General features: G+C 46.5%; 1 protein-coding gene across 2 annotated transcripts; it reads right to left on the reverse strand.

Moving 5' to 3' along the window:
• Nucleotides 1-67,372: 67,372 nt before the first annotated feature.
• Nucleotides 67,373-115,031, reverse strand: lrrc73 (leucine rich repeat containing 73). 2 transcript variants are annotated; one of them, XM_072550690.1, is made up of 6 exons: nt 114,467-115,030; nt 99,153-99,313; nt 92,559-92,681; nt 83,469-83,569; nt 79,505-79,694; nt 67,373-67,934 (listed from the first exon to the last, which is right to left on the reverse strand). In XM_072550690.1, the coding sequence occupies exons 1-6, from the start codon at nt 114,736-114,738 to the stop codon at nt 67,864-67,866; spliced, it is 918 nt and encodes a 305-aa protein (XP_072406791.1). In that variant the 5' UTR covers nt 114,739-115,030; the 3' UTR covers nt 67,373-67,863. The 2 variants fall into 2 exon arrangements, with proteins under 2 accessions (XP_072406791.1, XP_072406792.1); XM_072550691.1 differs by lacking the exon at nt 92,559-92,681 and having other exon boundaries at nt 114,467-115,031.
• Between the last annotated feature and the right edge of the window lie 29,148 nt (nt 115,032-144,179).

Below are 144,179 nucleotides of genomic sequence, written 5' to 3' on the forward strand. Positions count from 1 at the left end.
GGGGTGGTGTGTCTGTGGGAGTGTCGGGGGGTGTGTGTCTGTGGGAGTGTCGGGGGGGTGTGTGTCTGTGGGAGTGTCGGGGTGTGTGTGTCTGTGGGAGTGTTGGGGTGTGTGTGTCTGTGGGAGTGTCGGGGTGTGTGTGTCTGTGGGAGTGTCGGGGTGTGTGTGTCTGTGGGAGTGTCGGGGGGGTGTGTGTCTGTGGGAGTGTCGGGGGGGTGTGTGTCTGTGGGAGTGTCGGGGGGTGTGTGTGTGTGGGAGTGTCGGGGGGGTGTGTGTCTGTGGGAGTGTCGGGGTGTGTGTGTGGGGGAGTGTCGGGGTGTGTGTGTGTGGGAGTGTCGGGGTGTGTGTGTGTGGGAGTGTCGGGGTGTGTGTGTGTGTGTGTGTGTGAGAGTGTCGGGGGGGTGTGTGTCTGTGGGAGTGTCGGGGGGGTGTGTGTCTGTGGGAGTGTCGGGGGGTGTGTGTGTGGGAGTGTCGGGGTGTGTGTGTGTGGGAGTGTCGGGGTGTGTGTTTGTGTGTGTGTGTGAGAGTGTCGGGGTGTGTGTGTCTGTGGGAGTGTCGGGGTGTGTGTGTCTGTGGGAGTGTCGGGGTGTGTGTGTCTGTAGGAGTGTCGGGGTGTGTGTGTCTGTGGGAGTGTCGGGGTGTGTGTGTGGGAGTGTCGGGGTGTGTGTGTCTGTAGGAGTGTAAGGTTGTGTGTGGGAGTGTCGGGGTGCGTGTGTGTGTGGGAGTGTCGGGGTGTGTGTGTGCCTGTGGGAGTGTCGGGGGGTGTGAGTCTGTGGGAGTGTCGGGGGGTGTGTGTCTGTGGGAGTGTCGGGGGGTGTGTGTCTGTGGGAGTGTCGGGGTGTGTGTGTGTCTGTGGGAGTGTCGGGGGGGTGTGTGTCTGTGGGAGTGTCGGGGTGTGTGTGTGTGGGAGTGTCGGGGGGGTGGTGTGTCTGTGGGAGTGTCGGGGGGTGTGTGTCTGTGGGAGTGTCAGGGGGTGTGTGTCTGTGGGAGTGTCGGGGGGTGTGTGTCTGTGGGAGTGTCGGGGGGTGTGTGTCTGTGGGAGTGTCGGGGGGTGTGTGTCTGTGGGAGTGTCGGGGGGTGTGTGTCTGTGGGAGTGTCGGGGTGTGTGTGTGTGGGAGTGTCGGGGGGTGTGTGTCTGTGGGAGTGTCAGGGGGTGTGTGTCTGTGGGAGTGTCGGGGGGTGTGTGTGTGTCTGTGGGAGTGTCGGGGTGTGTGTGTCTGTGGGAGTGTCGGGGGGGTGGTGTGTCTGTGGGAGTGTCGGGGGGTGTGTGTCTGTGGGAGTGTCGGGGGGTGTGTGTCTGTGGGAGTGTCGGGGTGTGTGTGTCTGTGGGAGTGTCGGGGGGGTGTGTGTCTGTGAGAGTGTCGGGGGGTGTGTGTCTGTGGGAGTGTCGGGGGGTGTGTGTCTGTGGGAGTGTCGGGGGGTGTGTGTCTGTGGGAGTGTCGGGGGGTGTGTGTCTGTGAGAGTGTCGGGGGGTGTGTGTCTGTGGGAGTGTCGGGGGGTGTGTGTCTGTGGGAGTGTCGGGGGGTGTGTGTCTGTGGGAGTGTCGGGGGGGTGGTGTGTCTGTGGGAGTGTCGGGGGGTGTGTGTCTGTGGGAGTGTCGGGGGGTGTGTGTCTGTGGGAGTGTCGGGGGGTGTGTGTGTGTGTGGGAGTGTCGGGGGGTGTGTGTGTGTGTGGGAGTGTCGGGGGGTGTGTGTGTGTGTGGGAGTGTCGGGGGGTGTGTGTGTGTGTGGGAGTGTCGGGGGGTGTGTGTGTGTGTGGGAGTGTCGGGGGGTGTTTGTGTCTGTGGGAGTGTCGGGGGGTGTGTGTGTGTGTGGGAGTGTCGGGGTGCGTGTGTGTGTGGGAGTGTCGGGGTGTGTGTGTGTCTGTGGGAGTGTCGGGGTGTGTGTGTCTGTGGGAGTGTCGGGGGGTGTGTGTGTGTGGGAGTGTCGGGGTGTGTGTGTGGGAGTGTCGGGGTGTGTGTGTCTGTGGGAGTGTCGGGGGGTGTGTGTGTGTGGGAGTGTCGGGGGTGTGTGTCTGTGGGAGTGTCGGGGTGTGTGTGTGTGGGAGTGTCGGGGGTGTGTGTGTGTGGGAGTGTCGGGGTGTGTGTGTGTGGGAGTGTCGGGGTGTGTGTGTGTGGGAGTGTCGGGGTGTGTGTGTCTGTGGGAGTGTCGGGGTGTGTGTGTGGGAGTGTCGGGGTGTGTGTGTGGGAGTGTCGGGGGGTGTGTGTGTGGGAGTGTCGGGGGGTGTGTGTGTGGGAGTGTCGGGGTGTGTGTCTGTGTGAGTGTCGGGGGGTGTGTGTCTGTGTGAGTGTCGGGGGGTGTGTGTGTGGGAGTGTCGGGGTGTGTCTCTGGGAGTGTCGGGGTGTGTGTGTCTGTAGGAGTGTAAGGTTGTGTGTGGGAGTGTCGGGGTGTGTGTGTGTGTGGGAGTGTCGGGGTGCGTGTGTGTGTGGGAGTGTCGGGGTGTGTGTGTGTGTCTGTGGGAGTGTCAGGGGGTGTGTGTGTGTCTGTGGGAGTGTCAGGGGGTGTGTGTGTGTGTGTGGGAGTGTCGGGGGGTGTGTGTGTGTGGGAGTGTCGGGGTGTGTGTGTGTGGGAGTGTCGGGGGGTGTGTGTGTGTGTGTGGGAGTGTCGGGGGGTGTGTGTGTGTGGGAGTGTCGGGGTGTGTGTGTGTGGGAGTGTCGGGGGGTGTGTGTCTGTGGGAGTGTCGGGGGGTGTGTGTCTGTGGGAGTGTCGGGGCGTGTGTGTCTGTGGGAGTGTCGGGGCGTGTGTGTCTGTGGGAGTGTCGGGGCGTGTGTGTCTGTGGGAGTGTCGGGGTGTGTGTGTCTGTGGGAGTGTCGGGGTGTGTGTCTGTGGGAGTGTCGGGGGGGTGTGTGTCTGTGGGAGTGTCGGGGGGGTGTGTGTCTGTGGGAGTGTCGGGGGGTGTGTGTGTGTGGGAGTGTCGGGGTGTGTGTGTGTGGGAGTGTCGGGGTGTGTGTGTGTGTGTGTGTGTCTGTGGGAGTGTCGGGGTGTGTGTGTCTGTGGGAGTGTCGGGGTGTGTGTGTCTGTGGGAGTGTCGGGGTGTGTGTGTCTGTGGGAGTGTCGGGGTGTGTGTGTGTGGGAGTGTCGGGGTGTGTCTCTGGGAGTGTCGGGGTGTGTGTGTCTGTAGGAGTGTAAGGTTGTGTGTGGGAGTGTCGGGGTGTGTGTGTGTGTGGGAGTGTCGGGGTGTGTGTGTGCCTGTGGGAGTGTCGGGGGGTGTGAGTCTGTGGGAGTGTCGGGGGGTGTGTGTCTGTGGGAGTGTCGGGGGGTGTGTGTCTGTGTGAGTGTCGGGGGGTGTGTGTCTGTGGGAGTGTCGGGGGGTGTGTGTCTGTGTGAGTGTCGGGGGGTGTGTGTCTGTGGGAGTGTCGGGGGGTGTGTGTCTGTGGGAGTGTCGGGGGGTGTGTGTCTGTGGGAGTGTCGGGGGGTGTGTGTCTGTGGGAGTGTCGGGGTGTGTGTGTGTGGGAGTGTCGGGCTGTGAGTCTGTGGGAGTGTCGGGGTGTGTGTCTGTGGGAGTGTCGGGGTGTGTGTGTGTGGGAGTGTCGGGGTGTGTGTGTCTGTGGGAGTGTCGGGGGGGTGGTGTGTCTGTGGGAGTGTCGGGGGGTGTGTGTGTCTGTGGGAGTGTCGGGGGGGTGGTGTGTCTGTGGGAGTGTCGGGGGGTGTGTGTGTCTGTGGGAGTGTCGGGGTGTGTGTCTGTGGGAGTGTCAGGGGGTGTGTGTCTGTGGGAGTGTCGGGGTGTGTGTGTCTGTGGGAGTGTCGGGGGGGTGGTGTGTCTGTGGGAGTGTCGGGGGGTGTGTGTCTGTGGGAGTGTTGGGGGGTGTGTGTCTGTGGGAGTGTCGGGGGGTGTGTGTCTGTGGGAGTGTCGGGGGGTGTGTGTGTCTGTGGGAGTGTCGGGGGGTGTGTGTGTGTGTGGGAGTGTCGGGGGGTGTGTGTGTGTGTGGGAGTGTCGGGGGGTGTGTGTGTGTGTGGGAGTGTCGGGGGGTGTGTGTGTGTGGGAGTGTCGGGGGGTGTGTGTGTCTGTGGGAGTGTCGGGGGGTGGTGTGTCTGTGGGAGTGTCGGGGTGTGTGTGTCTGTGGGAGTGTCGGGGGGTGTGTGTGTGTGGGAGTGTCGGGGGGGGTGTGTGTGAGTGTCGGGGTGTGTGTGTCTGTGGGAGTGTCGGGGGGTGTGTGTGTGTGGGAGTGTCGGGGGGTGTGTGTGTGTGGGAGTGTCGGGGGGGGTGTGTGTGAGTGTCGGGGTGTGAGTGTCGGGGTGTGTGTGTGTGGGAGTGTCGGGGTGTGTGTGTCTGTGGGAGTGACGGGGTGTGTGTGTGGGAGTGTCGGGGGGTGTGTGTGTGGGAGTGTCGGGGGGTGTGTGTGTGGGAGTGTCGGGGTGTGTGTCTGTGTGAGTGTCGGGGGGTGTGTGTCTGTGTGAGTGTCGGGGGGTGTGTGTCTGTGTGAGTGTCGGGGGGTGTGTGTCTGTGAGAGTGTCGGGGGGTGTGTGTCTGTGGGAGTGTCGGGGGGTGTGTGTCTGTGGGAGTGTCGGGGGGTGTGTGTCTGTGGGAGTGTCGGGGGGTGTGTGTCTGTGGGAGTGTCGGGGGGTGTGTGTCTGTGGGAATGTGTGTGTTTGCGGGAGTGTTGGTGTCTCTCTGTGTCTGCCTGTCTGGTTGTGTGTGTGTGTGTGTGTTATGCAGTGGAGGGGTATGTTTCCCTCGCCCTTGCGTGTTGTGAATAGTTAAATTGTTTTGTCAGTGACAGACTGCCAGTGCTAACTGATTGCTGTCTCTCAGCTGTCCACGTTTGGCCGTCACTCCGATTGTGATGACTTTTCATTGGTTTCCTGTTCAGTTCTCAGATAGTTAGAGGTACCATTATGTTTTTATTTTCCCCTGTATAAATCCCGGTTGGTCATTGTGACGATGCAGTGTCTGATGAAGGAAAGCTATGTTTGTTCACAGATAATAGCTCCTAAGGTTAACCTGATGGGTTATTGAATACCTCTTAAAGTCAGGCTGTTTGGGAGATTCTCCAGTTTATCTTATTGATGCCTCCCGTGTAATCAGCACATGACACTGGAAACCATCCATTTGTTTCAGTTTAATAAATCGGAAGGTGACAGCTCCAAACATGTGAACAGTCTTACACCCCTGACCACTTCAGCTCACAGTATTGACACTGGGGGAGTCTCATATTGGAAGGAAGGAGCAGCTGCATCCTGAGTGTTGGTGGCCAGTGTTAGCCAGGATTAGTGACTCCCTCCCTGGGGTTCTCACTCCGGGATTGGTGACTCCCTCCCTGGGGTTCTCACTCCGGGATTAGTGACTCCCTCCCTGGGGTTCTCACTCCGGGATGAGTGACTCCCTCCCTGGGGTTCTCACTCCGGGATGAGTGACTCCCTCCCTGGGGTTCTCACTCCGGGATGAGTGACTCCCTCCCTGGGGTTCTCACTCCGGGATGAGTGACTCCCTCCCTGGGGTTCTCACTCCGGGATTAGTGACTCCCTCCCTGGGGTTCTCACTCCGGGATGAGTGACTCCCACCCTGGGGTTCTCACTCCGGGATGAGTGACTCCCTCCCTGGGGTTCTCACTCCGGGATTAGTGACTCCCACCCTGGGGTTCTCACTCCGGGATGAGTGACTCCCTCCCTGGGGTTCTCACTCCGGGATTAGTGACTGCCTCCCTGGGGTTCTCACTCCGGGATTAGTGACTCCCTCCCTGGGGTTCTCACTCCGGGATTAGTGACTCCCTCCCATGGAGACCCACAAGTAACTGCCTTATTTCATTGGGAGTTTGTTTTGAGGTGCTTGTTTAGATGATCTTGTGTTTTTCCAAAGGCATTTCCCCATAAACTCTGTGAAGCGACTGCCTGTACAGGCCAGGTATACGTCCCCTTCCATGTCGTGATTTAATTTGACTTGGTCAGTTGTATTGTTATTTTCAGCTTCTGTTTGTTCCTTTCATGTGTTGTGACATTTTCCTGTCGAGAGTGTGAATCAAAGTGAGCATTAGGGTTTGTAAACGTATATAAAGTTTCCAATTTGATTAACATAGTAATAACAAAGGTACAAGCTGAACTGGAAAACAGCAATGTTGGAATTCCTTTGGGTTTGTGATGAAAGGTCAGTACCAACCTGAAATATTGATTCGGAATCTCTTGGCAAATGTTCCTGCAGCATCCTTACAGGAGTCACTCTGTCTTGAGTTCAGTGTTTTCCTGAAAAGTTCAGTGTCCTCCCATCATATGTTTGAACTTGAGGAGCCGGTAGCTGTGACATTCGAAGGCAAGAGTTGGCTCTGTTCTCCAGCTGTCAGCAGCTTTATCATTGCCAACATGTTCACTTGGAGAATTTGGGAACTTTTCGGATCCACTTTGAATCCTGTTCATGTGTAGTGTTGGTTTTGTTGGTATTCTGTGTCGACTGATTGAAGCGTGGACCTTGTTTATAAAGAGCTAGCATAGGCAAAAAAGCCTGAATGGCCTCTTCTGTGCTGCAAAATTCCCCAGCTGACTGAACCCAGCTCCGAGACCACAATAGGAAGCAGGTCGAGCTGTCTCAAGGTGCATGGTCATATTGAATCCGAACAAGGCGATGGTGTGCTCAGTTCCAGGAGGGTCACCAATGCTACACTATACAGCAATTCTCAGTAAATCGACACTAATGACAGGCAGTTCCGAAGTTAATGTGCATTTCAGTTTATTTAGGAAATATAGACAGGTTTGTAACATGTTAATGAATACAGTAAAATATTTTCATAGCACAGTTTGTGGAATTTTCAATCTTAATCCCTGAACTTTAATCAGTCCTTGGTTCTTTCTCCATCAGTTGCAGCCCACAGAAGCTTCCTGCCTCCGTTTCCCTGGCTCCGTGCTTCAGCAACACCTACTCTAACCATTCCCCTGGGCTTGCTATGTTCCCAAGCTCTCTGTCTGTAAACCTGGCACTAATCAAGGCCCAAGGCCCAGCAAACAGGCACCTCTGCGTTCACCAACCTCTACTTTGGATGGGATTATCCGCGAGCAGTCAGCTCAGTCACCTCTGAGGACTTGGTGACTGCTTTCTGTTCTGTGATCCCTGTCTCAGCAGAGTCTTGGGGACCTGTTTGGGAAAGTGCTAGTTCACAGCTCCATCTGAGACCTGTCAAAAAACAGCAAGGCAGCCTATTTTGTCACAAATTGCTGGGAAAGCTCAGCAGGTCTGGCATTATCTGTGCAGAGAAATCTGGATGCTGTCGGATCTGCTGAGCTTTTCCAGCCTGTTCTGTATTTGTTTCTGATTTGCAGCATCTGCAGTTCCTTCAGTTTATTCTGTTATTATCAAAACTATAGCCACTGCCTGCCACCTTTGGCTGGGTCTTCTCAGTATTTTTAAAGCAGCCGGTTTGAAGGCACCAAGCTGCTTTGGGAGTTTTGTCACCAGTGGGTAGATGTGTCAGATACCTGTCTCTCTGTTTGCTTGTGTTAAAAGCACAATCATTTTCTCAGCTTCTAATGGGCAGCAGTGTCTTTCTGGATGGAGAGTGGAGGAAATCCTGCTGCTGCTGTGACTGGTTCTCTGGGTCCAGCTGAAATTCTCTTCCCCATTGTTTGTGAAATCCTTTACTGACTCCTGAGGTCTTTGTGTGCCCCTGATCTGTCACAGCTTTGACTGCCCTGAGTGAAACACAGGACATAACTGAATACCTAGAATCATGACTACCATCTGTTCAGTGTTGTCTGCATTTGTTCACGTGTCCTTCTCAGGACATTATGAAGTAATTGCACATTGGCTGACATGTGACTCATCTGGTCCCAGTGACACTGGGGTTTAGTGATGAATTGTTCAACTGTACCATGTTTGAAGCTTCAGATTTGCTCTGAAGTGTTGTGTCTTTTCCGTGCACTGTCACAGCATGCTGTGTATGCCTCCTCTGTCTGTATACGTTTCCACTTTTTTGCTGTCCCAATGTGAAAATGTTCAGCTGACTGGAAATGACAGGCATCTTTCAGAAATGGGAGACAGTTTCAGAATAATGAAGAATTGCCAGGTATCTGCTGTCATTTAACCCAGTGACTGAAATGCAATTCACCAGCTGGATTATCAGGAAACAGCATGGGAATTGTAAAGTTAATCAGAATGGTTTGATAACCATACAGTATACAGTGAATTCATTTGTTTCCCACAAGAAGATCCTTGAAACAGGTTGTGCTTCTCTGAAAAGCCATGACTCCACATTTGGCACTGTATTGTTTGTTATAGTGTAGCTTTTGCTGTGTTGTAATTGTGGGACAACTCATAAACCATTTTTACATGTAAAAGTGTTGAGTTTCAGTGTTAATTTGCCATCATCACAAATCTCATGTTTAAGTTACAGGCAAGATGTTTGGTTTTAATGCTTCTTCATAGTCTTGCTTAGTAGTTTTGCATTCTGTTCCATAATTTAACTGATGTATATTTTTAGTTTTAGCCTGAGATTAAACTGTGTGGACAAAGTTTGTATTGAACCCAGAATGTGGGCTGGTTTATCCTTGACCATCATTTGTAGTGGAGTGAATACTTTGCACAGAACTGTTTGACTTGATGGCTCTGAGATGAAATATTGCTCAAACAGCTGAGGCAGCTGTGTGCAGGGGCTTGGAGTGAGACAGACTCATGCTGCAGTTTGCTGATTGCTGATCAGGCTGTGTATTTGTGCTGTGACACTGTGTTTAGCTATCTGGGAAGCAAAAACAGTCCTTTCAAGGTCTCTGCAGCTTTTCCACGCACGATTGACAAAGCTTTAAAATGAAATTGACCAAATGACTACTTAATGCAAATATGTTGTATCTCAAATTCTACCTACAGTGTAGTGTGTCCATACTGCCCTCAGAAAGCTAGAAGGCTCATTTCCTTCTTGTTGATGGAGAATGGTTCTCTCCAAATTGTTTTGAGTGTAATGGTTCATGAACTTCAGAATAATGTTGATACATCTCAAATTGTATCTGTACTTGAGGGTGAGATGTTCTGTTTGAACCTCCACCTTCCTCGTCGGAGGTGGTTTTCTGGAGTTGAGCTGAACAGGAGTTGGCTTTCAGTATTATGAAAATATTCACCAAGTGTTCTGACTAACAGTTATCTACATCCGTACTGTTCTCAGTTATATGGAGAATGCAATGACCAATTGGAGTGCTTCCGAAACATTTCTCAGCCAAGTTTAAGGACAATCTGAGTTGCAGAATTTCAATGATTCATCTCTCTGTATAAGACTGTTAAACTTTTATTGATTTTATTTTCTCGATTTGTAAGACTGAACGGATGTATATTTTAAACAAAATAAAGTATTTTAAAGTTAAATCTTGGCTGCATCTGACCATTTTAATTTTATTTGCAGCTCCACTTGCTTCAGAATTTGACTTTAATTGTTGTGTGTGCAGTCTGAAAGGGTGAAATATTAAAATGGCTGACTGCTTCTGAGGACTGTCCGAAAGGCAGCAACGATTTGAAATGAGCCCTGGTTACAGTCACTGGGTAACAGCTCTCCAGAAGATTCAGTAGTGACTCACAACTGATGGTTTGCCTTCTGTGATTTCTCACTTTTTTGAATCTCCTGTTTCAAAGAATAAAGAAAGTTTACAACCCAGGAACAGGCCCTTCGGCCCTCGAAGCCTGAGCCAATCCAAATCTACTGCCTAAACCTGCCACCCAATTCCTAAGCATCTGTAACCCTCTACTCTCCACCTACTCATGTATCTGTTCAGACGCATCTTAAGTGAATCTACCATGCCTGTCTCTCCGGCCTCTGCTGGCAGTACTTACCGTGTTTATCCCCTTTAAACTTTCCACCTCTCACCTTGAAAGTGTGACCTCTTGTTATTGAATCCTTCACCCTGGGATAAAGGTTATCTCTATCTACCCTGTCTATACCCTTCATGATTCTGTAAACCTCAATCAGGTCCCCTGAAAATAAACCTAACCTGGGGTGTAGGTTTGCTCGCTGAGCTGTAGGTTTGATATCCAGACATTTCATTACCTGGCTAGGTAACATCTTCAGTGGTGACCTCCAAGTGAAGCGAAGCCGTTGTCTCCTGCTTTCTATTTATATCTTTCTCCTGGATGGGGTTCCTGGGGTTTGTGGTGATGTCATTTCCTGTTTGTTTTCTGAGGGGTTGATAGATGGCATCTAGATCGATGTGTTTGTTTATGGCGTTGTGGTTGGAGTGCCAGGCCTCTAGGAATTCTCTGGCATGTCTTTGCTTAGCCTGTCCCAGGATAGATGTGTTGTCCCAGTACAACCCATGGACAAAACCAATGTCATCTACAAAATTCCATGCAAGGACTGCCACAAACACTATGTAGGACAAACAGGAAGAAAGTTAGCCACCAGGATACACGAACACCAGCTAGCCACAAAAAGACACGACCCTCTCTCCCTTGTAGCCCTACACACGGATGAAAAAAAACACCATTTCGACTGGGACAACACACCTATCCTGGGACAGGCTAAGCAAAGACATGCCAGAGAATTCCTAGAGGCCTGGCACTCCAACCACAACGCCATAAACAAGCACATCAATCTAGATACTATCTATCAACCCCTCAGAAAATGAACAGGAAATGACATCACCACAAACCCCAGGAACCCCATCCAGGAGAAAGATATAAATAGAAAGCAGGAGACAACAGCTTCGCTTCACTTGGAGGTCACCACTGATGATGTTACCTAGCCAGGTAATGAAACGTCTGGATATCAAACCTACAGCTCAGTGAGCAAACCTACACCCTACACCTCAACCTGAGCTACAAACCTTGCAAAAACCTAACCTACTCAACCTCTCTTCATAGCTAGTACCTTCCATACCAGGCAACATCCTCGTAAACCTTCTCTACACCCTCTCCAAAGCCTCCACATCCTTTGGGTAATGTGGCGACCAGAACTGTACACAGTATTCTAAATGCAACCGAACCAATATCTTGTACAATTTTAACATGACTTGCCAGCTCTTGTACTCAATACCCTGTCCGATGAAGGCAAGCATACCATAAGCCTTCTTGACCACTCTATCCACCTGTGCAGCCACCTTCAGGGTACAATGGATCTGTACTCCCAGATCTCTCTGCCCTTCAACTTTTCCCAAGGCTCTTCCATTCATTGTATAATTTGCTCTAGAATTAGACTTGCCTAAATGCATCACCTCACATTTGCCCAGATTGAACTCCATCTGCCACTTTTCCGCCCAACTCTCCAGTCTCTCAATATCCTCCTCTATTCTCTGACAGTGCCTTATGCTTTCTGCTACTCCACCAATCTTTGTGTCATCTGCAAACTTGCTGATCATACCAGCAGTGTCCTCTTCTAGATCATTTATGTATATTACAAACAGCAGTGGCCCCAGCACTGACTCCTGTGGAACACCATTGGTCACCTTTCTCCATTTCGAGAAACTCCCTTCAACTACTACTCTCTGTCTCCTGTTGCTCAACCAGTTCTTTATCCACCTAGCTAGAACACCCTGCACACCATGTGACTTCACCTTCTCCATGAGTTTACCATGGGGAACCTTATCAAACGCCTTACTAAAGTCCATGTATATGACATCAACAGCCCTTCATTCATCTATCAACTTGGTCACTTCCTCAAAGAACGCTATTAAGTTCGTAAGGCACGATCTCCCCTGCACAAAACCATGTTGCCTATCACTGATAAGCCCATTCTTTTTTAAATATAAATAGATTCTATCCTTAGTACCTTCTCCAGGTTCACTGGTCTGTACTTACCCGGAATATCCCTACTACCCTTCTTGTACAGGGGGGCAACATGAGCAACCTTCCAGTCCTCCGACACCTCACCTGTGTTTAAGGATGCTATAAAGATATCTGTCAGGGCCCCAAGCTATTTCCTCTCTCACCTCCCTCAGCAACCTGGGATAGATCCCATCTGGACCTGGGGATTTGTCCACCTTAATAACCTCTAGCCTAACCAACACATCTTCCCCACTCATGTCAACGTGATCCAGAGTAATCAAACTTCTATCTCTCATCTCAACATTCGTCATGTCCCTCTCCTCAGTGAACACTGATGCAAAGTAATAATTCAGAATCTCACCCATTCTCTCAGGTTCAACACACAGCCTTCCTTCAGTATCAATCCTTTCTCTAGTTACTCTCTTGCTTCTTATATAAGAATAAGGTGTTTTGGGATTCTCCTTAATTCTGCTCGCTAAAGCTATTTCATGACCCGTTTTGGCCCGCTTGACCAGTTTAAGACTGGATTAATGGTGCTGGAAGAGCACAGCAGTTCAGGCAGCATCCAACGAGCAGCGAAATCAACGTTTCGGGCAAAAGCCCTTCAGGAATAAAGGCAGTGAGCCTGAAGCATGGAGAGATAAGATAGAGGAGGGTGGGGGTGGGGAGAGAGTAGCACAGAGTACAATGGGTGAGTGGGGGAGGAGATGAAGGTGATAGGTCAGGAGGAGAGGGTGGAGTGGATAGGTGGAAAAGAAGATAGGCAGGTCGGACAAGTCAAGGAGACAGTGCTGAGCTGGAAGTTTGAAACTAGGATGAGGTGGGGGAAGGGGAAATGAGGAAGCTGTTGAAGTCCACATTGATGCCCTGGGGTTGAAGTGTTCCGAGGCGGAAGATGAGGCGTTCTTCCTCCAGGCATCTGGTGGTGAGGGAGCGGCAGTGAAGGAGGCCCAGGACCTTCCTGTCCTCGGCAGAGTGGGAGGGGGAGTTGAAACGTTGGGCCACGGGGCGGTTTGGTTGATTGGTGCGGGTGTCCCAGAGATGTTCCCTAAAGCGCTCTGCTAGGAGGCGCCCAGTCTCCCCAATGTAGAGGAGACCACATTGGGAGCAACGGATACAATAAATGATATTAGTGGATGTGCAGGTAAAACTTTGATGGATGTGGAAGGCTCCTTTAGGGCCTTGGATAGAGGTGAGGGAGGAAGTGTGGGCACAGGTTTTGCAGTTCCTGCGGTGGCAGGGGAAAGTGCCAGGATGGGAGGGTGGGTTGTAGGGGGGCGTGGACCTGACCAGGTAGTCATGGAGGGAACAGTCTTTGCGGAAGGTGGAAAGGGGTGGGGAGGGAAATATATCACTGGTGTGGGGTCTGTTTGGAGGTGGTGGAAATGTCGGCGGATGATTTGGTTTATGCGAAGGTTGGTAGGGTGGAAGGTGAGCACCAGGGGCGTTCTGTCCTTGTTACGGTTGGAGTGGTGGGGTCTGAGGGCGGAGGTGCGGGATGTGGACGAGATGCGTTGGAGGGCATCTTTAACCACTTGGGAAGGGAAATTGTGGTCTCTAAAGAAGGAGGCCATCTGGTGTGTTCTGTGGTGGAACTGGTCCTCCTAGGAGCAGATACGGCAGAGGCGGAGGAATTGGGAATACGGGATGGCATTTTTGGAAGAGATAGGGTGGGAAGAGGTGTAATCCAGGTAGCTGTGGGAGTCGGTGGGTTTGTAAAAAATGTCAGTGTCAAGTCGGTCGTCACTAATGGAGATGGAGAGGTCCAGGAAGGGGAGCGAGGTGTCAGAGATGGTCCAGGTAAATTTAAGGTCAGGGTGGAATGTGTTGGTGAAGTTGATGAATTGCTCAACCTCCTTGCGGGAGCACGCGGTGGCGCCAATGCAGTCATCAATGTAGCGGAGGAAGAGGTGGGGAGTGGTGCCGGTGTAATTACGGAAGATCAACTGTTCTACATAGCCAACAAAGAGACAGGCATAGCTGGGGCCCATATGTGTGCCCATGGCTACCCCTTTGGTCTGGAGGAAGTAGGAGGATTCAAAAGTGAAATTGTTAAGGGTGAGGACCAGTTCGGCCAAACGAATGAGAGTGTCAGTGGAAGGGTACTGTTGGGATGTCTGGAGAGGAAAAAACGGAGGACTTGGAGGCCCTGGTCATGGCGAATGGAGGTGTAGAGGGATTGGGTATCCATGGTGAAGATGAGGCGTTGGGGGCCAGGGAAACGGAAGTCTTGGAGGAGGTGGAGGATGTGGGTGGTGTCTCGAACATATGTGGGGAGTTCCTGGACTAGGGGAGGATAGGACAGTGTCGAGGTAAGTAGAGATGAGTTCAGTGGGGCAGAGCATGCTGAGACAATGGGTCGGCCAGGGTGGTCAGGCTTGTGGATCTTGGGAAGGAGGTAGAACCGGGCAGTGCGGGGTTCCCAGACTATGAGGTTGGAAGCTGTGGGTGGGAGATCTTCTGAGGTGATGAAGTTCTGTATGGTCTGGGAGATGATGGTTTGGTGATGGGGGTGGGATCATGGTCGAGGGGGCAGTAGGAAGAGGTGTCCTCGAGTTAGCGTTTGGCTTCAGCGGTGTAGAGGTCAGTGCGCCAGACTACCACTGTGCCCCCTTTATCCGCTGGCTTAATGGTGAGGTTGAGATTAGAGCAGAGGGATTGGAGGGCTGTGCGTTGTGAGGGTGAGGTTGGAGTGGGGGAGGGAGGTTACCTCAGTCTAAGACTGGTACTACTCTCCTGATATTCCTCCAGGGATGGTTCTGTTCTTAGCTGCCTGGACCTTATGTACGCTTCCCTTTTCCTCTTGGCTAGTCGTACAATTTCTCCTGTCATCCACAGTTCCTGAATCGTGCCTTTCCTATCCTTTGCTTTCAGTGGCACATGCCTATCCTGCACTGTCTTTAACCTATCTTTGAAAGCCTCCCACATCTCAAAGGTAGACTTCCCTTCCAATAGCTGAGTCCAATCCACATTTCCCAGCTCCTGCCTAATTTTGATATAATTGGCTTTGACCCAGTTTAGTACTCTTCCCTTAGGACCACTCTCATCTCTGTCTACAAGGATTCTAAAACTTACAGAATTGCGGTCACTGTTCCCAAATAAATCCCACCACAACTTGTACCAACTGACCTGGCTCATTACCGCATTACCAGATCCAACATGACCACTTCCCTCATCGTATTTCAGGCTGTATTTCTTGATAAATTCATTTTTTAACCACAGCTTCTCCAATGTGGTCTCGAAGCTGGCTGAATAAACACTGGCAGATGTCATTAAGCTTTGCCTTCCATTGACAGCTACAAAATCCCAACAAAGCTCCTGAATGAATATCATTGCCCTCTTCAGACACTGATATTCCTCTCAGAAGCAATGTTCCTGAGAGAAATCCTCCTGTGGGATTGGGTTAAATGAATGTAAAATGATGATAATGAATGAACAGTTTAATGGTCACGTATATCCAGGACGAATCAGTGGTGTGTGTTTTGAGCAACTTTCCAGGACCATTTTGTGGGACAATAAAGAAAAAAAACAAAATTACAAGAGTTCATCATCTGTTCAAATTGGGATCGCGAGCACACCTTCAGGACTTCTGTAAGGTCTTCTGTTCCTGAAGGTATGCCACTTTGATGGCACTGATGCCCTCAGAGACCAAGGCTGTGTCACACCTGTCTTGCCGCTCCTGCCCAGAGACCAGGTTTACCTCTGCCAGGAGTGCCCATTGACATGATCGATCTCAGTCATGTCATGGTTAAAGTTCAGTCAGGATAGCCAACCGTGACTGCTTCATCACTCACCTGGAACATCCCCAATACTGCTCCCACTCCCCCCCCCCCCCCCAACAAATACCCAGAGACCCACTCCCCCCCCCGACCAACAAATACCCAGAGACCCACTCCCTCCGCCCCACAACAAATACCCAGAGACCCACTCCCTCCGCCCCAACAAATACCCAGGGACCCAGTCCCTCCCCCCCAACAAATACCCAGAGACCCACTCCCTCCCCCCAACAAATACCCAGAGACCCACTCCCTCCCCCCCCAACAAATACCCAGAGACCCACTCCCTCCCCCCCAATAAATACCCGGAGACCCACTCCCTTCCCCCCCCAACAAATACTCAGAGACCCACTCCCTCCACCCAACAAATACCCAGGGACCCAGTCCCTCCCCCCCAACAAATACTCGGGGACCCACTCCCTCCCCACCCCCCAACAAATAGCCAGAGACCCACTCCATCCCCCCAACAAATACCCAGAGACCCACTCGTACCCACCCCCACCCACAAAGACCCAGGAACCCACACACTCCCCCCAACAAACACCCAGGGACCCAATCCCTCCCCCCCAACTAATACACGGAGATCAACCCCTCCCCCCCCTACAAATACCCAGAGACCCACTCCCTCCCCCCAACAACAAATACCCAGGAACCCACTCCCTACCCCCAACAACAAATACCAAGGGACCCACTCACTCCCCCCAACAAATACCCAGGAACCCACTCCCTCCCCCCCCAACAAATACCCAGGAATCCACTCCCTCCCCCCCCAACAAATACCCAGGAACCCACTCCCTACCCCCAACAACAAATACCCAGAGACCCACTCCTCCCCCCCAACAAATACCCAGGAACCCACTCCCTCCCCACCAACAAATACCCAGAGACCCACTCCCTACCCCCCAACAAATACCCAGAGACCCACTCACTCCCTCCCAACAAATACCCAGAGACCCACTCCCTTCCCCCCAACAAATACCTAGAGACCCACTCCCTCCCCCCCAACAAATACCCAGAGACCCACCCCCTCCCCCCCAACAAATACCCAGAGACCCACTCCCTCCCCCCCAACAAATACCAGGAACCCACCCCCTACCCCCAACAACAAATACCCAGAGACCCACTCACTCCCCCCAACAAATTCCAGGAACCCACCCCCTCCCCCCCCAACAAATACCCAGGAACCCACTCCCTCCCTCCCAACAAATACCCAGAGACCCACCCCCTCCCACACCCACAACAAATACCCAGAGACCCACTCCCTCCCCCGAACAAATACCCAGAGACCCACTCCCTCCCCCCCAACAAATACCCAGAGACAGACTCCCTCCCCCCAACAAATACCCAGAGACACCACACCCTCCCCCCCAACAAATACCCAGAGACCCACTCCCTCCCCCCAACAAATACCCAGAGACAGACTCCCTGCCCCCAACAAATACCCAGAGACCCACTCCCTCCCACCCAACAAATACCCAGAGACCCACTCCCTCCCCCCCAACAAATACCCAGAGACACACTCCCTCCCCCCCAACAAATACCCAGCGACCCACTCCCTCCCCCCAACAAATACCCAGAGTCCCACTCCCTCCCCCCAACAAATACCCAGAGACCCCACTCCCTCCCCCCAACAAATACCCAGAGACCCACTCCCTCCCCCCAACAAATACCCAGAGACCCATTCCCACCCCCCAACAAATACCCAGAGACCCACTCCCTCCCCCCAACAAATACACAGAGACCCACTCCCTCCCCCCAACAAATACCCAGAGACCCACTCCCTCCCCCCCAACAAATACCCAGAGACCCACTCCCTCCCCCCAACAAATACCCAGAGACCCACTCCCTCCCCCCAACAAATACCCAGAGACCCACTCCCCTCTCCCCCCCCCCCCCAACAAATACCCAGAGACCCACTCCCCGCCCCAACAAATACCCAGAGACCCACTTTCTTCTCCCAACAAATACCCAGAGACCCCACTCCCTCCCCTCCCAACAAATACCCAGGGACACACTCCCTCCCCCAACAAAAACCCAGAGACCCACTCCCTCCCCCCAACAAATACCTAGAGACCCAACCCCCTCCCCCCCAACAAATACCCAGACACCCACCCCCTCCCCCCCAACAAATACCCAGAGACCCACTCCCTCCCCCCCCAACAAATACCCAGGGACCCACTCCCTCCCCCCAACAAATACCCAGGGACCCACTCCCTCCCCCCAACAAATACCCAGAGACCCACTCCCTCCCCCCCCCCAACAAATACCCAGAGACCCACTCCCTTCCCCCCCAACATATACCCAGAGACCCACTCCCTCCCCCCCAACAAATACCAGGGACCCACTCCCTCCCCCCCCAACAATACCCAGGGACCCACTCCCCTCCCCCCCAACAAATACCAGGAACCCACTCCCTCCCTCCCAACAAATACCCAGAGACCCACCTCCTCCCCCCCCAACAATACCCAGAGACCCACCCCCCTCCCACACCCACAACAAATACCCAGAGACCCACTCCCTCCCCCCCAACAAATACCAGGAACCACTCCCTCCCCCCCAACAAATACCCAGAGACCCACTCCCTTCCCCCCCCAACAAATACCCAGAGACCCACTCCCTCCCCCCCCAACAAATACCCAGAGACCCACTCCCTCCCCCCCAACAATGCCCACAGACCCACTCACTCCCCCCAACAAATACCCAGAGACCCCCCTCCCCCCCCCCCCCAACAAATACCAGGAACCCACTCCCTCCCCCCCAACAAATACCAGGAACCCACTCCCTCCCCCCCCAACAAATACCCAGGAACCCACTCCCTCCCCCCCAACAAATACCCAGGAACCCACACCCTCCCCCCCAACAAATACCCAGAAACCCACCCCCTCCCACACCCACAACAAATACCCAGAGACCCACCCCCTCCCACACCCACAACAAATACCCAGAGACCCACTCCCTCCCCCCCAACAAATACCCAGAGACCCACTCCCTCCCCCCACAACAAATACCCAGAGACCCACTCCCTCCCCCCCAACAAATACCCAGAGAGCCACTCCCTCCCCCCCAACAAATACCCAGAGACCCACTCCGTCCCCCCCAACAATACCCAGAGACCCACCCCCTCCCCCCAACAAATACCCAGAGACCCACTCCCTCCCCCCAACAAATACCCAGAGACCCACTCCCTCCCCCCCAACAAATACCAGAGACCCACTCCTTCCCCCCCCAACAAATACCCAGAGACCCACTCCCTCCCCCCAACAAATACCTAGAGACCCACCCCCTCCACCCCAACAAATACCCAGAGACCCACTCCCTCCCCACCCCCCCAACAAATCCCCAGAGACCCACTCCCTCCCCCCAACAAATACCTAGAGACCCACTCCCTCCCCCCCAACAAATACCCAGAGACCCCACTCCCTTCCCCCCCAACAAATACCCAACAAATACCCAGAGACCCACTCCCTCCCCCCAACAAATACCTAGTGACCCACCCCCTCCACCCCAACAAATACCCAGAGACCCACTCCCTCCCCACCCCCCAACAAATACCCAGAGACCCACTCCCTCCCCCCAACAAATACCTAGAGACCCACTCCCTCCCCCCAACAAATACCCAGAGACCCACTCCCTCCCTCCCAACAAATACCCAGAGACCCAGTCCGTCCCCCCCAACAAATACCCAGAGACCCACTCCCTCCGCCCAACAAATACCTAGAGACCCAGTCCCTCCCTCCCAACAAATACCCAGAGACCCACCCCCTCCCTCCCAACAAATACCCAGAGACCCACTCCCTCCCCCCAACAAATACCCAGAGACCCACTCCCTCCCCCCCAACAAATACCCAGAGACCCACTCCCTCCCCCCCAACAAATACCCAGAGACCCACTCCCTTCCCCCCCAACAAATACCCAGAGACCCACTCCCTCCCCCCAACAAATACCTAGAGACCCACCCCGTCCCCCCCAACAAATACCCAGAGACCCACTCACTCCCCACCCCCCAACAAATACCCAGAGACCCACTCCCTCCCCCCAACAAATACCTAGAGACCCACCCCCTCCCCCCCAACAAATACCCAGAGACCCACTCCCTCCCCCCCAACAAATACCCAGAGACCCACTCCCTCCCCCCAACAAATACCCAGAGACCCACTCCCTCCCCCCAACAAATACCCAGAGACCCACTCCCTCCCCCCAACAAATACCTAGATACCCACCCCCTCCCCCCCAACAAATACCCAGAGACCCACCCCCTCCCCCCCAACAAATACCCAGAGACCAACTCCCTTTCCCCCCAACAAATACCCAGAGACCCACTCCCTTCCCCAACAAATACCCAGAGACCCACCCCCTCCCACACCCACAACAAATACCCAGAGACTCACTCCCTCCCCCCCAACAAATACCCAGAGACTCACTCCCTCCCTCCCAACAAATACCCAGAGACCCACCCCCTCCCACACCCACAACAAATACCCAGAGACCCACTCCCTCCCCCCAACAAATACCCAGAGACCCACTCCCTCCCCCCCAACAAATACCCAGAGACCCACTCCCTCCATCCAACAAATACCCAGAGACCCACTCCCTTCCCCCCCAACAAATACCCAGAGACCCACTCCCTCCCCCCCAACAAATACCCAGAGACCCACTCCCTCCCCACCAACAAATACCCAGAGACCCACTCCCTCCCCCCCAACAAATACCCAGAGACCCACTCCCTCCGCCCCAACAAATACCCAGAGACCCACTCCCTACCCTAAACAAATACTCGGGGACCCACTCCCTCCCCATCCCCCAACAAATAGCCAGAGACCCATTCACCACCCCCACCAAATACCCAGAGACCCACTCCCTCCCCCCCAACAAATACCCAGGGACCCACACCCTCCCCACACCCCCAACAATACCCACAGACCCACTCACTCCCCCCAACAAATACCCAGAGACCCACTCCCTTCCCCCCCAACAAATACCCAGAGACCCACCCCCTCCCCCCCAACAAATACCCAGAGACCCACCCCCACCCCCCCAACAAATACCCAGAGACCCACCACCTCCCCCCCAACAAATACCCAGAGACCCACACCCTCCCCCCCAACAAATACCAGGAACCCACTCCCTACCCCCAACAACAAATACCCAGAGACCCACTCACTCCCCCCAACAAATTCCCAGGAACCCACTCCCTCCCCCACAACAAATACCAGGAACCCACTACCTTCCCCCCCAACAAATACCCAGGAACCCACTCCCTCCCCCCCAACGAATACCCAGGAACCCACTCCCTCCCCCCCAACAAATACCCAGAGACCCACCCCTTCCCACACCCACAACAAATACCCAGAGACCCACCCCCTCCCCCCAACAAATACCCAGAGACCCAGTCCCTCCCCCCAACAAATACCCAGAGACAGACTCCCTCCCCCCCAACAAATACCCAGAGAACCACCCCCTCCCCCCAACAAATACCCAGAGACCCACCCCCTCCCCCCCAACAAATACCCAGAGACCCACTCCCTCCCCCCCAACAAATACCCAGAGACCCACCCCCTCCCACACCCACAACAAATACCCAGAGACCCACTCGCTCCCCCCAACAAATACCCAGAGACCCACTCCCTCCCCCCAACAAATACCCAGAGACCCACTCCCTCCCCCCAACAAATACCCAGAGACCCACTCCCTTCCACCCCAACAAATACCCAGAGAACAACTCCCTCCCCCCCAACAAATACCCAGAGACCCACTCCCACCCCTCAACAAATACCCAGAGACCCACCCCTCCCCCCCAACAAATACCCAGAGACCCACCCCCTCCCCCCCAACAAATACCCAGAGACCCACTCCCTCCCCCCAACAAATACCTAGAGACCCACTCCCTCCCCCCAACAAATACCCAGAGACCCACTCCCTCCCCACCCCCCAACAAATACCCAGAGACCCACTCCCTGCCCCCCCAACAAATACCTAGAGACCCACTCCCTCCCCCCAACAAATACCTAGAGACCCACTCCCTTCCCCCCCAACAAATACCCAGAGACCCACCCCCTCCCCCCAACAAATACCCAGAGACCCACTCCCTCCCCCCAACAAATACCTAGAGACCCACTCCCTTCCCCCCCAACAAATACCCAGAGACCCACTCCCTCCCCCCAACAAATACCTAGAGATCCACTCCCTTCCCCCCCAACAAATACCCAGAGACCCACTCCCTCCCCCCCAACAAATACCCAGAGACTCACTCCCTTCCCCCCCAACAAATACCCAGAGACCCACTCACTCCCCCCCAACAAATACCCAGAGACCCACTCCCTTCCCCCCCAACAAATACCCAGAGACCCACTCCCTCCCCCCCAACAAATACCCAGAGACCCACCCCCTCCCCCCCAACAAATACCCAGAGGCCCACTCCCTCCGCCCCAACAAATACCCAGAGACCCACTCCCTAGCCCCAAACAAATACTCGGGGACCCACTCCCTCCCCACCCCCCAACAAATACCCAGAGACCCACTCACTCCCCCCCAACAAATACCCAGAGACCCACTCCCTTCCCCCCCAACAAATACCCAGAGACCCACTCCCTCCCCCCCAACAAATACCCACAGACCCACTCCCTTCTCCCCCAACAAATACCCAGAGACCCACTCCCTCCCCCCCCCCAACAATACCCAGAGACCCTCTCCCTACCCCAAAAAATACCCAGGGACCCAGTCCCTCCCCCCCCAACAAATAGCCAGGAACCCACTCCCTCCCCCCCAACAAATTCCCAGGAACCCACTCCCTCCCCCCAACAAATACCAGGAACCCACTCCCTCCCCCCCAACAAATACCCAGGAACCCACTCCCTCCCCCCCAACAAATACCCCGGAACCCACTCCCTCCCCCCCAACAAATACCCAGAGACCCACCCCCTCCCACACCCACAACAAATACCCAGAGACCCACTCCCTCCCACCAACAAATACCCAGAGACCCACTCCCTCCCCCCAAACAAATACCCAGAGACCCACTCCCTCCCCCCAACAAATACCCAGAGACCCACCCCCTCCCACACCCACAACAAATACCCAGAGACCCACTCCCTCCCCCCAACAAATACCCAGAGACCCACTCCCCCCCCCCCAACAAATACCAGGAACCCACTCCCTACCCCCAACAAATACCCAGGGACCCACTCCCTCCCCCCAACAAATACCCAGAGACCCACTCCCTTCCACTCCAACAAATACCCAGAGACCAACTCTCTCCCCCCCAACAAATACCCAGAGACCCAATCCCTCCCCCCCAACAAATACCCACAGACCCACTCCCTCCCCCCAACAAATACCCAGAGATCCACCCCCTCCCCCCCAACAAATACCCAGAGACCCACTCCCTCCCCCCAACAAATACCTAGAGACCCACTCCCTCCCCCCAACAAATACCCAGAGACCCACTCCCTCCCCACCCCCCAACAAATACCCAGAGACCAACTCCCTCCCCCCAACAAATACCCAGAGAGCCACTCCCTCCCCCCAACAAATACCTAGAGACCCACCCCCTCCCCCCCAACAAATACTCAGAGACCCACCCCCTCCCCCCCAACAAATACACAGAGACCCACTCCCTCCCCCCAACAAATACCCAGAGACCCACTCCCTCCCCACCCCCCAACAAATAGCCAGAGACCCATTCACCACCCCCAGCAAATACCCAGAGACCCACTCCCTCCCCCCCAACAAATATCCAGGGACCCACTCCCTCCCCACACCCCCAACAATACCCACAGACCAACTCACTCCCCCCAACAAATACCCAGAGACCCACTCCCTTCCCCCCCAACAAATACCCAGAGACCCACCCCCTCCCCCCCAACAAATACCCAGAGACCCACCCCCTCCCCCCCAGCAAATACCCAGAGACCCACCCCCACCCCCCCAACAAATGCCCAGAGACCCACTCCCTCCCCCCCAACACATACCAGGAACCCACTCCCTACCCCCAACAACAAATACCCAGAGACCCACTCACTCCCCCCAACAAATTCCCAGGAACCCACACCCTCACCCCCAACAAATACCAGGAACCCACTCCCTCCCCCCCAACAAATACCAGGAACCCACTCCCTTCCCCCCCAACAAATACCCAGGAACCCACTCCCTCCCCCCCAACAAATACCCAGGAACCCACTCCCTCCCCCCCAACAAATACCCAGAGACCCACCCCCTCCCACACCCACAACAAATACCCAGAGACCCACCCCCTAACCCCAACGAATACCCAGAGACCCAGTCCCTCCCCCCAACAAATACCCAGAGACAGACTCCCTCCCCCCAACAAATACCCAGAGACCCACCCCCTCCCACCAACAAATACCCAGAGACCCACCCCCTCCCCCCGAACAAATACCCAGAGACCCACTCCCTCCCCCCCAACAAATACCCAGAGACCCACTCCCTCCCCCCCAACAAATACCCAGAGACCCACCCCCTCCCACACCCACAACAAATACCCAGAGACCAACTCCCTCCCCCCCAACAAATACCCAGAGACCCACTCCCTCCCCCCAACAAATACCCAGAGACCCACCCCCTCCCCCCCAACAAATACCCAGAGACCCACCCCCTCCCCCCCAACAAATACCCAGAGACCCACTCCCTCCCCCCCAACAAATACCCAGAGACCCACTCCCTCCGCCCCAACAAATACCCAGAGACCCACTGCCTCCCCCCCAACAAATACCCAGGGACCCACTCCCTCCCCACACCCCCAACAATACCCACAGACCCACTCACTCCCCCCAACAAATACCCAGAGACCCACTCCCTTCCCCCCCAACAAATACCCAGAGACCCACCCCCTGCCCCCCAACAAATACCCAGAGACCCACCCCCTCCCCCCCAACAAATACCCAGAGACCCACCCCCTCCCCCCCAACAAATACCCAGAGACCCACCCCCTCCCCCCCAACAAATACCCAGAGACCCACTCACTCCCCCCAACAAATTCCCAGGAACCCACTCTCTCCCCCCCAACAAATACCAGGAACCCACTCCCTCCCCCCCAACAAATACGAGGAACCCATTCCCTTCCCCCCCAACAAATACCCAGGAACCCACTCCCTCCCCCCCAACAAATACCCCGGGACCCACTCGCTCCACCCCAACAAATACCCAGAGACCCACCCCCTCCCACACCCACAACAAATACCCAGAGACCCACTCCCTCCCCCAACAAATACCCAGAGACCCACTCCCTCCCCCCCAACAAATACCCAGAGACCCACTCCCTCCCCCCCAACAAATACCCAGAGACCCACTCCCTCCCCCCAACAAATACCCAGAGACCCACACCCTCCCACACCCACAACAAATACCCAGAGACCCACTCCCTCCCCCCAACAAATACCCAGAGACCCACTCCCTCCCCCCCCAACAAATACCAGGAACCCACTCCCTACCCCCAACAAATACCCAGGGACCCACTCCCTCCCCCCAACAAATACCCAGAGACCCACTCCCTTCCACTCCAACAAATACCCAGAGACCCACTCCCACCCCTCCCAACAAATACCAGGAACCCACTCCCTACCCCCAACAAATACCCAGGGACCCACTCCCTCCCCCCAACAAATACCCAGAGACCCACTCCCTCCCCCCAACAAATACCCAGAGACCCACTCCCTCCCCCCCCAACAAATACCAGGAACCCACTCCCTACCCCCAACAAATACCCAGAGACCAACTCCCTCCCCCCCAACAAATACCCAGATACCCACTCCCTCCCCCCCAACAAATACCCAGAGACCCACTCCCTCCCCCCAACAAATACCCAGAGACCCACCCCCTCCCCCCCAACAAATACCCAGAGACCCACTCCCTCCCCCCCAACAAATACCCAGAGACCCACCCCCTCCCCCCCAGCAAATACCCAGAGACCCACCCCCACCCCCCCAACAAATACCCAGAGACCCACTCCCTCCCCCCCAACACATACCAGGAACCCACAACCTACCCCCAACAACAAATACCCAGAGACCCACTTACTCCCCCCAACAAATTCCCAGGAACCCACACCCTCCCCCCCAACAAATACCAGGAACCCACACCCTCCCCCCCAACAAATACCAGGAACCCACTCCCTTCCCCCCCCCAACAAATACCCAGGAACCCACTCCCTCCCCCCCAACAAATACGCAGGAACCCACTCCCTCCCCCCCAACAAATACCCAGAGACCCACCCCCTCCCACACCCACAACAAATACCCAGAGACCCACCCCCTCCCCCCAACAAATACCCAGAGACCCAGTCCCTCCCCCCAACAAATACCCAGAGACAGACTCCCTCCCCCCAACAAATACCCAGAGACCCACCCCCTCCCCCCAACAAATACCCAGAGACACACCCCCTCCCCCCCAACAAATACCCAGAGACCCACTCCCTCCGCCCCAACAAATACCCAGAGACCCACTCCCTCCCCCCCAACAAATACTCAGAGACCCACTCACTCCCCCCAACAAATACCCAGAGACCCACCCCCTCCCACACCCACAACAAATACCCAGAGACCAACTCCCTCCCCCCAACAAATACCCAGAGACCCACTCCCTCCCCCCAACAAATACCCAGAGACCCACTCCCTCCCCCCAACAAATACCCAGAGACCCACTCCCTTCCACCCCAACAAATACCCAGAGACCAACTCCTTCCCCCCCAACAAATAGCCAGAGACCCACTCCCTCCCCCCAACAAATACCCAGAGACCCACCCCCTCCCCCCCAACAAATACCCAGAGACCCACTCCCTCCCCCCAACAAATACCTAGAGACCCACTCCCTCCCCCCAACAAATACCCAGAGATCCACTCCCTCCCCACCCCGAAACAAATACCCAGAGACCCACTCCCTCCCCCCCCAACAAATACCTCGAGACCCACTCTCTCCCCCCAACAAATACCTAGAGACCCACTCCCTTCCCTCCCAACAAATACCCAGAGACCCACTCCCTCCCCCACAACAAATACCCAGAGACCCACCCCCACCCCCCAACAAATACCCAGAAACCCACTCCCTCCCCCCAACAAATACCTAGAGACCCACTCCCTTCCTCCCCAACAAATACCCAGAGACCCATTCCCTCCCCCCAACAAATACCCAGAGACCCACTCCCTTCCCCCCCAACAAATACCCAGAGACCCTCTCCCTCCCCCCCAACAAATACCCAGAGACCCACCCCCTCCCCCCCAACAAATACCCAGAGACCCACTCCCTCCGCCCCAACAAATACCCAGAGACCCACTCCCTACCCCCAAACAAATACTCGGGGACCCACTCCCTCCCCACCCCCCAACAAATAGCCAGAGACCCATTCACCACCCCCACCAAATACCCAGAGACCCACTCCCTCCCCCCCAACAAATACCCACAGACCCACTCCCTTCTCCCCCAACAAATACCCAGAGACCCACTCCCTCCCCCCCACCCCCAACAATACCCAGAGACCCACTCCCTCCCCCCAACAAATACCCAGGGACCCAGTCCCTCCCCCCAACAAATACCCAGAGACCCACTCCCTCCCCCCCAACAAATACCCAGAGACCCACTCCCTCCCCCCAACAAATACCCAGAGACCCACTCCCTCCCCCCAACAAATACCCAGAGACCAACTCCCTCCCCCCCAACAAATACCCAGAGACCCACTCCCTCCACCCCAACAAATACCCAGAGACCAACTCCCTCCCCCCAACAAATACCCAGAGACCAACTCCCTCCCCCCCAACAAATACCCAGAGACCCACTCCCTCCCCCCCAACAAATACCCAGAGAACCACTCCCTCCCCCCAACAAATACCCAGAGACCCACTCCCTCCACCCAACAAATACCCAGAGACCCACTCCCTTCCCCCAACAAATACACAGAGACCCACTCCCTCCACCCAACAAATACCCAGAGACCCACTCCCTCCCCCCAAAAAATACCCAGAGACCCACTCCCTCCCCCCCAACAAATACCCAGGGACCCACTCCCTCCCTCCCAACAAATACCCAGAGACCCACTCCCTTCCCCCAACAAATACCCAGAGACCCACTCCCTCCACCCAATAAATACCCAGAGACCCACTCCCTCCCCCCAAAAAATACCCAGAGACCCACTCCCTCCCCCCCAACAAATACCCAGGGACCCACTCCCTCCCTCCCAACAAATACCCAGAGACCCACTCCCTCCACCCAACAAATACCCAGAGACCCACTCCCTTCCCCCCCAACAAATACCCAGAGACCCACTCACTCCCCCCAACAAATACCCAGAGACCCACTCCCTCCCCCCCAACAAATACCCAGAGACCCACCCCCTCCCCCCCCCCAACAAATACCCTGAGACCAACTCCCTCCCCCCCAACAAATACCCAGAGACCCACTCCCTCCCCGCCAACAAATACCCAGAGACCCACTCCCTCCCCCCCAACAAATACCCAGAGACCCACTCCCTCCGCCCCAACAAATACCCAGAGACCCACTCCCTACCCCCAAACAAATACTCGGGGACCCACTCCCTCCCCCCCAACAAATACCCAGAGACCCACTCCCTCCCCCCCAACAAATACCCAGAGACCCACTCCCTCACCCCCAACAAATACCCAGAGACCCACTCCCTCCGCCCCAACAAATACCCAGAGACCCACTCCCTCCCCCCCAACAAATACCCAGGGACCCACTCCCTCCCCACACCCCCAACAATACCCACAGACCCACTCACTCCCCCCAACAAATACCCGGAGACCCACTCCCTTCCCCCCCAACAAATACCCAGAGACCCACCCCCTCCCCCCCAACAAATACCCAGAGACCCACCCCCTCCCCCCCCAACAAATACCCAGAGACCCACCCCCTCCCCCCCAACAAATACCCAGAGACCCACTCACTCCCCCCAACAAATTCCCAGGAACCCACTCCCTCCCCCCCAACAAATACCAGGAACCCACTCCCTCCCCCCCAACAAATACGAGGAACCCATTCCCTTCCCCCCCAACAAATACCCAGGAACCCACTCCCTCCCCCCCAACAAATACCCCGGGACCCACTCCCTCCCCCCCAACAAATACCCAGAGACCCACCCCCTCCCACACCCACAACAAATACCCAGAGACCCACTCCCTCCCCCAACAAATACCCAGAGACCCACTCCCTCCCCCCCAACAAATACCCAGAGACCCACTCCCTCCCCCCCAACAAATACCCAGAGACCCACTCCCTCCCCCCAACAAATACCCAGGGACCCACCCCCTCCCACACCCACAACAAATACCCAGAGACCCACTCCCTCCCCCCAACAAATACCCAGAGACCCACTCCCTCCCCCCCCCAACAAATACCAGGAACCCACTCCCTGCCCCCAACAAATACCCAGGGACCCACTCCCTCCCCCCAACAAATACCCAGAGACCCACTCCCTTCCACTCCAACAAATACCCAGAGACCCACTCCCTCCCCTCCCAACAAATACCAGGAACCCACTCCCTACCCCCAACAAATACCCAGGGACCCACTCCCTCCCCCCAACAAATACCCAGAGACCCACTCCCTCCCCCCCCCAACAAATACCAGGAACCCACTCCCTACCCCCAACAAATACCCAGAGACCAACTCCCTCCCCCCCAACAAATACCCAGATACCCACTCCCTCCCCCCCAACAAATACCCAGAGACCCACTCCCGCCCCCCAACAAATACCCAGAGACCCACCCCCTCCCCCCCAACAAATACCCAGAGACCCACTCCCTCCCCTCCACAAATACCTAGAGACCCACTCGCTCCCCCCAACAAATACCCAGAGACCCACTCCCTCCCCACCCCCCAACAAATACCCAGAGACCCACTCCCTCCCCCAACAAATACCTAGAGACCCACTCCCTCCCCCCCAACAAATACCCAGAGACCCACCCCCTCCCTCCCCAACAAATACCTAGAGACCCACTACCTCCCCCCCCAACAAATACCCAGAGACCCACTCCCTTCCCCCACAACAAATACCCAGAGACCCACTCCCTCCCCCCAACAAATACCCAGAGACCCACTCCCTCCCCCCCAACAAATACCCAGAGACCCACTCCCTTCCCCCCCAACAAATAACCAGAGACCCACTCCCTCCCCCCCAACAAATACCCAGAGACCCACTCCCTTCCCCCCCAACAAATACCCAGAGACCCACTCCCTTCCCCCCCAACAAATACCCAGAGACCCACTCCCTCCCCCCCCAAACAAATACCCAGCGACCCACTCCCTCTCCCCAACAAATACCCAGAGACCCACTCCCTCCCCCCAACAAATACCCAGCGACCCACTCCCTCCACCCAACAAATACCCAGAGACCCACTCCCTCCACCCAACAAATACCCAGCGACCCACTCCCTACCCCCCAACAAATACCCAGCGACCCACTCCCTCCCCCCAACAAATACCCAGCGACCCACTCCCTCCCCCCCAACAAATACCCAGCGACCCACTCCCTCCCCCCAACAAATACCCAGAGACCCACTCCCTTCCCCCAACAAATACCCAGAGACCCACTCCCTACCCCCCCCAACAAATACCCAGAGACCCACTCCCTACCCCCAAACAAATACTCGGGGACCCACTCCCTCCCCACCCCCCAACAAATAGCCAGAGACCCATTCACCACCCCCACCAAATACCCAGAGACCCACTCCCTCCCCCCCAACAAATACCCAGAGACCCACTCCCTCCCCCCACCCAACAATACCCAGAGACCCACTCCCTCCCCCCAACAAATACCCAGGGACCCAGTCCCTCCCCCCAACAAATACCCAGAGACCCACTCCCTCCACCCCCAACAAATACCCAAGAACCCACTCCCTACCCCCAACAACAAATACCCAGAGACCCACTCACTCCCCCCAACAAATTCCCAGGAACCCACTCCCTCCCCCCCCAACAAATACCCAGGAACCCACTCCCTACCCCCAACAACAAATACCCAGAGACCCACTCACTCCCCCCAACAAATTCCCAGGAACCCACTCCCTCCCCCCCAACAAATACCAGGAACCCACTCCCTCCCCCCCAACAAATACCCAGGAACCCACTCACCCCCCCCAACAAATACCCAGAGACCCACTCCCTCCCCCCCAACAAATACCCAGAGACCCACCCCCTCCCACACCCACAACAAATACCCAGAGACCCACTCCCTTCCCCCCCCAACAAATGCCCAGAAACCCACCCCCTCCCCCCCAACAAATACCCAGAGACCCACTCCCTCCCCCCCAACAAATACCCAGAGACCCACTCCCTCCCCCCAACAAATACCCAGAGACCCACTCCCTCCCCCCAACAAATACCCAGAGACCCACTCCCTCCCCCCCAACAAATACCCAGAGACCCACTCCCTCCCCCCCAACAAATACCCAGAGACCCACTCCCTCCCCCCAACAAATACCCAGAGACCCACTCCCTCCCCCCCAACAAATACCCAGAGACCCACTCCCTCCCCCCAACAAATGCCCAGGGACCCACTCCCTCCACCCAACAAATTCCCAGAGACTGTCTCCCTACTCCCAACAAATACCCAGAGACCCACTCCCTCACCCCAACAAATACCCAGGGACCCACTCCCTCCCCCCAACAAATACCCAGAGACCCACTCCCTCCCCCCAATAAATACCCAGGAACCCACTCCCTCCCCCCAATAAATACCCAGAGACCCACTCTCTCCCCCCCAACAAACACACAGAGACCCACTCCCTTCCCCCCCCAACAAATACCCAGAGAACCACTCCCTCCCCCCCAACAAATACCTGGAGACCCACTCCCTTCCCCCCAACAAATGCACAGGGACCCACTCCCTCACCCCCAACAAATACCCACAGACCCACTCCCTCCCCCCAACAAATTCCCAGAGACCGTCTCCCTACTCCTAACAAATTCCCAGAGACCGTCTCCCTACTCCTAACAAATACCCAGAGACCCACTCCCTTCCCCCCCAACAAATACCCAGAGACCCACTCGCTCCCACAGCTACCTGGATTACACCTCTTCCCACCCTACCTCTTGCAAAAATGCCATCCTGTATTCCCAATTCCTCCACCTCCGCCGTATCTGCTCCCAGGAGGACCAGTTCCAACACAGACCACACCAGATGGCCTCCCTCTTTAGAGACCGCAATTTCCCTTCCCACGTGGTTAAAGATGCCCTCCAAAGCATATCTTCCACATCCCACACCTCCGCCCTCAGACCCCACCCCTCCAACCGTAACAAGGACAGAACGCCCCTGGTGCTCTCCTTCCACCCTACCAACCTACGCATAAACCAACTCATCTGCCGACATTTCTGCCACCTCCAAAAAGACCCCACCACTAGAAATATATTTCCCTCCCCACCCCTTTCAGCCTTCCGCAAAGACCGTTCCCTCCGTGACTACCTGGTCAGGTCCACGCCCCCCTACAATCCACCCTCCCATCCTGGCACCTTCCCCTGCCACCGCAGGAACTGTAAAACCTGCGCCCACACCTCCTCCCTCACCTCTATCCAAGGCCCTAAAGGAGCCTTCCACATCCATCAAAGTTTCACCTGCACATCCACTAATATCATTTATTCTATCCGTTGCTCCCGATGCGGTCTCCTCTACATTGGGGAGACTGGGCGCCTCCTAGCAGAGCGCTTTAGGGAACATCTCCGAGACACCTGCACCAATCAACCAAACCGCCCCGTGGCCCAACATTTCAACTCCCCCTTCCACTCTGCCCAGGACATGGAGGTCCTGGGCCTCCTTCACCGCCGCTCCCTCACCACCAGACGCCTGGAGGAAGAACGCCTCATCTTCTGCCTCAGAGCACTTCAACCCCAGGGCATCAATGTGGACTTCAACAGCTTCCTCATTTCCCCTTCCCCCACCTCATCCTAGTTTCAAACTTCCAGCTCAGCACTGTCCCCATGACTTGTCCGGACTTGTCCTACCTGTCTATCTCCTTTTCCACCTATCCACTCCACCCTCTCCTCCCTGACCTATCACCTTCATCCCCTCCCCCACACACCCATTGTACTCTATGCTACTTTCTCCCCACCCCCACCCTCCTCTAGCTTATCTCTCCACGCTTCAGGCTCACTGCCTTTATTCCTGATGAGGGGCTTTTGCCCGAAACATCGATTTCGAAGCTCCTTGGATGCTGCCTGAACTGCTGTGCTCTTCCAGCACCAGTTAGTGAGGGAGCAGAGGACATCTGCAGCTTTCACTTAGTGCACATGGGCTGTGAACGCCGATGAGACTAGAGTGGGAAAAATTCCCGTCAGTTTGTGGCTTCCGAAACAAAGCCATCCAATGGAAGCTACTAAGAAGGCACACCTGGATTTCCAGGCAGCTTCTGAAATTGCAATGATGGGGTTGGCCACCGGCGAAGCAACACAGCCAAGCAAAGATGCCCAGGTGCATCAAGTAGCAGAACCTCAGCAGACAGTGTTGAATGCCACTGATATGATTAGTGACCACAAAGGAGGCAAGGTGCTGGACTCGAGAAGCCCAGGGCCAGTAAGCATGTGGGCCATACTACCTGAAATCGCCAGGTCCAACTCAAGCAAGAGAAGGGTTGTCTAAAGGAATTAATTCAGAGAACAAGGCACAAGGTACACACCACCAGCCAGGAAATAGACCAGGAGCCAGCTTGGTTTACAGGAAAAGCAAAAGGCCCAGAGTCAGCAGAGCTTCGGTTAAACATACCATCGGTATAGGTGGAAGCTGAGCATAGAACATCGAGAACATTTAACAGGATGGCAGAGTACAGGCCCTTCAGCCCTCAATGTTGTGCCGACCTTTTATCCTACTCTATGATCAGACTAACCTCCATACCCTTCATTGTACTATCTTCCATGTGCTTATCCCAGAGTCACTTCAATGTCACAATGTATCTGACTGTATTACCAGTGCTGATGGTGCATTCCATGTACCCACAACTCTCTATGTAAAGAACCCAGCTCTGACATCTCCCCTAAACCTTCCTCTATTAGCTTTAAAGTTGTGCCCCCCAGTGATAGCCATTTCTGCCATGGGGAAAATGTCTCTGGCCATCCACTCTATCTATGCCTCTCATTATCCTGTGTACCTCTATCAAGTCACCTCCTGCCCTTCTTCACTCCAATGAGAAAGGCCCTCACCCTTTCTTCATAAAACATGCCCTCCAGTCCAGGCAGCATCCTGGTAAATCTCCTCTGCACCCTCTCAAAAGCTTTCACATCCTTCCTATAATGAGGCAACCAGAACTGAATTCAATACTCCAAGTGTGGTCTAACAAGGCCTCTATACAACTGCAGCATAACCTTGTAGCTCTTAAACTCAACCACCCGCGAAAGAACACCGATGCACCATATGCCTTCTTGACAGCCCTATCAACTTGGGTGGCAACTTTCAGGGATCTATAGACATGAACCCCAAGATCCCTCTGTTCCTCCACACTGGCAAGAATCCTGCCTTTAACACTGTAATATGCATTCACATTTGACCTTCCAAAGTGATTTACTTCACATTTTTCCAGGTTGAACTCCATCTCCCATTTCTTGGCCCAGTTCTGCATCCTCTCAATGTCCCATCGCAACCTACAACAGCCCTCCACACTATCCACAACTGCACCAACCTTCATGTCATCGGCAAACTTACTAACTCACCCTTCCACTTCCTCATTCAAGTCATTTATAAAAATCACAAAGAGCAGAGGGCCCAGAACTGATCCCTGCGGAACACCACTGGTCACTGAGCTCCAGGCTGTCCATCTACTACCACTCTCCGTCTTCTATGCGCCAGCCAATTTTGTATTCAGACAGACAGGTTTCCCTGTATCCCTCCTTACTTTCTGAATGAGCCGGCCATGGGGAACCTTATCAAGCACCTTGCTAAAATCCATGCACAACTCATCCACTGCTCTACCTTCATCAATGTGTTTTGTCACATCCTCAAAGAATTCAATAAGGTTTGTGAGGTATGATCTGCCCCTCACAAAGCCATGCTGACTATCTCTAATCAAATTATAGTTTTCCAAGTAACATAAATCCTGTCTCTCAGAATCTTCTCCAAATCCTTGCCCACCACAGACGGAAGACTGACTAATCGATAATTCCCAGGATTACCCCGTTCCCTTTCTTGAACAAGGAGATAATATTTGCCACCCTCCAATCCTCAGGACAGTGAGGATGCCAAAGGCACAGCAATCTCTTCCCTCACTTCCTGTAATAACCTTGGGTATGTCCCATCTGGTCTAGGGGATTTATCGATCCTTACATTTTTCAAAATTGTCAGCACATCCTCCTTCCTAACATCAACCTGTTCCAGCATATCAGCCTGTTTCCCGCTGTCCTCAGAAACGTCTAAAGATCTCTAAAGCCCGTATCTGATCGTTTCTGGGTTCTTCCCAAATTAGAGGGGAAGTCAATAAAAATGGAAGCAGATATTGATCCCACATCAAGTTTTAGGTTAAAGGTTAAAGGCACTACCATTGAAGCCTGTCAGGTTACACTACGGATGGCACAAGTGAAGCTATTGAAGGGCTATGTACTGGTAATAGTTTAGGTAAAAGACCACTGTGTTGAATTGCCTCTATACCTAGTGAATGGTGACTACCCTGTATTATTGGGACACTTCTGATTACAGAAATTGAAGTTAAATTCAGGTGTGATTAATAGGCTGAAAGACTCAAAAAACAGTTAGCTAAATAGTTTGGATAGATATAAAGGTGCCTTCAAGGAAACTCTGGGTGATATGAAAGGAGTAGAAATTAAACTTTGGTTGAAATGGGAGGCTCATCCAAGGAGACTGACGGCACATCCACTAACATACGTAATTCAGCCTAAAATGGAAGCAGAAATAGAATGGCTGGTGAACCTGGGAGTGTTGGAACCAGTAACCACCACTGAATGGGCCGCCCCATCATTCTGGTCCAAAAAACAGATTGAGTGATGAGGATCTGTGGTGACTTAAGGTCATGGTCAACTCAGCCCTGTATGGAGGTTAATACTCACTTCCACACATTGAGGACCTGTTCAGCGGACTGGACTGGCTAAGATACAAAATTCTCAAAAATAGATCTGCTGCAGGCCTACAGATGGAATTGCAAAGACCTTCCACCCTCTGCTGGCAATAGTGCCTGTTCTCCTAGCCTGTCGATATCCATTTGTAAACTCTGTCTCCTCCTCACAGCTTGCTTTCCCACCTATTTTAATATCATCTGTGAACTTTGCTATGTTATACTCTGTCTCTGCTTGCAGATCATTTATAAATAGTTGAGGTCTGATTGTAAATAGTTGAGGTCTGAGAACTGAACCCTGTGGCACCCTACTGGTTACAGTTTGCTATCCAGAGAGGGACCCATTTATCCCAACACTCTGCTTTCTGTCAGTCAGCCAATCCTGTATCCAAGCCAATACTTGATCCCTCACCCCCTGAGATCTAACCCATTTATCCCAACACTCTGCTTTCTGTCAAAAGCCAGTTCTCTGATGAAGGACTTTTGCCCAAAATGTCAACTCTCCTGCTCCTCGGATGCTGCCTGACCTGCTGTGCTTTTCCAGCACCACTCTCTCAACTCCAGTGTGATCTAGACAATAGTTTGATTACTGAATCCTCCAAAAAGGAGCATTTGAAAGCTTTAGGAGAAGCCTTAAAAAAAAGGTTGCAGGAGCATGGCCTACAAGTAAAAAGAGAGAAATATGAGTTTTTAAAAAAAACTCTATAGAGTATCTGGGCTGTGAAATCGATGGTGAGGTTCGAGTCAAGATGCCCAATAGGTGGAGGCTATCGTGAAAGCCCTTAGACCAGGGACTGTGCCTCAACTGCATTCATTCTTGGGACTTGTAAATTACTGTTGCAAGTTTGTGTCTGATCTGGCAACTTTGCTAAAACTCACGCATCGGTTGCCGATGGGAGAAGGGCATCCGTAGAAATGGCCCCAGGAATGTGAGGAGGCTTATAGTTGCCACTGCAGTTTAGTGTGTGACACCTTGCCTTATGGGGTTGATGCTGTACTATCACACATCTTATCAAATGGAGAGGAAAAGCCCACTTTGTTCACATCAAGGTCACGAATGAAGACAGAGGATAATTATGCTCAAGTGGAAAAGGAAGGATTGAACATTGTATTCAGTGTTAAGAAGTTCAACCATTTCCTTCAAGGGAGGTACTTCATGTTACTGACAGACAGAGACTGCTAACCTCCATTTTTGGCCTGTTTACATCAGCAATAGTGACAGCAAACCCGGAGAGGTAGGCACTGGGTCTGCCAGCCTACTCATACAAGGACAAATACCAACAGGTGGAGAAACATGTGAATACAGATGCCCTGTTGTGGCTGCCACTAATAGGGAATAAAGATTTCAGCTGGAACCTGAAAATGATGTACTTTTCCCAGGAAAATATGGTACCAGTGTCAGAGAATCAGATGTGGACACTACTTGGAAAGACCTCACCTTGAGCCAAGGGGAAGACTTAGTCCTGAGTGAGGGGGACCAGTCATGGAAATCACCCAGAATTACACTCTTCTTTATAATATCAAAAATATACTTTGTTTATGGAAAATAAATCTTTGGCACATGTACAGTTAATGAAGCCATTCAGATCTATACTGTCTTTACTTACAAAGAACAAATTAAGTCTTTGCTATTCACTATTCTCTATACTTACAGTCAACCTCTTGGTATTTAGCTGAGGCATCGGCACAGCCCAGTTACTGAGTGGGCCCCCCCCCGCTTATTCTTCAGCAGAAAGACCTTATACGGTGGTCTTTCCCCAAGCGTCAGCGCGTCCTTCAGCACGTAGTCCTGGACCTTGGAATGTGCCAGTCTACAACACTCAATTGGGGTTAACTCCTTCAGTGGGGAAACCAGCAAGTTTCAGGCAGACCAAAGAACATCTTTCACCGAGTCAATGATCCTCTAGACGTAGTTGATGTTCAACTACGTCCCGGGTAACAGACCATAGAGCATGGAGTGTCATGTCACAGAGCTGCTTGGGATGAGCCTCGATATACACAACTGCATTCCTCTCCAGACTTCCTTTGCATAGGCACATTCCAGAAGGAGATGTATGACAGTCTGATTAGATTGCTTACAGTATGGAAACAGGCCCTTCGGCCCAACAAGTCCACACCGACCCTCCGAAGAGCAACCCACCCAGACCCATTCCCCTACACCTAACACTACAAGCAATTTAGCATGGCCAATTCACCTAACCTGCACATTTTTGGATTGTGGGAGGAAACCGGAGCACCCGGAGGAAACCCACACAGACACGGGGAGAATGTGCAAACTCCACACAGACAGCTGCCTGAGGCAGGAATTAAACCCAGGTCTCTGGCGCTGTGAGGCAGCAATGCTAACCACTGTGCCACCGTACCGCCCCACTTCAAGAGCAGCGTGCGGTGGCGCAGAGAGTTCTGGCGTGCATAAAGGATCTCACAGGCAGAGCCCTTCTCACCACCAGCCAAGCCATGTCTTGGTGCTTGTTGGAAAGTTCTGCCGAATGGATTTGACAGTCTGCTCAGTGATCCTTTTCCCGAAGGGTCTCAAGGATACTACGTGCTGACCACTTCCCGATGGACTCGTGGTCAAAGTGTTTTTTTCTTCACCAATTTCTCCACGAAGGACAGGTGATACGGAACAGTCCAACTACTCGGAGCGTTCCGCGGCAGCGAGGCCAGGCCCATCCTCCGCAACAGCGGGGACAGGTAGAACCTCAGTACGTAGTGACACTTGGTGTTTGCGTACCGGGGATCCACGCACAGCTTGATGCAGCCACACAAAAAGGTGGCCATCAGGGTGAGGGTGGCATTGGGTGTATTTTTTCCCCCGTTGCCCAGATCTTTATACATGGTGTTCCTTTGGACATGGTCCATTATCGATCTCCACATGAAGTGAAAGATGGCCCGGGTGACAGTGGCAGAGCAGGTTTGGGGAATAGGCCAGACCGACACCACATATAACAACACTGAAAGTACCTCACACCTGATACGAGGTTTTTACTTACGTTGGAGAGCAACTGGCCTCCCATCTGCCCAATTTCTGCCTCACCTTAGTGACATGCTGTTCCCAAGACTTGGCGCAAGCCCCAGCCCCTCCTAACCAAATACCCAGCATGTTCAGTTGGTCTGGCCTAATGGTGAAGGGGATAAATGATTGGTTGGCCAAGTTTCAAACATCATGGCCTCACTCTTGCCTCTACTCACCTTGGCCCCCAAAGCCCATTAAACTGGTCCTGGATGCTCGTAAGGCTGTGCACTGACAGTAGATGAGAGGAGAAAACTGTGACACCATCCATGTACAGGGAGGCCTTATCCTGTAGGCCCCCGCTGCCAGGAATAGTCACCCCCTCTCAGGCTCGCATCCTGAAATCAGCAAGTGGTTCTCTACAGCACACAAATAAAGCAGGAGAGAGTGGGCAGCCCTCCTGACTCCAGGTCTGATTGGAAAGCTTTCTGATTCTCACCCATTGATTGAAACTGCACTAACAATGTTGGTGTAGAGCAGTCAGATCCAATTTCAGATTCCGTCCCTAAAGGCCACTTTGGAGACAACATCACTCATGTATGTGTGTGATATCCTGTCAAAGGCTTTCTCCTGGTCCAGGCTGATGAGGCAACTGTCCACCCCTCTGTCCTGCACGTAGGCGATCGTATCCCTGAGGAATGTGAGACTCTCGGTGATCTTCCTGCCCGGTACAGCACAGGTTTGGTCAGGGTGAATCACTTGACCCCAGAGCAGACCTGATGAAAGGCTTTTGCCCGAAACATCAATTTCGAAGCTACTTGGATGCTGCCTGAACTGCTGTGCTCTTCCAGCACCACTAATCCAGAACCCAGAGCAGACCTGACCCATTTGGCAATGACCTTTGACAAGACTTTGTAATCCACAGTTAACAGTGAAATTGGTCACCAATTTCTAATTTCTTCCCTCTTCCCCTTCTGCTTGTCGATGAGGGTGATGATTCCTTTCCTCATGGATTCACTCATAGTACCTGCCAGAAGCATACTGACATACACCTCCAGCAGGTCCTGGCCAAACAAATTCCATCGTACCGAATAGAACTTGGTCATCACTTCTATCAGTTTTATTCTTTTCAAAGGACTCAAGAGCCTTGGTCAGCTCATCCAGAGATAGCTGCTAGTTCAGCCTCTCCCATGTGCTGCCATCTAAGACACACGTAATAGAGGACAGGAACGACTGGAGGCTACACTGTCAGTGGGCTTCATGTCGTATAGTCTGGCATAGAAGGATTTGCTGATGCTCATGATGTCAGCCTGAGATGACGTTACTGAGCCATCTTTTTCCTTCAGGTTGCTGAACACAGAGCTTTCCTTGTGCACCTTCTGGAAAAAGAAACCTGAGCATGTCTTATCCTGCTCCACGGAGTGGATTCTGAACCAGAAGATTATCTTGGAGGCCTCCGAAGCAAAGAGTGAGGCTTTCTGTCCCTTCACCTCCTGGAGATCCTCTATGACATCGACACCCATCAGCTGCAGCAGGAGTAGGTTCTGCATACTTTTCTGGAGATTGGACACTTTCCCAGCCTCTCACATTCTGCATACCTCTGAAATTAAAGAACCTCTTGATGTTCCTTTTGACCGTTTCCCACCAGTCCACTGGAGTCTCAAAGAGGGGCTTCACGGTTCTTGAGCCTGTGTAATTCCCTTTCAGGGTCCTCAATGTTTTCTGGGGTCAACAACTTTGTGTTCAGCTTCCATGTTCCCTGGATAGCCCACTGCTCATCCTGTAAGTGACAGTCAGCCAGCAGGAGGCAGTAGTCAGAGAAGAATGCCAGCTCGATGTTGGTGGATCTGATTGAGAACACTACCCATCCAGGAGATGGGTGTTGTCTTATATTGGAAGGGATTTTTTAATGGGAAGAGGATGTTATGAATTTGAAAGCATATACTTTACCTTTAAGAGAGAGTGAATGCTGTTCTGAACTGACAGCTTACAATGTGTTATGACTAGATGGCAGAGTATACTGGAAAGTTGAAAATATGGAATGTTTGTCTGTGAAATGGATACCTGAGTTTTGGGTGCTGTTTTGAAAATTCAAATTTAACCAATCAGTTTAAATTATGCCCCAGGATACTAAAACCCAATCGAGTTTGAATTTATTGTTTTGCCGGCATCAAACCAATGAGGCAATCCAATGTTAGGAGTATAATAGTGTGAGCATTTTGAAAATTGGAGACAAAGTAACTGCAATCAAGAGAGATAAGGCTGAAGAGCGAACATCCTGCTCTCCAAGACATTTGGGAAGTCTCTCTATCAAAGGGACCTTTTCATAGGAAATATCTTCACAGTAAGATGAAAGAAGTTGACCCAGGGAGATCTTCATCCAGAAGAAGAAAGACACCAAAGACAACAGCCAATGTATGATTTTGAAATGAAGTTGATGTAATTTTAATAAGTGCCTTATTGGAACAGCATATTGTTTGAGAGTTGGAGGCAGATAATAATCAGTTAAGGGAAAAGGAGGACATAGACTTGTGAATAGTTGTTTAATGTTCACTTTTAGAGCTAAAAAAATGTTATTTTCTTTAAATAGTAGAATTTAGTTCTCAGTCATTCATACTTTAACAGATTATGAGGTGAGATGACCTTTTCTGGGCGTTTGGTTTTAATTAACAGAGGAGTTCACTGCCATGTTGTAACAAGGAAGAGTTGTGATTCCTCCCCCATTAACAGGAAAAGTGCTAGAACAAGTACACTAAGGGTCTCTTGACATGGTGTGAATGAAGGAGATAGTCAGGAGCTACTTTTGGTAGCTGAATGTGGACTTCCAGATTGATGAGAAAGCAGGAGCATGTGAATCCTGCACATTAGTAAGATGGCATTGCCGTTATCGTCTCATCATCCATGGCCTCAATCACTGTGGCAGCGGATCTTACTGGTGGTCATCGCGGGTTGGTTTAGCTCAGTTGGCTGGACAGGTGGTTTATGAAGCAGTGTGATGCCAATGTTTAATTCCCATCACCAGCTGTGATTATTGTGAAGGACTCTCCTTCTCAACCTCTTCCCCCCCCCCCCCTGCCTGATGCATGGTGCCCCTTAGGTTACATCACCACCAGTTGTCTCTCTCTATTGAGACAGCAGCTGTATGGTTTGGTAAGACTACGGCAACACAACTAGTGGCTGTGGGTGCCCACTCCAAATGGCCCAAGGTGGTGGTCATGAAGTTGGGATTAGTGAATGCATCGATAGACCGACTCAATGAAATATTTGCCAGGTTTGGGAACTCTAAACAAGTTGGCAGTGCCAACAGTCCACAATTCGTGGTACTAGAGTTTGAGGCGTATCTGGACGATCACACAGTCAGACATGTGAGATTGGCTCTACATCACCCTGTGGTGATGTAGAGATTTGGCCAGAAGAGACCAGAGAGGTGGTCACAGATGGGCAGCAGGGTGGGAATTGCATGGTCAATGATATTCCAAAGTGGAGGCCTGGAATTATATGGCTGAGGAAAAATGGATCCCGGCAGGGTTGGTAGCTCAAACAGGAGTATTGTCATGTATGGTGCAGACTAGCTATGAACTGGTCCAGAGTAGAGATGTGAACCAGCTGGTCAGTGCACCTCATTGACGTGGGATGTCCCTCAGATTACCGAGCTGGTCCAGATGGGACCAGTGGTGTTGGCTGAGTCATGTGACTCCAAGCCAGATTGGCCATCCCAAGGAGGAGACAATAGCAGCATCATATGGCAACAACAGCCAATCAGAGAGGAACATGCCTGCAAAACAACAGGAGCTTCCAGAAGCCCAGGAGACTACACAAGAAAATGTTCCTGAGACAAGGAGACAGACTTCAAGGATTCTCCTGCCCCGCTCGACGGACTGGTCGTGTGACTGTAAACTATGGAAGGGTTATTTTCTTTTTCTATGTTTCTGTTTTTTTGTGTACATTCCTGATGCTGTATATACGTCACTTACAATGCCTGTATGATTTGAATTATTATTGTTATGTACTGAGATTCAGTGGAAAATATGTTTTTGTGCGATCCAGACAAATCAAACCTGACATAAGTACATCAGGGTAATAGAACAAAATACAGAATATAGTGTTACAGCTACAGAGAAGGTGCAGAGAAAGATTAATTTTTGAGATGTCTATTCATAAGTCTGATAACAGCAAGGAAAACGCTGTTCATAAATCTGTTGGTATGTGTTTTCAAGTTTTTACACCTTCTGCCCTTTGGAAGAGGGTGGAAGAGAGTGTAATCGGAGTGGGAGGTGTCTTTGATGATGTTGGCTGCTGTCCTGAGACAGTGGGAAGTACAGACAGAGGCAGTGGCAGGAAGGCTGGGTTGTGTGATGGACTGGGCTGCGTTCCAACTCTCTGTAATTTCTTGCGGTCTTGGGCAAAGTATCTGGACAGGATGCTTTCTATGATGCATCTATAAAGATTGGAAAGTCATTGTGAACATCCTGATTTCCCTTAGCCTTGTGAAGAAGGAGAGGTGTTAGTGTCCTTTCTTGACTGTAGCATCAATGTGGATGGATCAGGACAGATTGTTGGTGAACTTGAAGCTCTCAACCACCTCCACCTCAGTCCCATTGATACAGACAGGGGCGTGTCCTCCACTCTGCTTCCTGAAGTCAATCACCAGCTTCTTTGTTTTGCTAACATTGAGGAAGAGATTGCTGTTTTCTCACCAGGCCACTAAGCTGTCTATCTCTTTCCTCTACTCATGATTCGGAGACGCCGGTGTTGGACTGGGCTGGACAAAGTTAAAAATCACACAACACCAGGTTATAGTCTAACAGGTTTAATTGGAAGCACACTAGCTTTCGGAGCGATGCTCCTTCATCAGGTGGTAGTGAAGGGCTCGATCGTAACACAGAATTTATAGCAAAAATTTGCAGTGTGATGTAACTGAAATTATACATTGAAGAATTGGTTGTCTGTTAAACCTTTCATCTGTTAGATTACCGCGATAGTTTCACTTCTTTCACGTGTTAATCACAAAACCCTTTTTTTAAAAAGGGTTGCTTTCTTGGGTTAGCTGTTAACAATGGTGATAGCTAGACAATATGTTGAAGATGTTAGCCCCTTGTGTTCTCTGTCTATAACCTGATGTTTAGATTGATTCTAATCTAAAAAGTGAATTAACAGAGTTTTACATAAATTCATGCAGTTTTTGAGCAAAGTGCAATGTAACTTTGCAAGTATAAATTCACCCCACAAAATATATGTGTGCATGTGGGTCTTTGTCTGTCTGTGTATGTGTGTCTGGGATGGGGGTTGTGAGTGTGAGAAAGTGTGTATGTGTGTGTGTGTGTGTCTGTGCGTGTGTAGTGAGTGCAGAGTGTCTTAAGTCTGTGAGGGGGTGCATGTGTGGGAGTGTGTGTGTCTATAAGGGTGTGTGTGGGTGTCTGTGTGCGCGTCTGTGTGTACCTGTGTCCGAGTGTATGTGAGAGTGTTTGTGTGTGTGTGTAGTGCAATGGTGGTCACCTGTAATGTGACATGAACCCAAGGTCTCAGTTGAGGCCCTCCCTATGGGTACCGAACTTAGCTATCAGCCTCTGTTCGGCCACTTTTCTCTGCTGCCTGTCCCGAAGTCCACCTTGGAGGATGGCCACCCGAAGGTCCGAGGCTGAGTGTCCTGGACCACTGAAGTGTTCCTCAACACACCCTTATAGACACACACACTCCAACACTCACACATGCACCCCCTCACAGACTTAAGACACTCTGCACTCACTACACACATACACACACACACACACGCACACACACATATACACTTTCTCACACTCACAACCCCCACCCCAGACACACACACACAGACAGGCAAAGACCCACATGCACACATATATTTTGTGGGGTGAATTTGTACTTGCAGAGTTACATTGCACTTTGCTCACAAACTGCATGCATTCATGTAGAACTCTGAGCTCAAAAACTGCATGAGTTTATGTAAAACTCTGTTATCTCACTTTTTAGATTAGAATCAATCTAAACATCAGGTTATAGACAGAGAACACAGGGGGCCAAGGCTTTTGCCCGAAACGTCGATTTCGCTGCTCGTTGGATGCTGCCTGAACTGCTGTGCTCTTCCAGCACCACTAATCCAGTATTTGGTTTTCAGCATCTGCAGTCATTGCTTTTACCTAGTTGATTTTAACCCTACTGCGAATCCTCTTGCAAGGATGCCTGCCTTGAAGAAGTTTTCCTCCTCTCTCTACAAGAATCTCAGGGAGTCCCTATACTACTTTCTCCCCACCCCCACCCTCCTCTAGCTTATCTCTCCACGCTTCAGGCTCACTGCCTTTATTCCTGATGAAGGGCTTTTGCCCGAAACGTCGATTTCGCTGCTCGTTGGATGCTGCCTGAACTGCTGTGCTCTTCCAGCACCACTAATCCACCTTCAACATATTGTCTAGCTATCACCATTGTTAACAGCTAACCTGAGAATGCAACTTTTAAAAAAAGGTTTTGTGATTAACACATGAAAGAAGTGAAACTATCACTGCATTCTAACAGATGAAAGGTTTAACAGACAATCAATTTTTCAATGTATAATTTCAGTTACATCACACTGCAAATTTTTGCTATAAATTCTGTGTTACGATCGCCCTCCACAATCACCTGATGAAGGAGCGTCACTCCGAAAGCTAGTGTGCTTCCAATTAAACCTGTTGGACTATAACCTGGTGTTGTGTGATTTTTAACTTTTTCCTGTACTCAGTCTCATTGTTGTTTGAGATCCAACCTACTATGGTGGTGCTGTCAGCAAATTTGTAATTGGAGTTGCAGGATTTGGCCGCACAGTTGAGAATGTATATGTATAGGGCTAAGTACGCAGGCTTGTGGGGTATTGGTATTGAGGATTATTCTCGAGGAGGTGTTGTCGCCTATTCTTACTGACTGCAGTCTGTGGGTCCGCGAGGTGAGGCTCCAGTTATACAGGGGGGGACAGAGACTCTGGTTTCAGAGTTTGGAAATGAGTTTTGTTGGAATTATGGTTTTGAAGGTGGAGCTAAAGTCAACGAATGGGAGTCACAGGTAATAATTGTTGGATGTACACATATTGTTAAGGGGTGTATTGAAATAAAAGGGGAGGTGTGTTATGTGTCTTTGGGGGTGAGACTGTCAGGTGACCCAGAGGCGGAATCTAGTGGGCAGTCAAGAACCTGGATACTCAAACCATTCAGCAATACAGTACAGAAGAGGCCCACCAAGGACATGCAGGCCCTAAGCCTCCTCCATCGCCACTCCCTAACCACCCGACACCTGGAGGAAGAACACTTCAACTTCAACCTTGGGACTCTCCAACCACATCGGATTAATGTGGATTTCGCCAGTTTTCTCATTTCCCCTTCCCCCATCTTATCCTAGTTCCAACCTTCCAACTCGACACCGCTCTCATGACCTGTCCTACCTGTCCATTATCTTTCCCACCTATCCTCTCCACCCTCCCCATAGACCTATCACCATTACCCCCACCTCCATCCATCTCTCGCATTTCCAGTTGCCTTCCCAGCCCCCCCCAGCCCCGCCCCCATTTGTCTCTCCACCTCCTCAGCTCACAGCCTCATTCCTGATGAAGGGCTTATGCCTGAAACATCGATTCTCCTGCTCCCGAGATGCTGTCTGACCTGCTGTGCTTTTCCAGCATCACGCTCTCAACTCTAATCTGCAGCATCTGCAGTCCTCACTTTTGCCAGACACGAGACCCTCCAACCCATCGAGCATGTGCTGGTTATTCTAAATCCACACGAGTCCCACTTTCCAGCCCTGGCCTTGAATGTTATGACATTTCAAAAGCTCATCCAAGTACTTTGTAAAGGTTGTGAGGTTTCCAGCCCCAGTCAGCCTCTCAGGCAGTGCATTCTAGACACCTGGCATCTTCTGACTGAGAAGAAAATTCCTCAAATTCCTTCAAAACCTCCTGCCTTTCACCTTTGCTCCATCTCCTCTGCATCCCCTCCAGTGTAACCACACCTTTTCTGTCGTGTGGTGACCAGAACTATGCACTGTCCTCCGTCTGTGGCCTCACCAAGGTTCTGCCATTTCCAAGTTAACCTCCCTGCTCTTCTCATCTATTGCCACAAGGGTTAGGAAAACTCATCCACGTTCAAACAAAGCTTTCTGTCCAGGGAACCAATGGGGTTAATGTCTGTTGGATTTTCATGACTGGTGAGATCAGTCAGAGAACAATATAACTGTGGGGTTTAAATGGAAGCAGACAGCTATGAGTTTGGGACATTAGAGCAGCCCCCACTCTCTCTCTCTCTCTCTCTACAGCCAGCAATCTACAGCTGGATATACCAAGGGATGGGTATGGTCCTAGAGAAGATGTGACATTTCATTTGGCTCCTGCTGAACCCTCAGCCCAATATCCTGTGGAAAGTTACCCTGGGAATCTTGACAGATCTTAGGTAATCATTAGGAGTTTAATAACTATTTTGTAATGACTCACAAGTATGTTTAGCGTCAGTTATGCTATACTGAGATTCACTGCACATTTAACAATTTTTTAATTATTCAAAAATATGAAACCTGTGTTGATTCATCATCTGTCAGTTCATAAAGGTAAGGCCAGACCTTCTAAGTGAGTTTAGTTGTGACCAGTAAAGGTGAATGATCCTCACACGATCAGAAATACCTTACAGATCCCCTACTGGTGACCTGAGCCTCACTGGTCTGTAATTCCCTGGATTGTCTTTACTACCCTCTTGAGAAATGGAACTATATTAACTACCCTCCAGTCCTCTGGCACCTCACTGTGGAATTCCTAGAGATGAATTACAAATTTGGGACAGAGCTCCTGTACTTTCTTCCGTCCCCTCCCATGGCAGCCATCCCTGAACCCAGGGAATTTTCCAGTTTCAAATTCACTGAAACCTCCAATACCATCTCACTCCCAATGTCAATGTGCTCAGGAACCTCACACCACCTCTTCCTGAATCCTGTACCTACATCCATCTTCTCCTGAGTGAAAACACTTGTGAACCATTTGTTCACCTTATCGATGTCATTTACTTCCACATACACCTTGGTGCCTAATGGGCCCTACTCTTTCCCTCATTATTACTTAATGAACATCTTGGGATTATCCCTAATTTTTTTGCCAGTATTTTTCCATGCCCTGTCTGCTCTGATAATTAGTTTAGGTTACCCCCTGCACTCCACCACAGCCTCTGTGATTTGCTCCCTTTGTATCTGGTAAAAGCTTCTCTGTACTTCATATCCAGTTCTGAATATTCCGAGTGATCCCAAGTTCTCTGGGCTTGTTGTTGCTACATTTCACCCTGAAGGGAACATGTTGGGTCTTCCAGAAAACTCACTGTTTTCTTTTTGAATGCCTCCCCCTCACTATTCTGCTATAGATTTACACAGTGGTAGCAGTTCCGAGTCTGTTTTGGCCAGATACTGCCTTGTTTTAATAAAACCTGCCTTCCCCCACTCCAAACCATTCTTTTTGAAGACCATCTTTCTCCTTATCAGTCAAAAAACTTAAAATATACGGTTTTGTGATCACTATTATTAAAATATACAGTGCTGTGGTCACTATTATAAAAATATATGGTGCGGTGGTCACTATTATTAAAATACACAGTGCTGTGATCACTATTACTAAAATATATGGTGTTGTGATCACTATTATTAAAATATACAGTGCTGTGGTCACTATTATTAAAATATATGGTGCTGTGATCACTATTACTAAAATACACAGTGCTGTAATCACTATTATTAAAATATATGGTGCTGTGGACACTAGTACTAAAATATATGGTGCTGTGATCACTATTATTAAAAAAATGCAGTGCTGTGGTCACGATTATAAAAATATACAGTGCTGTGATCACTATTATTAAAAAATACTGTGCTGTGGTCACGATTATAAAAATATACAGTGCAGTGATCACTATTATTAAAAAATACTGTGCTGTGGTCACTATTATTAAAATATATGGTACTGTAGTCACTATTATTTAAATATACAGTGCTGTGGTCACTATTACTAAAATATAGGGTGTTGTGATCACTATTATTAAAATATACAGTGCTGTGGTCACTATTATTAAAATATATGGTGCTGTGGACACTAGTACTAAAATATATGGTGCTGTGATCACTATTATTAAAACAAATGCAGTGCTGTGGTCACGATTATAAAAATATACAGTGCTGTGATCACTATTATTAAAATATACTGTGCTGTGGTCACTATTATTAAAATATATGGTACTGTAGTCACTATTATTAAAATATACAGTGCTGTGGTCACTATTACTAAAATATAGGGTGTTGTGATCACCTATTATTAAAATATACAGTGCTGTGGTCACTATTATTAAAATATATGGTGCTGTGGTCACTATTATTAAAATACACAGTGCTGTAATCACTATTATTAAAATATATGGTGCAGTGGACACTAGTACTAAAATATATGGTGCTGTGATCACTATTATTAAAATATACTGTGCTGTGGTCACTATTATTAAAATATATGGTACTTTAGTCGCTTTATTAAAATATACAGTGTTGTGGTCACTATTACTAAAATATACATTGCTGTGATCACTATTATTAAAATATACAGTGCTGTGGTCACTATTATAAAAATATATGGTGCTGTGATCACTATTACTAAAATATAGGGTTTTGTGATCACTATTATTAAAATATACAGTGCTGTGGTCACTATTATTAAAATATATGGTGCTGTGATCACTGTTACTAAAATATATGGTGCTGTGGTCACTATTATTAAAATACACAGTGCTGTAATCACTATTATTAAAATATATGGTGCAGTGGACACTAGTACTAAAATATATGGTGCTGTGATCACTATTATTAAAATATACTGTGCTGTGGTCACTATTATTAAAATATATGGTACTTTAGTCGCTTTATTAAAATATACAGTGTTGTGGTCACTATTACTAAAATATATGGTGTTGTGATCACTATTATTAAAATATACAGTGCTGTGGTCACTATTATAAAAATATATGGTGCTGTGATCACTATTACTAAAATATAGGGTTTTGTGATCACTATTATTAAAATATACAGTGCTGTGGTCACTATTATTAAAATATATGGTGCTGTGATCACTATTATTAAAATATATGGTACTGTAGTCACTATTATTAAAATATACAGTGTTGTGGTCACTATTACTAAAATATACATTGCTGTGATCACTATTATTAAAATATACAGTGCTGTGGTCACTATTACTAAAATATACGGTGTTGTGATCACCATTATTAAAATATACAGTGCTGTGGTCACTATTATTAAAATGTATGGTGCTGTGATCACTATTATTAAAATATACTGTGCTGTGATCACTATTATTAAAATATACGATATTGTGGTCACTATTATTAAAATATACAGTGTTGTAATCACTATTATTAAAATACACAGTGCTGTGATCACTATTATTAAAATATACGGTGTTGTGATCACTATTATTAAAATATACAGTGCTGTGATCACTACTATTAAAATATACTGTGCTGTGGTCACTATTACTAAAATATACAGTGTTGTGATCACTATTATTAAAATATACAGTGTTGTGGTCACTATTATTAAAATATACGGTGCTGTGATCACTATTATTAAAATATACTGTAGTGTGATCACTATTATTAAAATATATGATATTGTGATCACTATTATTAAAATATACAGTGTTGTAATCACTATTATTAAAATACACAGTGCTGTGATCACTATTACTAAAATATACGGTGTTGTGATCACTATTATTAAAATATACTGTGCTGTGATCACTATTACTAAAATATACAGTGCTGTGGTCACTATTACTAAAATAAATGGTGTTGTGATCACTATTATTAAAATATATGGTGCTGTGGTCACTTTTACTAAAATATACGGTATTGTGGTCATTATTATAAAAATATACAGTGCTGTGATCACTACTATTAAAATATACTGTGCTGTGGTCACTATTATTAAAATATATGGTACTGTAGTCACTATTATTAAAATATACAGTGTTGTGGTCACTATTATTAAAATATACATTGCTGTGATCACTATTATTAAAATATACAGTGCTGTGGTCACTATTATAAAAATACATGGTGCTGTGATCACTATTACTAAAATATACGGTGTTGTGATCACTATTATTAAAATATACAGTGCTGTGGTCACTGTTATTAAAATATATGATGCTGTGATCACTATTACTAAAATATACTGTGCTGTGATCACCATAACTAAAATATACGGTATTGTGGTCACTATCATTAAAATATACAGTGCTGTGGTCACTATTACTAAAATATACGGTATTGTGGTCACTATTATAAAAATATACAGTGCTGTGGTCACTATTATAAAAATATATGGTGCTGTGATCACTATTACTAAAATATAGGGTTTTGTGATCACTATTATTAAAATATACAGTGCTGTGGTCACTATTATTAAAATATATGGTGCTGTGATCACTGTTACTAAAATATATGGTATTGTGGTCACTATTATTAAAATATACTGTGCTGTGATCACTATTATTAAAATATACGATATTGTGGTCACTATTATTAAAATATACAGTGTTGTAATCACTATTATTAAAATACACAGTGCTGTGATCATTATTACTAAAATATATGGTGTTGTGATCACTATTACTAAAATATACGGTGTTGTGATCACTATTATTAAAATATACAGTGCTGTGGTCACTATTATTAAAATGTATGGTGCTGTGATCACTATTATTAAAATATACTGTGCTGTGATCACTATTATTAAAATATACGATATTGTGGTCACTATTATTAAAATATACAGTGTTGTAATCACTATTATTAAAATACACAGTGCTGTGATCATTATTACTAAAATATATGGTGTTGTGATCACTATTATTAAAATATACAGTGCTGTGATCACTACTATTAAAATATACTGTGCTGTGGTCACTATTACTAAAATATACAGTGTTGTGATCACTATTATTAAAATATACAGTGCTGTGGTCACTATTATTAAAATGTATGGTGCTGTGATCACTATTATTAAAATATACTGTGCTGTGATCACTATTATTAAAATATATGATATTGTGGTCACTATTATTAAAATATACAGTGTTGTAATCACTATTATTAAAATACACAGTGCTGTGATCACTATTACTAAAATATACGGTGTTGTGATCACTATTATTAAAATATACTGTGCTGTGATCACTATTACTAAAATATACAGTGCTGTGGTCGCTATTACTAAAATAAATGGTGTTGTGATCACTATTATTAAAATATATGGTGCTGTGGTCACTTTTACTAAAATATACGGTATTGTGGTCATTATTATAAAAATATACAGTGCTGTGATCACTACTATTAAAATATACTGTGCTGTGGTCACTATTATTAAAATATATGGTACTGTAGTCACTATTATTAAAATATACAGTGTTGTGGTCACTATTATTAAAATATACATTGCTGTGATCACTATTATTAAAATATACAGTGCTGTGGTCACTATTATAAAAATACATGGTGCTGTGATCACTATTACTAAAATATACGGTGTTGTGATCACTATTATTAAAATATACAGTGCTGTGGTCACTGTTATTAAAATATATGATGCTGTGATCACTATTACTAAAATATACTGTGCTGTGATCACCATAACTAAAATATACGGTATTGTGGTCACTATCATTAAAATATACAGTGCTGTGGTCACTATTACTAAAATATACGGTATTGTGGTCACTATTATAAAAATATACAGTGCTGTGATCACTACTATTAAAATATACTGTGCTGTGGTCACTATTATTAAAATATATGGTACTGTAGTCACTATTATTAAAATATACAGTGCTGTGGTCACTATTATAAAAATACATGGTGCTGTGATCACTATTACTAAAATATACGGTGTTGTGATCACTATTATTAAAATATACAGTGCTGTGGTCACTATTACTAAAATATACGGTATTGTGGTCACTATTACAAAAATATACAGTGCTGTGATCACTATAACTAAAATATACGGTATTGTGGTCACTATTATTAAAATATACAGTGCTGTGGTCACTATTACTAAAATATACGGTATTGTGGTCACTATTATAATAATATACAGTGCTGTGATCACTATTATTAAAATATACTGTGCTGTGGTCACTATTATTAAAATATACAGTGCTGTGGTCACTATTACTAAAATATACAGTGCTGTGATCACTATTATTAAAATATACAGTGCTGTGGTCACTATTACTAAAATAAATGATGTTGTGATCACTATTATTAAAATATATGGTGCTGTGATCACTATTACTAAAATATACGGTATTCTGGTCACTATTATAAAAATATACAGTGCTGTGATCACTACTATTAAAATATACTGTGCTGTGGTCACTATTATTAAAATATATGGTACTGTAGTCACTATTATTAAAATATACAGTGTTGTGGTCACTATTATTAAAATATACAGTACTGTGATCACTATTATTAACATATACTGTGTTGTGGTCACTATTATTAAAATATATGGTACTGTGGTCACTATTATTAAAATATATGGTACTGTGATCACTATTATTAACATATACTGTGCTGTGGTCACTATTATTAAAATATACAATGCTGTGGTCACTATTATTAAAATATATGCGGTGCTGTGGTTACTATTTTAAATTATACAGTGCTCTGATCACTATTATCAAAACATACGGTGCTGTGATCACTATTATTAAAGTATACGGTGCTGTATTCACTATTATTAAAATATATGGTATTGTGATCACTATTATTAAAATATATGGTGCTGTAATCACTATTATTAAAACATATATGGTGCTGTAGTAACTATTACTAAAATATAGGATGTTGTTGTCACTATTATTAAAATATATGGTGCTGTGGTCACTAATACTAAAATATACGGTGCTGTGGTCACTATTATTAAAATATTCAGTACGGTAGTCACTATTATTAAAATATACAGTACTGTGATCACTATTATTAACATATACTGTGCTGTGGTCACTATTATTAAAATATACAATGCTGTGGTCACTATTATTAAAATATATGTGGTGCTGTGGTTACTATTTTAAATTATACAGTGCTCTGATCACTATTATCAAAACATACGGTGCTGTGATCACTATTATTAAAGTATACGGTGCTGTATTCACTATTATTAAAATATATGGTACTGTGATCACTATTATTAAAATATATGGTGCTGTAGTCACTATTATTAAAATATATATGGTGCTGTAGTAACTATTACTAAAATATAGGATGTTGTTGTCACTATTATTAAAATATATGGTGCTGTAGTCACTATTATTAAAATATACAGTGTTGTGGTCACTATTATTAAAATATACAGTACTGTGATCACTATTATTAACATATACTGTGTTGTGGTCACTATTATTAAAATATATGCAATGTTGTGGTCACTATTATTAAAATATATGGTGCTGTGATCATTATTACAAAAATATATAGTGTTGTAGTCAATATAATTAAAATATACAATTTTTTTTTAGATTAGATTACTTACAGTGTGGAAACAGGCCCTTCGGCCCAACAAGTCCACACCGCCCCGCCGAAGCGCAACCCACCCATACCCCTACATCTACATCTACATCTACCCCTTACCTAACACTATGGGCAATTTAGCATGGCCAATTCACCTGACCTGCACATCTTTGGAGTGTGGGAGGAAACCGGAGCACCCGGAGGAAACCCACGCAGACACGGGGAGAATGTGCAAACTCCACACAGAGATCCGCCTGAGGCGGGAATTGAACCCAGGTCTCTGGCGCTGTGAGGCAGCAGTGCTAATATTGTGATCACTATTAGTAAAATATACAGTGATATATAGTAAATATATAGTAAAATATACAGTGCCGTGGTCACTATTATTAAAATATATGGTGCTGTGATCACTATTACTAAAATATACGGTGCTGTGGTCACTATTATTAAAATATATGGTGCTGTGATCACTATTATTAAAATATACGGTGTTGTGATCACTATTATTAAAATGGTCCCCTGCTGCTACCTTGACCATCTGCGTAGCGTCTTTCCCCAGAAACAGGTCTAAACCTTGACCCTTGACAAGGTTCCTCGTGGTAGACTAATTAGTAAAGTTAGATCACATCGAGTTCATGAAGAGCTTTCCAATTCACTACAAAATTGACGGGATAAGACAGAGGGAGGTGGTGGAAGACGTGGAAATCAATGGTGTTCCACAGGGATCGGTGCTGGGTCAGCTTTTGTTTGGCATTTATATCAATTATTTGGATGAGAAAATCGGAAGCATGGTTAGTAAGTTTGTGTTGGGAGTTTGGCGAATAGTGAAGAAAGCATTCAAGATTACAAAGAGATTCTGATCGATTGGCTTGCTGTGTACTTCCAGCCTCTGGCCCATCTATTTTACTTTCTAGTTTGGCATCTTTGGAAATGTTTTCAATGTTGTTTTATATTCCAGTATCCATGTCTAATATATACTAAAATCAATGATCCTGGAAATGAACTTTGGGAAAGACAACTGCCTGTGCTATAACAATCAATCATTTAAAACATCTATCTGTTTATATCCTTAAAGCAATTTTTAAAAATCTCTGGCAACACTTGATTCTCCTTTACCATGGTCCTTAATTTTGAGAACCAACATGAGTGAAACTTCAATAACATTCAAGAAGCTTGACACCATGCAGGTCAAAACAGTCCATTTGATTAGTACCCTTATTCATCAGCTTCAACATTCATACTTTCCATCACCCAGGTACAATGTTAAGCTGTGTGCAATGCTGGAGACAGCAATGTTAGCATCAGTAGGATGCATTGTAGCAACTTTGCAAGGTTTCTCCGTAACACCTTCCAAACTTTCGATCTCGATCACCTAAAAGGACAAATGCAACACCACCACTTGCAAGTTCTTTCCAAGTTACACACAGCCTTGAATGTACTGGATGACCCAGTCTAAACAGTTCCATGTAGTAATAAATTCACAACTGTCTCAGAGAAGGAATTCCTCCTTGTATCTGTCTTAAAAGGGTGACCCATCATTCTGAGATTATACACCATGGTCCAACACTCTCTCACAAGGGGAAGCAGTCTGCAGCGACCCCATCAAGTCTAAGAACCTAGTATCTTTCAATGAGATCACTTTGATTCTTCTAAACAGTGATTCCTGGGGCATTCCACAAGTTGTTGGCTGTCATTCCTGAAAATGCCCCCCTTTATCTGAACTCTCTATCTTCTGTCAGGGAATGGAGCTGGGAAATGATTGAATGATAGAGCAGGCTCGATGGACTGAATGGCTTAACTCTGCTTCTATATATTAGGATTTTTTTTATCCTCTCCCACTCTTGAGAGTTTTTTCTTGATGTAAATTATAATTAGGACCTGTATTTTCCCTTCCCACGTGGTTAAAGATGCCCTACAACGCATCTCGTCCACATCCCGCACCTCTGCCCTCAAACCCCACCCGTCCAATTGTAACAAGGACAGGTACCTCCTGGTCCTCACCTTCCACCCTACCAACCTCCACATAAACCAAATCATCTGCCAACATTTCTGCCACCTCCAAACAGACCCCACCACCAGGGATATATTTCCCGCCCCACCACTTTCCGCCTTCCACAAAGACCGTTCCCTCCGTGACTACCTGGTCAGGTTGACACCCCCCTACAACCCACCCTCCCGTCCCGGCACCTTCCCCTGCCACCACAGGAATTGCAAAACCTGTGCCCACACCTCCTTCCTCACCTTCATCCAAGGCCCTAAAGGAGCCTTCCACATCCATCAAAGTTTTACCTGCACATCCACCAATATGATTTATTGTATCCGTTGCTCCCGATGCGGTCTCCTCTACATGGGGGAGACTGGGTGCCTCCGAGCAGAGCGCTTTAGGGAACATCTCTGGGACACCCGCACCAATCAACCCCACCACCCTGTGGCCCAACATTTCAACTCCCCCTCCCACTCAGCTGAGGGCATGTAGGTCCTGGGCCACCTCCACCGCTGCTCCCTCACCATCAGACGCCTGGAGGAAGAACGCCTCATCTTCCGCCTTGGAACACTTCAACCCCAGGGCATCAATGTGGACTTCACCAGTTTCCACATTTCCCCTCCCCCCACCTTACCCCAGTTCCAACCTTCCAGCTCAGAACCATCCTCATGACCTGTCCTACTTGTCAATCTTCCTTCCCACCTATCCGCTTCACCCTCCTCTCTGACCTATCACCTCCATCCCCACCTCCATTCCCCTATTGTACTCTTGGCTACCTGCTCCCCAGCCCCACCCTCTCTCATTTATCTCTCCACCCCGGAGACTCCCTGCCTCATTCCTGATGAAAGGCTTTTGCTTGAAACATTGATTTTCCTGCTCCTCGGATGCTGCCTGACCTGCTGTGTTTTTCCAGCACCACTCTGATCCAGACTCTGATCTCCAGCACCTGCAGTCCTCCCCTTCACCCAGAGTTAGAGCCCCTCAGATCCCTTTGTTCTGAATTCCCACTTCAAACAACACTTTCAGCCTGAAATTGTAACATTCAGCCGATCCCTATTACATGCCCATCCCTGTGCCAAAGCCCCTCAGGATTTTCCAAACCCAATAAGCGCACCCTGCAGCCTCCAACACCCAAGACTATGCAACCTCTCTGTACAGCTCAAACCCTCTAATCCCATCTTTATAAATCTTTTCTAAACCCTTTCAAGTTTAACAACATCTTTCCTATAGCAGGGAGACCAGAATTGAATGCAGGGTTCCAAAAGTGACCTCACCAATGTCCTGAACAGTTGTAGCTTGGTGTCCCAACTCTAATCCTCAATGCACTGACCAACGAAGCAGTGCTGGTTTACTTTATCAAGAGGATAGATGTTATCATATGTAGCCTCATGTCACATGTGGCTGCCTCCTCCTTGAAATTTAAAGACCAAACTTCCAGGTTAAGACCACCTTTCACATCACAGGACATTCCAATCTGAAGTGCAGTCACTGTTCTAACGTAGAGAACACGAAAACTATTTTATGCAAAGCCATAGTGAGGTTTTTTTTTAACTGGTGTTGGCCAAGGGATACATATTTGCGATGCTGCTTTGAAAATCCACTTGGCCTCTTTAAAGGAGCCACGTAATTTTTTTTGTTGTCTGCCTGAGAGTGAACACTACACCCCAAACAGAACAGCCCTCTGTCAGTATTGCATTGCAGCATCAGCCTGAACTGTGTCCTCAAAATGCTGAAGTAATACTTGAATAGTCTCTTGAATCATAGTGTTAAGAACAGGTTTAACAGAAAATCAGATAATGCTCAGAGAAAAACTATAGGGAAATTTATTGGGGAATGGAGCTAACTGCTTTGGTCTTCAAAGGTATTGATATAGACTGAGTAGGATAAATTCTTCTGTACTGTGCAACTTAATTAGCAGAATGTTCCCCTCCTTGGGGGTGGTGAGAAACGTGGTAAGGAGGGGAAATAATTCTGTGAGATGGTCCTGTTTCGAGGCAGACCCTTTTCTTAGCACTTTATAGAACATAGAACGTGAAACATAAAAATCATGGAACAGGCCCTTCGGCTCACGATGTTGTGCCAAGGATTATTCCTAATCTAAAACAAAATAACCTAACGTACACACACCTCTCAACTCACTGCTGTCCATGTGTATGTCCAGCTGTTGCTAAAATGTCTCTAATGACTCTGCTTCACTAATTAAGTTCTGTGAAGAAGGTCCATTGTGACTCATTACCATAAGGAATGACTAGAGTAAGATTAGGACTAATCAAGGATAGATAGTGGGAAGTTGTGTGTTGAGTCAGAGGAGATAGAGGAAGTGCTTTTCATCAGCATTCATATTAGAAAAAGACAATGTTGTTGAGGAGAAGACTGAAGAACAGGCTACAAGACTAGGCAGGATTGAGGTTCACAGGGAGGAGGTGTTAGCCATTCTGTAAAAATAGATATGTTCCCTGGGCCAGATGGGAATTGTCCTAGGATTCTCTGGGAATCCAGCGAGGGGATTGCTGAGCCTTTGGCTTTGATCTTTATGTCATCATTGTCGACAGGAATAGTGCCAGAGACAGGAGGATAGCAAATGTTGTTCCCTTGTTCAAGACACCCCAAGTAATTACAGACTGGTGAGCCTTACTTCAGTTGTGGGTAAAGTGTTGGAAAAGGTTATAAGAGAGAGGATTTATAATCATCTAGAAAGGCAGAAGTTGATTATGGATAGTCAACATGGTTTTGCGAAGGGTAGGTCGTGCCTCACAAACCTTATTGAGTTCTTTGAGAAGTGACCAAACAGGTGGATGAGAGTAAAGTAGTTGATGTGGTGTATATGGATTTTAGAACGGCATTTGATAAGGTTCCCCACGGTGGGCTATTGTACAAAATACAGAGGCATGGGATTGAGGGTGATTTAGTGGTTTGGATCAGAAATTGGCTAGCCAGAAGACAGAGGGTGGTGGTTGATGGGAAATGTTCATCCTGGAGTTCAGTTACTAGTGGCGTACCACAAGGGTCTGTTTTGGGGCCACTGCTCTTCGTCATTTTTATAAATGACCTGAATGAGGTAGTAGAATGATGAGTGAGTAAATTTGCAGATGAGACTAAGGTTGGTAGAGTTGTGGATAGTGCTGAAGGATGTCGTAGGTCACAGAGGGACATAGATAAGCTGCAGAGCTGGGCTGAGAGGTGACAAATGGAGTTTAATGTGGAAAAGTGTGAGGTGTTTCACTTTGGAAGGAACAACAGGAATAAAGAGTACTGGGCTAATGGTAAGATTGTTGGCAGTGTAGATGAGCAGAGAAATCTCGGTGTCCATATACATAGATCCCTGAAAACATCCACCCAGGTTGAGAGGGTTGTTAAGAAGGCATATGGTGTGTTAGCTTTTATTGGTAGAGGGATTGTTTTGGAACCATGAGATCATGCTACAGCTGTACAAAACTCTGATGCGGCCGCATTTGGAGTATTGTGCACAGTTCTGGTCATCGCATTCTAGGAAGGATGTAGAAGCTTTGGAAAGGGTTCAGAGGAGATTTACCAGGATGTTGTCTGATATGCAGGGAAAGTCTTAGAAGAAAGGGCTGAAGGACCTGAGGCAGTTTTCATTAGAGACAAGAAGGTTGAGAGGTGACTTAATTGAGACATATAAGATAATCAGAGGACTAGATAGGGTGGACAGGGAGAGAAGTTTTCCTTGGATGGTGATGGCTTGCATGAGGGGGAATAGCTTTAAATTGAGGGGTCTTAGATATAGGACAGATGTCAGAGGTAGTTTCTTTACTCAGAGAGTAGTAGGGGCTTGAAACACACTGCCTGCAACAGTGGTAGACTCACATTTGAATGATCATTGGATCAGCACATGGATGAGAATGGAATTGTGTAGGTTAGATGGGCTTCAGATTGGTTTCACAGATCAGTACAACATCAAGGGTGTATGTGCCTATACTGCGCTGTAAATTTCTATGTTCTAACTGGGTCAATGGGCTCCAGACTGGCAGCTGGAGTTTAATTTGGATAAATGAAATATTTCATTTTGCTAAACAAAGAAGGGCAAAACTTATATATTTAATGGTAGAGCCCTGGAAAATGTTGTACAGAAGAGAGATCTATGGGCTCAGGTACATAATTTGAAATTTGCGTCACAGGTAGACAGGGTGGTTAAGAAGGCATTATGCAGACTTGCCTTCATTGCTCAGACCTTTGAGTATAGGTATTGGGACATCATGTTGAGGTTGAGGAGGATATTGGTGAGGCCTCTTCTGCATTACTGTGTGCAGTTCTGGTTGCCCAGTTATAGGAAGGATATTATTGACATTTCAGTAAACACCACCCACATCCTCCACCTCAATCTTGACCTTCGTTTCCCCGGCCATCGACACCTTTATCTTCACCATGGACATCCCCCTATACGCATCCATCCCCCATTGTGAAGGCCTCCAAGCCCACCATTTCTTCCTCTCCCACTAACCCAACCAGTTCCTTCCAACGACACACTCATTCGATTGCCCTCACCCTCAACAACTTCTCCTTTGAATCCTCCCACTTCCTTCAGATCAAAGGAGTAGCCATGGGCACCCACGTGGGCTCCAGTTATGCCTGCTTCTTCGTTGGATACATGGGAAAAGTCCATCTTCCGCAATTACACCAGCACCATTCCCACCTTTTTCTCCACGACATCGATGACTGCATTGGTGCCACCTTATGCTCCCATGAGAGGTTTGAACAGTTTATCAACTTCATGAACCCCACCTTCTGCCCTGAGCTCAAGTTCACCTGGACCATCTTGGACACCTCCCCTTCCTTCAGACATCTACTTCAAACCCACCGACCCTCACAGCTACCTGGACTACACCTTCTCCCATGCCCCCCCCCCATAAAAATGTTATTGCATATTCCCAATTCCTCTGCCTCTGCCTCTGCCATATTCGCTCCCAGGAGGAGCAATTCCACTCCAGGACATCTCAGATGACATCCTATTTCAAGGAGCACAATTTCCCCTCCCATGTGGTCAACAATGCCCTCTCCTCCACTTCCCACACCTCGGCCCTTGAACCACATCCTTCCAATTGCAACAAGGATAGAACACCACCTTGGTCCTCACCTTCCACCCCACTAATATCCAGACACTGCGCATCATCCTCCGCCATTTCAGCCACCTACGGTCAGACCCCACCACCAGAGATATATTTCCCTCTTCACCCCTATCAGCATTCCACAGAGACCATTCCCTCCGCGACTCCCTCATAAGGTATACTCCCCCGACCAACCCACCCTCCACTGCCAGCACCTCCCCTTGCTGCTGCAGAGGCATAAAAACTGCGCCCACACCTCCCCCCTCACCTCCCCCACACCTCCCCCACACCTCCCCCCTACCACCCCCTCCCCTACCCCACACATCCCTTCTCACCTCCCCCAGACCTCCCCATCACCTCCCCCACACCTCCCCAAAACCTTCACCCACACCTCCCCCCACGCCTCCCCCTCACCTCCCCCTCACCTCCCCCCACACCTCCCCCTCACCTCCCCCTCACCTCTCCCCACACATCCCCCTCACCTCCCCCTCACCTCCCCCCTCACCTCCCCACACACCTCCCCCTCACCTCCCCCTCACCTCTCCCCACACATCCCCCTCACCTCCCCCTCACCTTCCCCCCTCACCTCCCCACACACCTCCCCCTCACCTCCCCCTCACCTCTCCCCACACATCCCCCTCACCTCCCCCTCACCTCCCCCTCACCTCTCCCCACACATCCCCCTCACCTCCCCCTCACCTCCCCACACACCTCCTCCCACACCTCCCCCCCACTTCTCCCTACACCTCTCCCCTCACCTCCCCTCACCTCCACCCTCAACTCCCCCACCCCCCTCACCTCGCCCCTCACATTGCCCCACACCTCCCCTCACACCTCCCCCACACCTCCCCACACACCTCCCCCTCACCTCCCCGACACCCCCTTGCACGCCTCCGCCTCACATCCCCCCACACTTCGCCCCTCACTCCCCCACACCTCCCCCACACCTCCCCCCTCACCTCCCCCACATCTTCCCCCTCACTTCCCCCCTCACCTCTCCCCTTACCTCCTCCCAAACATCCCCCACACCTCCCCCTCACCTCTCCCCCACACATCCCCCCTCACCTCCTCCTCACCTCCACCCTCATCTCCCCCACACCTCCCCCCACACCTTCCCCATTACCTACCTAGGCGGAAGATGAGGCGCTCTTCCTCCAGCCGTTGTGTTGCTATGGTCTGGCAATGGAGGAGTCCAAGGACCTGCATGTCCTTGGTGGAGTGGGAGGGGGAGTGTTGAGCCACGGGGTGGTTGGGTTGGTTGGTCCGGGTGTCCCAGAGGTGTTCTGTGAAACGTTCCACAAGTAGGTGGCCTGTCTCCCCAATATAGAGGAGGCCACATCGGGTGCAGTGGATGCAGTAAATGATGTGTGTGGAGGTGCAGGTGAATTTGTGGTGGATATGGAAGGATCCCCTTGGGGCCTTGGAGGGAAGTAAGGGGGGGGGGGGGGATGTGTGGGCGCAAGTTTTGCATTTCTTGCAGTTGCAGGGGAAGGTGCCGGGAGTGGAGGTTGGGTTAGTGGGGGGTGTGGACCTGACAAGAGAGTCACGGAGGGAGTGGTCTTTTCGGAACGCTGATAGGGGAGGGGAGGGAAATATATCCCTGGTGGTGGGGTCCATTGGAGGTGGCGGAAATGACGACGAATGATGTGATGTATCTGGAGGTTCGTGGGGTGGCAGGTGAGGACCAGTGGGGTTCTGTCCTGGTGGCGGTTGGAGGGGCGGGGTTCAAGGGTGGAGGAGCGGGAAGTGGAGGAGATGCGGTGGAGAGCATCGTCGATCACGTCTGGGGGGATATTGCGGTCTTTGAAGATGGAGGCCATCTGGGTTGTTCGGTATTGGAACTGGTCCTCCTGGGACACTCTCCTCATTACTGAAGAAGGGCTCATGCCCGAAACGTCGATTCTCCTGCTCCTTGGATGCTGCCTGACCTGCTGTGCTTTTCCAGCAACACAATTGCAGCATATGCTAGTATGGGGTTCATGAGCAATGCCAGTGTGGGGATCCTGAGTCATGCCAGCGTGGTGTTCCTGAGTCATGCCAGTGTGGTGTTCCTGAGTCATGCCTGTGTGGGGTTCCTAAGCTATGCCAGTGACGGTTTCCTGAGCAATGCCAGTGTGGGGTTCCTGAGCAATGCCAGTGTGGGATTCCTGACCCTGCTAGTAATGCCAGTGTGGGGTTCCTGAGCCATGCCAGTGTAGGGTTCTGGAAACATGCCAGTGTGGGGTCCCTGAGATATGCCAGTGTGCTGATCTTGTGCCTTGCCAGTGAGGTGTTCCTGAGCAATACCAGTGTGGGGTTCCGGAGCAATGCCTGTGTGGGTTTCCTGAGCAATGCCAGTGTGTAGTTCCTGAGCAATGCCAGTGTGGGGTTCCTGTGATATGCCAGTATGGGGTTCCTGAGCCATGTCAGTGTGGTGTTCCTGAGATATGTCAATGTGGGGATCTTGGGCAATGCCAGTGACAGGATCCTTGGCCATGCCAGTGTGGTGTTTCTGTGCCTTGCCAGTGTGGTGTTCTTCAGCAATGCCAACGTGGGGTTCCTGAGTGTCATGCCAGTGAGGGTTTTCTGAGCCATGGCAGTGTGGTCGTCCTGAGCCATGTCAGTATGGGGTTCCTCCGCCATGCCAGTGTGGGGTTCCTCAGCAATGCCACTATGGGATTCCTGAGCAATGTAGTATAGGGTTCCTGAGTGTCATGCCAGTGAGGGTTTCCTGAGCCATGGCAGTGTGGTCTTCCTGAGCAATGCCAGTGTGGGGTTCCTGAGCATCATGCCAGTTTGACTTTCCTGTGCCATGCCAGTGAGGGTTTCCTGAGCTATGCCAATGTGGTCTTCCTGAGCAATGCCAGCATGGAGTTCCTGAGCAACATGCCTGTGAGGGGTTCCTGAGCAATGCCAGTGTGGTGTTCCTGATCCTTGCCAGTGTGGGGTTCCTGAGCATCATGCCAGTGTGGTGTTCCTGAGTCATGCCAGTGTGGGGCTCCTGAGCAATGCCAGTTTGGGGTTCCTGAGCCATGCCAGTGTGATCGTCCTGAGCCATGCCAGTGTAGGGATCCCGAGCAATGTCAGGGTGGGGTTCCTGAGCAATGCCAGTGTGGAGTTCCTGAGTATCATGCCAATGTAGTGTTCGTGAGTCATGCCAGTGTGGGGTTACTGAGCCTTGCCAGCATGGGTTCCTGAACAATGCCAGTGTGGGGTTCCTGAGCATCATACAAGTGTGGGGTTCCTGAGTATCATGCCAGTGTAGGGTTCCTGAGCAATGCCAGTGTGGTGTTCCTGAGCATCATACAAGTGTAGGGTTCCTGAGTATCATGCCAGTGTGGGGTTCCTGAGCAATGCCAGTGTGGGGTTCCTGAGCCATGCCAGTGTGGTGTTCCTGAGCAATGCCAGTGTGGTGTTCCTAAGTAATGCGTGTGAGGAGTTCCTAAGCAATGCCAGTGAGGGGTTCCTGACCAATGCCAGTGTGGGGTTCCTGAGCAATGACAGTGTAGGGTTCCTGAGCAATGCCAGTGACAGGGTTCCTGAGCAATGCCAGTGTGGGGTTCCTGAGCATCATGCCAGTGACAGGGTCCTGTGCAATGCCTGTGAGGGTTCCTGAGCAATGCCTGTGTGGGGTTCCTGAGCAATGCCTGTGTGGAGTTCCTGAGCAATGCCAGTGGGGTGTTCCTAAGCAATGCCTGTGTGGGGTCCCAGAGCTGTGCAAGTGTGGGGTTCCTAAGTCATGCCAGTGTAGGGTTCCTGAGCCACACCAGTATGGGGTTCCTGAACAATGCCAGTGTGGTGTTCATGAGCTATGCCAGTGTGGGGTTCCTGAGCAATGCCAGTGTGGGGTTCCTGAGCAATGCCTGTGAGGGATTCCTGAGCCATGCCAGTGTGGTGTTCCTGAGCATCATACAAGTGTAGGGTTCCTGAGTATCATGCCAGTGTGGGGTTCCTGAGCAATGCCAGTGTGGGGTTCCTGAGCCATGCCAGTGTGGTGTTCCTGAGCAATGCCAGTGTGGTGTTCCTAAATAATGCGTGTGAGGAGTTCCTAAGCAATGCCAGTGAGGGCTTCCTGACCAATGCCAGTGTGGGGTTCCTGAGCAATGACAGTGTAGGGTTCCTGAGCAATGCCAGTGACAGGGTTCCTGAGCAATATCAATGTGGGGTTCCTGAGCAATGCCAGTGTGGGGTTCCTGAGCATCATGCCAGTGACAGGGTCCTGTGCAATGCCTGTGAGGGTTCCTGAGCAATGCCTGTGTGGAGTTCCTGAGCAATGCCAGTGGGGTGTTCCTAAGCAATGCCTGTGTGGGGTCCCAGAGCTGTGCCAGTGTGGGGTTCCTAAGTCATGCCAGTGTAGGGTTCCTGAGCCACACCAGTATGGGGTTCCTGAACAATGCCAGTGTGGTGTTCATGAGCTATGCCAGTGTGGGGTTCCTGAGCAATGCCAGTGTGGGGTTCCTGAGCAATGCCTGTGAGGGATTCCTAAGCGATGCCAGTGTGGGGTTCCTGAGCATCATGCGAGTTTGAGGTCCTTGTGCCATGCCAGTGAGGGTTTCCTGAGCTATGCCAGCGTGATTTTCGTGAGCAATGGCAGTGTGGGGTTCCTGAGTGTCATGCCTGTGAGGGGTTCCTGAGCAATGGCAGTATAGGGTTCCTGAGCCTTGCCACTGTGGGGTTCCTGAACAATGCCAGTTTGGTGTTCCTGAGTCTTGCCAGTGTGGGGGTCCTGAGAAATGCCAGTGTGGGGTTCCTGAGCATCATACCAGTGTGGGATTCCTGAGTATCATGCCAGTGTGGGGTTCCTGAGCACCATGCCAGTGACAGGGTCCTGTGCAATGCCTGTGAGGGGTTTCTGAGCAATGCCTGTGTGGGGTTCCTGAACATCATGCCAGTGTGTTGTTCCTGAGCAATGCCAGTGTGGGGTTCCTGAGCAATGCCAGTGTGGTGTTCCTGAGCAATGCCTGTGTGGTGCTCCTGAGCAATGCCAGTGTAGGATTCCTGAGCCATGCCAGTGTGGTGTTCCTGAGCCATGCCAGTGACAGAGTCCTGTGCAATGCCTGTGAGGGGTTCCTGAGCAATGCCAGTGTGATGTTCCTGAGTAATGCCAGTGTGGGATTCCTGAGCAATGCCTGTGAGGGGTTCCTGGGCATCATGCCAGTGACAGGGTCCTGTGCAATGCCTGTGAGGGGTTCCCGAACAATGCCTGTGTGGGGTTCCTGCGCATCGGGCCAGTATGTTATTTCTGAGCAATGCCAGTGTGGTGTTCCTGAGCAATGCCTGTGTGGGGTTCCTGAGCAATGCCAGTGTGGGGTTCCTGATCAATGCCCGTGTGGGATTCCTGTGTCATGCCAGTGTGGTGTTCCTGAGCCATGCTAGTGACAGGGTTCTGTGCAGTGCCTCTGAGGGGTTCCTGAGCAATGCCAGTGTGGGATTCCTAAGCAATGGCAGTGTGGGGTTCCTGAGCAATGTCACTGTGGGGTTCCTGAGCAATGCCTGCGAGCGGTTCCTGAGCAATGGCAGTGTGGGGTTCCTGAGCAATGCCACTGTGGGGTTCCTGAGCAATGCCTGCGAGTGGTTCCTGAGCAATGCCAGTGTGGGGTTCCTGAGCATCATGCCAGTTTGAGGTTCATGTGCAATGCCAGTGAGTGTTTCCTGAGCTATGCCAGTGTGGCCTTCCTGAGCAATGCCAGTTTGGGGTTCCTGTGCAATGCCTGTGAGGGGTTCCTGAACAATGCCAGTGTGGGGTTTTTGAGCAATGCTTGTGAGGGATTCCTGAGCTATGCCTGTGAGGGGTTCCTGAGCAATGCCAGTAACAGGGCTCCTGAGCAATGTCTGTGAAGGGTTCCTGAAAAATGCTAGTGACAGGGTTCCTGAGCAATACCAATGTGGGGTTCCTAAGAAATGCCTGTGAGGGGTTCCTGAGCAATGCCAGTGTGGGGTTCCTGAGCAATGCCAGTGACAGGGCTCTGTGCAATGCCAGTGAGGGGCTTCTCATCTCCCTCCTGATTTCAGCTAAAGATCTGGGGGATGAAGTGACGAACCACTTCCTGCAGAATAACCAGCCTCCCTACTCCAGTCAGCACAACCTTACGAGTGATTTCTCCGCTGGATGCTGCTCCCAGTGTTGTGTTTCATGAAAGGCCCATACTACTCTGATATTATTGGTACAGTTCCTGTTAATCCAATAAGATTCAACTTTATTTCCTCGTATCTCACCTACATTATATGGGAGATGGAAAGATAAACTTTGTTGGATTGAGAAGGATTTGATTCTCCTGCTAGTTCAGTTGTCTTATTGTCACTTTGTCTCATGTGAAGTCAATCGAAGAGAATAAGAATTAGGCACTTCACTAATCCAGTCAATAATTTTTACTGACAAAACATTATGGAAATATTAGCTTTTGTGAGATTTTCCGACCTGCTTATTTCAAAGACAGCACAGTTATCATCTTGGGAAAAGACAACTGAGCTAATGCCAGGCCCTTTATAATCTGCTTCCCAGAAGGCCACCTGACCCATCGAGTCCATGCTCTTCATTCATTCGTTCGTTCATAGCTCTGTGCATTATCACATCAAATACCTTCAGTGCTTTACAAAATTCACTACATTTTCAGTGCAATGACTATTGTGATATAGACTAAATTAAGTTGTTAAAATAAATAAACACAAATATAAAGTGGCATGATGTGAGGTGATTGGAGGTTCCCCTCCAGTGCTTGTAGGGTCAGTGTCACACAGGGGGTTATAGCTGTAAATGATCCAATCAGTTCCAACAGCAGCACCTAAAGACAGGGGTGAATGGTAGAGCAGTACATCCCACGACAGTAGGGATCCAACATCTGCTGTCACATTTCTGTTTCTGCCAGCAATGAATCTTCAAGGTGTGTTGACATGAGGATAGCCTGTGATTCCGGATCTGTAGACAAAGAGATAGCTGCAGTCAGAGCAAGTAATGCAGAACTCTGAACAAAACGACACCTCAGACTTTTTAAGTGAAGCTTATTCTTTGAATCAGCACAGTGCTGTTTAAGTTGCTGCATTTATCTGTGTTCCAATACTAAAGGGTGCACTTCCTGCTGCACTGCAGCCTCAGTGTCAGCACCAGGCTGGCAGCTTCATTAAACCATACAAGCTTGCTTCAGACAAATAATAAATGATAAAGTTGCTAAGTCTCCTGATACCCCCGAAGTCAAGAGTGTGTTGCTGGAAAAGCACAGCTGCTCAGGCAGCATCTGAGGAGCAGGAGAATCGATGTTTCAGGCAGAATTGGAATGAGACTGGCTGACAGCCCTGAAAGATTCACATAGTATTGTGTGGAAAGTCCTGCGCGTGCACACTTTGTGAAATGCTCTGCCAGTAAAAAATGTGGCAATGCTTAAGTAAGCATAATAAAGACCAAAAGATATAAGAGCAGGATTAGACCATTTGGCCCATTGGATTGGCACTGCTATTTGATTATGGCTGATATGTCTCTCAACCCTATTCTCCTGCCTTTTCCCCATAACCCTCGATCCCCTTACTAATCCAGAACCTATCTATTGCTCTCCTGAATGCATTCAAAGATTTGTTCTCCACTGCCCTCTGCAGCATTGAGTTCCACAGATTCACCATTCTCTGGCTGAAGAAATTCCTCTTTTTTTCAGTTTTAAAGGATTTTCCCTCCGCTCCGATACTGTCCCCTTGGATCCTAGTCTCTCCTACTAGTGGAAACATCTCCATGTCCACCCTATCCAGACTATTCTGTAAGTTTCAATCAATTTCCTTAACCTCCTTCTAAACTCAATCGACTACAGACCCAGAGTCTTCAACCGCTCCTCATACGATGAGCCCTTCATCCCTGAGCTCATTCTTGTAAACCTCCTCTGGACCCCCCTCCAATGCCAAAAATTCCTTCCTTGGATACAGGGCCCAAAATTGTTCACAATATTCCAAATGCAGTCTAATCAGAGTCTTACAAAGTCTCAGCGGCACTTCTCTGCTTCTGCTTTTGAGCACTCGGAAATAATTGCTAACATTGCATTTGCCTTCTTAACCACCAGCTGAAACTGCATCTTATAGAATCATAGAGTCATAGAGATATACAACACGGAAATAGACCCTTTGGGCCAACTTGTCCTTGCTGACCAGATATCCCAACCCAATCTAGTCCCACCTGCCAGCACCTGGTCCATATCCCTCCAAACCCTTCCCATTCATATACCTATCCAGATGCCTCTTAAAAGTTGCAATTGTACCAGCCTCCACCACTTCCTCTGGCAGCTCATTCCATACACATACTACTCTCTGCATGAAAAAGTTGCCCCTTAGGTCTCTTTTATATCTTTCCCCTCTCACTCTAAACCATGCCCTCTAATTCTGAACTCCCCCATCCCAGGGAAGAGACTTTGTCTATTTACCCTATCCATGCCCCTCATAATTTTGTAAACCTCTATAAGGTCACCCCTCAGCCTCCGATGTTCCAGGGAAAACAGCCCCAGCCTATACAACTTCTCCCTATAGCTCAAATCCTCCAACTCTGGCAACATCCTTGTAAATCTTTTCTGAACTCTTTCAAGTTTCACAACATCTTTCCGATAGGAAGGAGTCCAGACTAGCATGCAAAATTCCAACAGTGGCCTAACCAATGTCCTGTACAGCTGCAATATGACCTCCTAACTCCTGTACTCAATACTCTGACCAGTAAAGGAAAGCATACCAAACGCCTTCTTCACTATCCTATCTACCTGCGACTCCACTTTCAAGGAGCTATGAACCTGCACTCAAGGTCTCTTTGTTCAGCAACACTCCCTAGGACGTTACCATTAAGTGTATAAGTCCTGCTAAGATTTGCCTTCCCAAAATACAGCACCTCGCATTTATCTGAATTAAACTCCATCTGCCACTTCTCAGCCCATTGGCCCATCTGATCAAGACCCTATTGTAATCTGAGGTAACCTTCTTCGCTGTCCACTACACCTCCAATTTTGGTGTTATCGGCAAACGTATTAACTACATCTCTTATGCTCTCATCCAAATCATGTATATAAATAATGAAAAGTAGAGGACCCAGCACCGATCCTTGTGGAACTCCACTGGTCACAGGCCTCCAGTCTGAAAAGCAACCCTCCACCACCACCCTCTGTCTTCTACCTTTGAGTCAGTTCTGTATCCAAATGGCTGGTTCCCCCTGTATTCCATGGGATCTAATCTTGCTAACCAGTCTCCCATGGGGAACCTTGTCGAACGCCTTACTGAAGTCCATATAGATCACGTCCACCACTCTGCCCTCATCAATCCTCTTTGTTACTTCTTCAAAAAACTCAATCAAGTTTGTGAGACATGATTTCCCACGCACAAAGCCATGTTGACTATCCCTTGCCTTTCCAAATACATGTACATCCTGCCCCTCAGGATTCCCTCCAACAACTTGCCTACCACCGACGTCAGGCTCACTGGTCTATAGTTCCCTGGCTTGTCCTTACCACCCTTCTTAAACAGTGGCACCACGTTTGCCAACCTCCAGTCTTCCAGCACCTCACCTGTGACTATCGATGATACAAATATCTCAGCAAGAGGCCCAGCAATCATTTCCCTAGCTTCCCACAGAGTTCTAGGGTACACCTGATCAGATCCTGGGGAACCTTAAGAGAATCCTGAACTAGGACTCTGAAGTCCCTTTGTGCTTTCGATATCCAAAGTCTTTCCCCATTTAGAAAATAGTCTATGCCTCTATTTTTTTCTCCTGAAATGTATACCCTCACATTTTGCCACATTGTATTCCATCTGCCACTTCTTTGCTGTTTGGCTGGTGTGTCTACATCTTTCTGCAGCCTCCCTGCTTCTCCAACACTACCTATCTTTATATCATTTGCAAACTTAGCAACAATGCCCTTAGTTCCTTCATCCAGATTGTCAATGTGTAACATGAATAGTTGTGGTCCCAACACCGACCCCTGTGGAACTTCATGAGTCACCAGCTGCCACATCTACCCTGTCAAGACTCTTCAGGAGTTTATATATTTTAATAAAGTCACTTCTTAATGTTCTGAACTCCAGCTGATACCTGTCCAACCATTCCTCATAAGAAAACTCGACCATTCAAGGAACTAATAAGGCAAACTTTCTCTGAACTGCCTCCAATACATTTATATCCTTTCTTAAATTTGGTGACTAATACTGTGCACAATAGTCCAGAGTTGGTTGGTCTCCAATAGCTTTAGTCACCATCCTTTTAGGTCAAAGGTCTATAAATCAAGCCAGTGAAATGTACCACCCATCCCCATTGACTTCCAAGCGAAATATAATGCCACGCTGAGACAGATTTTAGATGTTGTTTAATTTATGAGAGTGAAGAAAAAATTTACAAGGATGTTGCCGGGAGTGGAGGATATTTTGACTTATAGGGAGAGGCTGAATAGGCTGGGCTTTTTTCTCTGGATCATTGGAGTTGAAGGGGTGATCTTTTAGATCTTTTAGGGGCATGAATCGAGTGAATAGCCCAAGTCTTTTTGTGAGAGTGGGGTAGTGCAAAACTAGAGGGTGAGAGGGGACCTATCTGAATGTTTATATCAATGGGAAGGGTTTACAGGAATATGGGCCAATTGATGATCGAGAGTCTGGTGCTTCGACATTTGCTCCTCGGAAGCTGCCTGACCTGCTGCGCTTTTCCAGCACCACCCTCTCGACTCTGATCTCCAGCATCTGCAGTCTTCACTTTCTCCTATGGGCCAAATGATGTCAAATGGGACTAAGTCAAATTGGGATGTCTGGTTGGTGCAGATGAGTTGGACTACAAGGTCTGTTTCTGTGCTGTGTGACTCTATGTAGTCTCATCACTGCCCTGTACACTATGTCTGAAGCATAATCATCCCACTTTTGTATTCAATTCCCCTTGTGATAAATTATAACATTCTATTAGCTTTCCTAAATACTTGCCTTCCCTGAATATTAACTTCTTTGCAATTCAACATGGGAACACCCAGATCCTGCTGAACTCAGAGCTCTGCAATCTCTCAGCTTGAAGATAGTACACTTCCTTTTTATTCTTTTTGCATATTTTCCTAAAGTTTATCTCATTTAGACAGTACGGTCATAAGACATATCAGCAGAAATAAGCCATTTGACTCAAGTCTCCTCTGTCATTCCACAAGATCACGGCTGATCTGATAATCCTCAATTCCAGTTTACTGACTTACCCTTGATTCCCTTAATGATTAGAAATCTATCTAGCTCAACGTTGAATATACTTAACAATCCAATGTCAACAGCCCTCTGTTGTAATGAATTCCACAGCTTCACCATCCTCTGACAGAAAACAATATATGCTCGAGAGGTTGTTTAGCTGGAGGAAGTTAGAAATATGGGGCAGGGAGTATGGCCAATTGAAGACTCTGATGAAATTTAGAATTAAATTTAGACCTTGGCTGAACTGGCAATCTATGGACACTAGTGATAGATAATTAGGAGTTTGACACAAGTTAGAATAAGTATAAAACTCAAAGCCAGCCAGGAGAGTATTGAAACCTGCACTGTTCTCGTGAAAAAGCCCCAGTTTTGAGGTTTTTGTGTTTGTCTTTCCTTACTTATATGCAAATAGCAATGACTGAATCCCAGGACACTGGGAAATCAGTTTACCCAATTGTAAAGAAATCAGGAAATAAAAAGTGCTGATCTATCTATTTTTTAAAATATTTGCGATGGGGGAGTTGTTGACCAAGTTGGTATTTATTGGTCACTCCCAGTTGCTCTTAAAAAGCAAAAGTGGCAGCTGTCTTCAGCTACTGGTAGTCATTTAATGCAATTGAATAGGATACTTCAGTGGTTAGGATTCAGCTACATTCGTAAGGGTCTTGAGCCACATGTGGCTGGCCTGGGGAAGAGTGGAGGTTTACTTCCTTAAAGACAGTATCGAACTAAATAAGTTTATACTCTCACTCAGCAGATTCATGAACACTTTATTGATACCAACATTTTCATTTTCAGATTAAATTTATTTTGAATTTCATCATTAGGAATTGAACTCTAATTATTTTGGAATACTGCATGAGATTCTGGTCTCCCTGCTAGAAGAAGGATTTGTGAAACTTGAAAGGGTTCAGAAAAAACTTACAAGGATATTGCCAGGGTTGGAGATTTTGAGCTATAGGGTGAAGTTGAATAGGCTGGCGCTATTTTCTCTGGAGTGTTGGGAGGGTGAGGAGTGACCTGAAATAGGTTGGATCATCATGAGGGGCAGGGAGAGGGTGAATAGACAAGGACTTTTCTCTGGGGTGGGGTAGACTAAAACTAGATGGCATAGGTTTAAAGTGAGAGGGGAGAGATTTAACAGTGACCTAAGGGGCAACCTTTTCACACAGGGTGGTGCGTGTGTGGAATGAGCTGCCAGAGGAAGTGGTGAAGGCTGGTACAATTACAACATTTAAAAAGTACCTGGATGGGTATTTGAATTGGAAGGGTTTAGAGTGAAATGGGCCTAATGCTGGCAAATGGGACTAGATTAATTTTGTATATCTGGTTGGCATGGGAGAGTTGGACTGAGGGATCTGTTTCCATGCTGTACATCTCTGTGACTCTATAATTCCTCATCATCACTGGCTTAAATGCTTGAACTCCTTACTCTGAAATGAGGCCCTATGGTCGTCAAGTCTCTCACAAGAGCAAAGTACCTTTCCACATCCATCCTATCAAACCCCCTGAGAATCTGAAATGTTTCAATAAGGTCTCCTTTGATTCTTCTAATCTCTGATAAGTACAAGCCCACCTACTCAACCTTTCCTCATAAAATCTCTCCATCTCTGGATCAAACTGAATGAACATTCTCTGAACTTCCTCCAAAGCCACTGTGTCTTTCCTTAGACCAAGTGGACCAAAACTGTTCACAGTAGTGAAGCTGTGACCTGAAGAACAAACCTCCCTATTTTTAATACACCATTTCCTTTAAAATATAGATCAATATTCCATTTACCTTCCTTGCTTTCCTCTGAACTTGGATTATAGCTTTTTGTGATTCATGTACCGAGCCCCCAAATACTTTAGTGCGACAGTTTTTTGTTGTACTTTCCTCGTTTTTGTCTCTAACATTTCTCCAATGACAGCTATTAAGCTACCTTGTCTATAGTTGTCTGTTTCTTGTCTCCGGCACATTCTGAATAAATGTGTTACATTGGAAGCTTTCCAAAGGTCTGAGACATTTCCAGAATCTAAGGATTGAGATTGATATTGAAATTGGTATTGACACTGGCTCTAATGTAACGAGGGGTACGTTGGGTTCCAAGAGATCAATTGTCTTAGGGGATTCTCTCGTCCGAGGTACAGACAGATGTTTCTGTGGCCAGCAGTGAAAAAGCAGAATGGTGTGTTGTTTCCCTGGTGCCAGGATCAAGGATGTCTCAGTGAGGGGGCAGAATGTTCTCACGGAGGAGAGGGGTCAGCAAGAGGTCATTGTCCACATTGGAATCAACGACATAGGAAGGGTAAAGGTTAAGATTCTGAAGGGAGATTACAGACAGCTAGGCAGGAATTTAAAAAGGAGGTCCTCGAGAGTAGTAATATGTGGATTACTCCCAGTGCTATGAGCTAGTGAGGGCAAGAATAGGAGGATAGAGCAGATGAATGCATGGCTGAGGAGCTGGTGTATGGGAGAAGGATTCACATTTTTGGATCATTGGAATCTCTTTTGAGGTAGAAATGACCTGTAAAAGATGGATGGATTGCATGTAAATTGGAAGGGGACTAATATACTGGCAGGGAGATTTGCTAGAGCTGCTCGAGAGGATTTAAACTAGTAAGGTGGGGGTGGGGAGATAGTGAGGAAACATTTCAATGTGAGACTGGTACAGTTGAGAACAGAAGTGAGTCAAACAGTCAGAGCAGGCAGTGACAAGGTAGGACTAATAAATTAAACTGCATTTATTTCAATGTAAGGGGCCTAACAGGGAAGGCAGATGAACTCAAGGGTATGGTTAGGAACATGGGACTGGGATATCATAGCAATTACGGAAACATGGCTCAGGGATGGGCAGAGCTGAAAATGTGTTGCTGGAAAAGCGCAGCAGGTCAGGCAGCATCCAAGGAGCAGGAGAATCGACGCATTTCCAAACCCCCTCCCCCAAGTCCCTCCTCCCTACCTTTTATCTCAGCCTGCTTGGCACACTTTCCTCATTCCTGAAGAAGGGCTCATGCCCGAAACGTCGATTCTCCTGCTCCTTGGATGCTGCCTGACCTGCTGCGCTTTTCCAGCAACACATTTCCAGCTCTGATCCCCAGCATCTGCAGTCCTCACTTTCTCCTCAGGGTTGGGCAGGACTAGCAGCTTAATGTTCCAGGATACAAATGCTACAGGAAGGATAGAAAGGGAGGCAAGAGAGGAGGGGGAGTGGCATTTTTGATAAGGGATAGCATTACAGCTGTGCTGAGGGAGGATATTCCTGGAAATACATCTAGGGAAGTTATTTGGGTGAAACTGAGAAATAAGAAAGGGATGATCACCTTATTGGGATTGTACTATAGACCCCCGAATACTCAGAGAGAAATTGAGAACAAACTTGTAAGGCGATCTCAGAAATCTGTAAGAAAAATAGGGTGGTTAGGTAGGGGATTTTAACTTTCCAAACATAGATTTGGACTGCCATAGTGTTAAGGGTTTGGATGGAGAGGAATTTGTTAAGTGTGTACAAGAAAATTTTCTGATTCAGTATGTGGATGTCCCTACTAGAGAAGGTGCAAAACTTGACCTACTCTTGGGAAATAAAGCAGGGCAGGTGACTGAGGTGTCAGTGGGGGAGCACTTTGGGGCCAGCAACCATAATTTATTAGTTTTAAAATAGTGATGGAAAAGGATAGACCAGATCTAAAAGTTGAAGTTCTAAATTGGAGAAGGGCAAAAAGGGGACATGAGATAGCTTTGGCAAATAGAATTAAGGAAAATCCAAAGGGTTTTTACAAATACATTAAGGACAAATGGGTAACTAGGGAGAGAATAGGCCTCCTCAAAGATCAGCAAGGCGACCTTTGTGTGGAGCCGCAGAAAATGGGGGAGATATTAAATGAGAATTTTGCATCAGTATTTACTGTGGAAAAGGATATGGAAGATATAGAATGTGGGGAAATACATGGTGACAACTTGCAAAATGTCCATATTACAGAGGAGGAAGTGCTGGATGTCATGAAATGTGTAAAGGTGGATAAATCCCCAGGACCTGATCAGGTGTACCCTAGAACTCTGTGGGAAGCTAGAGAAGTGATTGCTGGGCCTCTTGCTGAGATATTTGTATCATCGATAATAACAGGTGAGGTGCTGAAAAACTGAGGTTGGCAAACATGGTGCCACTGTTTAAGAAGGGTGGTAAGGACAAGCCAGGGAACTATAGACCAGTGAGCCTGACCTCAGTGGTGGGCAAGTTGTTGGAGGGAATCCTGAGGGACAGGATGCACGTGTATTTGGAAAGGCAAGGACTAATTAGGGATAGTCAACATGGCTTGTCCATGGGAAATCATGTCTCACAAACTTGATTGAGTTTTTTGAAGAAGTAACAAAGAGGATTGATGAGGGCAGAGTGGTGGACATGATCTATATGGACTTCAGTAAGACATTTGACAAGGTTCCCCATGGGAGACTGATTAGCACAGTTAGATCTCATGGAATACAGGGAGAACAAGCCATTTGGATACAGAACTGGCTCAAAGGTAGAAGACAGAGGGTGGTGGTGGAGGGTTGATTTTCAGACTGGAGGCCTGTGACCAGTGGAGTGCCACAAGGATCGGTGCTGGGTCCTCTACTTTTTGTCATTTACATAAATGCTTTGGATGCGAGCATAAGAGGTACAGTTAGTAAGTTTGCAGATGATACCAAAATTGGAGGTGTAGTGGACAGCAAAGAAGGTTACTTCAGATTACAACAGGATCTTGACCAGATAGGCCAATGGGCTGAGAAGTGGCTGATGAAGTTTAATTCAGATAAATGCAAGGTGCTGCATTTTGGGAAAGCAAATCTTAGCAGGACTTATACACTTAATGGTAAGGTCCTAAGGAGTGTTGCTGAACAAAGAGACCTTGACGTGCAGGTTCATAGCTCTTTGAAAGTGGAATCGCAGGTAGATAGGATAGTGAAGAAGGCGTTTGGCATGCTTCCCTTTATTGGTCAGAGTATTGAGTACACAAGTTGGGAGGTCATGTTGCAGCTGTACAGGACATTGGTTAGGCCACTGTTGGAATATTGCGTGCAATTCTGGTCTCCTTCCTATCGGAAAGATGTTGTGAAACTTGAAAGGGTTCAGAAAAGATTTACAAGGATCTTGCCAGGGTTGGAGGATTTGAGCTATAGGGAGAGGCTGAACAGGCTGGGGCTGTTTTCTCTGGAGCTTCGGAGGCTGAGGGGTGACTTTATAGAGGTTTACAAAATTATGAGGGGCATGGATAGGGTAAATAGGCAAAGTCTTTTCCTTGGGGTTGGGGAGTCCAGAACTAGGTTTAGGGTGAGAGGGGAAAGATATAAAAGAGACCTAAAGGGCAACCTTTTCACACAGAGGGTGGTACATGGATGGAATGAGCTGCCAGAGGAAGTGGTGGAGGCTGGTACAATTGCAACATTTAAGATGCATTTGAATGGGAATATGATTAGGAAGGGCTTGGAGGGATATGGGCCAGGTGCTGGCAGGTGGGACAAGATTGGTTTGGGATATCTGGTCGGCATGGACGGGTTGGACCGAAATGTCTGTTTCCATGCTGTATATCTTTATGATTCTATGATTCCAGGAAGATTATTAAAACTATCTTTGTGGCTATTTCTTTTAAAATCAAGCCATGGCAACCTATTAGACTTTAGCCCCATTGGTTTCCCTTGTACTTTTTCTCAAGCTGTTGTTATTGTGATGTTTCTTCACCCACTTCACCCACTTCTTATCTCTCCATTACTTTTTCTTCATCTTCATTTTCTAAGGCTTTCACTTTGGCCACTATCTTCCAGCTTACATATGAAAGCAAAAGGCTGAAACGTTTGCAGTGATCTTCAGCCAGAAGTGCTGAGCGGGTGATTTATCTTGGCCTTCTCCAGTGGATGATCTACCTTCTCCAGTGGTCCCCAGTATCGCAGATGACAGTCTTCAACCAATTCGATTCACTCCACCTGATATCAAGGAATGACACTGGATACTGAAAAACCAAGGGCCCTGACAATATTCCGGCAACTGAAGTGAAGATTTGTGCTCCAAAACTTGCCACTACCCTAGCCAAACTGTTCCAGTATAGCTACAACACTGTCATCTACCCAACAATGTGGAAAATTGTCCAGGTATGACCCGTACACACAAAAACAGGACAAATCTAACCTGGCAAATTACCACCCTATCAGTCTACTCCATCCTGACTTGGAAATATATCACTGTTCCTTCAGTGTCGTTATGTCAAAATCCTGGAATTCCTTCCATAAGGGAATTGCGGGTCAACCTACAGCACAGGGACTGCAGCATTTCCAAGAAGGAAGCTCACCACCAGGTTCTTAAGGACAAGTAGGACCGGGTAATAACTGCTGGCCAGCCAACGAAGCCTGTATTGCACCCACCAATAAAAAGGAAATCTTGTTATAACTGTGCAGGGTGTTAATGAGTCTGTACCTGGAGAACTACATCCAGTTTTGGTCTCTGTATCCAAAAAAAATTACACTGGAATTGGAGGCAGTTCAAAAGAGAATCAGTAGGCTGATTATTGGGAAGAAGGCCTTGATTGGATAGATGTTGAGAAAATGGCTCCACGAGCTGGGGAGTCTTGAACTTGGGCACTGTTAGAGAATAAAGAAACACTTACAACTGAGATATAAATAGATTTCTTCTCTTAAGAGGGTAGTGAACATTTGGAATTTTCCATCTCAGAGAGTTGAGGAAGCTAGATCACTGAAATCATTTGAAGATGGGTAAGATAATTTTTGATAAATCAGGGATTTGGGGCCTATAAAGAGCTGGTACCAAATAGGAACTGAGGCCTGTGGAAGGTCAGCCATAATCTACAGAATGTAGGGGCAGACTTGAAGGCAAAGTGGCTTCCTCCGGCTGTTATTTGTTACAGTCTTATGTTTTGATGATCGAGGAAACAGAGTGAAGAACAGGAATGGAAATAGATGATTAAATAGAGTAAGCAGTCAGATGGAGCAGCTGACTGGAGAATAATATTGCTAGGAATACATAGAAAACCTACTCAGGTGTCAGTATCGACTTTAAACCACCAAGGAAGAAAAATTTGTACTTGTTTAGCACCTAACCATATCTCCGAGAAACATTCAAAAGTGTGTTTCTTTGAGCTAATGTAGTGACTCTAATGGATTACCATACTCTCTAGCATACATGTCAGAACAGTGACATGTTGGGTACTCATCAGAATCCATTCCCATCTGTGACAGTCATAGATTCTGTCAGCAACATCCACTCCTTCTGATGTCAGAGATATGTATAACAGGTCTTTGGCCTGATGTACCCCACACCCACAATAGCTGACACATATTTAAGCACATTTCCTCACTGCTCTGAGCAATCCAGATTTCCTTTTGTCTTTCTGCATCTTCTTGCCCTTCATTCTCATTTTCCTCCTCTTCCTCTCCCTCAGAAAGTAGATCAGAGATTTGCTGCTGGAGTTCCAAGCTGATATTATTTTCTGCTAGGATGAGCGTCCGTAATGAGGTGGGATAATTCTCTACCATGTCCAGAAATATCTGAGAGGGACAAAACAAATTCAGAATTATTGATCTGGGAGGGAATCTCACTGTACTATTTTACAAAATAACATGACACCCCAAACTTATCATGAACAATACCCACTTCCATACAGCAATTTCAATGCTTTCACTGAGTATGGGTTAGAAGGTCTCAACCAGACCCTGGGAAGCATTGGGGATCAGAGTGAATAAAGCCAAGAACTATGGATGCTGGAAATTTGAAACTAAACAGAAATTTCTGGAGAAACTCTGCAGATCTGGCAGCATCTGTGGAGAGAAAACAGAGTGAATGTTTCAAATTCAGTGACCCTTCTTCAGAATAGTTCTGAATACCATAATTTGTCACTTAATTCCCGAGTTGAATTTCTGAAGTATGAATTTAAGTCAAAAACAGTAGCTAATTAGACTTCCTTCTTGCAACCATTGTAAAATGTAGATTTAGATTCTGTTGAATCTTTACTGGCACAAAAGATCCCATTGAGTTGAAATACTTCATTTGTTAAATCTCGACCAATGTTTTAAATTAATATAAAATGCTTAAATAATGCCCTTTCTAGTTCAAAGATGAACAGCATAGGAGCCAATCATTAAGCCATCATGCCTGTGTCTGATACTAAAAGGGTTAATGTTGAAGACTGCATTAAGATCCTCTTCATCTCGTGCCATCACGCTGGCTTGGCAGAACAGTGAAGGACCTTATGGATTGGTGACCTAAATCCCACAGGTTTCCCCATACATCAGTAACAAAGATTATCTTATATAGTAACTTGTACCTGATTGCTAACATGCAATAAATTCTTGTTACAAATGCCTCTGTGTCCATCAGATCTTGACTTGATCCTAGACTTTCTGGTCCGGAGGTGAGAATGCTACCACTATACCATAGGACAAAGGTAAGCAATCATTCTTGTTCAAACTCAGTTAGTGGCAGCACTCTACCCCAGCTGCAAACTGCCAGCAGTTGACATTCTGTACCAAATATGACTTTGTGATCAGTGGTAGGTACTGTTGACTCACACTACCAAGTAATAACTGTGAGATGTCAGTGGAACCATGAACAACACTAAACATTTATAGCTTTAAAGACTTTATGGCTTTAAGAAAGATTTAGACAATTGCAGGGTGGCACAGTGGCTCAGTGGTTAACACTGCTGCCTCACAGCACCAGGGACCCAGGTTCAATTCCAGTATCGGGCGACTGTCTGTGTGGAGTTTGCACGTTCTCCCAGTGTCTGCGTGGGTTTCCTCTGGGTGCTCTGGTTTTCTCCCACAGTCCAAAGATGTGCAGGTTAGGTGAATTGGCCATACTAAATTGCCCATAGTGTTCAGTGCATCATCAGAGGGAAATGGGTCTGGGTGGATTATTCTTCAGAGGGTCAGTGTGGACTGGTTGGGCTGAAGGGTCTGTTTCCTCACTGTAGGGAATCTAGTCTAACTGCAGAAATCCAGGACATTGAATTAAAAGTAAACATCTGTTGCAAGAGAGAATTGCCTTCCATGAAAGAAAGTCATGAGGACTATGAAGTGCTCCAAATGATGATATAGGGCCATTTTAATAGAGTGTAGGTATCACTGGTACGACTAGCATTTATTTTCATGCCCTGCCAATTCAGATGGCAGTTGAGAGTGAACCATACATCATCTGAAGGTCAGGAATCACGTATAGCACATGTGTAGCACATATGCCCAAAACGTCCACTCTCCTGCTCCTCAGATGCTACCTGACCTGCTGTGCCACACGTTTTGACTAATGAGAGCAGGTCATGAATGAACTTTTGAAAAAAATTAAATGGTTACCTGGTAAAATCAAACTACCTTTTAATTCCTGATTTTAGTGAATTTAAATTTCACCATCTGCTATGGAGGGCCTAGAGTTCTGACAGTACTACTCTGCCACTGCCCTCCTTGTTGAATTGTAGAGATGAGAAAAGATGTGGCGGTGCCAGTGTTGGACTGGGGTGGACAAAGTCAGAAGAGTTAGAGTCCAACAGGTTTATTTGAAATCACAAGCATTTAAAACACTGCCCTTTTGTCAGGTGAAGGCAGAGAAGAGGTAAGAGTGACTGCCCTTGACATCAATATGGTATTTGACCGAACAAAATATCAAAGAGCTTGAGAAAAACTGGAATGGGAATCAGTGGAAACAAAACCATACCCTTGGCCCAACCATTATTGACCACTTCATTAATGACCACTATAAGGACTGAAATGGGGAGGTTTTCTGATGACTGCACAATGCTTACCACCATTCATGATGCCTTAGATACGATGCGGTCTGTGTCTATGCGGCAAGATCTGAATAATATCTTGGCTTCAGCTGGTTAGTGGCAAGTGGCATTCGTGCCACATGAGTACCAGGCAATGTCTGTGTTCAATAACAGACAATCTAACCACCATCTCCGGACCTTCAATGACATTACCATCACTGAATTCCCACACTATCAATATCCTAGGGCATACCATTGACCAGAAACTGAACTGAACAAGCATTATAAATACTGTAGCAGATTAAAGGCTAGGACACCTGCAGCAAGTAACTTACTTGCTGTTATCTCTTCTCTTGAAATACATTCCACTTGCCTGGAGGGGTGCAGCTAATAACACTCATGAAGCTCAACACCATCCAGGACAAAACAGTCCTGTTGATTGACAGCTTGTCCACCATCTTCACCATTCATCCCTTGGACCTTGTGCAGAGGCAATGTATTCTACTGTCTATAAATTGCACTGCTGTAAATCAACAAGCGTCCTTTATCTGCAACTTCCAACCACATGATCACTGTCTCTTTGCAGAAAATATATGGGAACATCAGCTTATTAACTTGCAGCAAAGCTCTCAATCTGGTGATACTTACTGTAGATGGAGTAGTTGTGGATCAAACTGTTGTCCATTAAATATTACTTTCCATAACTGCAACTCATCATCTGTCCTGCCTTCCTTATTCTTTTTGAATTAAAGTTTAATTAATGCCTGCAGTCATACTTGTTTGTATATTCTTATTATTGATTCAGTTAATGTTATTGCTTTAAGGTTCTTTAATTTAGATAAGAGAAGGCAAATGCTCACCAATTTCTAACTTTCATTCATCTTATGTCACAATCGGAATTGTTCTTAGTCCACTGAACCCACAGAATCACTCCGTGCTCTCTTCAAACTTTCATTGCTTCCTCTAGGTTAACCGCGAACTCTGGCATGGTACTTACACTTTCTACAAATACTGGCAACACACGAACCTAATTCCAAACTTCAAATTCAATCCAAGTCACACTTTGGCTCAGTGTCCTCACATTGAATCTGCTGACTGTGTGCACAGAATGTATCTCTTGATATCCCTGTAATCCTTCCAAACACCTTAGATTTGGGAAGTCTCATTAGGAAATCCATTTGTGTCAGTCAAAATATAGCAGCAAAAATATATAGAATTATCGGCAAAATATTCATGACAACTATTTAGCTGCTGAATTGAAATAGAAACTGCAGGTATGACCCAAAAATATTAAGTTCAGTGTTTGGAGTATCATGAAAACTCGAAGTAGATAAGTCTGTGTCACCATTGGCATTATTTGCAAACACCCAGCTGTCAGTGGAGAAGTTCCAACTGTTCCCCCATGTTTCCACTGAGTAAAGGGCACCATGTAAAACTGAAAGGCATAATTCTGATTTAAATGATGCTTGATATTGTTGCTATGCATAGGGAAGAGGCTAGATTGGATAAACAGCTCATTTACAGCTTGCATATAATTATTGAATAAATACAGGTGCCCGCGTACCTGAGCTGACTGATTCGTAAGGCCTGTCCCCTCCAGGTCCACCACTTCTAGGGTCCGACTAGAAGCCACAGCAACTGCTAACATCCCTGCAATGTGGTCACCTGCAGAAGAGTAAACACAGGCTAGAACCTGGGAATCAAGGGAAGAAATACCATTGATTGCATTTTGTAGTCAGTAGTGAAGTGATGCACTCACCATTAACTGCTTAGAAAGCTGCCCACAAAGGGCATAGTTTGAATTTGACAATTGCAAGTGTTTGTTTTCAGGTGTTCAGTATTAGTGATGTCATCATGCAGGTAAGCAGCCAATCACGTTGATACATTCTTACAGACAAATAAAGAAATTAAATCATCGAATTTTTCACTTTCCATTAAAGTAGTTCAGAATGTGTAATCAATGATTAGAACACACACATGGGTTTAAGGTAGAAAGTAAGGATTATCAGATCAGCCATTATCACATTGATTGGTAGAACAGACTCAGTGGGCTGGATGGCCTACATGTGCCCCTACATATTATGATCTTATGGTCATGTAGCATTGAGTGTTTTGTTAACAGAGGCCCAGAGTACTGAAGCAAGAACATTATGATAAACATAAATAGAACACTGGCTTAGCCTTAACTAGAGCACTGAGACAGTTTTGGGAACCATAGTTGAGGAAGGATGTTAAGGTATCAAACACAGTACAGAAAATATTTATGAAAATAGTTCCATGAATGAGAAGCTTCAGTTACTTCCATAAGGCAGATAATTGGCACTGTTTTCTTGGAGTAAAGAAGGTCATGATGAGAGTTGGCGGAGGCATTCAACATCATGAGGTAAGTAGATTGATTAGAGGTGAACAAGTCTTTCCCACTAGCAAAGGGATCAAGAGGGAGAAAGCACAGATTTAAGGTAATAAACACAAGAAACGAGGAAAGCCTTTTCTTGTATCAAGTGGTTAGGATCTGAATGCAGTGCTGCAGAGTGCAAGGGGAGGGGGCAGGTTCAATAAAGGCATTTAACAGGGAATAGGATTGTTATCTGAAAAGAAAGAAGGTTCAGGGCTAATGGGAGAAGGCCAGGAAGTGCAATAAAGAAAATTATTCCTTTGAAAAGCCAATGCAAATACAAAAGGCTATATCTTTGTTTTCTGATCTGGAACAATTCTGTGAGGATGTATGTTACGGACCAGACCCCCTCAAAGCATTTCCAGAAAGTAGCCCAGACCCTAACTTTGCCGGTTGTTTTAAGCAGGTGTAAGTAAGGTGGATATTCTAGGAGATATGCAGCTGGTCAAACCATTTAGTTTTAAACAAAACAGAATTTATTTACAAGGCTACTGAATGAAATACAAACAAAAGAGAACAAAATACTGAATAACCTAACTTAATGATGCTGTTCCAAATACTTACAACAATCCCCATTAGCACCCCTTGGCATGAAGGGTAAAATCAACACAGGGTCTTACAGGTGAGAGAGAGAGAGATGGCAGCATGGAACACCTTTTTCCATGTAGCTATTTCCTGGACCAGCAGCCTCAAACTGAACTCACTGTTTCAGTGAACAGCCAGACTGCTAAAAACCAAACCAGACAAAAGCTGACCTGGGAGAACTAGCCACTCTCCTTTCATTGTACAAGTGTTTTTTTAAAACTTAAATGCCTTTGCCTGAGGCAGTTTCTGTTAGCTATAATCAAATTGGCCCTAAAACCCACCCAAAACCAGACTTTTCGGAATCGCTGTTTTTACGACCTCTCTGAAAGAAAGCCAAGGACTGCATAATCTTGTTAAAGGAGCATCATCATCATACTGTGTATGACAGAAATACTTGATGGGATAAACTTGCTCAGATGATGCAACTTCTGGGCATGTAACCTTTTGAAGTAATGGAAGAGATCAGGACAGTAGAGAGAAATTATATTAGCACTGGGGATCAAGATGTAGAATCAGTCTGAGTAGAAGTAACTAACAGCAAAGGAAATATGTCTTTGGCGTCAGTAATTTATGGATTCCCAACAGTAGTCCACGGTGGGCCAAAACATAAACCAGGAAGTACTGGGTTCTACAAAAGATATAGCAATAATCATGGACAATTTTAATATGCATTGTTTTTCTTTCCTTGTGGGACATGGGCATTGCTGGCTGGGCCAGCATGTATTGCCTATCCCTAGCTTCTCGAACCACTGTTGTCCATTTGCTGTAGGTTGACCCACAAAGCCACTGGAGAAAGAATTTCAGGACTTTAACCCAGCAATAGTTAAAGACCAGAAATATATTTCCAAGACAGGAGAGTGAGTGGCTTGGAAAGTAAATTGCAGCTGGTGGTGTTGCCAATTATCTGCTGCCCTTGTCCTTCTAGATGGAAGTTGTCATGGATTTGGAAGATGCTGTTCGTGGAGGTCTGGTAAATTTCTTCAGTAGTGTTCATCAAGTGGGCTGCTTTGTCTTGGATGGTGTCAAACTTCTTGAGTATTGTTGGAAGTACTCTCATCCAAACAAGTGGGGAGTGTTCCATCATACTGCTGCCTTGTGCCTTGTAGATAATGGACAGGTGTTGGGGAGTCAGGAGGTGAGTCACCCGCTGCAATATTCCTAGTGTCTGACCTGCTCTTGTCACCACTGTATTCATATGTTTAGTCCAGTTGAGTTTGTGGTCAATGATAACTTCCAGGATGTTGACACTGGAGGAAATCTGTGATGGTGATGCCATTAAATGTCAAAGAGCAATGGTTAGATTGTTTCCCATTGGAGACTATAGTTGCCTGGCATCTATGTGATATGAATATTACTTGTGACTTTTCAGCCCAAGTTTGCATATTGTCCAGGTCTTGTTTGGACAAATGCATTTGAAATTGCATATTGACTGGATTATACAAAGTAGCAGGAGTAGCCTTGAGGGACCGTTCATTGGATGTATTTGAGATTGAACTTGGAGCAAAATGTTGTGGAACCAACCAGGGAGCAGGCTATTCTATGTTTGGTATTGCGTAATGATCTCATAATAAAACAATCTCGACAGAGGAGTGATCATAGCATAAGAGAATTTCAAATTCTCTTATGCAGAGACACTCACAGCTCAGTAGAATTTCACTCTCTTCTAGTAGTAAAGGCGTCAGGTACCTACACTTGTCATGTCCATCTCTGATTCTGAAGACTTAACAATGCTTGGCAGAGAACTCGGTGTTCTGAACTCAGGTTCTGGCAGTTGTTCCAACTGTTCTGAGAGGGAGGCCATATTTTGCTCCACACCATTTGTGAAGACACAGCTTTCACATGGTCCACATGCTTGATTAGGACCCTCGCATCTACCCAAACGTTATAAGTCACTGGTCAAGATCTTGTGTTGACCATGCCTATTACCCATACAGGGCCATTTCTGTGATTCTTACACCGTGCTTCATTCCCTATATCAAACTGACTGTCTTACTTCACAGAACCTCGTGTCCGGCATTGGCATTCCAAAGGTCCGGGAAGATCAGACTTTACCTAGTGCATTGTCTTCTACCTATCAGCAACTCTGCAGTGCTCGGCCTACCGAACAGTGTTCTAATTTGTGGTTAGCAGCACTTAACATGAGAGCCCACAGCTGAATGCAGCCTGAAGCTATGGGCAACACTGCCTTGTCCTCTTTAAGCAGATAAAGTAGGAGTTTGTGATAATCACACATTTTCATGGAACTTACTGACTCCATATATGACCAACAAACCCTCCTTCTCTGTCTGGGTATGTTTCTACGCTGCATTAGCCAAAGTCCTGGATGCATACGCTATTGGGTGTTGCCCTCCGTTGGACCACTCTGATGCCACAAGTGCATGTCAATACCAGATCTCCCATGGCATCATAGTGTGCCAACACCTTAGAGGATGATAGCTGTTTCTTTACTTCACTGAAAGCTAGGACTTGTCTATGCAACCATTTGCAAGGCTGACCCTTTTTTACGAGTTGATACACAGGTGCAAGGATGGAGGCCAGATTATGTATGAACTTTCCACAATAATTTATCAGCCCAAGAAATGACCAAAGCTTCTGTACAGATGGGGGAGCCAGGGCACCTTTGATTGCCCTCACTTTCTCTTCCAATGGATGTAACCCAGTCTTGTCAGCCTGGTAGCTCATTAGTCACTTGTGGGGAGGTGGTGGAACACACATTCTTCCTTTCTTAGGTGTAAGTCTGCTCTAGAAAAATGCCTTAGGATTTTTTCCAAGTTCTCTAAATGCTCCTTATTAATTTATCCTGTTATCAGGACATCATCTAGGTGAACAACGACATGAGCTAGACCTTGCAAGATGTTCTCGACTGTTCACTGAAAAATTGAACCTGCTGACAATACCCTAAATGGCAGTGTCATATATTGATACAAACCCTTAAGGGTATTAATTATAGCAGGGTATTAATTATTCTGGGAACCATGGTCTAAGTGCAATTGCACAAAGTGTGGCTCACATCCAACCTAGTGAAGGATAAAGCAGTAATCAGCTGCAAAATATGATTTACTGTTTGTTTAAAATCCCCACAAAGAAGAAGTGACCTGTTGGGCTTCACAACTGGTATGATTGGTGCTCCACATTGTGGAAGCTGGATTGGCTTGATGATTCCTTCGCTTTCTAGCCTCCACATTTGCCTGTAAGGTAAATGGCACTGGGCAGGCCTTGCAGAATCGAGGAATTGCTTCCTAGTCAACATACAAGATGGGCTTGAGTACAATGGGTGAGTGGGGGAGGGGATGAAGGTGATAGGTCAGGGAGGAGAGGGTGGAGTGGATAGGTGGAAAAGGAGATAGGCAGGTAGGGCAAGTCCGGACAAGTCATGGGGACAGTGCTGAGCAGGAAGTTTAGAACTAGGGTGAGGTGGGGGAAGGGTAAATGAGGAAACTGTTGAAGTCCACATTGATGCCCTGGGGTTGAAGTGTTCTGAGGCGGAAGATGAGGCGTTCTTCCTCCAGGCGTCTGGTGGTGAGGGAGCGGCAGTGAAGGAGGCCCAGGACCTCCATGTCCTCGGCAGAGTGGGAGGGGGAGTTGAAATGTTGGGCCACGGGGCGGTGTGGTTGATTGGTGCGGGTGTCTCGGAGATGTTCCCTAAAGCGCTCTGCTAGGAGGCGCCCAGTCTCCCCAATGTAGAGGAGACCACATCGGGAGCAACAGATACAATAAATGATATTAGTGGATGTGCAAGTAAAACTTTGATGGATGTGGAAGGCTCCTTTGGGCCTTGGATAGAGATGAGGGAGGAGGTGTGGGCGCAGGTTTTACAGTTCCTGCGGTGGCAGGGGAAGGTGCCAGGATGGGATGGTGGGTTGTAGGGGGGTGTGGACCTGACCAGGTAGTCACAGAGGGAATGGCCTTTGCGGAAGGCGGAAAGGGGTGGGGAGGGAAATATATTCCTGGTGGTGGGGTCTGTTTGGAGGTGGTGGAAATGTCGGTGGATGATTTGGTTTATGCGAAGGTTGGTAGGGTGGGAGGTGAGCACCAGAGGCGTTCTGTCCTTGTTATGGTTGGAGGGGTGGGGTCTGAGGGCGGAGATGTGGGATGTGGACGAGATGCGTTGGAGGGCATCTTTAACCACGTGGGAAGGGAAATTGCAGTCTCGAAAGAAGGAGGCCATCTGGTGTGGTCTGTGTTGGAACTGGTCCTCCTGGGAGCAGATATGGCGGAGGCGGAGGAATTGGGAATATGGGATGGCATTTTTGCAAGAGGTAGGGTGGGAAGAGGTGTAATCCAGGTAGCTGTGGGAGTCGGTGGGTTTGTAAAAAATGTCAGTGTCAAGTTGGTCGTCATTAATGGAGATGGAGAGGTCCAGGAAGGGTAGGGAGGTATCAGAGATGGTCCAGGTAAATTTAAGGTCAGGGTGGAATGTGTTGGTGAAGTTGATGAATTGCTCAACCTCCTCGCGGGAGCACGAGGTGGCGCCAATGCCATCAATGTAGCGGAAGAAGAGGTGGGAAGTGGTGCCGGTGTAATTACGGAAGATCAACTGCTCTACGTAGCCAACAAAGAGACAGGCATAGCTAGGGCCCATACGGGTGCCCATGGCTACCCCTTTGGTCTGGAGGAAGTGGGAGGGTTCAAAGGAGAAATTGTTAAGGGTGAGGACCAGTTCGGCCAAACAAATGAGAGTGTTGGTGGAAGGGTACTGTTGAGGACGTCTGGAGAGGAAAAAACGGATGGCTTGGAGGCCCTGGTCATGGCGGATGGAGGTGTAGAGGGATTGGATAGCCATGGTGAAGATGAGGCGTTGGGGGCTGGGGAAACGGAAGTCTTGGAGGAGGTGGAGGGCGTGGGTGGTGTCTCGAATATATGTGGGGAGTTCCTGGACTAGGGGAGAGAGGATAGTGTCGAGGTAAGTAGAGATGAGTTCAGTGGGGCAGGAGCATGCTGAGACAATGGGTCGGCCAGGGTGGTCAGGCTTGTGGATCTTGGGAAGGAGGTAGAACCGGGCAGTGCGGGGTTGCCAGACTATGAGGTTGGAAGCTATGGGTGGGAGATCTCCTGAGGTGATGAGGTTCTGTATGGTCTGGGAGATAATGGTTTGGTGATGGGGATGGGGTCATAGTCGAGGGGTCAGTCGGAAGAGGTATCCTTGAGTTGGTGTTTGGCTTCAGTGGTGTAGAGGTCAGTGCGCCCCATTGGCTTGATGGTGAGGTTGGGATTGGAGCAGAGGGATTGGAGGGCTGCGCGTTGTGAGGGTGAGAGGTTGGAGTGGGGGAGGGGGGTAGACAGGTTGAGGCGGTTAATGTCCTGGCGGCAGTTGAAAATGAAGAGGTCGAAGGCAGGTAATAGGCCAGCGCGGGGTGTCCAGGTGGATGCAGTGTGTTGGAGGTGGGCGAAGGGGTCCTCAGAAGGTGGGCGGGAATCTTGATTGTGAAAATAAGCTCGAAGGCAGAGGTGACAGAAGAATTATTTGACATCATGGCGTGTATTAAATTCATTGATGCGTGGATGGGGGGGGATGAAGGTGAGTCCTTTGCTGAAGACTGATCGTTCGTCCTCAGTGAGGGCGAGGTCTGGGGGATGGTGAAAACTCGGCAGGGCTGGGAGCTGGGATCTGGTGTGGGTGTAGAGCTGGGAGTGGGGGCAGAACCTGTAACTGGAGTGGGTGTGATGGTGGGGTTGTGATGGTGGTGGAGTCATGAGCAGGGGTAGTGTTCCCCTCGGGGTTTTGGGGGGGTGGGGATAGTGACAGTGGGGTCTGTGTGGGGCATGTCAGCAGAATGCAGGTGAGTAGCACTGGTAGGGGTGGAAGTGGTGGTGACCACGGCAGTAGGGGTGGCGGAAGTCACTGAGCACGTGGCATCAGCGATGATGTGAGGGGCGGAAGTGATGTCACGTGTGATGCATGAGGAATTGTGAGGGGTGGAAGTGGTTGTGGGAGTGGCCATGATGGGGGTGGGAGTGGCCATGATGGGGGCGGAAGTGACATCAGCAATCAGCGTGGGGGTGGCAGCTGCATTAGCCACATGGCTAATGACGTCTGAGTAGATTGTGAGGTCAGGGGAATCTTCTGGAATGTTTGAGGAGCGCTGGTTATGGAGCTGGGTAGATAAAACTTTGTTGGACTTACAGTTTTTGATGTTTGAGATGGAATTGAAATACTGTTTGTTGAGAGTATGAATTCTCCTGAGGATGTAGTACAGAGTGGTCCTTTGCAATTCTGAGAGAGTGTGGCCCTCAGCTGAGGCAGGGCTGACTGTAGAGAGGTTAGGTGATGGCGCATTGCTGCAAGCGTGGAGCGGAGGATCCTGAAGGAGAACTGTTGCTGGTGTTTTTGAATCTGTAGTTTGTACTGTTTGTCCTGTTCGGATTGAAAGGGGTAGCTATGGGCACACGTATGGGCCCCAGCTATGCCTGTCTCTTTGTTGGCTATGTAGAGCAGTTGATCTTCCGTAATTACACTGGCACCACTCCCCACCTCTTCCTCCGCTACATTGATGACTGCATTGGCGCCACCTCGTGCTCCCATGAGGAGGTTGAGCAATTCATCAACTTCACCAACACATTCCACCCTGAACTTAAATTTACCTGGACCATCTCTGACACCTCCCTACCCTTCCTGGACCTCTCCATCTCCACACCGGCAGCCATTTTCTCAATGAAAAAGGTTGAGCCAATATCAACGAATCTCTCCCAAAGAACATTTCCCCATCAAGCTTGGGCCCAAGCCTTTTACTACAATCACTGGGAACTGAACCAGCTGCTTTTCATTTCAGACCGAAACTGAAGTTGTATCCTTAATCTGTAAAGGTTTCCATGTCTAAATTCTCAGTCTAGGTGAGGTCTTGCACAAATTTAAGGACTGGAATCTCCTGGCTCAATGGTTAGCACTGCTGCCTCATAGCAACAGGGACCCAGGTTCAATTCCAGCCTTGGATGACTGTCTGTGTGGAGTTTGCACATTCTCCTGGTGTCTGTGTGGGTTTCCTCTGGGTGGTCCAGTTTCCTCCCACTGTCCAAAGACATCCAGGTTAGGTGAACTGGCCATGCTAAATTGCCCATAGTGTTCAGGAATGTGCAGGTGAGGTGCATTAGTTAGGGGAATGGGTCTGGGTAGGTTATTTTTCAGAGGGCCAGTTGGGCCGAATGGTCTGTTTCCACATTGTAGGGATTCTATAACTCTCCCATGTTAGCATTTTCTCTGTCAAACCCTTTAAGAATCAGATATGTTTCAATGATATCACCTCTCATTCTTCTCAATGCTAGTGAGTAGAGCCCTAACCTGTTTAGCCTTTGCTTGGAAGACAATCCTTCCATAGCAGGGATCATCCTAGTAAACCTTTTCTGAACTGCCTCTAATGAAATAGTAATTTCCCTTAAATAAGGGGACAAAGACTGTTCACAATACTCCAGATGTGATCTCACCAGCACCTGGAACAGTTGCAGTAAGACTTCCCTACTGTTATACTCCGTACCTTAGAAATAAGGGCCAACATTCCTATGGCCTTCCTGATTACCTGCTGCACTCGTGTGCTGGTTTTCCTGTCCATAAAAACTGGCCTCGGTCATCAACTAACGGCAAACCAGAGTCAGAAAAGGTGGATACATTTCAAAAGATATTTTTAAAAATAACTTCAAAATAATACTGAATTAATTTACATCTGTATCACGTAGTCTCACCTAAAGGATTATAATCCAAATTAAGGACACGAAGCTGAGAACTGTGGGCAACTGCAATTGCCAGGCGTGCCCAACCCTTCACTGTAATTGCAGGATTAGCACTCAGCGTTAGCTCTTTCAGACCTGAGAGAAAACAGAAGTTGAGTCAAAAAGTGTGATGTCATCACACAAGGCACAATATGAAAATAAATATGAAGCAGAACACCGTACATATGAAACATGCAAATACAAAAGGTCCACCAAACCTGCCCTACATTCTTATAGCATGACTTTTATACATCATCAGCCTCAGGTGCACTCGCTAATCACTCATCCTGAGCCTGAAGTCAAGCAATTCCTTGAATGAGACAAGATACTTGAGAAAACCCTGGAACTGGCAAAGATATGTGACTGATAGTGGTTGGGGACATATGGTATTTATGTTGATGATAGGGGATTTCATGGTCTTCAGTACATACTTTTAAAAAAAATTGAATTCAAGTGCTATTATCTGCCATGCAGGATTTGAACCTAAGTCCCTGTACATTAACTGAGTTTCCAAATTAATAGTCAAGCAACAATAGCATTAGATCATCACCTCTCCAGGGCTCTTCCTGGTATCAGAAATCCCTTAGTCTGAAGAAGAGTAATCAGACCCAAACTATTCACGTTATTTTGCCTCCATAGATGCTGTCAGATCTGCAGAGTTTTTCCGGCAATTCCTGATCAAGTAATACTGCTCCCAGATTTCTATGAAGTTGAAAGAGTTCAGTTTGTTGCTGATTTTGAATTTGATACGGCCTCTTGAATAAAGGCAAAATACTGTGGATGCTGGAAATCTGAAACCAACACCGAGAATGCTGTAGAAACTCACCAGGTCGGACAGCATTTATGGAGACAGAAATGTAGTTAGTGTTTCGAGTCTGGTATGACTCAATTCCAAAACTGAAAGACATTGGAAAATAGGCCAACTTTTATACTTTCATATTGACAGAAGCAGAGGTGGAGTAAGAGGGCAGATGTTATGGAAGCTCTGTACAAAAGACAAAGGAGTTGTTGATTGAATAAATTCTTCCCTTTCATGCCTTAATTTATATGTTTGTTACATCTCTTTTTCCCCAACTATTCAAATTAAAGGTTAGCTAATGTAATGCTACTATTTAGAATAAGCAGTAGAGAGAAAACAAGGAATTATAGAAGAGTTAGCCCAACATCAGTGGTTGGGAAAATGCTAGAGTCCATTGTAATAGCAGAGCACCTGGAAAACTGTGACATGATTGGACAAAGTCAGCATGGATTTATGAAAGGAAAATCATGCTTTATAAATCTACTGGAGTTTTTTCTGAAACGGTAATTAGTAGTGCTGATGAGGGAGGAGCCAGTGGATGTGGTTTACTTGGACTTCCATCAGCCTTTCGATAAGGTACTTTACAAAATTAAAATGCAAGGGATGGAGAACTGGTAGCCAAACAGAATAAACAGGTCTGTTTTTGCCATGGCAGAAGTGGGTACTGCAGATGCTGGAGATTAGAGTCAAGGTCCTTCCACACCCCCAACGTCTGCAAAAATCGCATTATCCATCGACATTTCCACCTCCTCCAAACAGACCCCACCACCAGGGATATATTTCCCTCCCCACCCCTTTCCGTCTTCCACAAAGACCGTTCCACAACTACCTGGTCAGGTCCACGCCCTCCAACAACCCACCCTCCCGTCCTGGCACCTTTCCCTGCCACCACAGGAATTGCAAAATCTGTGCCCACATCTCCCCCCTCACCTCTGTCCAAGGTCCCAAAGGAGCCTTCCACATTCATCAAAGCTTCACCTGTGCTTCCACATATGTCATATACTGTATCTGTTGCTCCTGATGCAGGACACCTTCTCGCAGAGCACTTCAGAGAACATCTCCGGGACACCCACACCAATCAACCCCACTGCCCCGTGGCCGAATATTTCAACTCCTCCTGTCACTCTGCCAAGGAGGTGCAGGTCCTGGGCCTCCCCCATCGCTGCTCCCTTACCACCCGACGCCTGGAGGAAGAACACCTCACCTTCTGCCTTGGAACACTTCAACCCCATGGCATCAAAGTGGTCTTCACCAGTTTCCTCATTTCCCCTCCCCCCCACCTTACCTCAGTTCCAACCTTCCAGCTCAGCACTGTCCTCATGACCTGTCCCACCTGTCAATCTTCCTTCCCACCTATCCGCTCCACCCTCCTCTCCGACCTTTCGCCTTTACCCCCACTTCCATCCAGCTATTGCAGTCTCAGCTACCTTCTCCCCAGCCCCAGCCCCACCCCCTTCCCATTTATCTCTCCACCCCCTAAACTCCCAGTCTCCTTCCTGAAGGGCTTTTGCCCGAAACGCCGATTTTCCTGCTCCTCGGATGCTGCCTGACCTGCTGTGCTTTTCCAGAACCACTCTAAACTTGGCTGTTTTTCCCATGTCAGATGGCGATTAGCGTGGTACCGCAGGGATCAGTGCTTGGACTCCAGCTGTTCACAACATATGTTGATAGGGAACTACGTGTAATATCTTCAAGTTTGCAGATGACAAGCTGGGTGGCTGGGTGGGAGAGTAACCTGTGAGAAGGATGTAGAGATACTTCAGTGTGATTTGGACAAGATAAGTGAGGGGGCAAATGTATGGCAGGTGAAATATAATGGGGATAAATGTTAGGTTATCCACTTTTGTAGCAAAAAATCGCAGATTATTAGTTGAATGGTAATGGGAAAGAGGTGCAGCAAGACCTGAAAACAAAAATGCAAATTATGGAGAGGTGATGGCCTAGTGATATTATCACTGAATTATTAATGCAGGAACTCAGATAATGTTCTGGGGACCCAAGTTCAAATCCCGCCATGGCAGATAACGGACTCTGAATTCAATAACAATATCTGGAATTAAGAATCTATTGATGACCTTGAAACCATTGTCGATTGTTAGGAGAAACAAAAAAGCCATCAGCTCACTAATGTGCTTCAGGGAAGGAAATCTGCTACCTTCACCTGGTCTGGTCTACATGTGACACCAGACCCACAGCAATGTGGTTGACTCTTGGTTGCCCTCGGTTGCACAGCAAGCCATTCAGTTGTACCAATTACTACAAAGTTTCAACAAAGAAATGAAACCTGGCATTGACCTAGGCACTGGAAAAGATAATGGCAGAAACAGCCCTGTTAATCCTGTAAAATCCTTCTTATTAACAAAATTAGTGCCAAAATTAGGAGAGGTGTCTCACAGACTGGACAACCAACTGCCCTGACTTGTCATTCTCACGCAATCAGACCTGGCAGGCAATGTCCCAAACACCATAATCACCATCCCTAGATATGCTCTGTTTCACAATCAGGACGGAGCCAGTACAGTGGTATACAATCAAGAGGGAGCTGGGAGTCCTCAAGATTGACTCCATATCCCATGGAGTCTCATGGCTTCAGGTCAAAACAAGCAAGGAATCTTCCTGCTGATTACCACGTACCATCCTCCCTCGGCCATTGAATCAGTACTTCTCCATGTTAAACAACACTTGGAGGAAGCACTGAGGGTGGCAAGGGCATAAAATGTACACTTGGTGTGGGACTTCAAAGTCCACAATCAAGAGTAGCTTGACAGCAGCACTACTGATCAAACTGGTACGGTCCTCAAGGACATTGCTACTAGACTGGGCCTGCAGCAGTGGGTGAGGGAAGCAACAAGAGGAAAAAATATATTTGACCTCATCCTTACCAATCTGCCAGCTGCAGATGCATCTGCCCATGACAGTATCAGTAAGTATGACCACTGCATAGTCCAGGTGGAGACAAAGTCCCGCGTTCACTTTGAGGATAACCTTCATGGTGTTGTATGGCACTATCATTGGCCTAAATGGGTCAGACTTTGATCAGATCTAGGAACTCAAGACTGGGCATTCATGAGGCATTATGGGCCATCAAAAGCAGCAGAATTGTACTTCAATGCAGTCTATAACCTTATAGCCTGGCATATCTCCCACTCAACCATTATCATCAAGTCATGGGATCAACCCTGGTTCAATGGAGAGTATAGGACGGCTTACCAGGTGCAGCACCAGGCACACCTGAAAATGAGGTGGTAACCTGGTGACTACTTACATGTCAGACAGTATGAACAGCAAGTGATAGTCAGAACTAAATTACCCTAATGGATCAGATCTAAGCTCTGCAGTCCTGCCACGTTCAGTCATGAATAGTGGTGAGTGATTAAACAACTCATTGGAAGAGGAGGAGGTTCCACAACTATCCCCATCCTCAATGATGGAAGAGCCCAACACATCAGTGCTTTTGCAGCAATCTTCAGCCTGAAGTGCCGAGTGGATGATCCATCTTGGCCTCTTCCAGTGGTCCCTAGCATTATAGCTACCAGTCTTCAGCCAATTCATTCACTCCATGTGATATCAAAAAATGGTTGAAGGCATGGATACTGCAAGGGTCCTGACAACATTCCGGCAAAAGTAGTGAAGGCATGTGCTCCAGAGCTTGTTGCTCCTCTAGCCAAGCTGTTCCAGTACAGTTACAACACTGGCATCTATCTGACAATGTGGAAAGTTGTCCAGTTATGTCCTGTACACAGAAAGGAAGGCCAAATCCAATCCGGCCAATTACTATTAACGTCTATTCTCATTCTTCAGTAAAGTGATGGAATGACGCAGCACTTGTTCAGCAGTAATCTACTCAGTGACTCCCAGATTGGGTTCCACCAGCGTCACTCAGCTCCTGAGCTCATTACAGACTAACCGGCCGCCCATTTTCAATAACCTTTCCTTCATCATAAGGTCAGAAGTGGTGATGTTTGTTGATGATTGCACAATGTTCAGTACCATTTACGAATCTTCAGGTTGTGAAGCAGTCCATGTTCAAATGGAACAAGATATGGGCATTATCCAGGCTTGATTTGATAAGTGGCCTCAAAAATGCCAGGCAATGGTCATTTCCAATAAGAGGCAATTAACCACCCCACCCTTGACATTCAATGATATTACCATCACTGAATCCCTCCACTAATGACATCCTGAGGTTACCATAGACCAGAAATTCAACTGGAATCACCACATAAACGCAGTGGTTGCAAGAGCGGGTTAGAAGCTTTGAATGCTGTGCTGAGTAACTCATCTCCTGATTCCCCAAAGCCTGTCCATCATCTACAGGGCCCAAGTCAGGAGTGTGGTGGAATACTCCCCAGGCCCAAAACACCCAAGAAGCTTGACACCATCTCAGACAAAGCAGTCTGCTTGACTGGCACCACACCCTCAAAGGCCGACATTCCATTAGCTTTCTTGATTATTTCTGCGACTGTTTGTGGCATTTAAAAAATCTATGCAGCTGAACACTCACGCCTGTTTGGACATCCAATCTACTTAACTTCATACCAACTAGAAAGTACCTCTCTTCAGCCCAAAATGGAGTTTCTCACACCTGGTTAGATTGAAATCTATCTGCCACAGTTTTGAGCATTCATCTAGTCTATCAGTATCCCTTTGTAATTTTATGCTTTTGTCTACAGTGTCTACAATGCCACCTAACTTTGCATTGTCTTCAGATTTTGAAATATGACACCCTATGACATTTTCCAAGTTGTTAATATATAGTATGAATAATTGAGGCCCTAATACAGATCCCTGTGGGACACCACTAGTCACATCCAACCAGTATGAGTACCTACACATTATTCCTATTTTCTGTCACCTGCCACTCAACTAATTTCCCAGGCATGTTAATAATTTGCCTTCAATTGCATGGGCTTCTACCTTAATTAACAGTGTCTTGTGAGGGATTTAATCAAATGCCTCTGGGAATCCATATAAATAACATCCATAAACATTTCCCTATCCAGTACCTTAGCCACTTCTTCAAAAAATTCAATGATCGTTGTTGGGCAAGACCTACTTATCATGATTCTATGCTGGTTCTCCCTGATTAACTGACCATTTTTGAGGTATTCAGTTACTCTTACCTTGATTATAGATTCCAACAATTTCCCCACCAACGGTACTGAGCTAACTGGTATATATTTCCCTGGTTTTCCTCATTTGTCCATCTTAAAATGCAGAGTGACACATGCAATTTTCCAATTAATTAATGCCTCTAAGCTTCAACTATTGGGACTTGCTAATTTTCTCCTTCTCTGGGGCCAATTTTGTTTTGTAAGGGAAGAATGCACCCTCTGCCTCATATCACCAAATTCCCCCAGTTGCCAAATGCATCTTCATGATAATTAATTTGTGATCTGCTTTGAGATTAATAATAGGATTCTATAATTTTACACACCTCCAGAGATTAGTCAAAGGGAAATTTGGCAAGAAACTATCCCATAAATCTGCACAACCAAAGACTTTTCTCGAAACACTCAGCTCTAGTGATGCTATCCCAGAATTCCTCATCATTAGAGAGTAGCCACAAGATCTTGGAGCCAGTGAAGTGTCCCTTTTTACTACACTTTCTGAGAATAGCTAATATAGATGTTTAACTAGAGACCACATCTAAATTTATCAGACAAACCACTGCATGTGCTGTCTAGGGTGTGTTAAGCCAAAAGTTTGGCCTTTATTTCTACAGCCTGATGGTGTTACTCAGAACAAATATTACATAAAACAAATACCTGACTTTGCCCCGTCTGGCGGCAACATTCCACAGATGAGATTCATTCCTTCATCTCCCAGAATACAGTCTCCAAGATCCAGTGATATCAGGGAGGGATGCAGGGATAGGACAGGGTTCAGTATAGCCAGTCCAGAATCAGTTAGGGGAGTACCATGGAGACTATCAGAATGAAAAGGGTATGGGTTATCTGGCATAGCAAAAAAGCACAGGTAGCACAAAATTTATATGTATACAATATCTGACAATGAGAGAATGTTATTATGGGAAAAAAACCCCAGAAAATATAACAGCCAGAATCAAAGAGAAAAAGATTATTGAATTAGGGGAGGTATTGGAATTGTATAGAAAATGGAACTCTTTTCATGGGAGACAGTATAGAATCAGTGTAGGGACAAACGTAAGGTAACCCATGAAGAGCTTAAACCTGCCAACTTTGAACTTCAGCTTGATTTACAATACTCAAAAAACATACCTGCTGTATAAAGGTGACAGGTCATCTAGCCAGAATTAAAAACAGACTGTAGAATCTTACATGGATCTGAATGGTGTGGACTATGGAGTGATTTGTGGTAGAATTGGATGAGAAGTCTAGTGAGGCCTACCTTGTATTGAGTGCACCTCACTCCATCTTGTACACTTTCTCTGAGTGGTGTTTCTCATTAGGCAGTGGCGAGCTGCCAATTAAGGGACATTTTATTTGTTAAATGCCTTTTCAATGCGGCAACTTGGCTCATCAATATTCAGCTTCCTATCTTACCAAACAAGCCAGACTTTCAGAAACCTTGACATGGAAATCAGAATTGGTACCTGTTGACATTATCCAGCTACACGCTGCGAAGTTTCTCCAGGTTGCTTAGGATCTCACAGCATCTCAGGACATGACCCATGGCACCAGCCACATGCACCTCTCATTCATGGACATTGGTTTCTGGCATTTGCCAATTGCACATGACCATCATTGCACCTCCTCGATCCATTTCCAGGCTGCTTTGGAAGCACAGATTTGCATTGCTATGTGATACCTGTTAGTGCCTTGATGATTTACCAAGAGCCATGACTGTTGATAATGCTTTATTGACATTCTCTTTTGTGCAGACACACAGGCTACGTGTTATGCTAATGAAGGGCTACTGCCTGAGATGTCGATTTTTCTGCTCCTTGGATGCTGCCTGACCTGCTGTGCTTTTCCAGCACCACTCTAATCTTAACTCTAATCTCCAGCCCTCACTTTCACCTACGTGTTATGCTTGTCAGGAGGGATCTGACTGGATTGGGATGGAGGGTGAAAACATCTTGATGTACAGCACACTGAGCTATCAACCTAACATCGACAGCATCTGCCGGCTGCTTGTGTGACAAATGCACTGCAAGGGTCTTCAAACAATTGGCCATGTTGGAAACTAGGTGGGGGCAGAGGTGTTAATCCTCAGTCCAGTCAAGGAGAGGGTGTCAAACTGTTTGTCAGAGGATCCCAGTCAGGGATATATTTGGTGTGCAATCCAGAGGCTTGGTCATAGTCAGTCATCAGCTTGGGATGTTCAGGGAATGTGCTCGACTGAAGTTCAACAATGGTCCTTCCCAGGGTCCCCACCAGAAGGCAGGGGAGTTAGATATTGTCAGTCAGGGAGCTACACAGACAGCAGTCAGGGGCCTGGTTAGGCATACATAGGGGTTACTCACTGAAGTTGGCCGGAAGTCTGGAGCAGAGAGTTTTAGGTGTCTCTCCATTGATTGTTTGGAGGATGCACAGCTAAAAAGAATGAGGAGTCAAGGCTCTGTTGGCGACGGGGGTGGGGTGGGGTGGGGTGGGGTGGGGTGGGGTTGGAGGTGTTAAGCACTTGTGGACCTTGGGAACAAGGATGGTGGCTGGGAGAATCTCAACAAGGGAATGCAGATTATCATATTAGGCTAAGTAAAGGAAGGTAAACGGACAGTGATCTCCACTGTGGAGCAAGGTGGGCAGTCAAGGATTCGGACACAGGGAGAACACTTAGAGGCAAAGTTCAATGTGATAGATCTCTACACTGAAGGGGGGCAGTTAGAATTGGACTGTCAGGATAGTAAAAGCTAAAAGGGTACCTAGTGACTAGGTAGCCTTCAGTAATCACAATATCCACCGCAAACTTACTGCCTTCACCTACTGTTCTCTACACGTGCAATGCAGCTGAAACATGGCTCAGACAATACCCAAGTTAGACTACATCAGACAAAAACAGTGTCACTTTGACAGATGAAAGTGCAGGATCCATGTCTGCTGGACATTAGGGCATTAAAGGGAGTATACAAAGTGCAGATTTGAATAATCCAAGCACGTTTCATTTGCATATATCCAAGTCATGCAGAATGAAATTGCTTAGGTTTAGGCTCAAATGTTGTTCAAAAGCAGACTGCACCATGTAATAATCTCCAACTGGAGAGGCAAGGATTAATCAAGGAGGATTATGTCTGACAGGCTTGATTAAGTTTGTTGAAGAGGTGATTAGATGTGTGCATGAGGATATTACAGTGGGTGTAGTCAATATGGATTTCAGTAAGAGTTTTGATGAGGTCTCACATGTGGAGTTTTAGCGAGAAGCTAAGAGCCCATGGCATTCAGTGAAGTTTGGCAAATTGGATGCAAAATTGGCTTTGTGGCAGGAGGCACCAAGTGATGATCAAAGATTTGTTTTCTGACTGGAAGTCTGTGTTCAGTGGTGTTCCACTGGATTCAATGCTGGCTCCCTTCCTGTCTGTAATGTACATTAATGATCTAGATATGAAATATAGAAATTTTAATCAGTAAATTCGCACATGACATGATAATTGGTGGCATGCAAATAGTAAGGAGGAAAGTTTTAAACTACAGGACAATATAGACAGGCTGGTCAGATGGTAAAATGGAATTAAATCCTGAAAAGTGTATGGTAATGTGTTTTGAGACACCTAATAAAGTATAAGAATACACCATTAATGGTAGTACTCTGGGAAGTACAGAGGATCAGAAAGCCCTTGGTATGATTGTCCACAGATTCCTGAAAGGAAAAGTAGTTCTTTATTAGTTGAGATACTAAACATAATAGCAACAAGTGTGTGACAAAGCTGAATGAAAGATGTGATTACATTAGAGGGGGACAAGGACATTCAATGGGATGTTGTCTGGACTAGAGTGTTGCAGCTACGTAGAGAGATAAGATTTTTTTTCTGAGAAACTCAGAAGGCTGACAAGGGACCTGACTGAAGTGTACAAAATTACGATGGGCATAGACTCGGTGGATAGGAGGAAACTTACCCCTTAGTAGAGGGATCAATAACCAGGTGAAAAAGAGTCAAGGTAAACATCAGGAAAGTTACAGAAGACTGAAGGAAGAATGTTTTCACCTTGCAGGAGATGGGCATGTGGAACTCACTACCTGAAAGTGTGATATAGGCAAGAACTCTCACAACATTTAATACATATTTGGATGATTGCTTAAAGTCCCATAGCGTATAAGGCTAGGGGTCAAGTGTTGGAAAATGGACAAGATTCCACATAGATACTTGATGATTGGCTTGGACATGATTAGCCAAATAACCTCTTTCTGCTCTGTAAATCTTTACAACTTTATTTGGTGTTACCTGTAATTGTTTTAATCTCAGTATTTGCAATTTCTTGGTTCATACCTTATTTCCTTATCGCAAATAAAATAACTTTTAATCTGTTGAAATGAAAGTTTCATTGTTGGTCTACTTTAATTTGAATCATTACAAGTCAAGATGGGGAGATCGATTAGGAGAAGATCATTCAATGACATCATGACTGCCCTGGTTGTGCTGTCAGCTCCACTTTCCTGTTTGCATCCCATAATCTTGAACTCCTTCATCTATTTAAAAGTAGGTTCCAACTGCTGCCGGGATATTATCTGCCTCAACCTGTCTACTCCCCTCACCCACTCCAATCTCTCACCCTTACAACGCGCAGCCCTCCACTCCCTCTGCTCCAATCCCAACTTCACCATCAAACCAGCAGATAAAGGGGGTGCAGCGGTAGTCCAGTGCACTGACCTCTACACCGCTGAAGCCAGACGCCAACTCGAAGACACCTACTCCTACCATCCCCTCGACCATGACCCCTCCCCCATCACCAAACCATCATCTCCCAGATCATACAGAACCTCATCACCTCATGAGATCTCCCACTCACAGCTTCCAACCTCATAGCCCGGGAACCCTGCACTGCCTGGTTCTACCTCCTTCCCAAGATCCACAAGCCTGACCACCCTGGCTGACCCATTGTCTCAGCATGCTCCTGCCCCACTAAACTCATCTCCACCTACCTCGACACTGTCCTATTCCCCCAGTCCAGGAACTCCCCACATACGTTCGAGACATCACCTCCATGCCCTCCACCTCCTCCAAGACTTCTGTTTCCCCGGCCCCCAATGTCTCATCTTCACCATGGATATCCCATCCCTCTACACCTCCATCTGCCAAGACCATGACCTCCAAGCCCTCCGTTTCTTCCTCTCCCAACATCCCCAACAGTAGCCGTCCACCGACACTCTCATTCGTTTGGCCGAACTGGTCCTCACCCTTAACAATTTCTCCTTTGAATCCTCCAGACCAAAGGGGTAGCCATGGGCACCTGTATGGGCCCCAGCTATGCCTGTCTCTTTGTTGGCTACGTAGAACAGTTGATCTTCTGTAATTACACTGGCACCACTCCCCACCTCTTCCTCTGCTACAGTGATGACTGCATTGGCGCCACCTCGTGCTCCCGCGAGGAGGTTGAGCAATTCATCAACTTCACCAACACATTCCACCCTGACCTTAAATTTAACTGGACTATCTCTGACACCTCCCTACTCTTCCTGGACCTCTCCATCTCCATTAATGATGACCAACTTGACACCGACATCTTTTACAAACCCACCGACTCCCACAGCTACCTGGATTACACCTCTTCCCACCCTACTTCCTGCAAAAATGCCATTCCATATTCCCAATTCCTCTGCCTCCGCCGTATCTGCTCCAGGAGGACCAGTTCCACCACAGAACACACCAGATGGCTTCCTTCTTTAGAGACCACAATTTCCCTTTCCACGTGGTTAAAGATGCCCACCAATGCATCTCGTCCACATCCCACACCTCCACCCTCAGACCCCATCCCTCCAACTGTACAAAGGACAGAACCCCCCTGGTGCTCACCTTCCACCCTACCACCCTTTGCATAAACCAGGTCCATGCCCCCCAACAACCCACCCTCCCATCCTGGCACCTTCCCCTGCCACCGCAGGAATAGCAAAACCTGCGCTCACACCTCCTCCCTCACATCCATCCAAGGTCCTAAAGGAGCCTTCCACATCCATCAACGTTTTACCTGCACATCCACCAATATAACTTATTGTATCTGTTGCTCCCAATGTGGTCTCCTCTACATTGGGGAGACCGGACACCTCCTAGCAGAGCGCTTTAGGGAACATCTCTGGGACACTCGCACCAATCAACCACACCGCCCTGTGGCCCAACACTTCAACCCCCCCCCTCCCACTCTGCTGAGGACATGGAGGTCTTGGGCCTCCTTCACCGCCGCTCCCTCACCACCAGACGCCTGGAGGAAGAATGCCTCATCTTCCGCCTCGGAACACTTCAACCCCAGGGCGTCAATGTGGACTTCAACAGTTTCCTCATTTCCCCTACCCCACCTCACCCCAGTTCCAAACTTCCAGCTCAGCACTGTCCCCATGACTTGTCCTACCTGCCTATCTTCTTTTCCACCTATCCACTCCACCCTCCTCCCTGACCTATCACCTCCATCCCCACCCCCACTCACCTATTGGACTCTATGCTACTTTCTCCCCACCCCCCACCCTCCTCTCATTTATCCCTCCATCCCTCCATGCCTGTATTCCTGATGAAGGGCTTTTGCCCAAAACGTGATTTTCCTGCTCCTCGGATACTGCCTGAACTGCTGTGCTTTTCCAGCACCACTCTAATCCAGAATCTGATTTCCAGCATCTGCAGTCATTGTTTTTACCTTATTGAAAAGCAGGCCCCTTTGCCAATGGGCTTCTCGTATGGCTGCAGTAAAGCATTACTCCTGCAACAAAATAAGGAAGACCCAGCGGCTAGGACGCAAAACTCTCACAATTCTCTTTGCAGCCAGTGACATGCAAGTGGATTCAGATAGTGGTTTCTGGAAAAACATTTTAAAATTAGCTTCATTTATATTCACTGAAATGAGCTGACAAGTCATTTTGTCTCGAACAGGTCGTTTCCTGCAGCCATTTCACATTACGTATTTTTTGTTAACTACTATATTGACTTGCATTTAGACATTCAACACAGATAACCAAGTGAGTAGTGAGCTTTGTTTGATCATTATCACCTGCAAGTTCCCTCGAAGCTACACATATCCTGACCTGACCAGATTGTTGTTGAGATGTAGGGGTATCAACAATGATGTTGGGAAGGGAGTTTCAGAATTTAAACTCGTGTCTGTACAAGAAAAACTGCATTTTTCGAAAGAGGTCCCCACCACTTTCTCCAGGGCAATTTGGGATTAATAATGAATGCTGCTCTAGTCAGTGATATCCGCACCCTATGATCCACTAAATAAAATTGTTGAGATTTAATAATTAGCAATACATAAAAAGAGTGGATTTTTACTTAAATTTGATCATGTATAAGATTGTTTCTAAAAGATTCAAGGCTTGCAGAACTTGCACAGACAAAGATATATTTCCAATTGTGACAAGCTATGGAACATCATAGTATGCCAAGGTCTGGCTCAAGAATAGACTCATTATTCACAGTCTGATCAAGATTTGGAAGTAAGCAGCTATTGTCTTCTACAAAGTGTCCTTTTGATTCAAGGTGCTATCCTTGGATGTTGTAACTTAATAACGATGAAATTGAATGAAAATAACAACTGGAACCAATCACTTTACATAGCATACTAAAAGGGATAAAAATAATTCTTGTGAAAGCTAACCACATCAACTGGAAGCACCTGAACAGGCAAGACGCTGCTCACAAATTGTTACCAAAGAAAAGGCACCGAAAGCTCATGGTTCTTTGGCCTGACCCCTTAACAGAAGTATGTTGCAGACAGATAAAAATACCCATTTTCCTTTTCAAAGTTAAGTGAGTTAATTACGATTAGAATGTTATCGGGTTTTAAAAATGTGGTAATGAATTGGATGCAATTCCAGACATCTGTTCTGAATAATGGTTTTATTTCTTTGCTCACAGAATGTGGGCATCTTTTGTTAGGGCATTAATGTCCATCCCGAATTGCCCTTGAGAGTGAGGTGATAGGCATTTGAACATTATCAAATTAAAACAAATTGAGTTAGTTGCAATTGAGCTTAAATATTTCCATAATCTCTTCCAAAGTCTTACAAATGATCATCCCAGCATCACCATGGACCAATATTAAATTATGCATATAATTCTAAAGGTTGTGAAAGCCTTAGAAAGGATATATAAAAAGAACGATGAAAACCGTTCCAGAGAAGAGGGATTTCAGTTATGAATATAACTGGAGAATGTTGTTCTCCTTAAAGAAAGTTGAAAAGAGATTTGCTACATGTGTTAAAAAACTGTGGTAGGGCAGATACAATGTTGTGTTAGGATTCTTGTGCTGTGGTGGTAATATCCCTGACTCAGAGCTAGGTGGCCTGGGTGCAAATCCCATCTGCTCCAGAGCATGAGATAACATCTCTGAACAGATTGATTAGTAAATAACAACAATGTTGTGTGATTGGGCTCTTATGGCCCAGTGGTAGTCTCCATATCTCTGGACTAGAAGACTCAGGTACTACCTCTACCTGGTCCACAGGTGTGTCGTAACATTTCTGAACAGGTTGACTAAAAATATCAGCTACACTCCCACTGTATTTGTAGTGCGGTGGCATGCTCCTTACCAATGAGCCAGAAGGTTCAGGTTCCAGCCTCAACGACATCAGGCATACATTGCGACCTGTCTGAATAGGTTCATTAAAAAATGGCAATAGGGTGATGGAGCAGAAGTTGGTCATTCAGCCCATCAAACCCATGCCCCCATTCAAAAAGATCATGGCTGATCTAATAATCTTCAAGCCTACTTTCCTTCCTTTTCCCCATTAGCCTTGATTCCCTCAACAGTGAGCCAGCCCTGATAGTGCTTCGTCATAAAGAATTCCACAGATTCAGGGAAAACAGCCCAGCCTATTCAGCCTCTCCCTATAGCTCAGATCATCCAACTCTGGCAACATCCTTCTAAAGGTAAACTTGCAGGTTGAGTCAGTAGTTAGGAAGGCAATTGCAATGACGGCATTTATTTTGAGAGGACTTGAATATAAAAGTAGGGATGTACTTCTGAGGTTCTATAAAGCTCTGGTCAGACCACATTTGGAATATTGTGCACAGTTTTGGACCCCATATCTCAGGAAGGATGTAGTAGCCCTGGGTTCAGAGGAGGTTCACAAGAATGATCCCAGGAATGAGAAGCTTAACAGATGAGGAATGTTTGAGGACTCTGGGTCTATACTCGATGGAGTCCAGAAGGATGAAGTGGGATCTAATTGAAACATACAGACTACTGAATGGCCTGGACATAGTGGATGTTGGGAGGATGTTTTCATTGGTAGGAGAGACTAGGATATGAGGGCAGAGCCTTAGAGTAAAGGGAAGACCTTTTAGAACAGAGATAAGGAGAAACTTATTCAGCCAGAGAGTGGTGAATCTATGGAGTACGTTGCTACAGAAGGCTGGGAAGGCCAGGTCATTGAGTATGTATAAGACAGAGATGGATAGGTTCTTGAGAATCAAGGGGATCAAGGGTTACGCGGAGAAAGCGGGAGAATGGGGTTGAGAAACGCATCAGCCATGATTGAATGGCAAAGCAGACTCGATGAGCTGAACGGCCTAGTTTCTGCTCCTATGTTTTATGGTTTTATATATGTATAAAAAGCCTTAATCCTGTTTTTCAGGCCCATTTTAGTCCTTGTAATTCCTTGTTTAAATTCTTTCCTGCTTTCATTTTATTCCCTGAGGGGTCTATCCAAGGCAGCCACTTTCATTTCACTTCTCTCAATCCCTTATTTTTTCTCAGTATAAGAGAAAACAGTTTATGAAAGGGCAGAAAGAGCCAGGATGGGTGGAGAAGAGTGCAGCATTAAGCTCATCACCTTCTATGAGGAGAGAATGTTGGCTCTTGCAAGAGAAGAGAGGGATCACTCCTGCACGGGTATTGAAACATCCATGTCTCATGGAAAGGAATCAGGAAAGATCAAAATGTGAGTTGAAATTTCGGAGAAATAATAAAGATTATCATAGATTAATAACTTTTTGCTGATATTTAAAGTTCTCCTAATCCTCCAGAGTGCTACTTACTTTTGCAATATGATAAGCCCCAGTTTTTGCCTTTGTTATATGGAGAGTGTGGAAAGCATAGTCCACAAGAAAATATCAAAAGGGAAAGACAACTCAGTCGAACCTATTTAAAAACCTTGTCCCTAAATGCAGTATGTGAAATAAAGTTGATGAGCTGACGGCACAAATAGAGACAAATGGGTACAACCTAGTGGGGATTACTGAAACGTTATTACAGGATCTGCTGAACTTTTCCAGCAATTTCAGGTTTTTTTTCTGATTTATGGCGGCTGCAGTTTTTTTCAGTTTTGATAAATGGTCTTGTAGTTAAGGATCCTCTTGGAAGGAGCGACTACAACATGCTTGAATTTCAAAATTGGATTGAAAGAAAGAGGACGGAGTTGTATCTGAGAGTTTTAGTGTTAGGCAAAAGTAATTATAATGGCCTGAGGAAGGAATTGGCCCGAGCGGACTGGGTAAAATACTAAAGGGCAGGACAGTTGAAGAACAGTGGCAAATGTTAGAGAGACATTAAATAAAGTTTAGTAAAGTAAAGTTTATTCCTGAAAGGAAGAGGAATTGTGAAAAGGTAAAAAATCATCTATGGCTTAACAAGGAAGTCAAGGATAACAAAGACAAAAACTAGGGCATATCATACTGCAAAGGTTACTAGCACCTCGGAAAATTGGGAGAACATTAACCATCAGTAAAAAGTTACTAAAAACCAAATCGAAAGAGCTATGATGAACTACGAAAAGAAACTAGCAAAAAACAAAAACACTAATACCAAAAGCTTCCAGAAATATATAAAAAGGAAACAAAAGCCTAAGTTAATATTGGCCCTTTAGAGGATGAAAATGACAAGGTAATAATGTGAAACTCAGAAATGGCAGAGGCAATAAATCAATATCTTGTCTCTGTTTTCACAGTGGAAGATACTAATGTATTCCCAAAAATTGCAGTCTCGAACAAGAGGGCATGGATATACAGTGAGAGCAAGTGTGCTCAAAATTGAGAGGAGGGGAAACTACTTCTCTCAGAGGGTTGTGAATCTGTGGAACTTACTACACGAGTGCAGCTGAAGGTGAGTTAATCAATAGATTCAAGAAGGAGATAGATACGTTTCTGATGAAAAGTTAAGATAAAGGGCTATGGGGAGCAGGCAGGAAAGTGGAGTTGAGACCAGATAAGGTCAGCTATGTTTATGTTAATGGCGGAGCGAGCTAGAAGGGCTGAATTCCCTAATTCCCATGTTCCTGTGTTATTCCTATGTCTTGCCAACTGAGTAGATAACCCCAATGTCAGTGTCATTCATTATACAACACTTCCAACCATTGGTCTCAAATCCTCTCTTCTGAAGGTGCCAGTGGCCATGGGCTGGTCTGCCAAAAAGGATGTCCTGGACCTCTGAGAGTTCCAGGCCTCCTACCCTTCCAGAAGAGGAACCACACACAGGTCCCTCAGATGCCTCTTCTTAGGACACTTGAGAAGTTTCTAGGCCCCAGCTTGTATTTTGCCTGCCCCTCTCTGATGAGCTGAGGCGAATTCACTTCTGGGAAGGAGACTGTAAGCATGTTTGGGATGTTTATAGATACAAATGCCTCATTACTGCCTGACAAACCTCAAGAGCCTATGGGATTCATTATCACAAAGACTCCCTCCAGTCCAGATGCAGAATCTGGGACAGCACTGAGACATGGCACCAGTGAAAGAAGAAAAATAACCTTTTGAGTGCAGACTGCTGGAAGGGGTTACTATACAACAATTCTCATATTTCATTGAAACCAGAGGCAGTTGCAGGCCAATTTGCTTTTTGAGCCTGCTCCCTCATTGAATATGATCATGGTGGACCATCTCAAGACCATAGTCCTGCTTTCTCTCCATACTACTTGATGCCTTTAATATCTGAAAAGTCAATAAATATTAATTGTTCTTCATTATGTCTGTTTGAATCTCTGCCTGGTCCCGAATGTAACTGGGACACCAGGGTACCTCATATGCTGTCCTGATAGGATATACAATGGCTATTGACAGCCAACAACAACATGTGGAACAAAGATGAACAAAGTGGGTATAACTGCAATGGTTTCCTTTTGTTCCCTTAATCCCTTTACTAATCAAGAAAAGGACTTGTGCCTGGCCACCAGTGCCATGGCCCATGACAAAGCACTTAACAAGAAAGACTGTAAAGTTGGACACTTCCTTTATTTCTTCATTTTTACGCCTTTATCTTCTATGTTTTGGTGTATTTTTCTGTGTATTAAGATGGCTCCAGAGAGTGGCAACACTATACAACACTTTTCATTGTATTTGTATTAAGATACACTTGACAATAAATAAATCTAATCAAAGAACCTATCTCTGTCTTAAATACAGTCAATGACTTGGTATCCACAACCATATGTGACAATGAGTTTTACAGATTCATCACCCTTTGGTTGAAGAAATTCCTCTCCATCAGTTCTGAAGTGTTGTCCCTTCACCCTGAGGCTGGGTGCTTGGGCCCTGGTCTCTCCTACTAGTGGAAACATTCTCCATGTTCATTTATCCAGGCCACTCGGCATTCTTAAGTTTAAATCATCCTTCTAAACCCCATTGGGTCAGACCTAGCGTCCTCAACTGCTCCTCATATGACAAGCCATTCATTCCCAGGATCATTCTTGTAAACATCCTCTGGACCCCCTCCAACATCAGCAAAGCCTTCCTTAAATATGAGGCCCAAAACTGCTCACAATATTCCAAATGTGGTCTGACCACAGCCTTATGGAACCTCAGCAGTACCTCTCGGCTCTTGTATTCCAGCCCTCTTGAAATGAATGCTGACATTGCATTTGACTTCCTAACTGCCAATCAAACTTTCATGTTAAGCTAAGGGAGTCTTGAACGAGGACTTTGTAGTCCCTTTCTGCTTCAGATTTCTGAAGCCTTTCCCCATTTAGAAAATACTCTATTCCTCTATTCATCCTACCAAAGTGCATAATGTCAGACTTCCCCACATTGTCAGACTAACTGGCCTATAAGTTCCTATCCTCAGCATCCCTCCTTTCTTAAAAAGGGGTGTTACATTTGCCATTTTCCAGTCCTATGGGTTACTTCCTGACCTACCTGTGAATGTGCAATTGTATTTCATGTGCCACTTCTTTGTTCACTCTCCTAGCCTGTCCAAATGCTTCAGCATCCTCCCGTTCTTAACACTACCTGAGCCTCCACCTATCTTTGTGTCATCTGCAAACTTATCAATAATGCCCTCACTTCCTTTGTCCAGATATTTAATGCATAAAGTGATCTCAACACTGACCCCTGCAGAACTCCACTATTCACCAGCTGCCATCCTGAAAAAGACCCCATTTATGCTATTGCCTGTCTCCTTCCAGTCAGCCAATCCTCTATTCATTCCATACCTTGCCATGAACACCATAGGCTCTTCCCTTACTTAGCAGCCTATGAGGCACCTTGTCAAAGTCTTCTAGAAATCCAAACAAACCATATCCACTGGACCTCTTTCATCTAATTTGCTCATGACCTCCTCAAAGAATTCCGACAAATTTGAGAGGTGTGACCTCCTTTGACGAAGCCTACTTTACCATGCACTTCCAAGTACTCCACAATCTCACCCTTTATAATGGACTCTATAATCTTACGAATCACCAAGGTCAGACTAACTGGCCTATAAGTTCCTATCCTCAGCATCCCTCCTTTCTTAAAAAGGGGTGTTACATTTGCCATTTTCCAGTCCTATGGGTTACTTCCTGACCTACCTGTGAATGTGCAATTGCTCACCTTACACCCTCAGCCTCTGACACATGTGGTGACCCAGCCAGATGTTGTCATACACTGTAGCCTCCTTACCTTGAAGCCAGGATGCTTCTGTCATGGACAATCTCTTCTTCCACATGACCATGTTCCCACCCACACTTTACTCCATTGCAGGGTAAAAACAATGACTGCAGATGCTGGAAACCAGATTCTGGATTAGTGGTGCTGGAAGAGCACAGCAGTTCAGGCAGCATCCGAGGAGCAGTAAAATCGACGTTTCGGGCAAAAGCCCTTCATTAGGAATTTCCTGATGAAGGGCTTTTGCCCAAAACGTCGATTTTACTGCTCCTCGGATGCTGCCTGAACTGCTGTGCTCTTCCAGCACCACTAATCCAGAATTTACTCTATTGCAGCCCCATTACAACTGCCATCCCTCCTTTCTGCCAGCTTGCAGTCCCCAATTCCCATGATAGTTTCTTAAGCCTCCCTCTGGCAGTGGCTGGACCTTGTTACTCTTAGTCCTTAGTTTTCATGAAAGTCCGAGAAGGATTGTCTGTGCCCTCTCCTCGCCTCCCCCCATCCACCCCGAGCGATTCAATGGACATCCTCGGATTAGAACGGTCCAAAGTCTTGACTGATGTCTGTCATCTCCCCAACTGTGCTTGCCCTACCTCAGGACCTGGAACCGTAGACCAACTGGGATCCACTTCCCAGACTGCAATGGCTTGGATCCACTTACGGAGATCACCCCAACTGGATCCCTTGACTGCTTTCAGAGACTGCTACTCCCTAAGACTTTGAGACATGGCTGCCTGCTAGTTGAGCACGTAGTAAGTTTCCCATGTGAGCTGCTGGCATACACAGCAGGTGTCAAATTAATGTAATTAGTACAGCAAACTGTCTGACTCCTTGACAGAGGACAGAGCTGTAAGGCTAGTGACTTGATTCTGTGATTGTGCTATTAGGCGAGGCAGGGGAGAGATGCTGTGAGCATATAGGTGGGCACTAAGTGTGTAAGTGCTAACAGAGCAAACAGGCAGTCCCAGGATGCACCATGGTCAAATCTGTGAATTGAGTGCCTGTCTGTGTACACAACATGGCCTTGCTTTACAATGTTAGTTGCCAGTGTGCTCTGAAATGCAGGTTTCAACTGCCTAAGTAACCTGCAAGTGGATCGGAGAGCTGCAATTAAGATCCTGAGGGCTTGGCAATTGTCAGATGTCAATATTACCTGGATGAGGGCCACGTGTGGCTAATGCCTGCATATTATGCTGAGAACTTTGCATTGTGACCAACATGGAAGCTCTTTGCAGCCAGCTGCAAGGTGAAGTACTTGCCAGGTACTTAGTCTAATATTCACATTGAGAATTCTTAGCATCTAGTTTACTTGAGACAATTGGTATGACAGAAATCTGCACATTAATGAGGTGAAACTTGCAGTTAATAAGGTCACTAACAAACAATAATCCTCCTTATTAGGCTACTCACCACTGTCTACTAACCATCTCACCTTGAGTGACTTAGTTAAAAAATTTAGTGAATGGTTCCTGATATTGTGATAGATTCACTGGATATTTTGTGCAATTTTGACACATTTCTCATCATAGTCCACAGTGCTGAAGCCCTTATAAGATTTCACTCAAAGGACTATTCTCTTTGGTGGAATATTCAAGAACCAAAGGACACAGATTCAAGGCAATTGGCAACTGTACCAAAGAGGATTTGAGAAGTTTTTTTATGCAGCAATTTGTTAGGATCTGAAATGCATGCCTAAGATCATCACAAATATTTTAATCTGTGGTTTTTAAAAGGAGATTGAACAGTTATTTGTTGATAAACAAATTCAAGGTTTTGGAGGAAGTGTAGGTGAAGGTGGGAATTGTGCAATGTTCTTTCAAATATTCAGCATGGACAAAATGGCCTGAAAAGCATCCTTCTTTGGCACAACAAGATTGTATGATTGTTACAACAATCAGCTCCCTACAAATGGAAGAGTAGATAAGGAACCAGTTAGTCAATGGATACATACTGTCACATGGGTCTTGTGACAAAGTGGTATTTCTCTTACCTCTGGGCCAAAAGACCCAGGTTAAGCCCCACCTGATCCAGAGGTGTGTCATAATACATCTAAAAGTCAGATTAAAAAGATACATATACTGTCACGCCATTAAAAAGATATATTTCTCCCAAATCTGGCTCTACGCTTTCTCTTCCATAATTTGATCCTATAACGCTAATACTCACAAGAGGGAGTGGATGGACCTGTTGGATGCCAGTGCTTCTGCCAGTTGTTTCACTCGGTTGATATTACTGACTACCCCGAGGTTGAGGTTGAGCTGTGCCAGGGACTGACAGTCCGCCACATGCCGGCTGATGCGGTGGAAATCACGGTCTGAGATGTGACAGCCCCTCAGAGACAATAGCCGTACCGAGTTGGTCCTCAGAGAGTCACAAATGTCTTTCACCTCCGCCGAGGAGAGGGTCTCTCCGGAGATCTGGATGGAGCCGGACAGCATCGCCCTCCTTCCGGAGCTGCTTCAGTGTTTGTGTGCCGGCCGCAATCAGCTGCCTGTTACTATGGACACAGCGTCTCCAGATGGCAAATGCATGGCCACCCCCTTCCCCTGCAACACACACACAAACTCAATCGCAGCACTTATCTTCGCTTTTTGTGATCGAAGTCAATTGCGAAGCAGCAAAAGAAATTCTCTATCTTTCCAGGGCTTGCTTTTGCCGTTTAATTGAGGTCGGTTGGATCTGTTGGATCTAGTTTTCAGTCGGGTTTGGATATAGTGCAAATGGCAGAGCAATCGTCACAGTGACTGTAATCCTACACAGAAAACTCGATCACTTCAGGCGCTCAAAATGGAATTAGAGCGTTAACATCAGAAGATCAGAGCTCCTCATTTATTTATGTGGTGGTTCTCGTTTTAAGCATTCTGAAGATTCTAAAGACATTTTATTAATAATTATACAATATTTATTTCAATCTTCTGTGCAGTTGTGGCCTAAAAATAATTCATGGCATGTAGGCTTGCTGGCTGGGCCAGCATTTATTGCCCGTCCCTAGTTGCCCTTGAGAAAATGGAAATGAACAGCCTCTTGTAATACTTGTAGTCTATTTGGCTTAGGTAGACCCACAATGATGTTAGGGAGGGAGTTCCATGATTTTGACCCAGTAACACTGAAAGCATTACGATTTTTTGAAAGCCCGATGACGTGGAGCTTACAGACGTACTTCCAGCTAGTTGTAGGGATGTTCCCATTTATCTGCTAACCTTTAACTTCTAGTTGATAGTGGTCATCGGTTTGAAAGTGCTGTCTGGAATCTGTGTCATAATGCAACACCGACCAGATAGTTTCGGCTGAGCAAGAAATTATTTGCTGTTACTGCCTGTCATTGCCAAATTGAACGATTCCCAGACTGATAAACAACCTGTTTGGCAATGTTATGACACCCCTACCATGACCACCCAGTTTTGGGTGGAATTGATCAGCTCAGTTGGCTGGTTTGCAATACAGAGTGATGCCAACATTGGGGGTTTATTTTTACCTTCTCAACCTCACCTCATCCCTGAGAAGTGTCAGTCTTCAGGTTAAATCACCACATTATCTCTGTTTCTGTCTCTATTGAGAGGGCAACCTGTGGCCTGCTAGGACTGTGATAACCTTACCTTTATGCTGAAATTTCACTGATAACATTGGAGTATTTTTTAAACAAAGCATCCTGTGATTATGACTGGTGATAACTGCATGTTTTGGTGCAGACACCTGCTTCAGCTGTTTTGAACAGTCATTGGTTTAGAGAGGTCACTGGTTTATCTATTTCATTTGGGAGAAAGCCTGCAAAGAATAAGCTGCCCGGCTGATCTCTCATTTCAGAAGAGAACATCCTCTTGATGGGTTCAGGTGAAACCTATTTGTTCCTTTAAAAGATTATAAGATGTAGGAACAGGGTAGGCCATTCAGTGCATGGAGGAGAAAGTGAGGACTGCAGATGCTGGAGATCAGAGCTGAAAATGTGTTGCTGGAAAAGCGCAGCAGGTCAGGCAGCATCCAAGGAGCAGGAGATTCCTAAAGAAGGGCTCATGCCCAAAACATTGATTCTCCTGCTCCTTGGATGCTGCCTGACCTGCTGCACTTTTCCAGCAATACATTTTCAGCATTCAATGCATTGAGTCTTCTCCATCACAACTCAGTGAAAATTTGGTGTGTTCAATAATCCTCACTTCTGCTTTCCAGCCTTTTCCCTATAACTCTTGATTCCTTTACTGATTAAAAATCTGTCAATCTCAGCCTTGAATGTATTTAAAGACCTTCTACAGTAAGAATTTGACAGATTTGCTATCCTCTGAGAGAAGAAATTCCTCCTCATCTCTGTCTTAAATATTTAACCTCTTTTTCTGAGATTATGCCTCTCATCCTAGACTCGCCCACAATGGTAAACAACCTTTCCATAGCAATGCTCCTGAGTCCCTTAAGAATCTTGTATGCTACAATAAGATCATAGAATCATATAGGCCTATAGCATTGAAATAGGTCCTTCAGCTCATTAAGTCTGCACCAGTCAAAAACAAACACCACATCTCATCACATTTTCTAGCACTTGGCCCACAGCCTTGCATGCCTTCGGATCACAAGTACAGTACACATCTCAATACTTATGAAATATTATGCACGTTTCTGCCTCAACAACCCTCCCCCCCACACCTCCACAGGCAATGAGTGTCAGATTCCCACCGCCCTCTGGATAAAAAGATAATTTCTCATCTATTGTTGTCTCTCATTCTTATAAATTCCAATGAGTACAGGTTAACTTACTCAACTTCTCCTCATACCTGGTATCAACCTAGTTTTTTAAAAATATTCATTTGTAGGATATGGGCATCGCTGGCTGGGCCTAGTCACCCTTGAGAAGGGGGTAGTGAACTGCCTTCTTGAACCGCCGCAGGCCACATTGCTGTAAGTTGACCACAGTGCTCTTTGGGAGGGAATTTTGGATTTTGAAGGAAAGCAGTACCGAAGGAAAAACAATACATTTTTAAGACAGGATGGTGAGTTGTTTGCATAGTAACTTGCAGATAGTGGTGTTCCCATGTCCTTCTAGATGAAGTCGTAATGAATTTAGGATGTACTAAGGATCTTTGGTGATTTTCTGCAGTGGATCTTGTAGATAATACACAATGCTGCTACTGAGCATCAGTGGAGGAGGGGGTGGATACTTGTGGCTATGATGCTAATCGAGCAGCATGCTTTGTCCTGAATGTGTCAAGCTTCTTCAGTGTTGTTGGAGCTACACTCATCCAGGCATGTGGGGATTACTCCACCATACTCCTGACTTGTGCCTTGCAGATAATGGGCAGGTTTTGGGAAGGCAGAAGGTGATTTATTTGCCACAGTGTTCATAGCCTCTGACCTGCCCTTGTAGTGACTGTGTTTATGTGGTGAGTCCAGTTGGATTTCTGATCAATGGTAACCCCAAGAATGTCGATACTGGGGGATTCTGTGATGGTAACAACATTGAATCTGAAGGGTGTTAGATTTTGTTTATTTGGAGACAGTCATTGCTTGGCATTTGTGTGTTGCAAATGTTACTTGCAATTTGTCAGCCCAAGCCTGTGCATTGTCCAAATCTTGTTGCATTTCAACACTGACATCTTCAGTGAATGAGGAGTTGTGAACGATGCTGAATATTGTGCATCTGACCTTATGATGGAGGGAAGGCCATTGATGAAACAGTTGAAGATAGGACACTATCCTGAGGGACTCCTACAGATATGTCCAGGAGTTTAACCTTCCCCCTATGTGACAGGTGTGGCTCCAACCAAGGAAGAGTTTGCCCAATACTCATGGATTCTATTTTTGCTTGTACTCCTTGATGCCATGCATGGTTAAATGCGGCCTTGATGTTAAGGTCTGTCACTCTTCCCTCACGTCTGGAATTCAGCTCTTTTGTCCATCTTTGAACCAAGGTTGTAATGAGGTCAGGAGCACAGTGACCCTAGTGGAACTCAAACAGGGTCACTGAGCAGGTTATATCCAAATACATGTGCTGCTTGAAAGGATTGTTGATAACGCATTCCATCACTTTACTGATGATTGAGAATAGCTTGATGGGGGGGGGGGGGGGGGGGGGGGGGGGTAATTGGCTGGGTTGGATTTGTCCTGCTTCTTGTGTATAGGACATCCCTAGCAATTTTTCACATTGTTGGGTAGATGCCAGTGTTGTGACTGTACTGGAAGAGTTTGGCTAGGGAAGCAGCAAGTTCTGGAGCACATCTTCAGTATTACAGCTGGAATGTTGACAGGCCCCATAGCCTTTTTCACTATCCAGTCCCTCCAACTGTTTCTTGATAGCACGTTGAATGAATTGAATTAACTGAAGACTAGTATCTGTGTTGCTCGGGATCACTGGGGGATGCCAAGATGGAAGATTGCTGAAAATGCTGCAGCCTTATGGACTGATGTGTTGGTTCTTCCATCATTGAGGATGAGGATTTTTGTGGAGCCTCCTCCTCCAGTGAGTTGTCAGGGAAAATGATAAATTGTTCACTTTATAAGGAAGAATAAAAGAACAGAATATTATTTAAATGGAGAAAAACTGCATTAAGCTACAACACAAAGGGGCTTGGGGGTTATTTGTGCACAGAACACAGAAAGCTAGCCCAGAATTGCAGCAGGTAATCAGGAAGGTTAATGGAATATACAGTAAATCAAACAAATCATGTTGCAAAGTAACAATTCCTGAGGATAAATTCAGGAAATATAGAAAAGGAAGGAAAGGAAGAGAGATAGCAGAATTGGTTCAGGAGAGCACAGCAGTGAGGGAGAAGAAAAATGTCTGAGTGTTCAAGGACAGAGTCGATTTGGTTTGGGCTATGGAATGAAAAGTGTACAATTACATTCCTCCATGTTTGTGAGATATTGTATGATAGGTTTCTTTACTAACCCACTCACAAGCGTTCTATATTTATTAACACTACATTCCTGTTCCATTCATTCATAACTCCCTATGTAACACAGTTTCATTCATTCATTCATAAGACTGCAGTTCTGTAGTATATTTTACCATTACAATATAGACCAAATTAAAATACCCCTTTCAACCCATTATTGCTTTTTCACACATTCCAACCTATCAGCTCTTGCTGCAAGCAGTATTCAGGCCTATTTACATCAAAATCTACCTTTGAACAATTGTCAATACAGTAACATATTTGGAACAATACCATTCCTGTCATAATGTCTCCACAAAAGATTATAATATTAATCAGCCCTTCACAGAAGTCTTTTGGGATCTGATTAGATGCAGAACATTATGTACAAGTACAGATATAAGTACAGGCATAATTTATAACTTAGAGTCAAAAAGAAGAACAGCATTTAAACACACCCTTCGGTCTAACTTGTCCATGCCGACCAGATAACCGAACCTAGAGACAAGATTAGAGTGGTGCTGGAAAAGGACAGCAGGTCAGGCAGTATCCGAGGAGCAATAAACTGCATCATCTGCCGACATTTCCGCCACCTACAAACGGACGCCACCACCAGGGATATATTTCTGTCCCCACCTCTATCCGTCTTCCGCAAAGACTATTCCCTCTGTGACTATCTGGTCACGTCCACGCCCCCTACAACCCACCCTCCCCTGCCACCACAGGAATTGCAAAAACTGCGTGCACACCTCCCCCTTCACCTCCATCTAAGCCCCCAAAGGAGCCTTCCACATCCAAAGTTTCACCTGCACATCCACAAATGTAATTTATTGTATCCATTGCTCCCGACGCGGTCTCCTTTACGTTAGGGAGACTGGATGCCTTCTCGCAGAGTGCTTTAGGGAACATCTCCAGCACACCCGCACCAATCAACCCCACTGCCCCATGGCTGAACATTTCAATTCCCCCTCCCACTCTGCCAAGAACATGCAGGTCCTGGGCCTCCCCCATCGCCACTCCCTCACCACCTGATGCCTGGTGGAAGAACGCCTCATCTTCCGCCTCGGAACGCTTCAACCCCAGGCCATCAATGTGGAATTCACCAGTTTCCTCATTTCCCCTCCCCCCACCTTACCTCAGTTCCAACCTTCCAGCTCAGCACCATTCTCATGACCTGTCCCACCTGTCAATCTTCCTTCCCACCTATCCGCTCCACCCTCCTCTCCGACCTATCACCTTTATCCCCACCTCCATCCACCTATTGCACTCTTAGTTACCTCCTCTCCAGCCCCACTCCCCCTCCCATTTATCTCTTCACCCCGAAGGCTCCCAGCCTCATTCCTGATGAAGGGGTCCTGCCCGAAATGTCGATTTTTCTGCTTCTTGGACGCTGCCTGACCTGCTGTGCTTTTCCAGCACCACTCTAATCTTGTCTCTGATCTCCAGCGTCTGCAGTCCTCACTTTCGCCTAGATAACCAAACCTAATCTAGTCCCATTTGCCAGCACTTAGCCTATATCCCTCTAAACCCTTCCTATTCATATACTCATCCTTTTAAATGCTGCAGTTGTATCAACCTCCACCACTTCCTCTGGCAGCTCATTCCATACAAGCACCACCCTCTGTGAAAATGTTGCCCCTCAGATCCTTTTTATACCTTTCCCCTCTCATCCTAAACCTATGCCCTCAAGTTCTGGACTCTCCCACCCCAGGGAAAAGACTTTGTCTATTTATCCTATCCATGCCCCTCATGATTTTATAAATCTCTGTAAGGTCACCCCTCAGCCTCCGACACTCCAGGGAAAACAGTTTCAGCCTATTCAGCCTCTTCCTATAGCTCAAATCTCCCAACCCTGGCAACATCCTTGTAAATTTTTTCTGAACCCTTCCAACTTTCACAACATTCTTCCGATAGGAAGGGGACCAGAAGTGCATGCTATATTCCAACAGTGGCCTAAACATTGTCCTGTACAGCTGCAACATGACCTCCCAACTCCTGTACTCAATCTTTGGACCAACAAAGGAAAGCATACCAAATGCCTTCTTCACTATCCTATCTACCTGCGATTCTACTTTTAAGGAACTATGAACCTACACTCCAAGTTCTTTGTTCAGCAGCACTTCTCAGGACCTTACAATTAAGTGTATAAGTCCTGCTCTGATTTGCTTTTCCAAAATGCAACACCTTACATTTATCTAAATTAAACTCTATTTGCCATTCCTCAGCCATTGGCTCATCTGATCAAGATCCCATTGTAATCTGAGGTCACCTTCTTCACTGTCCACTGCATCTCCAATTTTGGTATCATCTGCACACTTACTAACTATACCTCCTATGTTCACAGCCAAGTCATTTACATAAATGACGAAAAGTAGTGGACCCAGCACCAATCTTTGTGGCACTCACTGGTCACAGGTCTCCAGTCTAAAAAGCAACCCTCCACCACCACCCTCTGTCTTCTACCTTTGAGCCAGTTCTGTATCCAAATGGCTAGTTCACCCTGTATTCCATGAGATCTAACCTTGCTAACCAGTCTCCCATGGGGAACCTTGTCAAATGCCTTACTGAAGTCCATATCGATCACATCAACCGCTCTGCACTCATCAATCCTCTTTTATACTTCTTCAAAAAACTCAATCAAGTTCGTGAGACATGATCTCCCATGCACAAAGCCAAGCTGACTATCCCTAATCAGTCCTTGCCTTTCCAAATACATGTAAATCCTTTCCCTCAGGATTCCCTCCAACAACTTGCCCACCACCGATATCAGGCTCACTGGTCGACAGCTTGGATTTCCTTTACCACTTTTCTTAAATAGTGGCACTACATTAGCCAACTTCCACTCTTCCAGCACCTCACCTGTGACTATTGATGATACAAGTATCTCAGCAAGGGGCCTAGCAATCACTTCCCTAGCTTCCCACAGAGTTCTAGGGTACCCCGATCAGGTCCTCGAGATTTATCAACTTTTACGCATTTCAAGGCATCTAGCACCTCCTCCTCTGTAACATGGATATTTTTCAAGATGTCACCATCTATTTCCCTGCATTCTATATCTTCCATGTCCTTCTCCACAGTCAACATTGATGCAAAATACTCATTTAGTATCTTGTTCATCTCCTGTGGTTCCACACATAGGCTGCCTTGCTGATTTTTGAGGGGCCCTATTCTGTGCCGAGTTAACCTTTTGTCATTAATGTATTTATAAAAACCCTTTGGATTTTCCTTAACCCTATTGCCAAAGCTATCTCATGTCCCCTTTTTGTCCTCCTGATTTCCCACTTAAGTATACTCCTACTGCCTTTATATTCTAAGGATTCTCTTGACCTCTACTGTCTATACCTGACATATGGTTCCTTCGTTTTCTTAACCAAAACCTCAATTTCTCTAGTCATCCAGCATTCCCTATACCTACCAGCCTTTCCTTTCACCGTAACAGGAATATATTGTCTCTGGACTCTTGTTATCTCAGTGTTGAAGGCTTCCCATTTTCCAGCTGTCCCTTTACCTGCAAACATCTGCCCCCAATCAGCTTTTGAAAGTTCTTGCCTAATACCTTCAAAATTAGCCTTCCTCCAATTTAGAACTTCAATTTTTACAACTGGTCTATCCTTTCCCATGTCTGTTTATTTAGAGCATATAGGCCTAGTAATTTTACTGGCATTTACTAACTTAAAAAGACAAAAGGATTAACATCTCTTAATTATGCAAGCAGACCTGACAGACACTCTTTATTCCATCAGAAGTAACAGCTTTTTAACAGAGTTAAAAATCACACAACACCAGGTTATAGTCCAACAGGTGTATTCAGAAGCACTAGCTTTCGGTGCGCTGCCCCTTCATCAGGTGGTGGTGGAGTATAAGATCATACAACAGAAAATTTATTGCAAATGATTACAGAGTGATGCCACTGAAATGATATATTGAAGAAAACTGGATTGTTTGTTCAGTCTTTCATTTTCAAGTTAGCTTGAACAGTGTGTGTCATCTCAGCTCAGATACCGCACTGAAGGTGTGAGGTGAAAGTCTGTCTGTGTCCCAATGTTCAGACTGATTCTATTTCTGAAGTGGGATTTACAGAATCTTACCTGGATTTATGCAGTTTTTGAGCAAAATAAGATGTCATTTACAAATACAAATTCATCCCACAAACTGTATGTGTGGGCAAACAGGGGCGACAAAGTGAGTGTGAGCATGTGGGTTTGTGTGTTTTATGTACATATGTGTTGGAGTGTGAGTGTTTGTGACAGAATGTGTGTATGTATGTGAGAGTAATGGGGTTTAAGGCTGTGAGAGAGTGCGTGTGTGGGGGTTTATGTGTGAGCATTTTAGAGAGAGCTTGTGCATGGGAGAGGGTCTGTGTGAGTGTGTGGGTATCGAATTTGGCTATCAGCCTCTGCTCAGCCACTTTGCATTATTGCCTGTCCCAAAGTCCACCTTGGAGGATGGTCACCCTCAGGTCCGAGCCTGAACGTCCAGGACCGCTGACATGTTCTCTGACTGAGAGGAAACTCTCCTGGCTGGTGATTGTTGTGTAGTGACAAGATTAGAGTGGTGCTGGAAAAGCACAGCAGGTCAGGCAACATCTGAGGAGCAGGAAAATCAATGTTTCAGGCAGCAGCCCTTCATCAGCATTGTTGTGCGGTGTACATTCATCTATTGCCGTAGCCTCTGCTCGGTCTTGCCAATGTACCATGCTTCAGCTTCAAGGAGCAGCATTGTCACAAGGGTAACATTATTGATGTATTATAAACAGAGTTGTAGAAGGCCTTTGATATAGTGGTACACAACAGACTTGTGGGGAAAGTTGCAGACTATGTTATAAAAGGGACAGTAATTATGTGGATACAAAGTTGGTGGACCAACAGGAAACACAATCATGTTCAGTGGATATTTTTCAGGCTGGAAGATGGTTTGTAGTGGAGTTTCCCAGGGATTAATATTGAGAATCTTGCCTCCCTGATATATATTGATGACCCGCATCTTGGTATTCTGGGACACCTTGAAAGTTTGTAGATGACACGAAACATGGAAGAATTGCAAACTGTGAGGAGGACAGTGTGGAAGTCCAAATGAACATTGACAAGTTGATAGAGTGGGAGAATGGGCGATATGTGAGGTTGAACGCAGAGAAGTGTGAGGTAATGCACTGTTAGAAAGAACATGAAAAGAAATATAAAATACAATTCTAAAAGGGGTTCAGGAGTACAGTGACCTGAATGTATACATACAGATCATTGAAGGTGGCAGAACAGGTGTAGAGAGCAGTTAATGAAGTCTCCTCAGTTTTATTGATAGGGGCATAAAGCACAAGAGCAAGGAATGATGTTGAATTTGCATAACACATTTGTTAGATAACTTAGCTGGAGTATTATGTACTGGTGTCAGATTATAGCAAAGATGTGAATGCACTGGGGAGAATTCAGAAGTAGTTTATAAGAATGGTTCCAAAAATGAGAAATTCAGTTCTCAGAATAAAATGGAGAATGTGTGACTGCTGTGGAGAGAAGAAATTTGACAGAAGTTTTCAGAATAATGAATGGGCTGGATAAAATTGCTCGGGAGAAACTTTTCCAGCTTGGAAAAGGAACAAGAATGAGAGGGCATGGTTTTACAGTGATGTGCAAATGAAACAAGGGTGATGGTAGAAAAAACTTGCAAACTGCAAAATAATTTGTGTATGAAAAGCATTGCTTGGAGATGTGGTGGAGACAGGGTCAATTGAGACATTCAAGTGGGCCTAGCTGAAAATTTGGATAGAAATAGTGCTATGGACTAGGCCAGACCACTCAAAACATTTTTAAGCAGGCAGCCGAGAACATAAATTTGCAGTTTGCTTTGGTAAGTGTACAGTGAAAATTACCTGGAGTATGTTAGCTAGGTTGTCTATCACGTTTTAAAACAGACAAAAATTTATTCACAAAAATTACACAATGAAACATAAAGAATAAAGAACCTCTACAGGTCTCAGTCCAAACTAGACAAAATTATGCTGTTCCAAATATACACAAAGTCCCAATAAGCAAACCCCTTAAACACAATAAAAATGAAAGAAAGGCTTACAGGTCGAAGTAAGAAGAGCAGAAGGAGAGAGTTTAGCAGCCTGTTTCCATACAGCTCACTGCTGAACTCATTCTAACTTAACTTCAGTTTCCAAGGCTGGTTACTCCCCTTTCTTGATATAGGTCACTACTAAAAACATAAAAGCTTTGGCCTAAAGTCTAATCTATTTACATATAAACAAGAAGGCCTTTCATCTCTGTACCAAACCCAGCCATTTCGGAGCCCAGCTTGTTTAAGACTGCTCTGAAAAAAACCAAGCACACAGTATCCCTGAGAAAAGGAACAGCTTTTAGAAAAAAGGACCAGCTTTGTGACAATAGTGTGCAAGGGTTTGAAGAAAAACCAGGAGATTAGCACTAGGCCATTATTTTTATTTCAAAAAACTTTACTTTCTTCATAGAAAATGTTTATATACATTTATAGTCACTAAAGCATTTTGACACTGTAGTCTTTACATGTGGATAACAAACAAATCCAAGGTATGTCTTACTTATACAAAACTATATATGAACATTTGAAGCACCGGGAGGATCTGATAACCGAACGGACTCCCTTTAACTTTGGTACAAAGATACTGGTTTATCCCCACGGTGCTTTGGTGACAGCTGCCCCTCAGCATGCTGTCCGGGACTTTGGAATGTTCCAGTTTGCAACACTCGGTTGAGGTCAGCTCCTTGCTTTGGAAGACCAACAAAGTTTTGGGCAGACCAAAGAGTGTCTTTCACTGAATTTGTCTGTGCGCATCTTGGGGAATAGCCCAGAGTCGTGGAGCTGTTTGGGACGAACCTCGACAAAAATTACTAGATCTCTTTCCAGACTTCCTCTGCATTGGCACATGCCAGAAGGAGATGTGTGACAGTCTTATTCCCCCTGCAGCCACTTTGAGGGCAGTGTGTGGTAGTGCAGAGTGTCCAGCCATAATTGAAGGATCTCATAGGTAGCCCTTCTCACTACCAGCCAAGCAACATCTTGGTACTTATTGGAAAGTTCTGGCACTGAAGCATTCTGCCAAATGACTTTGATAGTCTGCTCAGGAACAACCTGACAGGATCCAAACTCTCCTTTTCCACAGTCTCTCAAGGATGCTATGTGATGACGATTTCCTGTTGAACACAAAAACATCAAAGATGCTTTCTTCCACAAATTTTTCCGAAGGGAACAGATGATATGGAACGTTCGAACAATTTGGAGCATTCTGTGGCAACAAGGCTAGGTCTATCCTTCATAACACTGAGGACAGGTTGATCCTCAGTATGTAGTGATACTTGGTGATTATGTACTTAATGTCTACGCACAGCTTGATGCAGTTACACACAAAGATGGCCATCAGGATGAGGGCAATGCTGAATACATTCTTTCCCCTTTTCTTTTATCTAGCTCTTTTGTATGGAGCTTTAAATATGCTGTTCTTTTGGAGATGGTTCATCTTAGACCTCCAGATGAAATGGAAAATAGGTGTGAACAGTCCACCACATACAACACCAAAAGTGCCTCACATCTGAATCCAGGTTTTTACCCACAATGGAGAAGAGGTGATGCTCCCTAAAACCCTGTTTCTGCCTCACCTTTGTAATATGCTCCTCCCAAGTTTTGACGCATACCCTGGCCCCTCTGAACCATACATCCAGCATCTTCATATAATCTGTCCTGCCGCAAAGGGTATAAAGGATCAGCCAGCCCAGTTCCAGAAGCGGTTATGGGTTACATGGTGTCATTCTGCATTATAACAATTGATTATTAGGGCGGCACGGTGGCTCAGTGGTTAGCACTGCTGCCTCCCAGTGCCAGGGACCTGAGTTTGATTCCAGCCTTCGGCGACTGTCTGTGTGGAGTTTGCACATTCTCCCTGTATCTATGTGGGTTTCCTCCAGGTGCTTCAGTTCCTTCCCACAATCCAAAGATGTACAGGTTAGGTAAATTGACCATGCTAAATTATGTGAAAGTGAGGACTGCACATACTGGAGATTAGAGTTGAAATGCAGTGCTGGTAAAGCACAGCAGGTCAGGGAGCATCCGAAGAGCAGAAGAATCGATGCTTCATGCAAAAGTCCTTCATCAGGAATGAGGCTGTGAACCAAGGGGGTGGTGAGATAAATGGGAGGAGGATAGGGGCTGGGGGAGCTGAGAGTGCTATAGGTAGATGGAGGTGGGGGTAATGATAGTGGGTGGAGCGGATAGGTGGGAAGGAAGATGGACAGGTAGGACAGGTCATGAAGGCGGTGTTGAGTTGGAAGGTTGGAACTGAGATAAGGTGGGGGGAGGGGAAATGAGGAAACTGATTAAATCCACATTGGTGCCGTGGGGTTTGAGGGTCCTGAGACGGAAGATGAAGCGTTCTTCCTCCAGGCATCGGGTGGTTAGGGAGTGGCAATGGAGGAGGCCCAAGACCTGGACATCCTTGGCGGTGGGAGGAGGAGTAGAAGTGATCGGCCATTGGGCGATGGGGTTGGTTGGTGCGTGTCCTGGAGATGTTCTCTGAAGCGCTCTGCAACTAGGTGTCCTGTCTCGGAGGCTCCAGGAAGCAGATGCGGCAGAACCGCTATGCCTTATTCCCAATTCCACCACCTCCACCGCATCTGCTCCCAGGAGGGCCAGTTCCACCACAGATGACCTCATCTTTTAAAGACTGCAGTTTTCTCTCTGACGTGGTTGGTGATGCCCCCAAGTGCATCTTATCCACTTCCCACACCTCCACGCTTGAACCCAACTCCTTCAACAATGACAAGAAAAAAACCCCTGGTCCTCACCTTCCACCCCACCAACCTCTGTATACATTGCATCATCCTCCGCCATTTTCGCCAGCCTACAAATGGACCCCACCACCGGAGATATATCTCCTGCCCCACCCCTATGCACTTTCCATAAAGACCATTCCCTCCACAACTCCCTTGTATGAAAAATGGCACTCACTCTTCAATAATTTCAGTCTGAGTCAAATTCCAAAGCAGGTACTTATTGAAACATTCTTATAAGAATGGGTGTCCGACAAGTAGGCACACCGATCAACAGGTTACATCGCAAGTTATACCGTTCAGTTGAGTCTCTCGGTACTCCCCTTTTACCTTATTGGCTTAGCAGTCAAAACGTCAAACCTATCACAAGCTCCTCACTTCAATCCTCCTCTGTTTACTTCTCCCACTACTCTAAGCCTATCGCCCCTTACTCTTGTTTGTTTCTTGCCTTATTTGGCCTATCCAATTCCTTGTTTGTGACAAATTCCAGGTGTTGGCTTGACCGTTTTACCACATAGCTTGACTGTTTTACTACATGCCTCTGTGGTCTACTGTTAGCTTGCATCCCCCTTCACTGCTAGCTGGTATGTGCTTGCTAAAGCAACACTTCTCCTAATAGCCCACACTGAGCCTTATGACCTCTGATTGTGGTTTCTGCAGCACTGAGCCTTATATTTTTCACAAACCTTTTATCATAAGCTTCTTGCAGAAGCAACACTTACATTTTTCACAAACATATTTTCCACACTTGTCAGATCCATGCACCCCACCAACACACGCTCCCCTCCCGCCACCTCAGAAATTGTAAGATTCTGTAAATCCAATTTTTAGATTAGAATCAGTCTGATTCAGCACAGACAGCCTCGCAGGGGGCATCTTCAATGCATTATTCAGACCAACATGACACCAATTGTTAAAGTTCACTTGAGAATATAACTTTTTAAAGCTTTGCAATTTACATATTAAAGAATTGAAATGAACGTATTCATTCTGAAAGATGACAGACTGAACAATCAAGGTCTTTTGCTACATATAATTTCAGTTGCATCACATAGTAAACTTTTGCTGAAAATTCTGTGTCTTACCATCTTATACTCCACAACCACCTGATGAAGAAGCAGCGCTCCAGAAGCTAGTGCTTCCAAAAAAACCTGTTGGACTATAACCTGGTGTTGTATGATTTTTAACTTTGATTTGGAGACACGGTGTTGGACTAACGTGCACAAAGTTAAAAAAAAAATCACACAACAGTGGGATATAGGTAAAACAGTGTTACTTCTGCAACCATAATTGCTTATTAACATCAGTATATAATTGTTTCAGCAAAGAGCTGAGTTAGCTAAAATGTACATACAAGAGTGAAGACTATGTAAATGGATACATAGTTTCTTCTGAGTTAGCTAAAATGTGTATACAAGAATGGAACGGGCCTGCAAACAATGGAAGATGTTACAGACAAATAGATAAGGTGAAAAAGAACATCAAGATAGGCCAAGCTCAGCAAATTTCCCTCATGTCAGCACTGAAGTCATTTAGAGAGGGGAGGGTCACCTGTCTTGGAGTAGGGGGATAAGTGAAAAAGGGCAGAGCACAGCTGGGCAGGGGCAGAACACAATAAGGAATATTGATAGTTTTGAAGACCAATGAGGTAAACGGGGAAATACCGAGAATTAAACGATATAAATTGTGGAGTAATTTCTGGATTGTGGTGTCTACATGCTAGACACCCCTTCTTGCAAGAACATTTCAATAAAATTCACTGCTTCAGAATTTGACTCGGACTGAAATTTATTATATTGTGAGCTTGTTTCTCACACTTGGTTATAGTCCAACAGGTTTAATTGGAAGCACTAGCTTTCTGAGTGCTGCTCCTTCATCAGGTGGTTGTGGAGTATTCAGTTGTGAGACAGAATTTAAAGCAAAAGTTTACAGTGTGATGTAACTTAAATAATACATTGAAAAATACCTTGATTGTTTGTTAAGTCTCTCACCTATTAGAATGACCATGCTAGTTTCATCTTACCATCTTATTCTCCACAACCACCCGATGAAGGAGCAGCACCCCAAATAAACCTGTTGGACTATAACCTGGTGTTGTGTGATTTTGTTTTAAACTTTGTACACCCCGGTCCAACACCGGCATCTCCAAATCATGTTGCAGATGAACGGCCTTGGCGCCTCCTGCTTTGCTGTCGCTGTCATTGAGTGATTTCATGAGACATGATTGCCGCTTCCTCCCCAAAACCAGCAGACATACCGTTAACGCACAGTAAGCTGACCCGCAGCGTGTCACACTCTCCTCCTGCAGACGATGCCGGGACCGCTGTTTCTAGAAGTTTCCACCCCGGCCCACGAGCCCCTCTGACGTCACCGCGTGACCGTTAACGGTTCAAGAAGTCGATGTCCAGTGACGGTTTTATAAAGAAATGAATGATTCAGGAGACGAAACTTAATAAAATCAGGTTGCGATTTTTAAAAAAATTTCGGTTGAAGGAAGAGGGACCTTTCTGATTTTGTTGTTCCTTTGCCCTCGTGAATGTTTGAAGATTTTTTTTTGTCTTACTCTGGAAAGAATTGTCAAGTGAGTCCTGTTGTGCGTATTAGATACTTGAATGTTATGCACAGAAATGTTGCTATTACAAACTCTTGCGCTCCCCACACTCTTGGTATATTGACGGCTAGAGACGTAATGTTGATTTTTTAAAATATAACTGAGCCATGCAGCCGGGATTATGAAGCCAGTTAGATTTCCCTGTAATCTCCATCGTTAAAAGACCAACCTCAAAGGATAATAAATGTTAAGTTAAATTATTCCAGGGAGAAAAACTGAATGAGAGGGCATTCCGTAGAGTGGATAACTTTGTCACATTGTTAACACATTCGTAATGCGATCGTACATTTCTTTCAACTTTTTCTGTCAGGCGGCTCTCGAGCTCCAAAGCTAAAAAATGGTTGAGAGTTCCATCTTATTGAGAAATCTTCAGGTCGATTGTTATCTATTTGATAAAAAAATATTTCAAAAATATACTTTATCTATAGAAATGTTTGGTATCTGCACAGTTGGTGTGCCATTCAGAAGTATACTTTACATGTCTTTACATACAGAGAACAGACTGAGTCATTGGTATTTCCAATTCTGTGTGTTACCCATCCAGCATCTTGGTATTTAGCTGAGGCGTAGGCAGAGCCCAATTACTGAGTGGGGCTTTCGTTATTCTTCAGCAGAAAGACCTTATACAGTGGTCTTTCCCCACTGCGGCCGCTGCCCCAAGCTTCAGCGCATCATCGAGTCATAGAGATGTACAGCATGGAAACAGACCCTTCGGTCCATGCCGACCAGATATCCCAACCCAATCTAGTCCCACCTGCCAGCACCCGGTCCATATCTCTCCAAACCCTTCCTGTTCATATACCCATCCAAATGCCTCCTAAATGTTGCAATTGTACCAGCCTCACCACTTCCTCTGGCAGCTCATTTCATACACGTACCACCCTCTGTGTGAAAATGTTGCCCCATAGGTCTCTTTTATATCTTTCCCCTCTCACCCTAAACCTATGCCCTCTAGTTATGGACTTCCTGATCCCAGGGAAAAGACTTTGCCTATTTACCCTATCCATGCCCCTCATAATTTTGTAAACCTCTATAAGCCTCCGACGCTCCAGGAAATGCCTGTAGTGTTAGGTAAGGGGTAGATGTAGGGGTATGGGTGGGTTGCACTTCGGCGGGGCGGTGTGGACTTGTTGGGCCGAAGGGCCTGTTTCCACACTGTAAGAAATCTAAGAAAAAAAACCAGCCCCAGCCTGTTCAGCCTCTCCCTATAGCTCAAACCTTCAACCCTGGCAACATCCTTGTAAATCTTTTCTGAACCCTTTCAAGTTTTTCACAACATCTTTCTGATAGGAAGGAGACCAGAATTGCACACAATATTCCAACAGTGGCCTAACCCATGTCCTGTATAGCCGCAGCATGACCTCCCAACTCCTGTACTCGATACTCTGACTAATAAAGGAAAGCATACCAAATGCCTTCTTTACTAGATTAGAATGGTGCTGGAAAAGCACAGCAGTTCAGGCAGCATCCGAGGAGCAGTAAAATTGACAATTCAGGCAAAAGCCCTTCATCAGGAATACAGATAGAGAGCCTGAAGGGTGGAGAGATAAATGAGAGGAGGGTGGGGGTCAGGAGAAAGTAGCATGGAGTACAATAGGTGAGTTGGGGAGGGGATGAAGGTGATAGGTCGAGGGGGTGGAGTGGATAGGTGGAAAAGAAGATAGGCAGGTATGACAAGTCATGGGGACAGTACTGAGCTGGAAGTTTGGAACTGGAGTGAGGTGGGTGAAAGTGTTCCGAGGAGGAAGATAAGGCGTTCTTTCTCCAGGCGTCTGGTGGTGAGGGAGCGGCGGTGAAGGAGGCCCAGGACTTCCATGTCCTCGGCAGAGTGGGAAGGGGAGTTGAAATGTTGGGCCACAGGGCGGTGTGGTTGATTGGTGCGGGTCTGGAGAATTGTAGCTATGGAGGAGAGATTGGAGAAGTTGGGGTTGTTTTCTTGGAACAGAGGAGGCCGAGGGGTGACCTGATTGAGGTGTACAAGATTGTGAGTGTGTTATGAAGATGTGGGTGAACTATCCCTTTTGAGAGAGTTAAAAGCTAGCAGTGACAAAGCCAAGTGTTTTCAATAAGACAAGATATAACATGGGCTCCAGCTGCTGGAGTAGTTGGTTGCTTGGAAACGACAAAACAGAATCGAATTAGACCAATCTGTTTAAATTATGTCCCAAAAAAATACCAATTACCAATCAAGTTTGTATTGAGTATATTGACAATCTTAAAAGCCAATGACACAATCCGATGCTCTGGGGTATAAGACTGGGGGAAAATTGAACAGTTGGGAGGAGAACTGCCAGGACCTAGCGGATAACAGACTGCCTGAAAAAAAGCTCTCTTAAAAGTACCTTTTTTGATCAGTAACCTGTGAAGCAGAATCCCTAAGAAGACAAAAAAGACACAGGAAGCTGTAAATAGAAGAACCAAAAGCTGCCTGGTTTTGAGATAAGAAGTGTTGTGTTGTTAATCTTAATTGGGAGTTTTATTGGACTAGCATTATAGAAGGGAGGGTAAAAGATAGATTAGAGTAAGGACTTGTACATAGTTGTTAGTTAATTATTCTCTGTTATACTTTAAGAAATAAAGTTGTTAATTTTTATTTTAAATAGTTCTTGGCCACTCGAATTTTTCAGATTACTGCATGGGATAAATCTTTTCTGTGTTGCTGGTTTTAAATTAAGTAGGAGGGTTTACCCCGTGTTGGAACAAGGGGTAGAGACAGAGCAGACCGGAGAAACCTGGTTTCTCTTGACAGAGAGTTCAAACCTCAGGGGTTGTGTTTTCAAGTTAGGTAGCAGAAGCCTTAGAGGGGATATGACAAAAAATATTTTTGAGGGTGGTGGGTGTTTGGAATTTGCTGTTTGAACTGGTGGTGGAGATAGAGACTCTATGCTCTTTGAATCTTCACCTTAAATGTTGTAAACTGCAGTGCTATGGGCTGTGTAAAGAAAGATGGAAGTGGGCGGCACGGTGGCACAGTGGTTAGCACTGCTGCCTCACAGCGCCAGAGACCTGGGTTCAATTCCCGCCTCAGGCAACTGACTGTGTGGAGTTTGCACGTTCTCCCCGTGTCTGCGTGGGTTTCCTCCGGGTGCTCCGGTTTCCTCCCACAGTCCAAAGATGTGCAGGTCACGTGAATTGGCCATGCTAAATTGCCCGTAGTGTTAGGTAAGGGGTAGATGTAGGGGTATGGGTGGGTTGCGCTTCGGCGGGGCGGTGTGGACTTGTTGGGCCGAAGGGCCTGTTTCCACACTGTAAGTAATCTAATCTAGAAATGCCATCTGAGTGTCTTGGGTTAGCATGGACTTGATGGGCCAATGGCCTCATTTTGTGCTGTATCATTTCAATGATTTTGTCTCAAGCAAAGGAATTAGTGAACTGTCTGAGATTTATTTTTCTGGGGCAGCTTGTGGTAGGTCCACTATGGAACAGACAGTTTGGTTTTAGTGATGTGTCATGAGGCAGACTTGATTAGGGAACTGATTGTGACAGAACCCCAAGGGAACAATGGCTATAAAATGACAGAATTCAGCCTGCAGTTTGAGAGGAGAAGATTTTAATATGTTATATCTGATTCAATTAAGTAAAAGTAACCGAAAGATATGAGGGAGGAGCTGCCCAGAGCTTTTTTGGAAAAGGAGCCTAGCAGGGAAGAGGTTGGAGAGCAGTGGCAGGGGTTTCTGGGAGTAATATGGGCAACACAGCAGAAATTCATCCCAAAAGAGAAGAAGCATAAGGGGAGGAAGAGGCAACCATGGCTGATAAGGGAAGTCAGGGACAACATAAAGGCAAAAGTATAGACTGTGGTGAAAATTAATAGGAAGCCAGAAGATTGGTAAGCCTTTAAAAACCAAGAGAGGATAGTAATAAAAAGCAATAAATCGGGGAGAAAATGAAATGTGAGAGTAAGCTAGTTAGTAGTATGAACGAAGATTGCAGAAGTGTTTTGGATATCTAGAAAAAAGATCAGAATGGACATGGGACCACTGGAAAATGAGGCTGGAGAAGTAGTAATGGGGAACAAAGAAATGGTGGAAAAACTGTACAGGTCATTGTATCAGATTTTTTCCCCCCACTGTGGAATATATCAGCAGCACACCAGAACTTTGTGAGTCAGGGGCAGAGGTGAGAATAGAAGCCATCACTAAGGAGAAGGTGCTGGAAAAACTGAAAAATCTGAAGGTGGATAACACCTAGATGGGCTACATCCTAGATTTAGATTAGATTAGATTACTTACAGTGTGGAAACAGGCCCTTCGGCCCAACAAGTCCACACCACCCCGCCGAAGCGTACCCACCCATACCCCTACATCTACATCTACATCGACCCCTTACCTAACACTACGGGCAATTTAGCATGGCCAATTCACCTGACCTGCACATCTTTGGACTGTGGGAGGAAACCGGAGCACCCGGAGGAAACCCACGCAGACACGGGGAGAACGTGCAAACTCCACACAGTCAGTCGCCTGAGGCGGGAATTGAACCCGGGTCTCCGGCGCTGTGAGGCAGCAGTGCTAACCACTGTGCCACCGTGCCGCCCACTTTCTGAAAGAGATAGTTGAGATTGTGGAGGTATTGGTGGTAGTCTTTCAAAAATCACTAGAGTCAGGTTGGGTCCCAGAGTACTGGAAAGTGGTCAATGTAACATGCCTGTTTAAGAAGGGAGGGGGGCAAAAGTTAGCCTGATATTGATAAGATTTTAGAGTTCACTATTAAATGTGAGATATCGCGGAGAACTTGGTAGTACATGGTAAAATAAAACTGAATCAGCACAGTCTTTGAGAGGTCATGCCTGACAAATCTATTAGATTTCTTTTGAGGTGGTGACAAGAAAGTTCAACAAAGGAATGTCAGTGGACATGATCTATTTGGATTTTCAGAAGGCCTTTGACAAGGTGCCAGAGACGATGCTGCTAAATAAGATTAAGGCTCTGGTGTTGGGGGCAAGGTACTTGTGTGGAAAGAGGATTGACTGACTGGTAGAAGGCAGAGAGTTTGGAAAAAAGGAGTCTTTCAGGATTTCCTCTTTTTGTTTCATCCCCTTTTGATGGTTTCCAATTTTCCCAATCCTCTGTTTTACCACTAATTTAGATTAGATTAGATTACTTACAGTGTGGAAACAGGCCCTTCGGCCCAAAAGTCCACACCAACCCGCTACTCAGACCCATTCCCCTACATTTACCCCTTCATCTAACACTACGGGCAATTTAACTTGTTCCTGCGCTGTCTTTGCTGCAAAACCCCTTCACCCATCTATTCCAGTAGCATTGCCCTCCTTTCCTTCTAATTATTTAAGTTTAACATAGTTGCTTCCGCCTCTGGAAATCAACTCCAATTCCTCTGGGTGACCCAGTTGCTTAGTAGTGTTTAAGGAACCAATTATTGGGAGTCTTTTCTTACTTTTTCCCCATACAGTTTGATCCCTTTTAACCCAAGTGATCTTGAAATCGTACAATATTTTGGCCTCAACTGCTTTGTGGTAACGAAATCCACAGGCTTGTGCCTTTCCGAGTGAAGAAATTCTCCTCATCTCTGGTCTACCTCTGTCTTAGAGAGTCACCCCTGCTTCTTGACTCACTCATCATTGTGAACATGTTACACCTACCATGTCTAATCCAGTTAGAATTTTATAGGTTTGAGGTCTCTCACTCACTCTCTTCTGGATACCACTGAATATGATCATTAACAATTCAACCTCTCCTCACATATCAACCCTGTCTCACCCAAGAATCAGTCTGGTAAACGTTTTGCTGCACTTGCAATGTAGCAAAAAAAATATACCTCATAAGGAGACCCAAAGCTGCACACAATATTCCAAGTGTGGTCTCACTAGTTCCCTGTATAATTGCAGGAAGGCATTCCTGCTCTTGAACTCAAATTCTCTTGCTATGAAGGTAACATTTGTCTTGACTGCCTGCAGTGCTTACATGCTTGGCTTCAGTCACTGGTCAACAGGGACATTCAGTTGCACGTTCACCTCTCTCAATATATGGACATTCAGATAGAGCATGGAACTGCACAGCACTGGAACAGGCCCTTCAGCCCACTATGTTTGTGTCAGCCATGATTCCATTCTGAAGCACATGGTCTGTGTCCCACTATTCCCTGACTGTTCACGTGTCTGACTAAATGTTGTCTTAGACGTTGCTAGCATATCTACCACTTTCCCTGGCAGTACATTCCAGGCATCTACCACCCCCTCCGTAAAAAGTACTTTCCTCGCACATCCCCTTTAAACTTTTCTCCTCTCACCTTAAGCCTAAATCCCCTGGTATTTGATGTTTCCACCCTATCCATGCGTCACAATTTTATATTTCTATCAAGCCACCCCTCACTCTAGCAAAAACAATCCAAGTTTTTTCAACTTCTTTTTAAGCTGATATACTCCTGGTAAACATCTTTTGCACTTTCTCCACATCCTTCTTATGGTGTGGTCACCAGAACTGCACGCAATCCTCCAAATATGGCCTAATTAAAATCTTGCCAACAGTACTAGCCAACTTTTATACTCATTGCTTCACCAATGAAGGCAAGCATGCCCAATGTCTCCTTTACCATATTAGTCATAGAGATATACAGCACAGAAACAGACCCTTCGGTCCAACTTGTCCATGCTGACCAGATATCCCAACCCAGTCTAGTCCCACCTGCCAGCACCTGGCCCATATCCCTCCAAACCGTTCCTATTCATATACCCATCTAGATTTCTTTTAAATGTTACAGTTGTACTAGCCTCCACCACTTCCTCTGGCAGCTCATTCCATACACGTACCACCCTCTGAGTAAACAAGTTGCCCCGTAGGTTTAGGGTGAGAGGGGAAAGATATAAAAGAGACCTATGCCCTTTAGTTATGGATTCCCCCACCCCAGGGAAAAGACTTTGTCTATTTGTCCTATCCATGTCCCTCATGATTTTATAAACCTCTATAAGGTCACCTCTCAGCCTCTGACACTCCAGGGAAAACAGCCTTAGCCTATTCAACCTCTCCCTATAGCTCAAATCCTCCAACACTGACAACATCCTTGTAAATCTTTTCTGAACCCTTTCAAGTTTCACATCTTTCTGATAGGAAGGAGACCAGAATTGCACACAATATTCTAACAGTGGCCTAACCAATGTCCTGTACAGCAGCAACATGATCTCCCAACTCTTGTACTCAATACTCTGACCAATAAAGGAAAGCATACCAAACGCCTTCTTCACTATCCTATCTACCTGCAACACCACTTTCAAGGTCTGTTTGTTCAGCAACACTCCCTTGGACCTTACCATTAAGTGTATAAGTCCTGCTAAGATTTGCTTTCCCAAAATGCAACACCTCACATTTATCTAAATTAAACTCCATCTGCCACTTCTCAGCCTATTGGCCCATCTGATCAAGATCCCATTGTAATCTATGGTAACCTTCTTTGCTGTCCACTACACCTCCAATTTTGGTGTCATCAACAAATTTACTAACTGTACCTCTTATGCTCACATCCAAATCATTTATGTAAATGATGAAAAGTAGTGGACCCAGCACCGATCCTTATGGTACTCCACTGGTCACAGGCCTCCAGTCTGAAAAACAACCCTCCATCACCACCATTTGTCTTCTTACGTTACTACTTTGGGGACTGTGGAATTGGACTGTAAGATTTTTCTGTATTTCAGAGCTCCTAAGGGTCCTGCCATTTATGATTTACTTTACACTTGCATTTGACCTCTCAAAATGTATCTGGTGATAATCTTCCTCACTTTGCACGGCTCCACCAATTTTCATGCCATCTGCAAACTTATTAATTAATCAGGGTACCTGCATTTTTTACCCAAAAAGTTTTTATGAATATGTTATAATTCCAGCACTGATCCTTGTGGAACACCGCTGATCACACACCACCAGCAGAAAAAAAACCCTTCAAAATTCCTCAAAATTTACAATGAAGTTTGAGACATCACCACTCCTACCATGCTGACTCTCCCTAATAAATCCATTCTTCTCCTAATGTGAGAAAATCTTATCTCTGTCTGGTTTGCTTCTCAAGACGATCTGTTCTCTGATCTCTTTATTTCCAGATTCTTTAAATTCTTGATGGAAGAAATGGGGCAGTTGCATACTAATTGAAAAATTTCAGATAATGGTGAAAAACATTTGCTGACAGCAACTGGTGGAATAAAACAACTAGCTGTCTCCTGCAGTTTGATTACTTCTCAGGAGCGAGAGAAAGAGAGAGTGACATAAGTTTGCCATATTTTGGACCCTGCAGCAATATTTGGATTTCCAAAAGGCATTTGATAAAGTCTCTCAAGGCCCCTGACACAAGGAGGCAATTAAAAACCGTATTTTAAAATTTTCTATGTTTTTACAAACTGTGGACTGTAATGAGAAAGAATTGCTCGTTAAAAACAAGGATTTACCGGGAGGGTGCATCATTTCACAGCAAGTTATTGAAAACATATTATGAACCCTTTGTATCTATGGGTTCCTGTAATGTGCAGACGATCTGGAGTCAAGGAGTTATGTGCACGTGAAGCTGATTGGTTCTTGGGTAACTGAGCAGATAAGGGCTAGTAGTACATCACAAGGACACCAGTTACTATGAATAACAAGGACACCAGTTACTATGACTAACAAGGACAGCAGTTGCTATGAGTTGTGATGTTTGAATTGATAAATCAGAGACATTTTCCTGCTTCCATGGAAAATGCATCTGAAGTCTGATATTGTTAGTTGGGAGTGTTTCTAGAAAATTTTAATATCGTTATAGGCTCTTGCACCGCTGGTGATCCCATGTATCTGTTAATGGTAAGGGGATCAATGCATTTGCATTCACTACTTGGCCTCTTGGATGGTGCTCTAAGTTTTACTTATAAGCACTTAGTATTTGAGCCCACCACTGAATGCAGCCTGAAACTATGGGCATCACTGTCTTATCTTCTTTAAGTAGACCAAGTAGGGGTCTTTGGTCTGTGATTATGATGAATTTTCACCCATAAAGGTATTGGCGGAACTTCCTGACTCTAAATTTGACCACTAATTCTTTCTCTATCTGGCGTATTTATGCTTTGCATTGGCCAAAGTCCTGGATGCAGAAGCTATTGGGCATTTTGCTTCAGTGGGCCACCGATGAGATAATACCATCCCAGTGCTGTATGGAAAGGCATCGCATGTCAATACCAGATCTTTCTTGGAATTATAGTTGTTTCGTTACTTCAAGTACTAGGGCTTGTCTATGTGACCATTTCCAAGGCTGACCCCTTTTTAGGAGTTGATGCAAAGGTGTTAGGATAGAGGCCAGGTGGTGTTGGAGCTTTCTATAATAGTTTACCAGCCCAAGAAAGAACCTAAGCTCGTGCACAGATGTGGGAGCCAGGCATCTTTGATTGCCCTCACTTTATCTTCCAATGGGTGTAATCCAGTCTTGTTGACTCTAGCCCAAGTAGGTCACATTTTCCTTTCTGAGGGGTATGCCTGCCTTGGAAAAATGCTTTAGTACGATATCCAAGTTCTCCTTATTAGTTTGCCCTGTTATCAGGACATTATCTAGGGAAACAGTGACTTGAGCTAGACCTTGCAAAATGTTCTCTATCATCCACTGAAAACTTGAACAGGTTAACAATACCCCAAATGGCAGTCTCATATTGGCACAAACCCTTGTGGCTTTTAATTGTAGCATACTTCTGGGAATCGTCTTCTCAACACAAGTGCAAGTAAATGTAGCTTATTTTCAGCTTTGTGAAGGACGGCACCCATGCTAAATTTGAGTATAAATCCTCTATGTGAGGGTTTGGATATGTATCCAGCTGTGAAAAGAGGTTTGCCATCTGTTTAAAATCCCTGCAAAAGTGAACTGACCCATCAGGTTTCAAGGTTGGTAGGACTGGTCCTACCAGTTCTAAACTGGTAAGTTTTGATGATTCCTTCACTTTCTAGCCTTCTCATTTCTGCCTGTACTTTTACCTGTAAGGCAAATGGCACTAGGTGGGCCTTGCACAATCCTGGAATTGCTTCTTGGTCAACAACCAAACATGTCATTGCTTCTGATAGTTGCAAAATCTTTCTAGATGACATCCAAGTATTTAATTAGGACTTCGGTGAGTCAGGCTTTTCTAAATGAAAGACATTGAGTCAATGTAGGTGAATCTCTCTCAACAAATTTGGCCTCATCCAAACGTGAGCCTGAGCCTTTCACTACAGTCACTGGTTACTGAATCAGCTGCATCTCATTAAAGCTGAAACCAAAGTTTTATGCCCTTAATCTGTAAAAGGTTCTCAGCCTAGCTGAAGTCTTACATAAACCAAAGGCCTAGAGTCCAGAGCGAACATTGTTTTAAAACCAGTTCTGTGATCACTGATGTATATGACTGCGCTGAATTCAACCTCCATAAGAACCAGATGGCTATTTTGACTGATCCTGATTTTAATATTGCTAAGCAATTTAACTGTTTCAAACCAGATGTAAATAGACTTCCCAGGCTATGAACTCTCCTCATAGCCGAAACAGGCATTTGCAACCTTATTTCTAGGGAGTGGAGTCAGAAGAGGAACTGAAACCAAACTGAAAAAGTGATGTCATAGGAGGACTGTGACCTGATTGACTAGTAGGAATCTGTCCTAAATTTAAAAGTAAACTGCAAATCTAATTAATAAATAATTAACTAACCATGGATTTACTAACTCATCAATAAACTAAATAGAAATGGCTGGGCAGGTGATGTATGATGGCTGGCTGATCCCATTGTGAACTGCAATGACCACATCTGCAGCAAGTATTGGTTGCTGGAGGAACTTTGGCTCAGAATGAATGAGGTAGAGTCTAAGCTTCGGATATTGCGGCACATTTGAAAGGTGGAGAGTTACCTGGAAGCTTTGTTTCAGGAGGTGGTCACACCTGGTGGATTAAATACCTCAGGTTCGGTCAGTGACCAGGAACAACAGGGTGTGACTGCAAGTGAGGCAGGTAGAGGGATCATGTATTCATGAACAGAGGAACCTCAGCTCTTGACCTTATCCAATGGGTGCAAAGTCCTTGCTCCAAGTGTGGATGATGAACAGAGCTGTACGGAGGATAAGCCAGCTAATCACAGCACTGTGGTACAGGAGGCCATTCGAGAGGGGTGAGCAAAAAGATGAGTGGTAGTTGTAGGGGATTCTATAATTAGGGGAATAGCTAGCATCCCCTGTTAGCAGGATCAAGAGTCCTGTTTGGTATGTTGCCTACCCATTGCCAGAGTGAGAGACTAGGTAAAAACAATGACTGCAGATGCTGGAAACCAGATTCTGGATTAGTGGTGCTGGAAGAGCACAGCAGTTCAGGCAGCATCCAAGTAGCTTCGAAATCGACGTTTCTGGCAAAAGCCCTTCATCAGGAATAAAGGCAGTGAGCCTGAAGCATGGAGAGATAAGCTAGAGGAGGGTGGGGGTGGGGAGAAAGTAGCATAGAGTACAATGGATGAGTGGGGGAGGGGATGAAGGTGATAGGTCAGGGAGGAGAGGGTGGAGTGGATAGGTGGAAAAGGAGATAGGCAGGTAGGTCAAGTCCAAACAAGTCATGGAGACAGTGCTGGAAGTTTAGAACTAGGATGAGGTGGGGGAAGGGGAAATGAAACTGTTGAAGTCCACATTGATGCCCTGGGGTTGAAGTGTTCCGAGGCGGAAGATGCACGACATGGTTGAAGAGCCTCAGGGCAGAGGAAATGACCTGGGAGTTGCAGTGGGAGAGGGACTCCCTGAGATTCTTGTAGAGAAAGGAGGAAAACTTCTTCAAGGCAGGCTGACCAGCTTGGAAGGTCATTGGTGCGGGAGGGGGAGGATCCAGTTGTTGTGAACCACATCAGGACAAACAACATAGGCAAAATGAGGAAAGGGAACTGTTTAGGGATTATCAGGGACTAGGTCCTCAAGGGTTATAATCTCCAGATTACTACCCAAGCCACGTGCACATTAGCATAGGGATGCAAGAACAAGGGAAGTAAACATGTAGCTAAAAGAGTGATGTGGGAAAGGGTGGTTTCCTTTTCAAAGGATACTGGCATTAGTATTGGAACAGGATAGATCTGTACCATTGGGATGGTTTCCACTTGAACTGAGCTGGAACCAATGTTCTAGTGAAAAGGTTAAATAAGGTGGTCAACAGGACTTTTATCTAAAGTCGGGGTGGGGGGGGGGGGGGGGGGGGGCTGGTGGTGGTGGTGGGCAGGAAGAGAAGGGTAAAACTCCAAGAAGTATAATGGCCAATGGGAAATATCTTAGAGACAAAAAAAAACTCCAGAAGCTGGAATCTAACATCTGTCAGTGGTGGATTCAAGTGCATGGAAAAGCATGAAAAAAAGAAAAGCAAGGAGAACTCAGGAGATATTATTAAAGCCTCTAGGACACAAAGTAGGACTGAGTGTTTGGAAAGGGTTAGGAAACAAACTTCAAACACACCCCATAAAAGGACAATGAGAAGAGGGACAATAAATACAGGACTGAAGGTATTGTATCTGAATGAACTCAGTACATGTAATAAGGTCAATGAGCTTACAGAATAGATTGGAATTGGCAGGTATGATGTGTTGGGCATCATGGAGATATGGCTGAAAGGGGATCAGGACTGTGAGCTAAATATCCAAGGATATGCATCCTATCAAAAAGACAGAGGGGGCGGGGTTGCCTTATAACTAGGAAATAAATGTAAATCAAAAGCAACAAATGACGTACGGTCAGGTACTTATGTACAGGCTTCCAAACATTAGTCGGGATACTCAGGAGATAGAAAAAGCATGCAAGAAAGACATAGTTACAGTGATCATGGGGATGTCAATATGCAGGTGGATTGGGAAGATTACGTTGGTAATGGATTGCAACAAAGGGAATTTGAGGAATGTCTATGAGATGGCTTTTTGGAGCACCTTTTGGATTTAGGCAATTCTGAATTTAGTGTTGTGCAATGAGACAGACTTGATAAGGGACTTAAGGTGACTGAACCCTTAGGAGGTAGTGATTATAATGTGATAGAATTTACTCTGCAATTGAAGAGGAAGCTGAAATCAGATGTAATGTATTAAAGTTAAATAAAGGTAATTATAGATTCATGACCAGAATTGACTGGGAAAGGAGCCTAGCAGGAAAGACAATGGAACAGCAATGGCAAGATTTTCTGGAAGTAATTCAGGAAACAGCAAAAACTCATCCCTAGGGAAAAGAAGCATGCTAAAAGGAGGATGAGGCATCTGTGGCTGACTAGGGAAGTCAGGAACAGCATAAAAACAAAAGAGAAAGCAAATAATGTGGCAAAGGGCAGTGAGAAACCAGAGGATTAGGAAGTCTACAAAGACCAACAGAGGACAATGATTAAAGAAATAAGCAGGGAGAAGATGAAATATGAGGGTAAGCTAGCTGGTAATATAAAATAAGATTGCAAGTTTTTTTTAGATACATAAAGGGCAAAATAGAGGCAAAAGTGGTCTATAGGCTACTGCAAAATGATGCTGGAGAAGTAGTAATGGAGAACAAAAAATTGCCGAAGAACTGAGTACTTTGCATAGTCTTCAATGCGGAAGACACGAGTAACATCCCAAAAATTCAAGAGGGTCAGTGGGCAGAGGTGACTATGGTTGCCATTACCAAGGAGAAGGTACTAGAAAAACTGAAAGG

Source organism: Chiloscyllium punctatum, chromosome 3 (assembly GCF_047496795.1).
Source record: "Chiloscyllium punctatum isolate Juve2018m chromosome 3, sChiPun1.3, whole genome shotgun sequence".
In the NCBI taxonomy this organism is placed as follows: Eukaryota; Metazoa; Chordata; class Chondrichthyes; order Orectolobiformes; family Hemiscylliidae; genus Chiloscyllium; species Chiloscyllium punctatum.

Bases quoted from the DNA above. Each gene is read 5' to 3' on its own strand.
- lrrc73 (XM_072550690.1), bottom strand. From the start codon at position 114,738: ATGCTGTCCGGCTCCATCCAGATCTCCGGAGAGACCCTCTCCTCGGCG. The intron at 83,570-92,558 runs GTGAGACTACGT...ACTCTTCTGCAG, and splicing joins TTTGGATTATAATCCTTTAG to GTGACCACATTGCAGGGATG. The intron at 79,695-83,468 runs GTACGCGGGCAC...TGTCCCTCTCAG, and splicing joins TTACGAATCAGTCAGCTCAG to ATATTTCTGGACATGGTAGA.